Source organism: Hemiscyllium ocellatum, chromosome 13, assembly GCF_020745735.1.
Source record: "Hemiscyllium ocellatum isolate sHemOce1 chromosome 13, sHemOce1.pat.X.cur, whole genome shotgun sequence".
NCBI classification, from domain to species: domain Eukaryota; kingdom Metazoa; phylum Chordata; class Chondrichthyes; order Orectolobiformes; family Hemiscylliidae; genus Hemiscyllium; species Hemiscyllium ocellatum.
In genome coordinates this window covers 12,086,755-12,230,933 of record NC_083413.1, presented here as the reverse complement: position 1 = coordinate 12,230,933, position 144,179 = coordinate 12,086,755, and the positions used below count along the sequence as shown (strand labels likewise).

General features: G+C 43.9%; 2 protein-coding genes across 3 annotated transcripts; one reads left to right on the top strand and one right to left on the bottom strand.

The window, feature by feature from the left end:
* Window positions 1-183: 183 nt before the first annotated feature.
* On the top strand, window positions 184-60,982 carry cp (ceruloplasmin). Its single transcript, XM_060834377.1, has 19 exons — window positions 184-341; window positions 5,669-5,913; window positions 7,891-8,103; window positions 12,326-12,505; window positions 17,558-17,812; window positions 20,159-20,327; window positions 20,943-21,082; window positions 26,040-26,180; window positions 29,531-29,751; window positions 31,936-32,086; window positions 32,476-32,688; window positions 34,509-34,713; window positions 42,641-42,780; window positions 43,155-43,283; window positions 46,079-46,185; window positions 49,248-49,470; window positions 52,931-53,070; window positions 56,552-56,714; window positions 60,907-60,982. The coding sequence occupies exons 1-19, from the start codon at window positions 184-186 to the stop codon at window positions 60,951-60,953; spliced, it is 3,240 nt and encodes a 1,079-aa protein (XP_060690360.1). The 3' UTR covers window positions 60,954-60,982.
* Window positions 60,983-74,317: 13,335 nt separating this feature from the next.
* Window positions 74,318-142,096, bottom strand: hps3 (HPS3 biogenesis of lysosomal organelles complex 2 subunit 1). 2 transcript variants are annotated; one of them, XM_060834537.1, is made up of 18 exons: window positions 142,015-142,096; window positions 140,708-140,947; window positions 139,480-139,998; window positions 134,009-134,177; window positions 131,618-131,703; window positions 127,603-127,795; window positions 111,290-111,371; window positions 108,177-108,328; window positions 106,067-106,175; window positions 105,807-105,988; window positions 101,459-101,636; window positions 99,617-99,847; window positions 96,485-96,661; window positions 86,159-86,362; window positions 85,398-85,502; window positions 80,521-80,727; window positions 77,172-77,262; window positions 74,318-76,149 (listed from the first exon to the last, which is right to left on the bottom strand). In XM_060834537.1, exons 2-18 carry the CDS (start codon window positions 140,919-140,921, stop codon window positions 76,022-76,024), a joined length of 3,027 nt encoding a protein of 1,008 aa, XP_060690520.1. In that variant the 5' UTR covers window positions 140,922-140,947; window positions 142,015-142,096; the 3' UTR covers window positions 74,318-76,021. The 2 variants fall into 2 exon arrangements, with proteins under 2 accessions (XP_060690520.1, XP_060690521.1); XM_060834538.1 differs by lacking the exons at window positions 131,618-131,703; window positions 134,009-134,177; window positions 142,015-142,096 and having other exon boundaries at window positions 140,708-141,251.
* Window positions 142,097-144,179: the final 2,083 nt, after the last annotated feature.

Genomic DNA, 144,179 nt, shown 5'->3' with positions numbered 1-144,179 from the left:
GCTTATCTAAATTACAAAACCAATGTTATTTTGCAATTCTCTCCTATCTCATTGGCCAGGTAAATCAAGTGCTGCAGAGGATTCCTCAAGCCAGCTTATAAATGTGGGAACTCCGGAGAATTCAAACCATGCTCCTTGTTTGTCTCTCCCTCAAGTGAAGAATCCTGTGGCAGTTCAAGCAAGATGAAGACAGTGGCAACCGTTTGCTTCTTATTGTTACATTTCAGTGCTCTTTCCAGGGCTTTAACCCGGGAGTATTATTTTGGAATTAGGGAAATCAATTGGAATTATGCTCCAAGTGGCAAAAATGTAATTGCTGGTCTAACCATCAACAATGATGAGTGAGTATATATGAACGTCAAGTTAATTAGAAGTAGCGTGGATCTGATTTATAAAGGTCAAAGGTGGTGGAGGCTGGTCAGCATTTAAATGCGGAAGGTGGGCTAACAACTTTACATTTGATAAAGCTGGGCAAATATGTTTTATATACGCACGTGTGTATAAAGACTTCAGATTCCCTTATTTAAAGTCAGTAGTCAGGGTGAACTTATTGAAACATGAAAACTTTAGAGGCTTTGACGGGTTATGTTGAGAGACTGTTTCCTGGGTTTGGACAGCCACAGTCACAGGTCAAAGAAATTGTTCACTTCAAACTGAGATAAAGATCTCTTCACTCGAGGGAACTGGAATCATTTGGAATTTTCCATCCTGGGGCAATTGGATGTGACATCTTTCAGTATATTCAAGACAGATTTTTAGTTATCAAGGGAATCACGAGATAAGTCAGGAAAGTGGAAGACCAGCCATTATCGTACTGAATGGCCAAGCAAGCACGAAGGGTTAAATCCTACCTGAACTCCTATCACTTATGTTCTTAGAGATGGGACCTCAGGGCCCTTTATGTGTTTAAAGTAGCACAGCCCTGCCTCTGCATGTTCCACTCACCACTTCCCTCATCAGCAATAATTGAGGAGCTCTGTTCCTGGGATTGTGGTATCTGCTTTCCACTGTTTGCTTGTTTGAAGTGTTTCATTTGGTTTACAGGTTAGACATTTGGTTCGGCGGTCAGTAATAGTCAGCAGTGATAGTGGTTGTTTGTGACTGGATGCTTTTGATACAAAAGGGCCTTAGTTACACCTGGGCTGCTCTTTGAGGGACTACTGAATTTAGCCATGTGTCTAATCCTCTTAGTGCTGAGAATTAATGCCAGTGCAAGGATAACTTTAAAAATCATATACTATTTTTCTAATCAACCTGTTCAGAGACCTTATTACACAACAGTGGAGCAGGTGGGATTTCCACATGGGCCTCTTGGTCCATGTGGACGGACATTACCACTGTACCACGATCAATTTGTTTTTAATTCCAAAAATGTACTTTACTCATAAATATATGAGCAAGGTGAGGGCCCATGGTGTTCAAGGTGAGCTGCTGGGATGGATTGAGGATTGGCTGTCTAACAGAAGGCAGAGAGTTGGGATAAAAGGTTCTTTTTCAGAATGGCAGCCAGTGACGAGCGGTGTCCCGCAGGGTTCAGTGTTGGGGCCACAGCTATTCGAATTATATATTAATGATTTGGATGAGGGGACTGGGGGCATTCTAGCGAAGTTTGCAGATGATACGAAGTTAGGTGGACAGGCAGGTAGTACTGAGGAAGTGGGGAGGTACAGAAGGATCTAGACAGGTTGGGAGAGTGGTCCAGGAAATGGCTGATGGAATTTAACGTGAGCAAATGCGAGGTCTTGCACTTTGGCAAAAAGAATAAAAGCATAGACTACTTTCTAAATGGTGAGAAAATTAGTAAAGCCAAAATACAAAGGGATCTGAGAGTGCTAGTCGAGGATTCTCTAAAGGTAAACATGCAGGTTGAGTCCGTGATCAAGAAAGCGAATGCAATGTTGTCTCTTATCTCAAGAGGGTTGGAATATAAAAGTAGAAATGTGCTACTGAGACTTTATAAAGCTCTGGTTAGGCCCCATTTGGAGTACTGTGTCCAGTTTTGGTCCCCACACCTCAGGAAGGACATACTGGCACTGGAACGTGTCCAGCGGAGATTCGCACGGATGATCCCTGGAATGGCAGGTCTAACATATGAGGAACGGCTGAGGATCCTGGGATTATATTCATTGGAGCTTAGGAGATTAAGGGGAGACTTAATAGAGACGTACAAGATAATACATGGCTTGGAAAGGGTGGACGCTAAGAAATTGTTTCCATTAGGCGAGGAGACTAGGACCCGTGGACACAGCCTTAGAAATAGAGGGGGTCAATTCAGAACAGAAATGTGGAGACATTTCTTCAGCCAGAGAGTGGTGGGCCTGTGGAATTCATTGCCACGGAGTGCAGTGGAGGCCGGGACGCTAAATGTCTTCAAGGCAGAGATTGATAGATTCTTGTTGTCTCAAAGAATTAAGGGTTACGGGGAGAATGCGGGTAAGTGGAGTTGAAATGCCCATCAGCCATAATTGAATGGCGGAGTGGACTCGATGGGCCGAATGGCCTTACTTCCACTCCTATGTCTTATGGTCTTATGGTTTTATATCGTTATATACAAATAAATAGTAACTAAAGCAATGTGGTTCTGCACAATAACGTTTGAAGAAACAAACAATAGAGTTTGGTTCTATCCAGCAAACAAACCCAAGGCATTTGTTACTTGTACAAAACTATATTTACATATATTTGAGGCATCAGGAGGGTCCAATACCTGACAGACAAGAACAACATGATATATTGTTAAAATGTACTGAGTGATACTAATAGGGTGGCTTAGATGATAGGTTTTCTGGACTCTCAATGGCTAAGTGTCACTGAACAATAAATCCCAGGAGCTTATATTTTATGCCTATGTTTCAAAGAGATTTCAGTTGGGATATTTATTTATTTAAATTTAGTTAAACAGCCATTGCTCCTCTAATGTCCGTCAATGCTAGCAGGATCCACATTTTTACAAATGAGCTTTGTCTGGGTTAACAGGAGTTGTGTATGACTAACCCTCTAACTGCTGAACAGGCCTCCCAACAGAAAACAGCCTAATTCTCCTGTGCAAATTTAGTTCAATTATTTTACCCTGAGAGAATAGGAAAAGAAGAAGTGATTGCGGGCTCGAAATGATAACTCGATTTCTCTCGACATAGATGCAGCCAGACCTGCTGTGCTTCTCCAGCATTCTTCGTGTGCTTTCACTTTTCCAGCATCTACAGTATTTTGCTTTTATTATGTGCCAAGGATTGTTAACTTATCACCGTGGGCAGTATGGTGGCTCAACAGTTAGCACTTCTGCCTCACAGCGCCAGTCTCTGGTTCGATTTCAGCCTTGAGCACATTCTCCCCGTGTCTGTGTGGGTTTCCTCCGTGTGCTCTGGTTTCCTCCCACAACCCAAAAGGTGTGCAGACTAGGTGAATTGGCCAGGCTAGATTGCCCAGAGTGTTCAGGGTTGTGTAGGTTTAGATTAGATTAGATTAGACTTACAGTGTGGAAACAGGCCCTTCGGCCCAACAAGTCCACACCGACCCGCCGAAGCGCAACCCACCCATACCCCTACATTTACCCCTTACCTAACACTACGGGCAATTTAGCTTGGCCAATTCACCTGACCCGCACATCTTTGGACTGTGGGAGGAAACCGGAGCACCCGGAGGAAACCCACGCAGACACGGGGAGAACGTGCAAACTCCACACAGTCGGTCGCCTGAGTCGGGAATTGAACCCGGGTCTACAGGCGCTGTGCGGCAGCAGTGCTAACCACTGTGCCACCGTGCCGCCCACTCTTAGATGCATTAGTCAGGGGAAATGTAGAGTAATAGGGTAGGGGAATAGGTCTGGGTGAGATACTGTTTGTGGGATCAGCATGGACTTGTTGGGGCGAATTGCCTGTTTCCACACTGTAGGGATTCTATGATTATCAGCAATCTGTTGTAATCAATTCCTGCTCATGTTATTAACGGGCTGGTTGGAATCCAGAGCGAAACCTGACTAGCTAGTTTCTAAACAAAATGCAAAGAACTGTGGATGCTGGAAATCTGAAACTAAAACAGAAATTGCTGGTGATCCTCAGCCGGTCTGGCAGCATCTGTGGAGAGAGAAAGAGTTAACGTTTTGGGTCCATTTCTGAAGAAGGGTCAATGGACACAAACAATTGAACATAAGAAATAAGAACAGGAGTAGACCACCTGACCCCTCGAGCCTGTTCCGCCATTCAATAAGATCATGGCTGATCATTTCATGAACTCAGCTCCACCTACCCGCCCACTCACCATCACCCTTAAATCCTGTTCAAACATCTATCCATCTTTGCCTGGAAAACATTCAATGAGGTAGCCTCAACTACTTTACCAGGCAGGGGGTTCCACAGATTCACAGTCCCTTGGGTGAAGAAGTTCCTCTTCGACTCAGTCTTAAATCTACTCCCCCTTATTTTAAGGCTTCGCCCTCACAAACAACAGCCAGCCTCAGCGCAGAGTGAACACTAACTCTACATGACAGCTCCTCACTGAGGGTGAGGCTGCCAATGGTTTCCTTTCATCAAATTTCTGTGCAATCTCTAGATGCTTTTTTCCCCTTCATTGAGGGCCCTGATATCTTTATCTCACTGTTTTACAATCTGTCCATGTGATATGAGGTGAGAAATTCCACAGTGGTGATCTGTTTAGCTCTGCCTTTCTGCAAACCACTGTGCAAACTGTTCGCCAAATTGCAAATCATGTGAATGATAGCAGCAACTTGACAAGTCTGGCAAAATCCATTTTAAATTCAAGTGCAATTTATAACATCCATTAAGTCTGAAAGGCCTGACAGTGTGCGTCTGCATGACCACATGCTAGAGGAATGGCATTCCAGTGCTGTATGCAAAAGGGAGAGTCTCAGGTAGGCGTGAGTAGCACAGATTTAAATGGCACTATGCAAAAGAATTTTGATTTTCTTTTAGTTGAGATGATAATTACACAATTAATCAGACATAAAAAATTTGAAACAATCCATGGCTACTTTAGAAAAATAGCAAATGCTCTGCTCTTGGTTGCTTTACAAGCAGTTCTTTCTTGAACAATGCATCAAAAAACACATACCCATGCTTTTTTAAGAGTCATTGTCTTAGAGTCATAGAGTTGTACAGCAGGGACACAGATCCTTCGTTCCGTGCCGACCAGATATCCTAAATTAATCTTGTCTCATTTGCCAGCATTTGGCTGTTATTTCTCGTATCCTTTCCCATTCATATACCTAGCCAGATGTCTTTTAAATGTTGCAATTGTACCAGCCTCCACCACTTCCTCTGGCAGCTCATTCCATAAACATACCACCCTCTACATGAAAAAGTAATCCTTTTGGCCCTTTTATGCCTTTCCCCTCTCACCTTAAAGCTATCCTTCTGACTCCCCTACCCTGAAAAGAAAGACCTTGATTGTTCACCCTGTCCGTGCTCCTCATGTTTTTATAAACCTCTGCAAGGTCATCCCTCAGTCTCCATCATCTCAGGGAAAATAGCTCTGGCCTATTCAGCGTCTCCCTCAATTGGACTTCTTTAACTTGTACAGTGTCGATATTTCAAATGAACTGTATTAGTTGTGAACTGCTTTGGAAAACGTTGAGTCAATGAGAGGCACTGTATCATTACAAAGTCTTTTTCCCCTTTGTGTTCTGATACTAGTTGTATTTTACAATATACAGGCATGCATCTGTCTACCTGAAACGAAGTCCTACCAGGATAGGGAGTATCTATAAGAAAGCTGTGTACATAGAGTATACAGATGGCAATTATACCAAGGAGGTTCCTAAACCGGAATGGTTGGGATTCCTAGGACCAATGATAAAGGCTGAACAAGGCGATGTCGTCATTATTCATCTGAAGAATTTTGCTTCTCGACCTTACACACTTCATGCACACGGTTTCACCTACACTAAAGAAAACGAAGGTAACCACTTTCCTGGCTGATGTTTGATATTTTTGCTCTTTGTTCACTGAGTGATGCGATACAAGACTATCAGTCGCTACTGGGAGCGGCAAATGATTTAGTCGCTCCACCAGGAATTGCCTTGCCTTCCCTAAGTATCTCTATGAGAGAATGACTAGGAATAACTGAAGGTTCAAATTGCTTTCTTTAAAGCAGAGAAGGTTGAGGGGAGACTTCAGATTGAGGTGTAATAAGATTATGAGGGACATGGACAGGTTGAGTAGAAAGCAGCATCATTTAAAAGGGGAAAGGCAAGGGGGTTTAGAGGAGGTGTGAAGAAAGTCTTTGTTACCCAGAGGGTGGTGGGGGTCTAAAATACACTGCCTGGGAGGGTGGTTGGTGTGGGAACCTTAACAACCTTTAAAAAATACTTGGACAATCACTTGAAATGTTATAACGTTCAAGGCTATGGGCCAAGTGAGGGAAGTTGGGATCAGCGTCAATAAGTCAGTACAGACTTGATGGGCCAAAGGGCCTCTTCTATGTTGTGTGACTCCAATCAGGATGACTTTTTGTGAAAACTAGTACAGGTTAACCCATAAGCTGTCACAATCCTGTGTACAATGTACCACAACATCATGTGCACTTTTATAACATCATTTCTAATTTCCACAAAGCTGTACATTTTGTCAGTTTTAACACAGAAAAAGACAATCTTGTAGAGGAGAATACTGAGATACAGGCTACTCGACTAGATGGGTTTGAGGTTCACAAGGAGGAGGTGTTAGCAATTCTGGAAAGTATGAAAATAAATAAGCCCTTGGGCTGGATGGGATTTATCCGAGGATTCTCTGGGAAGCCAGTGAAGAGATTGCCAAGCCTTTGGATTTGATCTTTATGTTATCACTGTCTACAGGAATAGTGCCAGAAGACTGCAGGATAGCAAATGTTCTTCCTTTGTTCAAGAAGGGGAGTAGAGACAACACTGGCAATTATAGACCAGTGAGCCTTACTTCAGATTTAGGTAAAGTGCTGGAAAAGATTATAAAAGTTAGGATTTACAATCATCCAGAAAGGATTAAGTTGATTTGGGATAGTCAACACGGTTTTGTGAAGGATAGGTCGTGGAGAAAGTGAGGTCTGCAGATGCTGGAGATCAGAGCTGAAAATGTGTTGCTGGAAAAGTGCAGCAGGGCAGGCAGCATCCAAGGAACAAGAGATTCGACATTTCGGGCATAAGCCCTTCTTCAGGAATCCTCACTAACCTTATTGAGTTCTTTGAGAAGGTGACCAAACAGGTGGATAAAGGTAAAGTGGTTGATATGGTGTATATGGACTTCAGTAAGGATTTTCATAAGGTTTCTCATGGTAGGCTATTACATAAAATATGGCGACATGGTATTGAGAGTGCTTTAGCGATTTGGATCAGAAATTGGCTAGCTGAATGAAGGCAAAGGGTGCTGATTGATGGGAAATCCTGGAGTTTAGTTACTAGTGGGGTACCACAAGGATGACTGACTTGTGAAGTAGAATAAAACTACCAATGAGAATTAATTTCCCAACCTGACTGAAGTCAATATGAAGGACCCACCTTCTCAACATCACCCCTTGCCTGACACATGAGTAAAAGCATCACCAATTGTCTCCCTCCAATGAGAGGGGACGATGACATCTTTATTTCGTAATCTCAAACACCACAGCTCTCTCAGAGCTTCTTCATGATATATCACCTCTTCTAATTCTCAATCCCTTGTTAGTTCACTCAAGCTCAAACATTCAACATGAAGCTATATGCACTCCTAATAGTAATTAAAAAAGCAACGGTTACTGGTTTCAAACTTTGCAGTGTTCTGTATTATTGTCTTTGGCTTTCAAATTAAGTTTCTTGAAACTTAAAAAGACAAATAAAGAAACTTTCGATGTGGTACCAATTTGCAACTATGAGCAGGATATTAGTGTGATGTAGCATACAATTGATCCTGACCTTTGCTTTCCCAGGTGCATTTTATCCTGACAACTCCACTGCCAGAGAGAAACTAGATGACCATGTAAACCCAGGAACAAACTACACTTACAAGTGGGATTTAACAGAAGATCAAAGCCCAGCTGAGAGTGACATAGACTGTTTGACAAGGATTTATCACTCACATATTGATGCACCCAAGGATGTTGCAGCTGGACTTATTGGACCTTTGATTATTTGCAAAAAAGGTAATGATTGACTCAGTTATGACGAGGTAGACACGCACAACGTATACTGGTGGTAACACATTGTACTGGAGAACCTCATAGTTTGACATGAAGGAAGAGTAGAGGTGACGTTTAACATATAAAAGCTGGATGTTTGTCACTGTCCCCTTTTGTACAGGAGGGATCTTTACTGGAATTGCTTCCTCTAGCAATTCCAGAACATTGTGTTAGACATTGCATGATGGACAAGTAAAAAGGCAGGAAATGCTGGAAGCACTAGCAAATCAGGCTGTTTCTGTGGAGTGAAGCAGAGTTAATTGGCGGAACCTCATAGGGGCCTGAACGATGAGGGATATTGGGAAATCTGGGAGAATTGTTTGAGAGGTCCAGCAAGGCCTTTCACGATATCAGGAGCAATTGCCTGTATTTTCAAATGCAGCCTCACTAACTTTACACCTCATCCTGATATTACATAGGTTCTTATCCTACCTAATTCTGCGAGGAAACGGGACACTGCAAATTCCTGACACGGAAGTCAGAGCAGGTACCTGGAGACCCCAGCTCACCGCTTCCTCCATCAAGACGCCATCTTGGATGTCAGCCAACAACAATCTCAGGGCAGCAACTGCACACACCCCAAATAGAGGGTGGTGGCCCATGCCTTGGAAAAGTGGAGAAGGTCATTGACCTTCTTCCTTCACTGATGGGCATTCTGCCAGATGGCTGAGGCTGCAATGACCCTGGGGCCAGGCTGGCAGGATCTGACGGTGTGGATGGTCCTGGAGGGAAGATGACATCTCTCTCTGTACCAGCACATCCACCAGGAACCTGTCCACAAAGCCAGATGCCAACTTCCTTCTATCTGCCACCTCTTGGGAAAACATCACCAAGTGCACAGGACAGCTGCAGACAGATAATGCCTAATGGGTGCACAAGAGCCTGTTAAAGATAGTGAGAGTACCAGAGTTGTTGGTCCATATCCTGTCAGTGCTGGATTCTATGGTGAGTGGTAGAATTGAGCTGGCATGGGACAAGAGGGGCACCACAGGATCCAGGTAAGTGGTTAATGAGGCAAATCCGGGATGACCAAATGGGAAAACATGCAGCTTCATGGAAGGAAACCCTCTCGGAAACTCAATAAAATCCAAACTTTGCCAAAAAGCGTAAGGTGGAGACCAATATTTCAGTCTGAGAGAAAACTTCATCCGAATTGACAGAGATGATATCTTCCACGCAGGGGTAAATATTTAGATGCTCATGAGGTAGCAATGAAAGGTTATTGCACCGTTATGAGCTCACAATATTAGGAGTAATGTATTAGCATGGATTGAGGATTGGTTAGCACACAGAAGACAAACTCAGGGATAATAAAGAAAAAAGAAGAGCACAAAACAGGAATGGGCCCTTTGGCCCACCATGTGCTGACACATGCCTTTCAAAAATAAAAACCTTTTGCCCCTACGTGGTCTGTATCCCTCTGTTCCCTACCCATTCATATGTCTGTCAAGATGCCTCTTAAATGTTTCTATTTACAACAGAGAAATCTTGTTCGAAACAATTGGATGTTGAAGAGGTTGCACCTAGAATAGTGTGTACAGTTTTGGTGCCCGTATTTAGGAAAGACTATACCGGAGACAGTTTGAAAGAGATTCACTAGGTTGACTCCTAGAATGAAGAGGTTGACGCAATATAACTCAACAGGTCAGACTTTTATTCAATCGCATTCAGAAGAATGAGACGTGATCTTATTGTAACACGTGAGAATCCTACAGGGTAGATATTGAGAATATGTTGGCACAAGTAGGGGAGTCTCAAATTAGGGGACATCATTACAGAATAACAGGATGTTGAAATGCCAAGGAATTTCTTCTCTCAACAGATAGTGACTGCTTGGAATTCTCTACCTAAGAGAACGGGAGAGCCAGATCAATGCAAATATTTAAAGAGGAGGGATCAGATTTTTGAAATATTGAGGAGTTCGGGGCTGTGAGGAGCTGATAAGAAAGAGATGTTGAGACCTGAGGCAGATCAGAAATGCATTGCAGGCTTGAGGGGCTGATTTGTTTACTCCCGCTCTGATTGCTTATGTTCTTATGAGTAAAAAATGAGGTCTGCAGATGCTGGAGATCACAGCTGAAAATGTGTTGCTGGTTAAAGCACAGCAGGTCAGGCAGCATCCAAGGAATAGGAAATTCGACGTTTCGGGCATAAGCCCTTCATCAGGAATGAGGAGAGGGTGCCAGGCAGGCTAAGATAAAAGGTAGGGAGGAGGGACTTGGGGAGGGGCGATGGAGATGTGATAGGTGGAAGGAGGTCAAGATGAGGGTGATAGGCCGGAGTGGGGTGGGGGCGGAGAGGTCAGGAAGAAGATTGCAGGTTAGGAGGGTGGTGCTGAGTTGAGGGAACCGACTGAGACAAGGTGGGGGGAGGGGAAATGAGGAAACTGGAGAAATCTGAGTTCATTCCTTGTGGTTGGAGGGTTCCCAGGCGCAAGATGAGGCGCTAAGTTCTTATGAGACTACACAAAGCAAAGTATGGTATTAATCTGATGCTCTGTTTATTCCTTCTCCATCTGATCACTCATACATTTGCTGCTTATGTGACATTCTTGGGTATTAAAAAAATGCTGATTGTGTTTATTTGCATAACAGTCACTAATTGTGACCAAAAGAAATCTATTTGCAGATGCTGCAAATCAGAAATTGCCGGAAAAGCTTAGCAGATCTGGCAGCATCTATGGAAAGAGATCAGAGTTAACATTTCAGGTGAGGTGATGCTTCCTCAATAATTGCGCATCAAAATCAAGACATCACTCTGGACCCGAAAAATTAACTCAGTTTCTGTCTCAACAGTTGCTGTCAGGCCTGCTGTGTTGCTCCAACATTCTCCCTGTTTTTAATTTCAAAATTAATCTGTTGGTTGTGAAAAGGAATGGCCTGAGACTGTCATTAATAGATGTAATTTTTGTTTCCTTAAACTATGAATAATTTACAATTCAAATTGACCTTTCCCATTTTACTCACTGTATAGTTCACACAAAGGATGGGGGGGTCAGGGGTGAGGTGGTGGCCATAAATGGCCAAGTGATATTATCATTGGATTATATTCCTCCCTCTACAAGGATTTCAGTGAGTCCCTCTTTCACTGCACACCCCGGGTACACACTTTCCTCATTCCTGTAGAAGGGCTCATGCCCAAAACGTCAATTCTCCTGCTCCTTGGATGCTGCCTGACCTGCTGCGCTTTTCCAGCAACACATTTTCAGCTCTGATATCTCCCGCATCTGCAGTCCTCATTTTCTCCTCGAAGATTTTAACCTACTGCGAATCCTCTTGCAAGGATGCCTTCCTTGAAGAAGCTCTCTTCCTCCCTCTGTAAGGATTTCAGTTAGTCCCTCTCTCACTGCACACCCCAGGTACACACTTTCCTCATTCCTGAAGAAGGGCTCATGCCCGAAACGTTGATTCTCCTGCTCTTTGGATGCTGCCTGATCTGCTGCGCTTTTCCAGCAACACATTTTCAGCTCTATTAATCCATAGACCCAGGTAACATTCTGGGGTCAAATCCTGCCCCAGCAGATGGTAGAATTGAATTCAATAAAAGTTCATAACCTGAAATTAAAAGTCTAATGATGACTACAAAACCACTGACAATTGTTGGAAAAACCCATCTTCTTCGCTAATGTCCATTAGGGAAGTAAACTGCCATCCTTACTTGGTCTGGCCTACATGTGACTTCAGACCCACAACAATTTGGGGTGGCATGGTGGCTCAGTGGTTAGCATTGCTGCCTCACAGCACCAGGGACCTGCGCTGGATTCCCACCTTGGGTGACTGTCTGTGTAAAGTTCGCACATTCTCCCCGTGTCTGCGTGGGTTTCCTCCGGGTGCTCCAGCTCCTTCCCACAATCCAAAGATGTGCAGGCCAGGTGAATTGGCTATGCTAAATTGCCCACTGTGTTAGGTGCACTAGTCAGAGGTAAATATAGGGTAGGGGAATGGGGAATGGGGAATGGGTGTGGGTGAGCTACTCTTCAGAGGGTCGATGTGGATTTGTTGGGCTGAATGTCCTGTTTCCATGTTGTAGGGAATCTAATGGGGTTGACTCTTAACTGCCCTCTGGGCAATTAGGACGAGGCAATAAATGCTGGCCCAGCCAGTGATATCCTAGTCATGTGAATGAATAAAAATAAATTGTGAAATTAAGTGCGATTAATCAATTCCACTTTCTTGTTGATTTCTAGGTGTTCTAACTGGCAAGAAGCATCAGAATAAGGCAGCGAATGAAGAGTTTGCCTTAATGTTCTCAGTGGTCGATGAAAACCTCAGCTGGTATCTGAAAGACAATATCAGAACTTATTGCACGACTCCAAATAATGTGAATATAGAGGATGAAGACTTCATGGAAAGTAACCAAATGCACTGTAAGAAACCATTATTGTGCATTTGATTGTAATGGTTTTAACTTCACAGAACCCCATGGTCCTTTTTTGCACAAATTGTTGCATCATCTTGTCCTTGCTAACTGTTCTCTTTTACAGGAAAAAATGTGCTTAGATTCCCTACAGTGTGGAAACAGGCCATTTGGCCCAACAAGTCCACACCAACCCTCCAAAGAGTAATCCACCAAGACCCACTTCCCTCTGTCTAATGCACCGAATACTATGGCCAATCCACCTGACTTGCACATTTCTTGGATCGTGGGAGGAAACCGGAGAACCCGGAGGAAGCTCATGCAGACACGGGGAGAATGTGCAAGCTCCACACAGACGGTCACCCCGAGGCTAGAATCAAACCCGGGTCCCTGGCGCTGTGAGCCAGCAGTGCTCTGAGCCACTATGCCAGTCACGTTGCCTTATGTGCTGGATCATTGGAGCTATATTAACTTGTGAAGATAAATGGGAAGACAGAGGTTTGGAAGCCTTTAAAAACCATAGGGGTTAACTAGAAAAGCAATAAGGGTGTTGGGGGTGGAGAAGATAAAAATGAGGGTAAGGTCATTAGTAATATAAAGGAAGATTGCATGATATTTTATTCGGTATACAAAAGATAAGAGAGAAGCAAGAGTGCACATTGACCCAATAGAAAATGAGGCTGGAGATGTAGTAAAGGGAACAAAGAAATGGCAGAGGAACTGAATAGGTACTTTGCACAGTTTTCACAGTGGAAGGTACCAGCAGCAAACCAGAGCTTCCGGGGGCAGAGGTGAGTACAGTGGCCATCACTAAGGAGAAGGTGCTGGGGAAGCTGAAAGGCCTGAAGGAGGATAAATCACCAGAAGCACATGGACTACATTCCAGGGTTCTGAAGGAGATAGCTGTGGAGATTATAGAGGCATTGGTGATGATCATTCAGGATTTACTGGAGTCAAGAAGGGTTCCAGAGGACTGGCAAATGACTAATGTATTATCTCTGTTTAAGAAGGGAGGGAGGCAGAAGACAGGAAACTATAGGCTGGTTAGCCTGACATCGGTTATTGATAAGATTTTAAAGTCCATAATTAAGGATGAGATTGCAGAGTATTGGAAATGCATTTTAAAATAAGGCTGGGTAGGTCATGTCTCACAAATTTGTTAGAATTCTTTGAGGAGGTAATAAGCAAGTTAGGCTAAGGAGAGGCAGTGAATGTGATCTATTTGGATTTTCAGATGGCTTTTGACAAGGACCCGCACAGGAGGCTGCTTAATACGAGCCCATGGTGTTAGGGGCAGGGAATTGACATGGATAGAGGGTTGGCTGACTGGCAGAATGCAGAGAGTGGGAATAAAGGGCTCTTTTTTCAGGTTGGGAGCCAGTGACAAGTGGATTTCCACAGGATTCCGTGTTGGGGCCACAACTTTTCATCATAAACATTAATGATCTGGACAAAGGAACTGAGGATATTGTTGCTAAGTTTGCAGAAGACACATAGGTGGAGGAAGTTGAGGAATCAGGGAGACTGCAGAAAGCTAGGAGAGTGGGCAAAGGAATAGAGATGGAATACAACGTGGAAAAGTGTGTAATTATACACTTTAGAAGACAGAATATAGAGGCCTAGATTATGTTGTTAATGGGGAAAGACTTCGGAAATCTGTATTACAAAATGACTTGGGAGTTCTAGCTCAGGATTCTCTTAAAGTTAACATGTGGATTCAGTTGGCGGTTAGGAAGGCAATTGCAATGTTAGCATTCATTGTAAGAGGGCTAGAATACAAGAAGAGAGCTGTACTGCTGAGGCTGTGTAAGGCTCTGGTCAGACTGCATTTGGAATATTGTGTCCCTCTATCTAAGGAAGGGAGCGCCGACCTTGGAGGTGGCTGAGAGGATATTTACAAGAATGCTCGTGGGGATGAAGGGTTGTCAATTAGAGGAGTGGTTGAGAACTCTGGGCCAGTACTTAGATGGAGCTCAGAAGGATTGGGGTTTGGAGGGGATGGGTCTAATTAAAACTGACAGAATACTGAGAAGCCTGGATAGTATGGATGAGGTGAAGTTGTTTCCACAAGTAGGAGAGACTAGATCGCGAGGGCACATCCTCAGAGCAAATGGATGACCCTTTAGAACTGAGATGAGGAGGAATTTCTTCAATCAAAGAGTAGTTAACCTGTGGAACTCATTGCTGCAGATAGATGTGGAGTCCAAGTCATTGAATATATTTAAGACAGAGATGGATAGGTTCTTGATTAGTAAGGGGATCAAGTGTTACATGGAGAAGGCAAGAGAATGGGGTTGAGAAACATATCAATGATGATCGAATGGCTGAGCAATTTCAGTGGGTCAAATGGCCTAATTCTGCTCCTATATCCTATGGTCCCTTTCAATCTTATAGAGTTTAGAAGAATGTGGCGGGGTGAGGTTTGGGTTCTCATAGAAACCGATAAACTTCTAGCAGCACTGCACAGGGTAAATGCAGGAAGGATGTTCCTGATGACCAGGATCAGGGTTCACTGTTGAAAGATATGAGGTATGCCATTTTAGACTGAGATGAGGAAAAATTTCTTCATCCAGAGAGAGGTGAGCCTGTGGAATTCTTTGCCACTGAATGTTTTCATGAAGGTGTTAGATATCGTTTTTAGGGTTAAAGGGATCAAAGAGCATACGGCAAAATCAGGAACAGGGTAATGAATTGAATGCTGAGCCATGATCATATTGAATAGCCAAGCAGGCTCGAAGGGCTGAATGGCCTACTCCTGCTCCTATTTTCTATATTTCTTCACCTTCCAACCATATGTCCTGCCCCTTTTCTACTCCTGTCACTGTGAATGAGTGCCTTCACCTCCATTGAACTTGGCTATCTGCTCTTTCAGTCAGCACATCTCTGCTTCTCCAAAACATCTCAGCCTTTCTACCTCTCTGACATAGAAAGTATTTATTCACAATATTGGAGTTTCCACCCTACATTACATTGAGCACTCATCAGTGCAGATTGACCAGGTTTGCAACTTGTAAGGTCACTGTAGTATTCCTGTGGATAATGAGGCCATTTTACATCAATACCAAGCAATGTCTGTCTAATGCATTCCCAAACAATGAACTGTAGAATCCAGCAACTTGCACTAAAAGGTGAGGAACCAATGCAACTCTGTATCTAGTGTAGACTTTGTTCTTGCCTCTGTCACAATCCTCCATTCTACCAGTGTAAAGGCCCCCTTGTGGTTCAGAGGTAGCATTCCTATTTCTGAGCCAGCGGACCTAGGTTCAAGTCCCACCTGCTCCAAAGGTATATAATAACGTTGCTGCAACAATGTTTGAGGGAAAAAAGGGGGTCTTGTGGCACAGTGTAGTGTCTCTGCCTTTGAATCAGGTTCAAGTCCCACCTGAACCAGAGGTTCAGGAGAATGGTTCCAAGAATGAAAAGCTTAACATGTGAACAATGTTTGAGAACTCTGGGTCAATTCTCGATGGAGTTTACAAGGATGGGGTGGGGGGTGGAGGGGATCTAATTGAAACATACAGAATACTGAATGGCCTGGGCAGAGTAGATGTTGGAAAAATGTTTCCATTGGTAGGAGAGACTAGGGCACAGCCTTGGAGAAAAGGGAAGACCTTTTAGAATGGAGATGAGGAAAACCTTCTTCAGCTAGAGAGTGGTAAATTTATGGAATTCTCTGCCACAGAAGGCTGTGGAGGCCAGGTCATTGATTATATTTAAGATTGAAATAGATAGGTTCTTGTGTTCAAGGGTATCAAGGGTTATGTGGAGAAAGCGGGAGAATGGGGTTAAGAAACCTATCAACTTAAATTCTGCTCCTTATCTTATAGCCTTATAACATTTCTGGATAGTTTTGTTTATAGAAAAAAATCCACCCAACTAAACTCCCCTCTTCCTGAGCCCTGAACTATTTCTCTCATTTCTCTCTTATCTTTCCTCATGCTATCTCTGAGCTCATCTCATCTCTCAGACCTAGTTCCTGCTCCTTGACTATATTTAAGGCTAATGCAGACATATTTTTGGTCTCTCACAAAATCAAGGGATTCGGGGAGTGAGCGGGCAAGCAAATGGGAGGCAATGGCCTAGTGGTGTTATCACAAGCCTATTAATCCAGTAACCCAGGTCACAACCTGGCAATATGTGTTTTTGAATCCTTTCATGGCAGATGGCGGAATTTGAATTCACCGAAAAATCTGGAAACAAGAGTCTAATGATGACCATGAAATCTTTGTTGATTACTGAAAAACCACATCTAGTTCATTAATGCCCTTTAGTGAAGGAACTGCCATCCTTACCTCGTCTGAGACAAAAAAGCTACAGACGCTAGAATCAAAAGTCAACAAACAGGGGGCTGGATGAGCACAGCAAGTTAGGCAGCATCAGGAGGTGAATAAGTCAATGTTTTGGGTATTCGTATACCTGAAACTTTCACTTCTCCATCTCCTGATGCTGCCTGGCTAGCTGTGTTCTTCCAGCCTCCTGTTTGTCTATCTTTACCTGATCTGGCCTACATGTGCTTCCAGACCCATGGCAATGTAAATTGAATCTTAATAGCCATCTGGACAGTTAGGGATGGGCAATAAATTGCTGGCCTGACTCGAGATGCCTACATCCCATGAATGAATTAAAAGAAAAACTATTGTGACAGTAAATATCTTCATTTTTATTTATTAAAGAAGATATGCCATAAATGGTCATAGTTTACAACAGATTAGTCCTCAGTTGTTCCAGTAAAGGCGCGGATGGAGAACTACACAGGGTCCCCACAACGTCAGAGAAATCCTTGTGGTTCAGACCTCCAGAACCTCCCTTGAGTAGTAGTTGGTAAATACTAAGAGAAGCTGTTAATATTTTGGGCTGAGGTTGGGTTAGATGTAGGCAGGAGATATTGTACAGATTGGGATAATCAAAGAGAGCAGAAAAGATGGAGTAAAGGGGAGATGGTGCTGTGTTGGCAGAGCAGTGATGGCAGGTTGGAGTTGTGGGAGATAGTGTAAGTTTGATAAATGATGGATCAATATCAAAAATATTTTTTAAATTTTACATTCTATGTATTTCTTTTTAGCCATTAATGGATATGTCTATGGAAACCTCCCTGGCCTCTCTATGTTCACTGGGGACAAAGTGGTCTGGTATCTGTTTGGAATGGGAAATGAGGTGGACATACACTCTGCCTATTTCCTTGGGCAGTCCCTGATCGATAGGCATCAGCATGTTGATACCATCAGCCTATTTCCTGCCACGTTTGTCACAGCTGTAATGGTGCCCAAGAATCCAGGAAAGTGGCTGCTCAGTTGTCAAGTCAATGACCATGTAGAAGGTAGGACACTTCTTATTTTTCATGCTTAATTGTGGTGCTTTTTTTTGTGCTTGAAAAGTCTTGGAAGAGGACTGGGAATGTGTAAAATTCCGACTTTCTCCATATTTGATTCATACTCCTTGATATCCTTATTCAACTCGATGGGGACAATGGAAATGTAAATTTCCAGCATCTCTTTTTTTCAAATGATTTATCTTTCATTTTAAAGTTCTACCCTTTTGTTCTGGTCTCCCTAATCTGAGAAAATGGTTTGCAGAAAGCTACAAAAGGCAATTCAAGGTGTGAATCACAATTTGAATTGGTAGTGATCTTTCAGTCACCTGCATCTCTGCACAAGTTCCTAATTATCAAGCCAGACAACCCTACATGATGTTCAGGCTAACCCTTAACCCCAACCCACTATAGAATAACTCTCTACAGGGCTGGTTGATTAACTATTCTACTTATATTTTGGGTTGAACTTCCATTAGACACTGAAGCAGCCTGCCTACACTGACTCCCACAGCTACCTAGATTACACCTCCTCCCACCCTTCCCCCTGTAAAAACGCCATCCCATATTCCCAATTCCTTCGCCTTCGCCGCATCTGCTCTCAGGAGGACCAGTTCCAATACCAAACAACCCAGATGGCCTCCTTCTTCAAAATCCGCAATTTCCCCTCAGACGTAGTTGACGGTGCTCTCCAACACATCTCCTCCACTTCCCGCTCCTCCGCCCTTGAACCCCGCCCCTCCAATCGCCACCAGGACAGACCCACACTGGTCCTCACCTACCATCCCACCAACCTCCAGATACATTGTATCATCCTTTGTCATTTCCTCCACCTCCAAACAGACCCCACCACCAAGGATATATTTCCCTCCCCATCTCTATCAATGTTCCGGAAAGACCACTCCCTCCGCGACTCCCTCGTCAGGTCCACACCCCCCACCAACCCAACCTCCACTCCCGGCACCTTCCCCTGCAACCACAAGAAATGCAAAACTTGCGCCCACACCTCCCCCCTCACTTCCCTCCAAGGCCCCAAGGGATCCTTCCATTTCCATCACAAATTCACCTGCCCCTCCACACATATCATTTACTGCATCCGCTGCACCCGATGTGGCCTCCTCTACATTGGAGAGACAGGCCGCCTACTTGCGGAACATTTCAGAGAACACCTCTGGGACACTCGCACCAACCAACCAAACCGCCCCATGGCTGAACACTTTAACTCCCCCTCCCACTCCGCCAAAGACATGTAGGTCCTTGGCCTCCTCCATCGCCAGACCATGGCAACACGACGCCTGGAGGAAGAGCGCCTCATCTTCCGCTTAGGAACCCTCCAACCACAAGGGATGAATGCAGATTTCTCCAGTTTCCTCATTTCCCCTCCCCCCACCGTATCTCAGTCCTAACCCTCAGACTCAGCACCGCCTTCTTGACCTGCAATCTTCTTCCCAACCTCTCCGCCCCCACACCCTCTCTGGCCTATCACCCTCACCCTAACCTCCTTCCACCTATCTTATTCCCAACGCCCCTCCCCCAAGTCCCTCCTCCCTACCTTTTATCTTAGCTTGCTCGACACACCCTCTTCATTCCTGAAGAAGGGCTTATGCCCAAAATATCGATTCTCCCATTCCTTGGATGCTGCCCAACCTGCTGCACTTTTCCAGCAACACATTTTCAAGCTCTGATCTCCAGCATCTACAGTCATCACTTTCTCTTCCTTGCATACACCTTTAGTCCGATAGGGTCACAACTACCATTAAGTGCAGTTTTTTTTTAGATTAGATTACATACAGTGTGGAAACAGGCCCTTCGGCCTAACAAGTCTACACCGACCCTCCAAAGAACAACCCACCCAGACCCATTCCCCTACATTTACCCCTTCACCTAACACTATGGGCAATTTAACATGGCCAGTTCACCAACTTGCACATTTTTGGACTGTGGGAGGAAACCGGAGCACCTGGAGGAAACCCACGCAGACACGGGGAGAATGTGCGATCTCCATTTCTGGGCACCCAATATCTTTACAATGGGTTCAGGACGCCATACCTATTGGACACTAGTAATCTGTTGGTTGTTAGTCCAGTATTCTGAATCAGAACTTCGGTCTCCCCAAACTTAAACCCAATTCCAGAAATTACTGAGTCCAACACCACAGTCTCCAAGGCAGAAAGTGCCAAAGAGTCAGTGGATACTCCGTTCAAATGAGAGCACTCCATGTGCTGATATTTTGAGGCGGTAATTTAGCCACCCCTTACCAAGACTGTTCAGCACAAAGCTCAAACCTTTGGCCTTCTAACTTAGGCATCCAGTCACCATTCCCGATAATAACCATGATTATTTTTATGGTTACAGCTGGAATGCAAGCCTTATTTGAAGTTGTAGACTATGTAAAGAAAACCAAAAAGCCTACGAGTGTAGGAAATGAAAGACGCTATTACATTGCTGCAGAGGAAATCATCTGGGACTATGCACCATCTGGTCTGGACCAATTCACAGCAAAGCCTTTAACCAGTCCACACAGGTATGTTGCAGGAAGCCATTGTGTATGTATATGCAAGAGAAATAGCCAAGCCAGGAGAAAATGTCAGACTGTGGACAAATTTCTAGACTTGGGGTATGATATTGGTTCAAATGCATTGGGATGTGTTTCTTAGAATCATAGAAACCCAGTACAGAGCCCCCTTGCTAGCAAGTTCCTTCACTGGGAAATGAATGTGGAAACCACGGCTCTCTTTGTGTGGTTGCATGGGTTTCTGTCCACTTGAGTGAGTGCATGGTTTGCTATCTGCCACTGGTTGGTTGGACAATTGACTTCCAATGCAGAGTGACACCATCAGTGACATGTACCAAATGGACTGCATCAGCTCACGAAGGCAGCTCACCACCACCTTAGGCAATTAGGGAACGAGCAATAAATGTTGCTCTAGCCAGAGACACCCATGTCCAACACATAATTAAAACAAACAGGCATATGTACGAAGAGGAATCTGAATCCCCATATTCTTGATTGAACTGAACCAGTGACCGTCTCGAGAAAGGGGCTTGACTGAGCAGAAAGGAGAATGGGGTGAGCAACAATAATTGTGGAGGCCGTAAAGTAATCTTCATTAATTGCATTATGCTCTTGTACCTGCAGTGATTCTGTGACATTTTTTGAAAAAGGAGAGAAAAGAATTGGAGGAAAATACAAAAAAGCTGTTTACAGAGAATACACAAGTGACACTTTTAAAATGCAGAAGCAGCGGACGCCACAGGAACAGCATCTTGGAATACTTGGTAAAGACTTTATTGGGAAATTTCTTCAATTGCTCTAGCTTGATATTCCATTCTGATAAGTGATGTATTTTACCATACAACAAAGTCTCAGCACTTTTAACGTTCATCCATGCATAATTCAGATAAATGTGAGGTGCGGCATTTTGGAAAACCAAATCAGAGCAGGGTTTTTACACTAAATAGTTAGGTCTGAGGGAGTGTTGCTGAATAAAGAGACCTTGGAGTGCAGGTTCATTGTACCTTGAAAATGAAGTCACAGGTCGATAGGATAGTGAAGAAGGCGTTTGCTCTGCTTACTTTTATTGGTCAGAGTATTGAGTACAGGAGTTGGGAGGTCATATTGCAGCTGTACAGGACACTGGTTAGGCCACTGTTGGAATATTGTGTGCAATTCTGGTCTCCTTCCTATTGGAAAGATGTTGTGAAACTTGAAAGGGTTCAGAAAAAGATTTACAAGGATGTTGCCAGAGTTGGATGATTTGAGCTACAGGGAGAGGCTGAACAGGCTGGGGCTGTTTTCCCTGGAGCATCGAAGGCTGAGGGGTGACCTTATAGAGGTTTACAAAATTATGAGGGGCATGGATAGGGTAAATAGGCAAAGTATTTTCCCTGGGATGGGGAAGTCCAGAACTAGAGGACATAAATTTAGGGTGAGATAGGAAAGATATTAAAGAGACCTAAGGAGCAACTATTTTCACACAGAGGGTGGTACATGTATGGAATGAGCCGTCAGAGGAAGTGGTGGAGGCAGGTAAAATTACAACATTTAAAAGGCATCCAGATGTGTTTATGAATAGGAAGGGTTTAGAGGGATATGGGTCAAGTGCTGGCAAATGGGACGAGATTAGGTTAGGGTATCTGGTTGGCATGGACGGGTTGGATTTGTTTCTGTGCTGTACATCCCTATGACTCCATGACTCCATCCATACTTCCCACTGCTTTGAGAAAGCAATCAACATAATCAATGACTCCTCCCACCCGGTATACTCTCCCACCTTTTATGTCAAGCAGAAGATATAAAAATTAGTACAAATGTATGAAAAGACTCAAGACCCCCTTCTTTCATGCTGTTATCAGACCTTTGAACAGACCTCTCAAATGTGATTTCTGATCTCTCTCTATGTCTGTAACATTATATTCTGCACTCTGCTCTCCAATCCCAATGCATTTGATATGGTAAGATCTGCCTATATAGCACACAAAATAACACTTTTTCCTTTATCTTGGTACATGTGGCAACAACCAATCAATATAAGGGAGAGGCTTCATGCAATAGGAATTTTGTTTTATCTCTAGCCCTAGTTTTAGCTCTACTGAAGCCATCATTGATAAAAACAGGGAAGAGATGTTGAAAATGTTGTCAAAAACATATCACCCATTTTACAGCAAGGTACAAAGTCCAACATCCAAGATTCTCCTTCGCTCACCCCTTTAACTCCAGACAGATTTTTGATAAGAAATACCTAACAGATAAAAAATGTCTCACATGCATTTACTATCTACTGGGCCATTTGATAAGAACATTGGCACTTGAACTATTGCAGTTTATGAAGCCAATTGCCAAGTGTGGGGCCCTAAGATCTTTAGACCCAACAGACAGGCTGACAACAAAGGAGCAAGAACATCTTACAATACTGTAACCTCTTAATCGAAACACTGGAGCTGTTGACAGAAATCCCTGTTCCACACGTGCCAAGGAACACTTCAAGAATTAAAATATATAGGTAGACTAGTTTGTGATGATTGGAGCAACTTTCTTCAGCATTTAAAACAAATCTGTAATTCATTTAAGCCCTTTAATGGCTTCTGATACCGAATAGCCCATGTACAAGCAGCTCTTCCACTGTCTCATACGCTGTTTTGAAATGCAGGATGCTGGAAAAGCTCAGCTACAGAGACAGAAACAATATTCATTAGGTTGAAACAAAAACAGAAATTACTGGAAAAGATAAGCAGATCTGTCAGCATCTGTGGAGAGAAACTAGGGTTAACGTTCCAGGTCAAGTTCCTCAGAACTCAGTTCTGAGGATGGGTCACTCAATCTGAAATGTTAACTTTGATTGCATTCCACGGATTCTGCTAGACCTGCCGAACTTTTCCAGCAATTCCTGTTTTGCAGAATCTGCAGCTTTTTTGGTTTTCATCAGGTTGATGACTTTGGAATCACTTCATATAATGGAGAAATGTACAGTTAGCATTCACATGGGCAACATTAAATGTTCATAAGATAAAGGAGCAGAATTTGGCTATTTGGCCCATCGAGTCTGCTCTGCCATTCGATCATGGCTGATTTGCTCCTCACCCCCATTTTCCTGTCTTCTCCCCATGATCCTTCAAACCATTACCAATTAAAAATCTGTCTAACTCCTCCTTAAATTTACTCACTGTCGCAGCATCCACCACACTTTGGGGTAGTGAATTCCACAGATGCACAACCCTTTGGAAGAAGTAGTTTCTCTTCAACTCTGTCTTAAATTTGTTCCCCCTTATCCTAGGACTGTGCCCTCTCATCCCAGAATGCCCCATAAGAGGAAGCATCCATTCCACGTCTATTTTACCCACACTTTTTATCATCTCGAATACCTCAATTTGATCTCTCCATTCTTCTAAATTCCAGAGAGTATAGGCCTAAACTGTTCAATCTCTCTTGATACAACAAACCCCTCATCTCTGGCATCAATCTAGTGAACCTCCTCTGAACTGCCTCCATTGCCATTACATCTTTCCTCAAATAAGGGGACCAAAACTGTGCACAATATTCCAGGTGCGGCCTTACCAATGCCTTGTATAGTTGCAACAATAATTCCTTACATTTATATGCTATTCCTTCAGCCATAAAGCCAATATTCCATTTGCTTTCTTTATTATCTGCTGTACTAAATACTAGTTTTCTATGATTCATGAACAAGGACACCCAGGTTCCTCTGAATTGGAGCACCTCGAAGTCTCTCCCCATTTATATAATAGGTTGCCTTCCCATTTTTCTGACCCAAATGCATGATCCCGCACTTATCCGCATTAAAGTCCATCTGCCACATTTTGGCCCACTCTCCTAACCAGTCTATATCCATTTGTAAGGTTCTTGTTTCCTCATTGCAATTTACCATCCTGCCTATTTTCGTCTCGTCCGCAAAGTTGGCTTTAGAGGCTTCTCTCCCTGTATCCAAGTCGTGAATGTAGATTGTAAATAGCTGGGGCCCAAGGACTGATCCTTGTAACACCCCACTGGTTACATCTGGCCATCCCCAAAAAAAACATTTATCCCAAAACTGTGTTCTGTCCATCAGCTGATCATCTATCCAAGGTAATAAATTACCCCCAATCCCATATGATCCAATCTTGTGAATTAACCTATAGTGTGGCACCTTATTAAATACCTTCCAGCGGTCCAGATACATTACACCTACTGGATCCCCATTATCCACTTTGCTTGTTACATCTTCAATTAGTCAAAAATGATTTGCCCTGCATTAACTTCCTGCATTAGCCTATACTTTAACTGGAGCCTCGACTCTGATTGGGAAGCTTATGACCATCACTGGGTTGGGAATGAGCTGCTTCCCAAATGATATGATGATTGACCATAATCCACTTGAAGTAATTCACCTTCTGACTCACCAAAGTCTGACCATCATCCAGAAGAAATGTGATGGAATATTCCCTGTTTGAATGGATGCCTAGAATTCCAACAACACTCAAGAAGCTTGACACCATCCAGGACAAAGCAGCCCACTTGACTGGCACCACATCCACAAGCCTCCACTCCCTCCACCACTAATGCTGAGTAACAGCAAAGTGTATTATTTTAAAAGATGCATTGCAGAAATGCACCAAGGCTCCACACCCATGACCACCTCCATGTATAAGGACGAGGGCAGCAAACACATGGGAGCACTATCACCTCCAAGTTCCCCACCAAACTACTCACCATAATCACCAAATATGTTACCATTCTTTCAAAGTACTGGCTTCCCTCCCTAAAGACATTGTATAAGGCTATTAGACTATAAACACTAGGAACAGAAGTAGGCCGTTTAGCCCATCGAGCCTACTCTGCTCGTCTATAGGATCACAGCTGATTTGACATTCCTCACGTCCACTTTCTTGTCCTTACCCTGTATCCTTTGAATCCCCTACTCATCAAAAATCGATCTATTTCAGCCTGAAATATACACAATGACTTTGCCCTCACAGCTCTCTGTGACAAGGAGTTCCAAAGGCTCTGAGAGAAGAATTATCTCCTCATGTCAGTCTTAAAATTGCTCCCTTTGATTCTGCTTTTGGACACTCCCATGAGGGGTAACATCGTCTCAGTATTGACCCTGTCAAGCCCTTTAAGAATTCAATATGTTTCAAGGAGATCATTCTTCGCAACTCCAGTGAGCAGAGTCCCAACCTGTTTAACCTTTGCTCCTATGGCAATCCCTTCATAGCAGGGATCTCCGAGTGAAATTCTCTGAATTTTTTGCCATGCAGTAACATCTTTTCATAAATAAAGGGACCAAAACTGCTCACAGTTCTTCAGGCGTGGTTTCTTCTGCACCTTGCACAATTTTAGTAAGACTCTCCTATTCCAACACCCTTCAAATAAGGCCAGACATTCCATTGGCCTTACCTACTGTAACTGTGTGCTAACTTTTTGTGTTTTGTGCGCAAGTTCCCCCAAGATCCTTTGTGTTGTAGCTTTCTGCAGTTTGTATTCATCCTTCTAACTTCACAGTTTCCCACATTACATTACGTCTTGTAGGTCTATCGCCACCAAGTGAATGAGGTGAGTTTGTCAAAAGCATTTGCCCATTGACATTGACTGGGATTTCACCCTTCGTGTGAAGATGTAGAATTATACAGTAAGCATGCTTTATGGTCTCAGTCACCTTCAGTGCAAGATACTGGAGACTCTTTTATCGTCAACTCTGCATGAAGAAACTGCTAACTGTGATCATGTTTCTCCCTGCAGGACCTGTCATTAAAGCCGAAGTTGGGGATAGGATCAAGGTGACCTTCTGGAACAATGCCAGCCACACGTACAGTATTCAAGCTCACGGAGTCCTCTATGACAAAGATTCTGAAGGAGCCAAATACCAAACGTCCACATCGGGTAATGCAGCCTAAAAATATTCACCTGTCAAAAATGTTGGATGCATTCTGACCTTAAGGACAGATCTTTAAAGATTATTTATAACTTCGGGGGTGGCATAGTGGCTCAGTGGTCAGCAATGCTACCTCACAGTGCCAGGGACCTGGGTTCAATTCCTGGCTCGGGTGACAGTCTATGTGGAGTTTGAACATTCTCCCTGTATCTGCTTGGACTTCCTCCTGGTGCTCTGATTTCCGCCCATAGTCCAAAGATGTGCAGGTTATGTGAATTGGCCATGGGAAATTGCCCATAATGCGCAGGGATGTGTAGGTTAGGTGCATTAGTCAGGGGAAATGTACAGTAATAGGGTAGGGGAGTGGGTCTGGGTAGGATTCTCTGCAGCGGGTCAGTGTGGACTTATTGGGCCAAATGACCTGTTTCTACACTGTAGGGATTCTAAGATAGAGCCACAGGAAATGGGCAAGTGTCATATTTAAATGTAGGCATAGGGCTAGCAGGAGTAGGCCATTCACTCCTTAAGTTTGTGCTACCTTCTAGATTGATCATTTGCCTCAGCACCATTTTCCTCTGCTATCCCCAAATTCCCTGATTGCATTCGTACCTCAATATCACTGTCCTGAGCTTACACAGGATATTCCGGATGTTCTCTCTCTGACTTTACTGCTTTACTGTTTTACTGCAAGTGTTTTGTGGTAAAAGCCAGCATTCGTCCTGGATTTTTTGCTTGAAATCTGCCCCAGGCCACAGCCTCCGCTATGGTGAGGGTAAAGAGGCATGTTCCAATTCCACCTCAACCTGAACAGGGGAATCGAACTCTGTGTTCTTGGTACCAATCAGTCAATTCAGCCATGAGTCCACTTTGCCATGGTGACATACATTTTCCCATGGGGGTTGCAGCTTGGAGAGTGAAGGCAGAAATGCCAATTACTTTCCAACACGTGACTGACCAGGTAGCTCTCTCACTCTTAGCAGCTGCCATTGGCGTGTATTGGAAGGACTTGTAGTTGGTGGACCATTGACATCGCGGCATCCCCAGAGGAATAACCCAGCGAGGGGCAGGATTTGCGCCTCGTAGCTGGTAAGGAGCCTAACATTGAGCAATCCTTCCTCTCTCTTGGCTCTTTCTGCCCCATTATAAACTGTTTTTTCCTGTAATGGGAAAGAAAGGGAATAACTGAGTGAGATGAGAGTGGGTGGCATAGTTTTAGTGTTGGTGCAGGCAGTTGAAAAGTGGTAAGATGATCCAGGCAAGTGAGTAGGCAGCACAGAGGCTGTGTTAGTGGGAGGTTGAGGGGTAACAAGAGTGTGTGAGGGAAGATATCGCATGCAAACCATGAAAGTGGTGGAGCATGAACCTTGGTGGGGGGTGGACACAGCGGCAGAGATAGAGTGAGTGTGAGGTGACAGAAAGAAGAGTGTGACACTGAGCCTGGAGGAGAGGAGGACTGTGTGGCTGGTCCTTCACATTTAGGAGATGGCGCTGACTGGATGGCAATCTCAGAGCAAGCTGCCAGAATTTGGTGGTATGGCCTCCTCCACCGGTCCTCAGGGAAGAGGACAACCCTCCACTAGTCCACACAGTCCACCATTTCCCTGCCGGAGGATTGCGGCGGTATTTTCCCCCTCTCGGTCATCTTCAAGAAGACTGCCCTTCGATCAGCAGGGCAGGTTCAGAATGGCATTGCTCGCCTGAACCTATTGAAGATGGCACAGGCTCTGAGAATGCCAATCTACCAGTGGATATCTGGGGAGTGGCAAGTTCTTCTGGGACAGGCAGATGGTAGAGCAGGACTAGAATTGATTGGGAGGTCATCGATAGATAATGAGGTGAGGTTGGGAAGAAGAGATTTTGTCGAGAGAGGACCATCTGCAAAACTCAACTAAACTGACACTGAGCTAAAAATGCAACAGTCAGCCCAGAGCTTGAAAACTCCAGGCTTTTCTGCTTCTAGAATCTCAAACAGTACAGTTGTTGTAAATCACTTTGTTGGGATATTGTGGATGGCACAGTGGCTCACTGGTTAGCATTACTGCTTCACAGAGTCAGGGACCTGGGTTCAATTCCAGACTCAAGCAATCGTCTGTCTGGCGTTTGCACATTCTCTCTGTGTCTGCCTGGGTTTCCTCCAGGTGCTCCCATTGCATCCCACATCCAAAGATGTGCAGGTTAGGTGGATTGACCATACTAAATTGCCCATAATGTCCAGGGATGTGCAGGCTAGATGGATTAGCCATGGGGAATACAGTGTTATAGAGTGGGTGGGGGGTTTTGGATCTATGTGGGATACTCTTTGGCGGGTCAGTGTGGACTCAATGGGCTGATTGGCCTGCTTCCACACTGTAGGAATTACATGAGCTGGTTTTCTTGAGCTCAGTTTGAAGGTCAGGTCAATCCAGTGAGGGTGCTGAACTGGAAATGGAGAGGGAATCACTTAACCTCATCTCAAAAGTACACTATTCAATGAGGATTATGTATTTCTAAACTTGTGATGAAATATTATTCCTCTTTTCTTCCCCTTCCTCAGTGTTTGAAGTGAATGACCTCACCTTCCACCCTCAACATCTTCCATACACTCTTCTGTTCAGTGAAAGTCCGACAGGTTGAACCACTCCTATCAGATGATAACAAGACCAACTCCCCAGCAACAGGTTCCCTTCATTTCCACATTCTCAATGTTCCTTCAAAGGATTTATCCATTCTCCCTTCTCTCAACATTGTATGCTTTGCCAACAAGGACATGAAATTTGAATTTCGCAAAATGGAATTAAAGTTTTCCTCATGACAACAGTCAATTGTCATAAAAGTCCAACTGGTTCACTAATGTTCTTTAGGGAAGGAAATCTGTCATCCTTACCTGTTCTGGCCAACATGTGACTTTCAATTAATCTCTGGGCAATTGGGGCTGGGCAATAACTGCTAACCTAGCCAGTGATGCCCATATCATTTGAGTGAATTTAAAAAAACTTATTGAGCTTAATTCTATGGATGACCTCACCATGACCTGTCAAGCCTCAATAATCCCTTAATTCTCTGCCCCAGTTGGTCTAGATATCTGAACATCTCCCTTCCAATCACTCCACATTGGTTTCAACAATCTAGGCTCCAAGGTCCTGAAATTATCTCCCAAAGTTCCTCATTCTGTCCCCTTCTGATATCTTCACAGGGGTGTTCACCCACACCATCTGGTTGGCGTGGTACCCAATTTTGTTTGACTGGGACATGTTTCAGCATTGAAGTTGCGCACTCGGTGCAGGATTCCTTTTTATCCTTGTGTCTGAAAATGTATTGGAATTGTCTGCTGGTAAAGGAATCAACGTCAAAGGTTTTGAAATTAAAATGTATCTGACAGGAATCGTGGCTCCGCCTCCTCGCTCGCCTTTTGTCCAGCCCGGTCAAACGTTTATTTATGAATGGAGCGTTCCAAAGGAGTATGGTCCGAGTGAGAATGATCCAAACTGCCTGACTTGGCTCTACTCTTCAGCTGTGGATTCCATAAAGGACAGTAGCTCTGGTCTGGTTGGTCCTCTCATTGTGTGCAAGAAGAACACCCTAAACTCTCAAGGGAAGCAGGTACATTAAGTTAATTAGTGATCCTCCCTAGCTTGGATATGCCAGTGACAGCAATACCAGTTGATGTGAGGTCAGAGAGACAATAGGATTAAAACCATATATGACAAATGTTTCGTTTTTATTCCTGTGGCAACGATTCTCCAATTAATTATTCGTCTGTTATGAGTATAATTATTCAGTTCTGTTATCTGTCCTGAAGACCTCATTTTATAAGACCACAAGGCCAAGAGAAATAGGTTCATGACTGATCTGGCATTCTTCAAGTCCACTTTCCAGCATTTTTCTCCTCAACCCTTTGTTCCCCTTGGCGTTATCCAGGACAAAGCAACCCACCTGGCTGGCATTACATTCAAAAGCATCCACTCACTCCACCACCGACACTCAGTAGCAGCAGAGAGTACTATCTACAAACCGCACTGTAGAAATTCACCAAGGTTCCACAGCCGTGACCACTGCCATCTAGAAGGACAAAGGTAGCAGAAACATGGGAACATCGCCACTTACAAGTTCCTATCCAGACCACTCATCATAATCACCAAATGTATTGCCATTCTTTCAGTGTCACTGGGTCAGAAACCTGGACATCCCTCTGTAAATCATTGTGTAAGACCATCAGAAATAGGAGCAGGAGTAGGCTTTTTGGCTCCTTGAGCCTGCTTTGCCATTCAGTAGGATCATAGCTGAACCATCATTCCTCATGTCCATTTTCCTGCATTTTCCTTGGTTCCCCAACTGAACAAGAATCTATCTATCTCAGCCTCGCATGTACACGTGGTCTCTGCCCCCACAGCTCTCTGTGGCAAGGGGTTCCAAAGACTCACAACCCTCTGAGAGAAGAAATTCCTCTTCATGTCAGTCTTAAAATTGCTCCCTTTAATTCGGCTTTTGAACACTCCCATGAGGGGAAGCATCCTCTCAGCATCAAACCTGTCAAGGCTCTTAATATGTTTCAAGGAGATCACCTCATATTCTTCTCAACTCCAGGGAGTATAGTCCCAACCTGTTTAAATTAGCTCTTAAAACAATCCCCCCATATCATGCTTCATCCTGGTAAATATTCACTAAAATGTGTCCAATGAAATAACATCTTTTCGTAGGTAAGGGTCCCATTCCGTGCGCAGTGCTCCAGTTGTGCTCTCACCAGCAAGCTTTTATGGCTTGGCTTTAGAAGATGTAAGCTCAGTTGGCTATATGGCTAGTACATGTTTTGAAATGTGCCAGTAGCCCAGGCCCATTCCATTTCCTAACTGCAGTAGACCCAGACCACGCCTGCTCATCCTACCACATAATAAAATCAGCACCAGCCAACTCAAGGAGTCTACCTAGAGAACAGAGAATGATAGAGTCATACAGCACAGAAACAGACCCTTTGATCAAACACCATACTGACCAAGTTTCCCAAACTAATCAAGTCCCACTTGCCTGCATTTGGCCCATATTCCTTTAAACCTTTCCAATCCATGTACCTGTCCAAATGTATCTTGAACGTTGCAACTGTACCTGCACCTACCACTTCCTCTGGCAGTTAATTCCACACATAAACCACTCTCTGTGAAATGTTTACATGTTTCTCCTCTCACCCTAGAAATCCTCTACATTCATGAACTGACCCTTGCTGTTAACCCTATCTATGTCTCTCATGATTTTATAAACCTCGTTAAGGTCACTTCTCAATCTTCTACACTCCAAAGAAAGAAGTCCCAACTTATTCATCCTCTCTGTATAAGTCAAACCCTCTAGTCCAGGCAACATCCTGGTAAACCTTTTCTGCACCCTTTCCAATTTAACAATATCCTCCCTTTATTAAAGTTAAAATTCACACAACACCAGGTTATAGTCCAACAGGTTTAATTGAAAGCACTAGCTTTCGGAGTAACGCTCCTTCATCAGGTAGTAGTCAACCACCTGATGAAGAAGTGTCGCTCCGAAAGCTAGTGCTTTCAATTAAACCTGTTGGACTATAACCTGGTGTTGTGTGATTTTTAACTTTGTACACCCCAGTCCAACACTGGCATCTCCAAATCATGACTCCCTTTAGCATAGTACTCCAGAAGAAACTGGTGTCAAGTGCTAACTGGGAAGTGTGACCTTCAGTACAAAGGATATGTAATTCTTTAGTGAATTACTTTGTTGTTTCATTGATCCTGCTTTAAATGTTGTACATTTTCAATGACATTGACACAGAAAAATGTGGACAAGGAATTCTATTTGCTAGCGACGGTGTTTGATGAGAATCTCAGCTGGTATTTAGATGACAACATCAAGATGTTTACAACTAACCCCAAAGCTGTCAATAAGGACGATGAGGACTTTCAAGAATCAAACAAAATGCACTGTAAGTTTTTGAAATGCATGCTGATATCTCTACCAATAAATTTAATACTTTAACATTCTAATTTGAAAATCAAAAATTCAGACATGATAAATAATGCTTGCAAGTTTAACATTCATGAATTAGTTGCTTATTTATAAAATTAATTCATTACATTATGTGATTGCTCATTTTGACTTGGTACAACATAGTCAAATATATAACGATTTGGAATGACAATAGTCACATCCGGGTGAGGAGGGGTGAATTAGCTCTCCATTTGCCAGCTTCCTCATTTGATCACAATAATGTCATAGTAATATCTCTTTCCAGTGAAAATGTTCACACACACACACACACACACACCACCCTTTGTAAGCTTTCTCATTTTTTGCTTTGCATTATGATTTTAGCCATCAACGGATACATGTATGGCAATCAGCCAGGTTTGGAGATGTGCAAAGGAAACATAGTGTCCTGGCATATGTTTGGTCTTGGATCAGAAGTTGATATCCATGGGATTTATTTCCAAGGCAACACTTTCACCAAGCAAGGAATCAGAAGAGACGTGATCAATCTATTCCCACACATCTCAGCCACAATTATCATGCAACCCGACAGTGCAGGTATAGTAGCATGTATTCACAATGAACATGTATATTTATATTGTGGTTGACAATTTTGATAACAATATACTATGACCGTCTTTAAGAAACTAAGAAGCATTGATGCATGATACAATTAGAGAGGCTTAATTCACTTTCTAAGACGTAAGTATATCAATGATCCTGAATGGTTACCCTACTAATAGATCCTTTCTTTTCTCTGTTCACCTTATTGGAATGGTCAACGCTTCTCCAGTTCTCTTACCTCTATTTTTGGATTATGGTTAATTGGGTTAGAAGTAGATTTATTGTCACGTGTACTCAACTCACAAAAGAACAGGAGCACAGTGAAAAGTGGACAATATTGCCAACGCAGGTGCCATCTCAGATACAAGGTAGCTAGGTACAAAGCTTAGAAACATAAAATACTGAAAAACAAGAAAAACATTACACTACATTACAGATATACATAGGATAAGTTAAGAAAATGAGAAATAAAGCTAGATAAGACAGACATTACAATCTTTCTAAAAGGATGTTCTGACTTCTCGGTATGGCTTCAATGTGTCAATCAGGGCACATTACATTGTCATCCAATCAAATTTGTTCTTTTTCAGGATTTCAAAGCTACCAAACTCTTTACTTATCTCACTCTTCCTTATTCTCCACACTGCTCCCCCCTCCCCCCACCCCACCCGGATAATATACTGCCTTTGTAGAATTATTTTCCAGCCTTCTACCCTTTTGCTTATCCTCTCCAGAAGTGGAATGTAATTCCATGAGAACTGGAAACTGTCTGGTAATGATCGGTTCCTACCCATCAAAGAAAAAAGAACGAGACAGCACAGATTTAAAATAATGTGCAAATGAAGCAAGGGTGATGTGAGAACAACAAGCTTCACACAGGCATCCACTGCCTGGAAACGTGGTGAAAGCAGGTTCACTTGGGGCATTGGCTGATTACTTGCCTTGTAATGATGTGTGGGGATACAGGGAAAAGACAGGAGATTGGCACTAGGGAAGAGAACTGGTAGAATCAAATATCAGTTTCCAGGCCACTGATCTATGCAACTCTGGGGAAAAGTCATAGGCATGTTAAAGCGATTGATTCGTCCAATCATTTTCTTTGCGCATTTCTCTTTGCTAGACTTTAAGACTGTATTGCAAATGGTGGAGGTAGGGAGAAATGCTGTTTGGTTGACGGTGAAGGGTCACCCAATCAGATAATGAGTCTTCTTGCTCTCCGATTGGCTCAGAGACAAGGATGGATGGGTTGGCTAACTCATTGTCTGGAATCTGGGGGTGGGGGGAGGGGCTGGTGATGTCATGTGATGAAACCTCCAGGGAAATACCAAATCCCAATAGCAACCCTAAAACTAAGACTTCACTTCAACAGGGGTAATTGTAGTGACTGGAACCCCAAAATGTGTGGGAAAGGTGGAAATCCTAGAATAACTGAAGAAGCAATTGGATGGTGCAGTTGGAGTATTTTATGTCATTGGAAGTCAGAGTGTACTGATTAGAATGAAATTGGCCAGATGGATGTCATTGAATATGAGATCCCTGATTGGGGCTGTTAACCTGGTCCAATCAGGGAGCCCTGGCTGACAGATATAAGCAGGAGTCTCAGTGATTCTTGTGAATCTGGGGACTGGCTCTTAGCTGGCTGGTCAGAGTTCATGTGTATATAAAGGGTGACTTGGTGATGGGATACTGACCTACCTTTCACAGAGCGAGTTCTGATCCAACATTATAGCTTGCTAGTTAGATCACACACCGCTTTAAAGTGTCATGCGAATAAATTGATCCATCTTATATTGTGCCTTTATTTGCGTGTGCAGGAGTATTTGAAGTGTCCTGCAAGACGACAGACCACTTCGCTGGAGGCATGAAGCAGTTTTACACGGTGAATAAATGCTCCATGTTTGATTTGCCGGATCTGTTTTACTCCGAGAAGAAATACTACATTGCAGCTGTTGAAATTGAATGGAACTATTCACCTTCCAGGCAGTGGGAACTTGAAATGCATCACTTCCACCACCAAAGGTAATTTCTCAATTGATAGGAAAATGCAGGACAAGTTGCCTAAACTGGAGGTGGCTAAGAGTGTGACTGATGTTGGCAGGATGGAAAATCGGCAGCAGCATGAGATTAGATTCCCTACGGTATGGAAACAGGCCCTTTGGCCCACACCAACCCTCCAAAGACTAACCCACCCAGACCCATTCTGTATATTTACTAGTGCACATAACACATCTTTGGAGTGTGGGAGGAAACCAGAGCAAATGCATGCAGAATGTGTAAACACCACATGGGCAGTCACCAAAGACAGCAATTGAACCTGAGTCCCTGGCACTGTGAGACTGCAGTGCTAACCACTGAGCTACCATGATGTGGTGATTTTTTATTCGGAATACACAGCCCAATACAGTGACAGGAACAGATTCAATAGGGACTTTCAAAAGGAAATTAGGTATATATTTGAAAATGGTAACATTTGCAAGGCTCTGGAGTAACAGCAGAAGAGTTATACTAATTAGATGGCACTTTCAAAAAAGGCTCACTGGACTGATAGGGAGTTGGGTTAGTTCGGTTGGCTGGCTTGCAACTTAGAGTGATGCCAGTAATATGGGTTCAATTCCCACACAGGCTGAGGTCATCCTGAAGGACGCTCCTTTTCAACCTCTCACTTTGGCCGACGCATGGTGACCCTCAGGTTAAAGCATCACCAGTCGTCTCTCTCTCTCTCTCTCTAATCAAAGAGCAGCCCCAATGTTTTAGCAAGACTATGGCAATTTTACCTTTTATGAGACTAGTATCTGAAACGGGAGGAATGACTTACAAAAAGATCCTGGACAGACCAGGTGTAAATCTGCTGGAGTTTTGTAACTACAAGGTGGAAGCGTCTAAGGTCCAGATGGAGCTTGTCAGGGTGCTCATGGAAGTGATGTTCCCTCATGTGGAAGATTCAAGAACCAGAGAGCTCTGTTTAAAAATGAAGGGTTGCCCAATTTAGACAGAGATTTAAAAATCTCACAACACCCAGATTATTGTCCCAGTCCAACACTGACACCTCCACATTGTTTTAGACAGAGTTAAGGAGACATCTATTTCTCAGAGGATCAGAAATTGTTGGAACTCTCATCCTCAAAAGATTATGCCATTTTTAAAGTTTACGACAAAGCTAAATAGATTAGCAAGAGGTTAAAGCTTATTAGGATAGGTGGGAATGTGCAATCATCCTATTGGAAACAGTACAGAGAATGCTGGAGAAATTGTGACTGGCAGTGATTGTGGAGAGAGAAATAAAGTCAATGTTTCAATTCTAGTATGACTTTCCTTCAGAACAGGCATTCGACATATATCATTCATCACTGTAATAAAAGATAACCTCCAGCTCTCTGAAGAGGGGATTTTGCAATAATATATTTTATTTATAAAATACCAAAAGCATATTCCAAAACTTTTCAGATTGGAATTAAATTATTCTTCTCCAGTGCCAATCTTCACTGTTAGGTCCCTCAAATTCATGCAATGTGCATTGAGCGACAAGCTGTTAGCCCGAGGGCTTCCGCAAGTTGCCAGCTTCTTGCTACCCTTTTAAGAGACAAAAAAAAAGCTGCAGGTTCTGAAATCCAAAATGGACGACCAGGAGGCTGGCAGAACTTGTGTTATTGTTACACTGTGGCTGAAAGGTGTTAGACAGAGATCTTTCCCCACCTTGCCTGTGCAGTGGCTTCCCCAAGCCTTACAGCTTCTACTTGTGGCCCTGGACTTTAGAACATGACCAGTCTTCACCACATGGAGGGTAGTTCTTTACCAGCAAGTTTTTGACAGACCAAAGAACATCTTTTGCCGAGTTGATGGTCCTCCAGCAAATAGAGGCATAGACTCATAGAGATGTACAGGACGGAAACAGACCCTTTGGTCCAACATGTCCATGCCAACCAGATATCCCAACCCAATCCAGTCCCACCTGCCAGCACCCAGTCCATGTATGGTGTGTATCCCTGGAAAGAGCTCCTGCTCAGGTTGAACTTCATCAAAAATCATTACATTTCTCTCCAGACCTTCATTGTAAGGTGCATTCCAGGAGGAGCCATTCCTTTACTACTGCAGCCATCTTGATGGCAACGTGCAGTGCATGAAAGATCTGATGGGCAGTGCCCAGGTTCTGATGCTCATTGGAAAATCCTGATGGTGGGACATTCTGTCAAATGACTTTGGTATAGTCTGCTCAGGGAATAATTGATTGGATCAACCTTCTTCTTTTTGCATAGGACCTCTAGGATGTTACATGCTGTCCATTGCCTGATGGTGCTCAAAGGCTTTTGCTGGTACAATCTTTTCCACAACAGACAAGTCACATGGCATGTGACAAGTACTTGGAGCGTTCTGCAGCTGCTTATAGTACCAGGGAAAGCTATAAGCTCAGCACATAACAAGTGTGATTTGTACAAGCTGCGTGAGTGGGCAGATGCATGGCAGATGCAGTATAATGTAGATAAATATAAAGCTATCCATTTTGGCAGCAAAAACAGGAAGGCAGTTATTAGTTGAATGGCAAAAGACTGGGAAAGGGAGAAGGTGCAACATGATATGGGTGTCCTTACACACCAGTAACTGAAAGTAAGCTTTCAAGCACACCATGTGGTGAAGAAGGTATGTCGGCCTTTGTAGCGAGATGATTTGAATACAAGAGCAGGGCTGTCTTGCTGCAATTGGGGAATGGGGAAATAATAGGGAATGGGTGTGGGTGGGTTGATCTACAGTGGGTTGGTGTGGACTTGTAAGGCTGAAGGGCCTATTTCCATGCTGTAGGGGTTCTATGACTCTACGAATTGGACAGGGCCTTGGTGAGACCACATCTGGAGTAACTATGGGTAGTTTTTATCTGAGGCAAGTTGTTCTAGCTATCGAAGGAGTGAAGCAAAGCTCACCAGACTGATTCTTAGAATGGCAGGACTGATGTATATCGAGACATTAGATTGGTTAGGACTATATTCACTATAGTTTAGAAGAATGAGGGGGAACCTTACAGAAACCTATAAAATTCTAACACGACTAGACCTGGTAAACACAAAAAGGATGTTCCTGATGACCAGAGAGTCCAGATCCAGGGGGCGCAGTCTACCGATACAGAGTAGGTCAGGTAGGACAGAAATGAGAAGTAATGTGGTGGAGGCAGGTTCAATTGAGGCATTCAAGAGGCCATTGGATGATTATTTGAATAGAAATTGTGTACAGGGATTGGGTAAAAAGCAGGAGATTGGCGCTGGTAACAGAACAGGCATGATGGGCTGAATGACCTCCTTTTATGCCATGGCAATTCTGAGAGTCTGTGCTCCTAGACTCTCCCTCTTTTCAGTATTTATCCTGTCAACAATCTTGGGTGTCTCCATCTGGCTGAACTCAGAAAAAGGTTCCATATAACACACAAATAAGGCCGAGGAGAGGGGTCAATCCCTTCCAAATCCAGATTTGCCAGGAAGCACTTGAATTCCCACTCATTGACTGAAACTGTACCTCTGGTGTTTGGGTAGTATGTTAGATCCAATTGCGGAGTCCACTCCTAAACCCCATTTTGGAGAGCACATCCATCACGTAGGAGCGTGTCTGTCTGAGGCCTTCTCCTGGTCCAGCCTGATCAGGCAGATCCCCCCGGTGGTCCCCCAAATGGGTAATCACATCCCTGAGGAGCACTAGATCTCTCTGAGATCTTCGTGTCCGGTACAGTGCAGGTCTAGACAGGGTGAATCACCAGCACCAGGCCAGACTTCAGACCTGATTGGCGATGACATTTGTTAGTTCACATTCAGCTGTGAGATGATCCCAAGTTTCTAATTCCCTTCCTCTCCAGTTTGGGAATGAGGGGAATGATGGCTGTTCCTCAGGGATACAGGCATGCTGCCAGCCAGGAACATTCTCTCATACACCTCCAGCAGATCCTGGCCAATCAAATCCCAGAATAGATGAATGCTAGTTGCCTGATAAACCATTACTTCCAGGTGGTTTCCTCTTCCTGGAGATCTGTTAGGCTTTGGCCATATGCCCAGAGATAGCAGTGTGTCCAGACTCAACTTTCCACTGGAGAGTGAAATGAACTTCATTTGAATGAACTTCACTTCACTCTCCGGCCCATTTGATATTCTAACAAGAAACTTTTTCTCTTTGTTTTGTTCCGTGCATTAAGGAATACAAGTCGGAATACCTGATGAATACCCACACCTCTTGGGAAACATCCTCCCCTCTGACACCATCCCTTCTCCTGACCCCATCACTTGTTGTGTATTTATAGTCGGTTCCGATAGGAAGCGATAGATCTGTTCTCATGCGATCAAGCATAATAAGAAAACTGCTCAATAGCCGTGCCATTTAAACCAATGAGAATTGTGCTATAGCCAATACAGGTAAGGAAAGTTAGTGCTGAACAAATAATGGACTGAATTCTTCAATCGCGTTAAATTCCAATTCGTGTTGAAGAAACATGCATTATAGCAGAACCAACTGCATTATCCTACTGACATTCTGACACTGAGTGTTCCATATTCAGCAAAGGTCTCAGTTCGATCCCTCTGCCTCCTGCCTCAATGAATTTCCGGCACAGCATGACTCTTCTTCATCTCCGTGCCCATTACTTTGGACGGGAGTCCTCTCCCTGACCCAGAGATTCCTTCCGCTGTCTCCAACACCCTCCCTCTGGCCTTTCACTTGTCCTCGACCTGTTCATCGACAACAGCTGATGTGCCTTCATTTCTCTGCCCCTCACCCCCCCTCCCCACCCCTACCCCTCACCCATTCTAACTTATCTCCCTTAGAACTAACAGCACTCAGATCCAACCCTTAGTTTGTAATTAAGCCTCCCGATGAGGGTGGTGTTGATGTCGGGCAGACTGACCTCCATATGGCGAAGGCTGAGAGCCAGCTCTCAAAACACCTTCTCCAACCTCCCTCTTGGACTATGACCCCACCATGGAACACCAGGCCATTGTGTCCACGACTGTCACCAGTCTCATCTCATTTGGCTATCTCCTCACGACAGCCTCCCAGCTTGTAGTCCTCAGCTCAGCACAACTTGCTTCTACCTTTCTCCTTGGTGGGCGGCACGGTGGCACAGTGGTTAGCACTGCTGCCTCACAGCGCTTGAGACCCGGGTTCAATTCCTGACTCAGGCGACTGACTATGTGGAGTTTGCACGTTCTCCCCATGTGTGCGTGGGTTTCCTCCGGGTGCTCCGGTTTCCTCCCACAATCCAAAGATGTGCGGGTCAGGTGAATTGGCCATGCTAAATTGCCCGTAGTGTTAGGTAAGGGGTAAATGTAGGGGTATGGGTGGGTTGCGCTTCGGCGGGTCGGTGTGGACTTGTTGGGCCGAAGGGCCTGTTTCCACACTGTAAGTAATCTAAAAAAAAAATCCACACATAGTGGCTCAGTGGTTAGCACTGCTGCCTCCCAGTACGAGGGACCCAGGTTCAAATCTAGCCTCAGGCGAATGTCTATGTGGAGTTTGTACATTCTCCCTGTATCTGCATGGGTTTCTTTCGGGTGCTCTGGTTTCTTCCCCCAACCCAAAGATGTGCAGGTTAGGTGGATTGGCCATGGGAAATTGCCGCAGAGATGTGTAGGTTAGGTGTATTAGTCAGAGGTAAATACAGGGGAATGGGTCTGGATAGGTTACTCTTTGGAGGGTCGGTGTGGACTTGTTGGGCCAAAGGGCATACATTTCTACACTGTAAGGAATCTAAAAGGACTGCCTGGGAAAACCAATAGTTTGTGTCCATGGAATGTATTTCTTCTGGCCTTCATTACTTCTTCTCCCCTTGTTCAGTCCATCCCCACTTACATTGGCAATTCTTCTGAAATTAATTTCAACATGTCCAGCCATCCTCTCTTTACAGCATAAATACCACAGTCTTTCCATGCAGCTAACACTTCTGATGAGGAGTCACTGGACTCAAACCTACTCTCTCCCTGCAGATGCTGCCAGGCCTGCTGAGGTTCACCAGTGATTTGTGTTCTTGTCTCCAAGATAGAGAACAGGAATAACTGGGAGGTCATGGTGTCTGTGGGCTTCGCGTCATAAAGTGCAGCTTAAGTGGATTCACTGATTTGTAAAATGGCAGTCTGCGATGACATTACTGAAATGACTTCTTCCTTCAGGCTGCTGAGCTTAGAGTTCTCTCAGCGTATGCTCTCGAAGAATAATACAAGCAGGTCTCAAACAAAAACAGAAATTGTTGGAGAAATCTAGCAGGTCTGGCAGCATCTGTAGTGAGAGAAACAGAGCTAAAAGTCCAGTGATCCTTCTTCAGAACTCAACAAGCAACTCACTTCCTGATCCATGGAGCGTTTTGGGGACCTGATTGGACACTCTGTACTGAGCTGAAAATGTGTTGCTGGAAAAGCGCAGCAGGTCAGGCAGCATCAAAGGAACAGGAGATTTGACGTTTCGGGCATAAGCCCTTCTTCAGGAATGCCCGAAATGTCGAATCTCCTGTTCCTTGGATGCTGCCTGACCTGCTGTGCTTTTCCAGCAACACATTTTCAGCTCTGATCTCCAGCATCTGCAGATCTTACTTTCTCCTTGGACACTCTGTAGCAAAGCATGATGATGTTCACCGAATGAAGATGTTCTTCAACATCCACCTTCAACGGTTATAGCAGGAGAAGATTCTAGATCTTTTCTGGAGTTGGGACATCTCCAGCCTTCTCTCCATCACCTTCTCAACATCTTTGAGAAAGAAAAATCTCTTGATGCTCACAGTGACTGCATTGGAGACTCAAAGAGGGGTTTCATGGTAGTCCAAACATTGTAATTGCTTTGGAATTCCTCAATGTTTATTAGGGCCAACAGTTTTGTCCTCAGCTTCCTTGTTCTCTTGCCAACATTCTGGTTTTCCTACAGGTCACAGTTGGCCAGGAGGAGGCAGTGATGAGACAAGAAACACAGGCTTAATATCAGTGTGGATCTGACTGTGACCTCAAAGGACATCAATCTTGGATTGGGCAGGACTAACTGGCCATGCCCAGGTGTAACTCTGCTGGGCTGCTGCTACAGGGTTGCTGCAGATATTGAGCAGCTTGGCACTTTTTTAACTTTTCCTAAAGGAGTCTGGACTCAGCAGCCAGGTTGATGTCAACCCATGTGTCTTGTCCAGCTGTATCGATGCTGGAATTGAAGTCAGCACCCAGACTAACTGGCCTGGATGTAGTCAGCAGTTGTGGGAGCCATTGAAGAACAAAGAGCCACTCACTCTTTAGAAACTATCAATTAAACTCAAAAGAGCATTTTTATACATTATAAACATGGCAAACAACTTGGTCCACAAAGTGACATTGAGCAAGATCCTTAAAGAAGGAGCTGGAGGATCTCAGAGATTTCGGGAGACGATTCATAAACTCTGGCTGGTTGAAATCTTGATGGCCATTGAAGAGTTGGAGGGACTGGAGAAGGAAAAAAAGGTTACATTTGAGAAGAACTCTGGGTTCCTGAATAAGAGACTGAGAGCAGTGCGACCATGAAAGGGCATAACACATGAGAATGAAAATGAGATATTGGAGGTGTTGAAGGGGTCAATGTAGGTCAACTGTCACTGGGGAGATGGATGAGTCAGTCTTGGTTCAGGAGAGGGTCTGTGCTTCAGATTAGCTTAATTGTTCCCTTTTCATTCTCACACTCTATTTCACTGATTGGTTGTGACCATTCTGTCATACTCTTGACAGATCTCTCATACAATGATAGATGAATCCTACTTACCCCAGAATCACACCTAATTCTGGACATTTTCTAATCAATCTGTTCCAAGATTATATACGTCTTGAGCAGGTGGGATTTCAACCTGGTCATCCCGGCTCAGAGATACAGATACTACCACTGCACCACAGGAGACCTTACTATGACCCAATTCTACCCAAGTTTGTTCACTTAAAAACCCACCGTTATAATGGGGGAATTTCTGTGCTTTGTATTGCAGTCCTGGAACCCCTTATGTAGTGCGAGGAAATGTGACCATTGGTCCCAAGTATAAGAAAGTTGTCTATCGGGAATATACTGATAAGACATTTACTAAACAGAAGAAGAGAACCACAGAAGAAGAACATCTGGAAATTCAAGGTATGCTTACTTTATAAATATGTTTGCAGGATCATTGCCAGTTTTTAATCTACAATGTTCAATATGATTATGATAACAGTATTAACTATATTTATATGGCTTCTTATCTCATTTAAATGTTTTGAGTGATATCTGTGGGCAGAAGATAACAAAGATTCTGCATCAGCAATTATCAGCACATTAATATTCAATCTCAGGTGAACATACCATTTACTTAGTCCAAATTTGTTTAATTTATTTTCAGAACTTTAGTTCCAGTGCTTCAGAATGACGTGAAGTGTCATAACTTACGCCTTGTTTGCTCTTCGATCAGAGTGTGTGAATCAATTTGTTCCACCCTGTCAAAGATGCGTTTTATTTCTTTCCATTTCCAGGCCCACTACTTCACGCAAAAGACGGGGACAAGCTCAAAATTGTGTTCAAGAATTTGGCCTCGCGGCCCTATTCCATTCATGCACAGGGAGTGAAAACAGACAATCCTTCCATCAAATACACACTTCCAGGTAAAACCAATCGTTCCACTGTCTGCCCACTCCGTCCACCCAATCCCTTTCGGAATTCAGTGACATGAACCTTATTTTCACCAATTGTCATGTTTTCTTCAAATCTGATAAAAGCTTGGATACTGTTACATTTGGAATGAAGCAATAAGGTCCTCAAAGTTGGAGGTGGATCAGGGATTTCGGGTTGAATTACAGATTCCAAACCAGAGGCAATCTTTGTCTGTTCAGATGCCTAACTCTCACGACGTGACGCAAGAAGCAGCCAAGATGCAGGATGACACAACACGTACAAAATGGGAAATAAAGTCCAAAAGAACTGTGGATACTGTAAATCAGAAACAAGAACAGAAACTTCTGGAAAAGCTCAGCAGGTCTGGCAGTATCTGTAAAGAGAAATCAGAGTTAAAATTTTGGGTCTGGTGACCTTTCCTCAGAGAGACCTGAAACATTAACTCTGATTGCTCTTCACAAATACTGCCAGACCTGCTAAGCTTTTCCGGCAGTTTCTGTGTTTGTTTCTTCTTGCTTTTAGGCCTGATGTTCAAATTCATCTGGAAAAAGCAGGATTCTGCCCAGATCAAAGAGCCAATAGAAACCAATTCTCCAAACAATCAATGAACTCAAGCGAATTGCTGTTCTTCCATGTACACAGTGATATAACTCCATTATAATCAAATGTCCACAGTGACATAACTCCATTGAAATCTTCCTAATATTTCGAATGTTCCGATAGAGTCCAAGTTCTCTCTACTACTTTAGCTTACTCTGATAATGCACGAAACTGACTTGTTTGATTTATACTGAAAATGTGTTGCTGGTTAAAGCACAGCAGGTTAGGCAGCATCCAAGGAACAGGAAATTCGACGTTTCGGGCCAGAGCCCTTCATCAGGAATAAGGAGAATGTGCCAGGCAGGCTAAGATAAAAGGTAGGGAGGAGGGACTTGGGGGAGGGGAGAAGGAGATGTGATAGGTGGAAGGAGGTCAAGGTGAGGGCAATAGGCCGGAGTGGGGTGGGGCGGAGAGGTCAGGAAGAAGATTGCATGTTAGGAGGGCGGTGCTGAGTTGAGGGAACCGACTGAGACAAGGTGGGGGGAGGGGAAATGAGGAAACTGGAGAAATCTGAGTTCATTCCTAGTGGTTGGAGGGTTCCCAGGCGGAAGATGAGGCGCTCCTCCTCCAGCCGTCGTGTTGTTATGTTCTGCCGATGGAGGAGTCCAAGGACCTGCATGTCCTCGGTGGAGTGGGAGGGAGAGTTAAAGTGTTGAGCCACGGGGTGGTTGGGTTGGTTGGTCCAGGCGTCCCAGAGGTGTTCTCTGAAGCGTTCCGCAAGTAGGCGGCCCGTCTCCCCAATGTAGTGGAGGCCACATCGGGTGCAGCGGATGCAATAGATGATGTGTGTGGAGGTGCAGGTGAACTTGTGGCGGATATGGAAGGATCCCTTGGGGCCTTGGAGGGAAGTGAGGGAGGAGGTGTGGGCGCAAGTTTTACATTTCCTGCGGTTGCAGGGGAAGGTGCCGGGAGTGGAGGTTGGATTGGTGGGGGGTGTGGACCTAACGAGGGAGTCACGAAGGGAGTGGTCTTTGCAGAACGCTGATAGGGGAGGGGAGGGAAATATATCCCTGGTAGTGGGGTCCGTTTGGAGGTGGCGGAAATGACGACGGATGATACGCTGTATGCGGAGGTTGGTGGGGTGGTAGGTGAGAACCAGTGGGGTTCTGTCTTGGTGGCAGTTGGAGGAGCGGGGCTCAAGGGCGGAGGAGCGGGAAGTGGAGGAGATGCGGTGGAGGGCATCGTCGATCATGTCTGGGGGGAATCTGCGGTCCTTGAAGAAGGAGGCTATCTGGGCTGTACGGTATTGGAACTGGTCCTCCTGGGAGCAGATGCAGCGGAGACGAAGGAATTGGGAATATGGGATGGAATTTTTACAGGGGGCAGAGTGGGAGGAGGTGTAGTTCAGGTAGCTGTGGGAGTCAGTCGGTTTATAGTAGATGTCTGTGTTGAGTCGGTCGCCTGAGATAGAAATGGAAAGGTCTAGGAAGGGGAGGGAGGAGTCTGAGACAGTCCAGGTGAATTTGAGGTCTGGATGGAAGGTGTTGGTAAAGTTGATGAACTGTTCAACCTCCTCGTGGGAGCACGAGGCAGCGCCGATACAGTCATCGATGTAGCGAAGGAAAAGGTGGGGGGTGGTGCCAGTGTAGTTGCGGAAGATGGACTGTTCCACATATCTACGAAGAGACAGGCATAGCTGGGGCCCATGCGGGGTGCCCATGGCAACTCCTTTAGTTTGGAAGAAGTGGGAGAATTGAAAAGAGAAGTTATTCAGGGTGAGGACCAGTTCAGTCAGTCGAAGGAGGGTGTCAGTGGAAGGGTACTGGTTGGTGTGGCGGGAAAGGAAGAAGCGGAGGGCTTTGAGTCCTTCGTGATGGGGGATGGAGGTGTATAGGGACTGGATGATTCCCAGGGTGTTCCTTTGAACTCAACTCTTTATCCAGATATTTCTCAGACAGTGCACATTACACAAAGGGTTCAGTACTCTAACCTCATCATTGTGATTCGAGCTGCACAATGTGACCCCTGTTGACTGTAAGTCAATATGATTAACCTTACCTTATCCAAAAGACATAGAAGGAGAAGTTACAGCATCCCTCTGTTTGGGGAGAAAAGCTGGACTGGGCAGAGGATTGGAATGACAAAAAAACGGTTGGAACATTGCATTATTAAAATAAGAGCTAGAGGTGAAATTACTCTATGAAACTTGCCAGTGCTTAATTAAACAGTATCAATATATTTGTAGGTGAGACAGAAACATACATTTGGAAGATCCCTCAAAGATCTGCTCCTGAGGATGGAGAGTCTCGTTGTATTCCGTGGGCATATTACTCAACTGTAGATCCAATTAAGGTATACTGACTTACACTTAGGATGGGTTTGCCTTCACTGTAGATTTTCAACTGACAAGAGCGCAGCGCTTTGAAAGCTTGTGATTTCAAATAAACCTGTCGGACTAAAACCTGGTGTCATGTGACTTCTGACCTTGTGGCACCTCCACATCTTCATTTGGGGTTAACAAGGCAAATAAACAATGAGTTGGCCCTGGAGAGCTACTCATCCCCAAACACCCCGTCATGAGTTAAGTGCCGGTGAGTAGACCCAATGGGGGCTTCCTTGTCCCACCAGCAACCAAAACACTTAAGTTGTCAATTAATGGTCATTTAAGGCCCTCGACTCACTCGGCCTTTTTGGAAAGTGAGGGAATTGGGGAATCAGGTTGAACTGCTTGCTGCATTGGGGGAGGTGAGGAGGGTTCCATTTGTCCTAAGCTGGGGCTAATCGAGAGTGGGGATGGGAGGAAGGGTTTGGCCACTCCTGTTTCTGCCAACCTATTAGAAGCAAAATAAAGAAAAAACTCAGCACCTCGATTGGCACTCTGGAATCTTTTGGAGTGGGGCAGGGCTCCACAATCAAAGACAGTGATTGGCCAAGAGGCCTGCCAGTCAGGTTAGAGTGTAGATTCATTTCAGGTAACTAGTAAGCTCTATGTTTCTCAGTGGTTTGACCTGGAGTCATTTAAAGAAGGCTCCTAGATTTTTCAACTGGCAGATACCCACCAACGAAAAGGTAAAATCACCATTCTCCCAGAGGACCAGAGGACTGCTCTCTCATGAGAGAGAAACAATTGGTGGTGGTTTTCCCTGAGGGTCACCATGCCACAAACTGAAACCTCTGAACGTTAAATACACCAAATGTCTCGACCTATATTTGAAATAATATAGAAAAGATTTGCTCTCTGAAGCCTATTCTGCCAAATAATAAGATCCTGGCTAATTGGTCGCTTAAAACCCTACACGTGCCTTTACCCCATGTCCCTTAACACCATTGGCTGGCAAAAACATCTATCAGTCTTAAGTTTTAAAGAGACATTTGTTCCAGTATTAATGTTAACTTTCGTGCTCCTTTGATGCTGCCTGAGCTGCTTAGCTCTTCCACGTCCACATTTATTGACTCTGGCTTCCAGCATCTGCAGTCCTCACTGTCTCCAAGTCAATGAACAATGTGTTCACTATATTTTGCCTTCAATTTTAACCTCACTCTCTTTAATTATAGTTGTACCAATCCTTTGCTACATCTACGTCAATCACTGATAATTACGCAGCATAGAAGTAATTATGCTACTTTTAACATAAATAGAATGAAGAGTTTGTATCTTGCAAACCTCTCTCCCAGTCTACACAAGATTTTGAGCCATTTGATTGTATTTTTTATTCACTGCCATCTGTATAATAACTCTCACTCTGCACACAGTGTTCCCACAGACTCTGACATTTACAGCCCAGAAGGAGGCCATTTGGCCCATTGTGTGTGCATCGGTCAACAAAGTTTTAGTTGCAAACGTTTCGTCCCCTTCGCAGGAGGCTCCACAGCACTGATGATGTCCCCTAGCCAGGGGACGAAACGTTTGCAACTAAAACTTCCAGCTCGGCGAACAGAACCACTACAACAAGCACCCGAGCTACAAATCTTCGCACAAACTTTGATCGGTCAACAAAGCTCTGACTACACTAATTCAATTTTCCAGCTTTCGGATCTCATAGCCCTGGAGGCTATGGCCATCCAGTGTATATCTGAATATGGATTAAATGTCATAGACTGCCACCACTCTCTGAGTGAAAACAATTCTTAACTCTATTCTATCTTTTACCTATCTATCCCCTCTAGTTATTAACCGCTCCACTAATGGAAAAAGTGCCTTCCTCTCCTTCCCATCTATGCCCCATGTGTTCTTCATTGCCTTATTTATTATAAATTAATTAACTCATTGAAAAGCAATGATTTTAAATGAAATGTTTAGTGTTCGCTTTAAAAGAACCAGAGGTGAAACGATTTCTTATGCAGCGAGTTGTTCTAGTCAGAAATTCACTGCCTGAAAGGGTGTGGGAGCAGAGTCAGCAATAATATTCAAAAGAGATTAGGAAAATAGTTGAAGGGATTTATTTACAGGGTTACAGGAGAACAGGAGAAAACAATTGAATATCACTGTCAAAGAACTGGTACAGACACAATGGGCCAAATTGCCTTCTTTACTGGTGCATCGTTCTACAACCATGTAGAATCTGGGTTTGTTATGTAACTGTGTCTGAAGAGTGAACAGAACATGGCCTGGGTCATATTCTGTTTCTGTCAATCCCAAAGTGGGTGAGGGAGCTGGAAGGTCTAAAAAATATATGGTTAGGAATATGCCAAGTGGGTGAAAGGTTACAATAAAAATGCTCAAAAGAGAAGTTGCTGGGAAAGATCAAATTTCAAAGGTGGCAAGTCTAAAGGTAGGAATGTGGGAGAAAGGTTGCAATAAATACGCTCAAAAGTCCTCTCAACACTATCATCACCAGGAGAAAGTGAGGACTACAGATGCTGGAGATCAGAGTCAAAACATGTGGCACTGGAAAAGCACAGCAGGTCAGGCGGTATTCAAGGAGCAGGGAAGTCGATGTTTTGGGCATAAGCCCTTATTTAGGAATGGGCTATCATCACCAGCCCTACAACTGGTGTTATTTCAGTTTAGCAGAATGTCATGTAAAATACTTGTTATGAGTGTGAGGCCAAGTTAACAAGAAACATATTTCACTTGTCAGTCCTATGGGCGGCACGGTGGCACAGTGGTTAGCACTGCTGTCTCACAGCGTTTGAGACCCGGGTTCAATTCCCGACTCAGGCAACTGACTGTGTGGAGTTTGCACGTTCTCCCCGTGTCTGCGTGGGTTTCCTCCGGGTGCTCCGGTTTCCTCCCATAGTCCAAAGATGTGCGGGTCAGGTGAATTGGCCATGCTAAATTGCCCGTAGTGTTAGGTAAGGGGTAAATGTAGGGGTATGGGTGGGTTGCGCTTCGGTGGGTTGGTGTGGACTTGTTGGGCCGAAGGGCCTGTTTCCACACTGTAAGTAATCTAATCCTTCTCCCTCTGTTACAGGATCTGCATAGTGGTCTGATAGGGACACTGGTAACCTGCCGCAAAAAGTTTTTGGAGTCTTTTGGCTTAACAAAATCTGAGCCACAAGAGTTCGCTCTTCTCTTCCTGGTTTTCGATGAGAATGAATCATGGTATCTGGATGAAAATATTAAAAGATATTGCCTCAAACCGAATCAAGTTAACAAGGCGGACGAAGATTTTCTTGAGAGCAATAAAAAACATGGTAATTGACTGTTGATGCGTTTGGATTATGGATACATGTGACAAATAGCAATCTCAAGCCTCATTTTGCACTTTCCAAAATAAAGCAGGGTTCAGTGAAGGTGGATTATTTGCGGATTTCTCTAGTGGGAAGGCAGTAGATTATAAAACAAAGAACTGAGGATGCTGGAAATCAGAGACAAAAACAGAAATTGTGGTTGAAGCTCAGCAGGTCTGGCAATGTTTGTGGACAGAAAGGAGACTTAACATTTCCAGTAACATGATCCATCACTCTGAATTATGCTGTGCTTGTTTGTATGTGCGTGCTGTTCTGAATGGGGAATATTAGTGACTTCTGAGAAGCAGTTATGTTAGCCTGAAATATTAACTCTGTCTCTCTCTCCAGCAGCCAGACCTGCTGAGTTTCTCCAGCACTTTCTGTTTTTATTTAATAATAGTGACTTGTTGAGCCTATTTGAGCATTTGTCCCGTGGTAACCAAATTTAAAAAGCAGACTGAAAGTTGATTGGAAACTTTGTTTGAAGTGCTCCTCTGTAGAATCCAACAGCCATGATATTTTTCCATTTTATTCAGGGCAGGTGTTTTCTCAGCTAAGAAAATTGATAATTCCTGAAGTTTGGACATTGTTATTAACAGACTTGTTGGGCTAAACGGCCCCATCTCAACCAATTATTTTTTAAAGTCTGCCCTTTTAAATCCTACCTATTCATTTCCTAAGTGTGTCAAATGCACGCTGAGCAACATTCAGGGGAAGGTGATGGCCTAGTGTTATTATTGCCAAACTGTTAACCCAGAGCGGTGAAAGTGAGGACTGCAGTTGCTGGAGATTAGAGTCGAGAATGTGGTGCTGAAAAAGCACAGCAGGTCAGGCAGCATCCGAGGAGCAGGAAAATTGGTGTTTCGGGCAAAAGCCCTTCTTCAGGAACGTGGGTTCAAATTTCTTCCATGGTAGATAATGAAATTTGAATGCAATTTTTAGAAAAAAAATCTGGAATTAAGAATCCAATGATGACCATGAAATTGTTGGGGAAAAAAACTGATCTGGTTCACTAATGCCCTTTAGGGAAGGAAACTGCTCACCTTATCTGGCCTGGCCTCCATGTGATTCCTGACCCACAGCAATGTAGTTGACCCTTAATTACCCTCTGGGCAATTAGGGATGGGTAATAAATGCTGGCCCAGTCCGTGACACCTTCACCCCACAAATGAGTTTAAAAAAATACTTTAAATAGTCCTCTTTTCAAGTGGTCCCCAGTACTCCCTTCACTAAATCCCCAAATGCCAGATGCTAACCTTACCAGGAAGTCTAGCTTACCAATATCAAACAGACAGAGGGGAAAGAAACATGGTTGAGTTTCCCCCAACTGGATTAACCACAAGTAACTTATGCTGAATTAAACATTGTCATGGAAAAAATGTAGAGAATCACCAGGAGACGCAGAGAGTTCTTCAAGAAGTAAGTCTTTTATTTGCAAACAAGAAACCATGACCCTGAGAAAGCAGATTCTCGAATGCCCCGAACCTCAGGGTCTGTGGTTTTTAATTTTTTTTTATCATGTTTCTGTTAGCTTATCAGCATGTCCAACTATATTAATCAAAGTACCTTTCTCTAGCTACACAATAAACCAATGATGTTAGTTCCCATTATCTCTTTAGTTGTGCCCCAATAGATTTTCCTACATTCTACTTAATGTTATTCTAATGTCACGATGAGATATTTAATGTCAGCTTTTGCAACAATGGTCTTTCGGTTCAGACCCTACTTAATATTTTCCGAATGTCATGATTAGAAAGTTATTGTCAATAGTTTCAAGCAGGCTGACTCTACTAACTATTAATTAGATATTTAATGTTATGTCCCAAATATTTATGGTCCCAATCTTGTCATAATGATGCTTAACAGGGAGGCTAACTTTACTAACTTTGTTATCTCATCTCGCAACAGTGACCTTTCAGCCTCAACCTTACTCTGCTCATTGGTGTAAGAGCGTTCCACTATTCTTATCCCATCGTGCCTTCCACAGACCCTTTGCAACAGATCGGCAGTGGACTCTGTGCTTTACCCTTTCCCATGCTTTCATGCTCTTTATTTTCCATAATATCAGCACAGACTAACTGGGCCAAATAACCCCTTTCTGTTACATGTATATGCTATTTAACCCTAACGTAAGGAACTAGCACAATGCAAGGCCAGAGTTGTATTCTGCTTCTATCTATTCCAGAGGGAGGAGGCAAGTCTGAGTAATATGTTGATAGGAACATGTTAGGGTGAGAGGGAAAAGTTATAACAAGTATGCTCAAACGTCATGCAACTGACCCATCGTTGCCTCACCCAATGTGCTAGAGTTGGCAAGATTCAACTGTAGCATTATGTAAAATAGTTTTTATGAATACAATGTCAAGTCAATATGCAATCATTTCCAGAATAAAGTTTCATACACAAAACCTAAATCAGGGATTAGGAAAGCTGGTGGATATAGCAGTTTCTACTGTGCTTTCTGAGCTCATACTAACCAGAACCAATTTCCCAATCCACCTTCTTAGCATGCAAACCATTGTTTTTTTATGATATCATTGTGTGTGGGGGGTTTTGGGTTTACTTTTTGAACTTCTATTTGCTAAGAAGGTTCACAACAAAACATTAGATTCTATGTGGCATGGTGACTCATTGGTTAGCACTGCTGCCTCACAGCGCCAGCAGACCTGGGCTCAATCCTAGCCTCAGGCGACTGTTTCTGTAAAGTTTGCACATTCTCCCTGTGTCTGTGTGGGTTTGCTACGGTTTCCTCCCACAGTTCAAAAATGTGCAGGTTAGCATGGGTTGACCACGCTAAATTGCCCATAGTGTCCAGGGATGTGCAGGCTAGGTGGAATAGTCATAGGAATTCCAGAGTTAAAAGTAGTAGTGATGGTCTTTAGAGGGTTGGTGTGGAATCGATGGGCCGAATGGCCTGCTTCCACAGTGTGGGGAATTTGTAATCTATTTTTATCAGTAATTTATAATATTATATGTAAGGTAATGGAGAATAAGTTTTATGTTTCATTTCACAATTGCAGTCTATTTAATTACAATACTCTACTTTGGGGCAGCACGGTGGCTCAGTGGTTAGCACTGCTGCCTCACAACACCAGGGCCCCAGGCTCAATTCCGGCTTCGGATGACTGTCTGTGTGGGGAGTTTGCACATTCTCCTCGTGTCTGCATGGGCTTCCTCTGGGTGCTCCGGTTTCCTCCCACAGTCCAAAGATGTGACATCAGGTGAATTGGCCATGCTAAATTGCCCATAGTGACAGGTGCATTAGTAAGAGGGAAGTGGGTCTGGGTGGGTTACTCTTCGGAAGGTCGGTATGGATTGGCTGGGCCAAAGGGCCTGTTTACACACTGTAAGCAAACCAATCTATCACACAACCCATTAGAAAACAGTACCTGTGGTCTGACTTTTCATCTATTTTATGTTCCAGCTATAAATGGCATGCTCTATGGAAACTTGCAGGGACTGGATATGCAAGTTGGTGACAAGGTGTACTGGTATCTCACTGGAATGGGTAATGAGGTAGACTTGCACTCAGTGCATTTCCATGGACACAGCTTTTACTATAAGGTAAAGTGGCATTTTATTGTTTCATTGGGGTTTAACACAGAAAATTGGGCTTCACCTTGCCATTAAACATTTGAAGAAAAGAGAGCCAAACACACATGGAAATCAAAATCAAGCATTCACAGTCTGGCTGTATGGGAGGTGGTGGCCTACTGGTATTGCCACTGGGCTAGTCATCCAGAACGCCAGACTCATGTTCTGGTGACACGAGTTCAAATCTCACTAGAGCAGATGATGGAATTAGAATTCAATAATTAAAAATATGTGGAATTTCAAAAAAAAAACTTGATTAATGAAAAGCATATGTCGGGAGTGTGGTGCTGGAAAAGCACAGCTGGTAAGGCAGCATCTGAGGAGCAGGAGAATCGATGTTTCGAGCATAAGCCCTTCATCAGGGAATGAGGCTTATGGGCCAAGGGGCTGAGAGTTAAATGGGAGGTGCTTTTTTTCTCTAATGAATAGCATATAATCACTGTTATGAAAATCCCCTCTGGTTCCCTACTGCCCTTGAGGGAGGGAAATCTGCTGGCCGACATGTGACTCCAGACCCACAGCAATGTGGTTGACTCTTAACTGCCCTCTGGGCAATTAAGGATGGGCAATAAATGCTGGCCTGGCCAGTGACACCAATATCCCATGATTGACTATAAAAAAAATTGTGGGATAAAAAGATGTAGTGAATTTCAATTGTCTAGTCAAAGAGTAAGGAGGTTCTTTTCTGTCCCTTCTTATTCCTATTTTGGACTGTATTTCATCTGCCTATCAAGCACCTGCACCTGATGAGGGCTGGTCCCTGATTCTGAGCACTTGTTGATAAAGCCACTTTCTTTCGGCCTGTTGTCTACACTATGTCAGTCATCCATTCAAATGTATCTAGCCAATGAACACAAGATACTTGCAACATCAAGAATCCATTGTCCATCATCACAGTAAGGCTAGTTTTCATTATATTCTAAGGAAAAAAAAAAATTTGTGAAACATTTCATTGATAATAAGTTACATATAGTGCCAGATAGTTCCTTGATATCAACCTATGGTGACTTTGACCCAGTACCTTTCTTTTAGCCTCGTGTGTTAGAGATCGTTGGCACTGGGGGAAAGAGTATACAATATTGTCATGTGTATTTTCATGAAAAAACACAATGAGAAGGGTTTAAATTGCCAAACCATGGCACCTTTATCAATAACTGAAGACATAGATAAGAAAAAAATGTTTAAGAAGAATTAAAACAACGTCCACCTTGGGTAAGTTCATGGCTCCAGGAAAGACATTACCGCTGCAAGGTCATCATGCCCAGCCTTAGGAATACCAGGCCGAAAACCTTTCCCAAAGACTTTACAGCTGCAAGGTTACCATGCCCAGCCTTGGGGAATACCAGGCCGACACCTTTCCCAAGCAAGCCAATCCACACAATCCCGCTAGAATCCTGGGCCACAAGACTCCATGGAAACCAACCCAAGGAACAATCTCACTGCTGGTCACCAATCCTGAGAAGGACAACGTTGCAAAAGCCACCCAGAGGAATCCTGGACCAATCTGTGCAATAGCTTCATGGATTGTGTCATCAAAGATGCCGAAACACACTACCACCAGAAGCAGCCACAGAGTAGAATTAAGTGCTGTAACATCAGTAACATGTCATACTACACTGAAACTATTGGAAACTTTCAGTTTAAAAGGATACCATTCCCTAAGTGTGTCTACTTTGTTCCTCTAACTCATTCCAATCATTATGCCACATGAAAAAACATCTTACATGCAATTATTTTGGTTTTTAAGAGTGTCCATTCCAATCCTGGAGAAAACCTCTGAGCCAAATTCAAATCAGAAGCTGAAGGTTTTGGAGAAACTCAGCAGGTCTGGCAGCATCTATAGAGAGGAAAAACTTGTCAATGTTTTGAGTCCACTGGTCCTTTGCCAGAACTGAACATAGCTGTGAAAGGGTGATCTTTGTGCTGATGGTGGGGTGGGGTGGTGGTAATGAATATGGTACATGAAGATGGTGCCCAGAGATGTAAAGAAAAAGAGGATAGGCAAACAAAGAGATTACTGATGATAAGCCGAGAGAGGGAGAGAGAGAGAGATAAATATTGGGCAGTGTGATAACGAGAAGTGTAAATGGTTGAAAATTGGTTGGTTTTGATGAGATCCACATAATCAATCCACACAAAACAGGACCTTGAGCACAGAGGACTGTTGTTGTCGCCAAGGTCTTGCCAGACCATAGCGGCTGCTCTCAGAGAGAGAAGCGACTGGTGGTGATTTAACCTGAGGGGGCAGAAGGAAACAAACAAGGAGATGATGGTTCACAATCTGAAACAGGGAGATTCAAAACTGGATGAAATGTATTTTTAATATATGTGATAAGGGGATGTGGACATTGCTGGCAAAGCCTGCATTTATTATCCATTACAAATTGGCCTTGGAATGGGTAGTTGCAACCCACAATGTGTAGGTACCTCCACACTGCTGTTAGGAAGGTAGATCCAAGATTTTGATCCAATGACAGTGAGGGAATGGTGACAGAGTACCAAGTCAGGATGATTTGTGACTTGAAGAGGAACTTGAAGGAATGGTGTTCCCATCATTACAATCCCCTTAAACTTTACCAAACTTAACCATACTAGTTGAAGTAACAGCATTGATGTAGTTAAGGTTGAGTTATATAAGTACACGAGGAAAAAAAAGCATTCAAAAGATATGTTGAGCAGGTACAAAATAAAAAAGGAAGAAGTTTGTGCAGTGCATACTCAACAGCTAAGATGTATTGAGCTGAGTAACCTATGGCTGTGTTATAAATACTGTGCAATACCTACATTGGGCACCAGGAGTTCATTATTTTCATAATGAAGTCAAACTTACTCTGCCTCCCATTTGAAGCAGTTTTTGTGGTTGACACTTCCCATTGACCAGCCTGACTGAGGTCACTCCCCAGTTGGAAAATCTCAGCTTTAAAGCTGCATCTTAACCGTATATTTACGTAGCATCTGAGGTAGGATTGCAAAAGAAGGAGAATTGCCTGATTACACCCCACCCTGAGGAAGGGTCACCAGACCCGAAATACTAACGATGATTTCTCTTCACAGATGCTGCCAGATTTGCTGAGCTTTTCCAGTGACTTCTATTTTTGTGACTGAAGAAATCTCCTGGTTATAGTCTGATGAGCTGAACTATACAGATCTTGGAATTGGGGTCTAGATTAGAGTGGTGCTGGAAAAGCACAGCAGTTCCGGCAGCATCCGAGCAGCAGTAAAATCAACATTTCGGGCACACGTCGATTTTATTGCTCCTCAGATGCTGCCTGACATGCTGTCCTTTTCCAGCACCACTCTAATCTACACTCTGGTTTCCACCATCTGCAGTCATTGTTTTTACTTAGATCTTGGAATTGGATTGAGTTGTGCATTTCGTCACAGGTAGACGTCTCTTTATTACCTCCCTTGAATTTGACAGGCATGGCTGAATAGGCTTGTTTCCTTGCAGGTCAAGGGACAATACCGTGGAGATGTGTACGATCTTTTTCCAGGAACATTTCAGACTGTGGAAATGGTACCGCAGCATCCTGGAACCTGGCTTCTTCACTGCCATGTCGCTGATCACATCCACGCTGGTATGGAGACAACCTACACAGTCCATGAGAAACCAGGTAATGAGCAAACTGCAAGGACATAGCTTGAACCATCCAAATTGGTTTGGTAACATCGCATATAAAACAAATGCAGTGTGAGGGCTATTGTGTATATCTGCAATGTCCAATCAAGGGACATGATGGGATAATGCAGCAAAGTATTTACCGAGGTGCTGATTGGCAAGTTGTTGTTTCTTAATTACGATGTAAAGATGTGGTTGTTCACAGTGATTCTCTGGAGATCTGTATTAATGATGGTTCACATCTTATAGAAGGAATGGTACAAGTGTCATATTGAGCAGCATGTACTGAGCTATCAAGTCCCTTCAAAAACAATTTATATTTCAGGTTGTTTGAGTTATGTTCCGTACTAAAAATGAAATTCTCTTCCTCCATTCTTTAGAGAGCAGTCAGGGATTACATCAATAAGACAATATTTTATGTCCCTGTTTATTTTGTCCACAGTATCTGCATTGCACTAATGAACCACGGGAAGCACAGCGCCAGGGTTGCAGGTTCGATTCCAGCCTCCGGCGACTGTCTGTGTGGAGTTGACACATTCTCTCTGTGTCTGTGTGGGTTTCCTCCAGATGCTCTGATTTCCTCCCAGAAGTCCACAGTCCAAAGATGTGCAGGTTAGGTGAATTGGCCATGCTAAATTGCCCACAGTGTCCAGGGATGTGTAGGCTAGGTGGATTAGCCATGGGAAATCGTGTAATTTGAACTCAGCAAAATATGGAAGTAAGAGCTTAATGATGACTGTGAACCAGTTGCCAATTGTTGAAAAAACCCATCTGGTTCACTAATGTCCTTTAAGGAAGGAATCTGCCATTCTTACCTGGTCTGGCCTACATGTGACTCCAGATCCACAGCAATGTGGTTGACTCTTTACTGCCCCCGGGGCAGTTAGAGATGGGCAATAAATGCTGGCCTGGCCAGCGACGTTCTCATCCCATGAGTGATTTTTTTTAAAAAATGCAGGGTTTTAGGGTGGGAATGGTGGTGCATCTGTTTGGGATACCCTTTGGTGGGTTGGTGTGGACTCATTGGGCCGAATGGCCTGCTTTTATACTGTAGGGATTTGATGATTCTAACTGTATGACTGGTAACAGGAATCCAAAGGCCTGAACTATTAAACCCAGAGAATGCTCATTGAAATCTAACCATTGTAGCTTCAAAAATGCTTTACATGCAGGGAAACACCTGTACCAGTTAAAATGATCAGAAGTTGCTAAATTGTTTTACTAATGTGGGAAATCAGCCGCCCTTATCTGGTCTGGCCTCCATGTGACTCCAGAATGCTTGACTCTGAACTGTCTAATGAAATAGCTTTCCATCGTATCAAAGTGCTGTTGTCTCTATGAAACATTTTCTCAGCGTAACTGTGATAGGGACTAAATACCAACCTAGCTTTACACAGAAAATTATTTGGAGACAAAATAATTGTTTGCACTGAGTGTTAATATTTGCTGACATAAAACCAAACTGGCAAGCGTAAGGAAAACTTGGCAGCCTTCAAAAGAAATGAACACAAATGTGGTAAAATAAATACACAAGGTGGGTTGTAATCTAATTCAAGTAACATACGTTACAAAGTTAATTATGAAATGTGAACACAAAGGCTTGACCATTAGTTAAATAAAACACAAAAAGCAATTGGGCATGACCACTGACCAATTGATGAAGAGTCTAAACCAATTTTAAAAGGTGTTATCAGTGAGGTTAGGTAAATACAAGAAAACTTTCTCAATGATATTGGACTCAAGCTCCATTCAGTGCTTCCAACAGTGTACAGATAATTCATGAGACCACATCTACAGCATTGGTCCACACTTTAGGCATATCATCTCCAAACAGACAGTAATGCAGTGTAGGAGCCTCAGGGTTCTTGGCAGTTTTTCTGAGATGTAAGGTATGAAATTATGTGGAGGTTCTCTATATTAGCAGAATCTTATAATTAAACAACGAGGAGACATATGCAAGATCTGAAAACTTTATGAGATTTGGTCAATGCAAAGACAGATTGCAGAACTTCAGAAATTGAATTAATAGATTTAAAGCATTCTTCCCTAACCGAGTGACAGATTGGTAGATAAATCACCTAACCTCCAGTTGATTATTGGCTTTTAAATGAAAATTGAATGAAGTCTTGTTTGAAAATGGAATTAAAAGCTGAGAGAACAAGTATTGATTGCAAAGGTTAAAGTAACAAAAGCACATGTTGTTTAAGTTTTCCATCTTGCTGCCATCAGGATAATTTACAAGACTACCAATACAAGAGAAATATGAACACACTCTTAACAAAATAGATGGCATTCATTTGCTAGTTCATGTTTCAAGGGAATGCCCATACCAATTAGAGTTGACCAGCCTGGTTTAAAGTACGTACAAAACCTGGCAGTTAATTGTCAATCAGCATCGGAGAGTACATTTACCATTGTAACATGTCTACCAATCAGACTCAACTTGCCGATCAATTAACACTCTCCTGTCATGCAGTATAAATGGTGGCTTGCCTCTTAAAGTGGTATTCTTGCAAGTTGTCCTGATGAGTGCAAAATGCTAGGCTTGGACAAAATTGCCATTTTCAGCTATACTGAGTTCTGTGCTACGAACTGATAACTAAAATAAATTGATGGTTACTGAGCTGCTGGCATCATGAAACTATTAAGACTCAATCAGAAAATGAGCAAAAATTAATGGCTCAACTAAAGAGTTACGTCAGAACTTTGTTTTGAATACTGAGAAATGGGAAAGTCAGACAACTTTTGAGGGCTAACTTTTCAGAAAATAAGATGGTCTGGTTCGCCGCCTCTATCCCCTGCTTCATTAGATACACATAACAATGCAACAGGCAAAAAAAAGTATGGACAATGATGCATAGCTCTACAACTCAATATAAAAATGAATATTTACAGTTTGTGCACTTCTGTCAGATGTCATAGAGTCACAGAGATGTATAGCATGGAAACAGACCCTCCGGTCCAATCCGTCCATGCCGACCAGATATCCCAACCCAATCTAGTCCCATTTGCCAGCACTTGGCCCATATCCCTCCAAACCCTTCCTATTCATATACCCATCCAGATGCCTTTTAAATGTTGCAATTGTACCAGCCTCCACCACTTCCTCTGGCAGCTCATTTCACACACTCTGTGCATGAAAAGGTTGCCCCTTAGGTTTCTTTTATATCTTTCCCCTCTCACCCTAAACCTATGCCCTCTAGTTCTGGACTCCCCCAGCCAAGGGAAAAGACCTTGTCTGTTTACCCTATCCATGCCCCTCATGATTTTATAAACCTCTGTAAGGTCACCCCTCAGCCTCCGAGTACAATATCTACTCAGGGATAAGAGTATCTGTCTCTGGGTCTTCATGTAACTAAATACTCTGATTTATAGCAAACAAGTCTTTGGAAACACAGGGTGGGATGCCCTGGACCGAGAGTATAGGATTAGCTTCCATTTCTTAATGTTTTCTAATCAACCTCCTCAGGGATGTGAGAACACATCCTTGAATAATGGGACTTCTGGTTGTAAGGTAGGGACACTACCACTGGAGCCCTCCACATAAGATGTGAAAAGAGATGTAGATGTTTTTAATCAATCAACTGGTTATGATGAACCTCTGGAATAGGTAGGATTTGAACCCCTGGCCTTCTGTCTAGGGGTAATGGTGCTAGTATTGCTGTGCAAGAGTCATGAGCTTCCTTTCCTTTCTCTGTCATGTACCATTCTACCCAGGAGGACTTTGTGACACGAAGTGCGATATAGCTGGAAGGGCATGTTGTCACCATGATTGGCAGCAAGGGTCTCCCCTCCCCCACCCATTAAGGTGAATATTGCTGAGCCCCAACAAGAAATTCCTGCATCTTTGTAACGTTTTCTTTCTCCTTTCTTGTCCAATAAACACTGATCATTTGAGATCCAAAAAAACAGGACAGAGTGTCTCATGCATACCAAACAATATTTAAAAAGCCAAATACTTCATGGTAGAGTCCCTTGCTGAATATGTTTGATTTTTCTGCAGATATTTACAAGCTACGATTACTGAGATTTACCAAGTGTTGGAATAGCAGCCTGAAAGTGATAACACCTGTACACCAAACACATTAGCGTATCAGTGAGCAAACCTACAGGACATATACTAATATTAGCATATTCTCTTTTAACCAAGTTATTTTCTAATAATCGTTCTCCTACTTTTCATCCAGAGAAAACCAGCTTTTTTGGAAAGATGTTTGGTGGAAGCTCTGGCTAATTATAGAACTTGAATCCTTCCTGATCAAGCCGCCTTCAACTAAAGCAAAGAACATTTCGAAGTTTACTTAATTGTAATGATACAGGATTGTCATAACGCGGTATTGTAATGACACAGGAATATAATGACATGGATGGTATGTGGTCTGATGCTGCATGTTTCTCTACAGTGACGAATAAAATAAAACCCGAAACAATGTTCTTTGCAGTGACATTAATTACTGTGAGACCAGCATCTCATTCATTGCCTAAATTCAAGTGAAGGCCCAGCCGGAGTGAGGATTGGGACAATCAGGGAGAGTGGAGAGAGTTGGTGCCAGGCGACAGAGGAGATAGGGGAGGTCCTTAATGAATACATTGCTTCAGTGTTCACTCATGAGAGGGACCTTGTTACTTGTGAGGACAGCTGATACGCTCAAACAGGTTGATGTCAAGGAGGAGGATGTGCTGGAAATTTTGGAAAACATTAGGATAGTTAAGTCTGCTGGACAAGATGGAATATACTCAAGGTTATTTCAGGAAGGGAGGGAAAAGATTGTTGCACCTTTGGCAACGATCTTTGCTTCCTCACTGTCCACTGGAGAAGTACTAGATGATTAGAGGGTGGCAAATGTTATTCCGTTGTTCACGAAAGGGAATAGGGATAATCTTTGGGAATTATAGACCAGTCAGTATTACATTGGTGGTGGGAAAATTATTAGAGAGGATTCTGAGAGACTGGATTTATGATTATTTGGAAAAGCATAGTTTGGTGAGGGATAGCCAGCATGACTTTGTGAGGGGCAAGTCATGCCTCACAAACTTTACTGAATTCTTTGAGGATGTCACAAAACACAATGATGAAGGTAGAACAATGGATATGGTGTATATGGATTTTAGCAAAGCGTTTGATAAGGCTTCCCATGGTAGGCTCATTCAGAGAGTAAGGAGGCATGGGATACGGGCTGTCTGGATACAGAATTGACTGGCCCATAGAAGATAGAGGGTGGTAGTAGATGGAAAGTATTCAGTCTGGAGCTCAGTGACCAGTGGTGCTACGCTGAGAACTGTTCTGGGACCTCGACTTTTTGTGATTTTTATAAATGACTTGGATGAGGAAATGGAAGGGTGGGTTAGTAAGTTGGTCAAAGGTGAGTGGAGTTGTGAGTAGCATGGAGTGCTGTTATAGGTTGCAACAGTACATTAACAGAATGCAGAGCTGGGCTGAGAAGTGACAGATGGAGTTTAAACTGGAAAAGTGTGAAGTGATTCATTTTGGAAGATCAAATTTGATTGGAGATTACAAGGTTAACAGCAGGATTCTTGACAGTATAGAGGAGCAGATAGATCTTGGGGTCCATGTCCATAGATCCCATGAAGTTGCCACCTAAGTTGATAGGGTTGTTAAGAAGGTGTATGGTATGATGGCTTTCATTAGCAGGGAGATTGAGTTTAAGACTCGCAAGGTTATTCTGCAGCTCCATTAAGCCCTGGTTAGACCACACTTGGAATATTGTGTTCAGTTCTGGTTTTCTCATTATCGGAAGCATGTGGAAGCTTTAGAGAGGGTGCGGAGGAGATTTACCAGGATGCTGCCTGGACTAGAGGGCATGTCTTATGAAGAAAGGTTGAGGGAGCTAGGGCTTTTCTCATTGGAGTGAAGAAGGATGAGAGGTGACTTGATAGAGGTGTACAAGATGAAGAGAGGCACAGATAGCATGGATAGCCAGAGACTTTTCCCCAGAGTAGAAATGACTATCAAGAGGGTGCATAATTATAAAGTGATTGGAGGAAGGTTTAGGGGAGATGTCAGAGGTAGGTTCTTTACACAGAGAGTGGTGGGTACATGGAATGCACTGCCAACAGTGGTAGAAGAGTGAGTTACATTAGGGACATTTAAGCGACTTTTGAATAGGCACATTGATGATAATAAAATAAAGGATATGTAGGTTAGCTTGATCTTAGTGGATAAAAGGTTGGCACAACATCGAGGGCCGAAGGGCCTGTACTGTGCTGTACTGATCTATGTTCTATGTTTAAGTGAACAGAATGTGCAGCTATTGCCAACCCACAGCACTCGGCTTCCTAAGGTTGGTCACTGTGTTCCGAGACCACAGTCATTCGCTCGTCCCCCTTTCTCTTCCAAGTCTTCTTCTCACCCACTCTCACTGTTTTCCTGGGGATCTTTTACTAAGATCATTTATTAAACCTGCTTCAATATGCATCACTAGATTCTAATAGCCTGACCCCTGGCTAAATCCACAATGGATTGTTCTTGGAAATTGTCACAAATCCTCACTATCAACATCCTGGGGATTACCAATGACCAGAAAATCAAGTGGACCTGCCACATAAACACAGTGCCTACAAGAGCAGGTCAGAGGGTAGGAATGTTGCAGTGAGTAACTCATCTCCTAGCTTCCCAAAGCCTGTCCATCATCTCAAAGGCACAAGTCAGGAGCAGGGTGAAATACTTCCCAGTGGCCTGGATGGGTGCACTCAAGAGGCTTTTCACCATCCAGGACAAAGCAACCTGCTTGATTGATACTGTCATGGACCAGGCAAGACCCCTCAAAACATTTCAAAAAGGTAGCCCAGACCCTAACTTTTCTAGCTGTTTTAAGCAGGTATAAGTGGATATTCCAGGAGCGATACAGCTGGCTCAACCACTCAGTTTTACACAGAATAGAATTTATTTACAGATTACTGAAGGAAACACGAACAAAAGAGAACAGTATTTAGAATAACCTAACCTATTTGAAAACCCCATTGATTCTACTACGGGTGACACAGTGGCTCAGTGGTGAGCACTGCTGCCTCACAGTGCCAGGGTCCCAGGTTCGATTCCAGCCTTGTGCGACTGTCTATATGGAGTTTGCACATTATCCCCATATCTGTGTGGGTTTCCTTCGTGTGCTCCGGTTTCCTCCCACATTCCAAAGATGTGCAGGTCAGGTGAACTGGCCATGCTAAATTGTCCGTAGTTGCTAGGTACATTAGCCAGAGGGGCGTGGGTTACTCTTCGGAGGGTCGGTGTGGACTTGTTGGGCCAAAGGGCCTGTTTCCACACTGTAGCAATTCTAATCTATCGCAGTTTAATGATACTGTTCTAAATACTTGCAACATCCCCACAAACAGCTCTTGGTAAACTCAAACACCGATTCTTACAGGAGAGATATCAGACAGGGACAGAGGATCGGCGTGGAGCTGCTGCTTTTGATCCCCAGCAGTTTCTCTGGGTTCCAGGCTAAAACTGGACCAGCTGCTGCATTAAAAAAAAACTTGCTGAAACCAAACTAAACCCTGAGCCCCGAGAACTGGCCACTCTCCTTTCATTTAAAAAAACACTTAAAAAACTTTTTCACGTTAAAATTTCCAGACATATCAGACCCCTCTGAAAAAGAGCTGAAAATGTGTTCCTGGAAAAGCGCAGCAGGTCAGGCAGTATCCAAAGAGCAGGAGAATCGACGTTTCGGGCATGAGCCCTTCTTCAGGAATGAGGCATTCCTGAAGAAGGGCTCATGCCCGAAACATCGATTCTCCTGCTCTTTGGATACTGCCTGACCTGCTGCGCTTTTCCAGCAACACATTTTCAGCTCTGATCTCCAGCATCTGCAGTCCTCACTTTTGCCCTCTGAAAAAGTACCATGGGCAACATAACTTTGTTAAAGGAGCAGCACTGTTACTGACACTACATTCACAAACATCCATTTCCCCCATCACCGATGCTCAGTAACAGCAAGTGTGTACTATCTACAAGACGCACTGCAGAAATTCACCAACGAATCACAGACAGCACCTTCCAAACCCATGACCACTTCCACCCAGAAGGACAAGGGCAGCAGATGCATGGGAACACCCCCAAGACCTGCAAGTTCCCCTCCAAGCCACTCACCATCCTGACTCAAAAATATATCGCCGTTCCTTCACCGTCACTGGGTCAAAATCCTGGAATTCCCTCCTTAACAGTATTGTGGGTCTACCTACATAGACTGCACTTAGACTGCAGCAGTTCAAGAAGGCAGCTCGCCCTCACCTTCTCAAGGGGCAATTAGGGATGGGCAATAAATGCTGGCCCAGCCAGTGACACCCAAATCCCATGAATGAATACATAAACACTCTATGAATTCTTTTACTATAAATTCTGTGACCTGTGATCCTGCCCCACTGGCTACCCAAAGAAGGAGCTGCACTCCAAAGTTAGTGCTTCCAAATAAACCTGTTGGACTCTAATCTGGTGTTGTGTGATTTTTTCACTTTGCCCACTCCAGTCCAATACTTCCACAGTATGAATTCTCCCTCATGGCTACATCTGCCAATCTGACTTTCCCAAACCACAAGATTAAACTCACACATAGAATATTACAGCGAAGTACAGGTCCTTCGGCCCTCGATGTTGCGCCACCCTGTCATACTAATCTGAAGCCCATCCCACCTAAACTATTCCATGTACGTCCATATGCCTGTCCAATGACGACTTAAATGCTCTTAAACTTGGTGAATCTACTACCGTTGCAGGCAAAGCATTCCATACCCTTACTACTCTCTGAGTAAAGAAACTACCTCTGACATCTGTCTTATACCTATCTCCCCTCACTTTAAAGCTGTGTCCCCTTCTGTTTTCCGTCTCCATGCTTGGATAAAGGCTCTCCCTGTCCACCTTATCTAACCCTCTGATTATCTTGTATGTCTCTATTAAGTCACCTCTCAACCTTCTTCTCTCTAACGAGAACAGCCTCAAGTCCCTCAGCCTTTTCTCGTAAGACATTCCTTCCATACCAGGCAACATCCGAGTAAATCTCCTCTGCACCCTTTCCAAAGCTTCCACATCCTTCTTATAATGCAGTGACCAGAACTGTACTCCAAGTGTGGCTGTACCAGAGCTTTGTACAGCTGCAGCATAACCTCCTGGTTCCGGAACTCAATCCCTCTATTAATAAAGGACAAAACACTGTAAGCCTTCTTAACAACCCTGTCAATCTGGGTGGCAACTTTCAGGGATCTGTGTACATGGACACTGAGATCCCTCTGCTCATCTGAACTCCCAAGGATTTTACCATTAGCCCAGTATTTTGCATTATGATTACTCCATCACATTTGTCCATATTAAACTCCATTTGCCACCTCTCAGCCCAGCTCTGCATCCTATCTAAGTCTCTCTGCAACCTATTACATCCTTTGTCACTATCAACAACTCCACCAATCTTTGTGTCATCCGCAAATTTACTAATCCACCCTTCTATGCCCTCATCCAGGTCATTTATAAAAATGACAAACAGCAGTGGGCCCAACATCGACCCTTGCGGTACGCCGCTAGTAACTGGACACCAAGATGAACATGTTCCATCAACTACAACCCCCTGTTTTCTTTCAGCAAGCCAATTACTGATCCAAACTGCTATGTCTCCCACAATCCCATTCCTCTGCATTTTGTACAATAGCCTACTGTGGGGAATCTTGTTGAACGCCTTGTTGAAATCCATATACACCACATCAACCGGTTTACTCTCATCTACCTGTCACTTTGTCAAGAAACTCAATAAGATTCATTAGGCATGACCTACCCTTCACAAAACCGTGCTGACTGTCCCTGATCAGATTATTCTTTTCTCGATGGTTATAAATCTTATCTCTTATAACCTTTTCCAACACTTTACCAACAACTGAAGTGAGCCTCACTGGTCTGTAATTACCAGGGTTGTCTCTACTACCCTTTTTGAACAAGGGAACCACATTTGCTATCCCCCAGTCCTCAGGCACTATTCCTGTAGACAATGATGATTTGAAGATCAATGCCAAAGGCTCGGCAATCTCTTCTCTTGCTTCCCAGAGGATCCTAGGATAGATCTCATCTGGCCCAGGGGACTTGTCTATTTTCACACTCTGCAGTATTTCCAATACCTCTTCCTTGTGAACCTCAATCTCCTCTAGTCTAGATGCAAGTATCTCTGTATCTTCCTGGCCAACATTTTCATTTTCTATAGTGAACACTGTCGAAAAATATTTATTTAGTGCTTCCTCTGTCGCCTCTGACTCTACCCACAACTTCCCACTAATATCCTTGATTGGCCCTGATTTACCTCTTGTCACTCTTTTATTCCTGACATACCTATGGAAAGCCTTAGGGTTAACCCTGATCCTATCCGCCAACAACTTCTCATGTCTCCTCCTGGCTCTTCTGAGCTTTTTTTTTTAGGTCTTTCCTGACTTCCTTGTAATCCTCAAGTGCCCTCACTGAGTTTTCATATTTTGTCCTAACAGAAGCCTCCTTCTTCTTCTTGACCAGGGATTCCACTTCCTTAATAAACCATGGCTAACGCGTTCTATATCTTCCTCCCTGCCTGACAGGTACATACTTATCTAGGACACACAGGAGCTTTTCCTTGAATAAGCTCCACATTTTTAATGTGCTCATCCCCTGCAGTTTCCTCCCCATTCTATGCTTCCTAAATCTTTCCTAATCATTAAAAATGGCTTTATTATACATGCACTGCGATACTGATCAGTTATCGCATGTGTATGAAGCTTTTTGGGTGATTTAGGTGTTGGAATGTCAATGACAGCAGTCAGCTAATTGTTGGAGGTCATACTCCCTACAGAAGAAGATCAAAGGTAGGCTGCTGGGGGATTCAAGATGGCGGCGACCCAGTAGGTCTCCTTCTGCCCCAGAACCCAGAGAAGTAGGGCACTCACTCTCCCTTCACTGCTTAGTTTGTTATAAAAAATATTTTTTCCTGACTCTTAGACCTACATTGCACCAGTTCTTAACAGTTTGGTGTGGTTTAGAAATGATAAAGGGGCAAGGACCATGGAGCTCGCATCAGGCAGGGACACCCCCTGCAGCGACAGATGCATCTACGGCTGCGACATCAGCTTCTATGGCTGCCCTGGAGACTCAGGCCAGGTGGGAATTGATGTCGGTCATGCTGCAGAGGCATGACCTGGAGATTCAGAGTGTCGAGTAGTGTGTCGGGGTGGAGCAATGGGCCGTGGCTTCCGACACCGTGGCCGAATCGTCAGTCAGCCGGGTTCAGGCCTTGGAATGCCGAGTGCAGGTCTTGGAGGAGCAGGTTGACGACCTTGAAAATCGAGTTCGTCGGAAGAATATCCGGTTGCTGGGGCTTCCCAAACAGAAGGAAGAAGGCCAGCTCATCAGCTTTCTGGAGCAATGGCTCCCACAGTTTCTAAGGCTGGAGGTTGAGGCAGGTTGGGTGCAGATTGAGAGGGCCCACTGTGTCGCAGTGCTCAGGCCCAGGTCGGACCAGCACTCCTGCCTGGTCCTAGTGCGACTCCACCACTATAATATGTGTCGGGATTACAATTTTATATAATTTTTTTTGTGTTGTTGTTCTGCCTGGAGTGCCTAGGGTTGGGTACCCACTTTTTACTTTCTTGTCATATGATATTAGTATTTGTCTTTCTTACTTTGTGGTGTCTGGGGTGGGAATATGGCTCCAGCTAGGAGTCATGGTGGGATTATCGGGTGGTATGAGCGGCCCCTGTGGACAAGTGGGAAAGTCTCCGTTCAGTTATGTTTTATGTTGTTATGTTGTAGTAGTTGTTAGCAGTTTTGATTTAGTAGTTTTAGAAGATGCATTTTTAAACCTGCGTGAACTGTTTATGGTTCTCATTCAGCATGCTATGATTGGGATCTTCCTCCCGGGGTGTCTCAGACTGTTGCGAATGATCATGGCTAGCCATTCACATAAATGGTGAACCTGGACTGTTAAGGGGAGTCACTCACCAATCAAGAGAAAAAAAGATACTGTCAAGCCTTAGAAAAGAGAGGGTCGACATAGCCTTATTACAAGAGACACTCTTGACCGATAAGGAGCATTTGAAGTTGCAACAGGGAAGATTCGGCTCAGTATTTTTCTCATCTTTTAACTCAAAAAGTAAAGGAGTGGCTATTCTCATCCAGAAGAACGTCCCATTTCAAATGCCAGGCCAGGCAGTTCATAATACTTAAAGCTTTAATACATGGAGAGCAGTATGGAATTCTGAATGAATATTGTCCCCCAGACACATCCCTTTAAATTCATAATGGACGCACTCTCTAGATTGATGGCCCTTGGGCATGTCATTCATATATAGGGGAGACTTTAACCGCATTATTGACCCTGAGGTGCGTAGGATACCTTGGGGTCTTGTGGGTATGTCACCGTAATCTGGGCAGTTGGTAGACTTGAACAGGGGGGAGTTGGGGTTGGTGGATGTATGGAGATGTCTTCACCCCGAAGGTAGGGATTTTGCCTTCTACTCTAATCCATGTAAGTGCCAGACCAGAATTGACATGTTTTTGGTCCCATCAGCTTTTTTGAACGCGGTACTGTCCTGCAGAATAGGGAATTTCGCCATTTCTGATCATACATCAGTGTACATGGAGGTGGTGGGGCGGAGTCCCTGCACTGGCGTATGGGCTCTGTCCTTCTGAAAGAAGTTTATAGAATATTTTTTGCAGGAGTTTAAAATTTTTTGGGATATCAATTCAGGTACAACCAGGAACCCATCGGTGATGTGGGAGACTGTCGAGGCCCGAGCGTGTGGTCTAATTATTTCTTACTCTGTGACCCGGAAACGACAGATGGGAGAGCAGCAACGTCTGCTCAAGACTCGTCTGAAGGCAGCTGAGTTAGCATATTTTGATAGGCCGTCTATAACTAAATTACAGTGATTACAGCCCTCAGGGCTACTCTGAACAAACAGCAGAGGGAAATCTCTTTTGCGAAACAGAGATTGTTTGAGTGTCCTTTGAATAGCTGAGTCGGAAGTTCGAGCTACCTAGGAGGAATCTCTTTCGTTACTTCCAAGTTAGAGACTTTGTACAAAAAAAGACCACAGTGATGGTCAATCCTTACAAATCGGACATGGAGAAGAGAGGGCTCTGGTCAGCGGGCGCCCCCTCGGTTAGCACTCTCTATCACGTGCAAGATCGGAATGTGTCGGAGGACATGGAGTGGCTACATAAAACCTTCACTCAAGAATTAGGGCTGCAAATCTCCTTAGAGACGTGGGTGGACATCTGGGAAAATGTTAGGAAGATCTCAATTTGTAACAGGACTCAGGCTATTCAACTGAAGGTACTTCATCGGGCCCACTTGGCACCAGAACAGCTTGCTAAGTTCAACACAGGAGTGTCCCCAATGCAAAATGGAGGTAGGTACTCTTTCTCATTGTTTGTGGGCATGCCACAATATTGGGATGACATAGTGAGTGCTTTGGCAAATGTTTTGGGAACTGAGGTTGGGTTGGATCCAGTATCCCTCCTTCTGGGTCTTCCAAATCTTCCCTCCCTAGATGCACATGGGAAGAAATTGTTTAATATTCCTTTTATCTGCATGAGGAAGAACATTCTAATGAGCTGGGTGTTGGAAAATCCCCCAGGACTCTTGAGTTGGCATAGGATATTCTGATTTTCAGCAGCAGCATCAACTTGAAGGGCAGGAGCTTGAACCAGGGACCAGGGGTCAGGAGCGGTGAGTCACTGATTTGACCTTTTAGATTAGATTAGATTCTCTACAGTATGGAAACAGGCCCTATGGCCCAACAAGTCCATACCGACCCTCCGAAGAGTAACCCACCCAGACCCACTCCATGACCAATTCACCTAAGCGGCACATCTTTGACTTGTGGGAGGAAACCAGAGTACCCAGAGGAAACTCACATTGACACGGGAAGAATGCGCAAACTCCACACAGAAGTCACCCAAGGCAGGAATCGAACCTGGGTCCCTGGCTTTGTGAGGCAGCAGTGCTAGTCACTGAGCCACCATGCTTGGATCATTGGGGCTCATTCTAGGGAAGGTGGGACTTGTACAAACAGGACATCTTCACTTGAACCAGAGGGGTACTAATATCCTGGATGGGAAATTTGTTGGTGCTATTTGTTGGGTTTAAACTAGCTCAGCAGGAGGAAGGGAACCTGAGGTGTAGTCCCTGTGCATAGGAGGATGAGAGTAGTGAGAGCATGGACAGGATTTCAGGGTCACAGGAATGTGCTGGTAGACAGCAAACTGGTTTGAAGTGTGTCTACTTCAATACCAGGAGTATCTGAAATAAGGTAGGTGAACTTGCAGCATGGATAGGTACCTGGGACTTCGATGTTGTGGCCATTTTGGAGACATGGATAGAGCAGGGTGAGGAATGGATGTTGCAGATTCCAGGGTTTAGATCCTTCATTAAGAATAGGCAAGGAGGTACAAGGGGGGAGGTGTGGCCTTGTTGGTCAAGGATAGTATAACGGTGGCTGAAAGAACTTTTGATGAGGACTCGTCTAGTGAGGTAATGTGGGCTGAGGTTAGAAACAGGAGAGGAGAGGTCACACTGCTGGGAATTTTTTCTAGGCCTCTGCAAAGTTCCAGGGATGTGCAGGAGAGGATTGGCAAATTTTTTCTGGGTAGGAGTGAAAGGAACAGGGTAGTCATCATGGGGTCTTTAACTTCCCCAACATTGACTAGAAATGCTGTAACTCTAGTACATTGGATGGATCAGTTTTTGTCCAATGTGTGCAGGAGGGTTTCCTAATACAGTAGGTCGAAGGGCCAACAAGAGGAGAGGCCACACTGGATCTGGTGCTTGGTAATGAACCAGGCCAGGTGTTTGATTTAATGGTAGGTGAGCACTTTGGAGAGACTGACCATAATTCAGTTACGTTTAGTTTAGTGATGGAAAGGAATAGGTACATACCACAGGTCAAGAGTTATAGATGGGGGAAGGGCAATTATAATGTGATTAGGCAAGAGTTAGGAGGCATAGAATGGGGTAGCAAAATGCAGGGATGGTGACAATTGAAATGTGGAGCTCGTTTAAGGAACAGATATTACGTGTCTTTGATAGGTATATCACTGTCAGGCAGGGAGGAGGTGATATGGTAAGGGAACCGTTGTTAACTACAGAAATTGCATTTCTTCTTAAGCGGAAGAGGGAGGCTTATATGACTATGAGATGAGATGGTTCAGATGAGGTAATGAAGAGTTACACATTAGCTAGGAAGGATTTAAAGAGAGAGTTAGGAAGACCAAGGAGAGGACATGAGCAGTCTTTAGCAAATAGAATAAAGGAGAACCCTAAAGCTTTCTATAGGTATGTGAGGAATAAAAGAATGATTAGGGTAGGAATAGGGCCAGTCAAAGACAGAAGTGGGAAAATGTGTGTGGACCCTGTGGAGATCGGAGAGGTGCTAAGCGAGTATTTCTCATCGGTTTTCACTCCGGAAAAGGAGAATATTGTTGAGGAGAAGAATGAGATTCAAGATATTAGACTAGAAAGGATCAAGGTTAATAAGGAAGAGGTGCTATCAATTCTAGGAGTTAAAGTCGACAAGTCCCCTGAGCTGAATGGGATTTATCCGAAGATTCTCTGGGAAGCTAGGGAGGAGATGGTGAAGCCTTTGACTTTGATTTTCGAGTCGTCATTGTCTACAGGCTTAGTACCAGAGGACTGGAGGATTGCAAAAGTTGTGCCCTTGTTCAAGAAGGGCAGTCGAGATGACCCAGGTAATTATAGACCAGTGAGTCTGTTGTAGGAAAAGTTTTGGAAAGGATTATAAGAGATAGGATTTATAATCGTCTAGCAAGCAACAATTTGATTATAGATAGTCAACATGGTTTCGTTAAGGACAGATCATGTCTCACAAACCTCATTGAGTTTTTTAAGAAGGTGACTAAACATGTGGATGAGGGTAGGGCAGTTGATGTGGTGTACATGGACTTCAGTAAAACCTTTGATAAGGCTTCACATGGTAGGCTGTTGGAGAAAATGCAGAGGCATGGGATTGAGCGTGATTTAGCAGTTTGGATTAGAAACTGGCTTTCTGAAAGGCAGCGAGTGGTGATTGATGGAAAATATTCAGCCTGGAGTCCAGTTACTCGTGGTGTTTTGGGACCACTGCTGTTTGTCATTTTTATAAATGACTTGGACGTAGGCATAGGTGGATGGTAGGTCTGCAGACAACACTAAAGTCGGTGGAGTAGCAGACAATGTGGAAGAATGTTACAGGTTGCAGGGGGACTTGGATAAACTGCAGAATTGGGCTGAGAGGTGGCAAATGGAGTTCAATGCAGCTAAATGTGAGGTGATGCACTTTGGGAAGAATAACAGGAGGGCAGAGTACTGGGTCAATGGAAAGATTCTTGGTAGCGTGAATGTGCAGAGGGATCTTGGAGTCCACGTACATAGATCCCTGAAAGTTGCCACCCAGGTTGATAGTGCTGTTAAGAAGGCATATAGGGCATTAGGTTTTACTGGTAGAGCAATTGAGTTCTGGAGCCATAATGTCATGCTGCAACTGCACAAAATGCTAGTGCAGCCACACTTGGAGTATTGTGTACAGTTCTGGTCGCCCCATTACAGGAAGGATGTGGAAGCATTGGAAAAAGTGCAGAGGAGATTTACCAGCATGTTGCTTGGTCTGGAGGGAAGGCTGAGAGACTTGGATCTGTTCTCATTGAAAAGAAGGCTAAGAGGGGTATTGATAGAGACATACAAGATGATCAGAGGATTAGACAGGGTAGACAAAGTCTTTTTCCTAGGATGATAACATCAGCGTGCACGAGGGGGCATAACTACAAATTGAGGGATGATAGATTTAAGACAGACGCCAGAGGCAGGTAAGGGCATGGAATGCCCTGCCTGCCAATGTAATTAACTCAACCACATTAGGAGCATTTAAATAGTCTTTGGATAAGCACATGGATGATGATGGGATAGTGTAGAGGGATGGGCTTAGATTAATTCACAGGTCAGCGCAACAGCGAGGGCCGAAGGGCCTGTTCTGCGTTGTATTGTTCTATGCTCTGTAGTCATGGAACACATCCCCTGCACTTCCTTACGAATATGGTACAACAGAAAATGGAATTGTTTCACAAAGCATGGCAGCCCGTTTTGAATTAGATTGATGTAGACATATCGGCTATGTTATCCAGGGCCTTTGTCTAACCGTGAGGACTCTGCCTGTCGGTTTGGGAGCCCCTGGGAGGAAGGATCCCACACAAATACGGGTCCACTCATTACCAGTGTTGGGGAGCTGTGATGAGATTGTGCTGAGTGTAGTAATTTAATTGAATGTAACTTAAGCTACCCTGTTATAACTTGGTATAATTTTATTTTGCCTGTTTATTTTTCTAATTTCTCCTTGGTTATTTATTGAACTGTATTTTTAAAAATTTTTTTTCTGTTCTTCTGTATTTTGGTAATCTGTGGAGTAGAATAGTAGTTTGGTATTTTTAATTGTTGCTATTGTATTATAAAGTTGTCATAATAGTTTGTACTAGCTTTGTAATTTTGTAAAAAAACCTAAAATCCTTTGTTCCAATAAAAATATTTATTAAAAAAACGAAAGACTGCTGTTCACAATCATCATTCGCTCAAGAAGAGAATATCCAGAAGAGAACAGGGGGTCTGCTAGGGAACATGTAGTAATTATACTGTGGGCAGCTTGCAGTTCATTGCAATCATGACACTGCCCCTCAAAATTCCATTACTCTGAATTTTAGCAGAAGTTGATGTTGCAAACAATGTAAAATTGACAAAGTGATTGCAACACGGAATTGTTTTGTGTTGATAATCATTGGCAAAAAGCCTTGCTGTCGTCGTATGCAGTGGAAAACTGGGTTACACAAACAAAGGCTAGATAGACGGTGGGTGAGATAGATCCTTCATGATCATCCAAAACTAATGAGCATCAATAAATGGAAGCCCACTTCATACCTTGGCAGATTTTCTGTTCTGCGGACTTCTGAGGAAAACAAGAAGTCTGGATTTTTTAATGGGGTTGGGGGATTAGACATTATATACAGTGTGTGTTCAATTGCCCTTCATTATGCATTCTTATCAATCACTTCAAATAGGCAGATACAATGCATCACGGGAACCTCATCCATGCAGTGAACACAGCACCTTCTCCCAGTTGTAACTTTAATAATTAATAATAGCGAGATGCTTGCATTGCAATCTGGTTATTTCAGCCTCCCATTTGGAATATTATGGGGTTTAATTCTAGAGAAATGAGTAACGTGAATGACCATGGTTTGGCTAGTACATTTTATTGCACATTTCCTTTCATCAACACCGCTCCAAACAATAAAGGACCAACTCTACCCGGCAACAGCAAGTTTGGATACTAAATACGCCACCTTGATTGGATGCTGCCTGGTCAGAGTATTAAAACAAATCTGATCATTAGGCATTTGTATTTTCGGTACCCAAAGTAAAAAGTTTGTGGCGATTTGATTAAGAGGTTACTGGGTAGGCCAGTTCTCTCTCTTCTGGAGCTGTATAAACATTAAGTGAAATATTAACAATTTAAATAAATAATTGGTTAAATGTACAGACATGCAGTAATTTAAGAAGGTTTCAGTGGAACTTAATGGTATGGTTAATCAAGATATCACTAGATTACAAATGAAGCTTTGCTTTACAAGGAGGTACAGGAGATTGGTGGTTGGACAGTAATTGGAATATAACATAGAGCTTTGCAGCACTTTAGACAGCAGAGTTGCACTCTTGCAGCTCCTACAGACCCTGATATATTCATGCAGCAGAGAAGATTACCTTCACGATTTGGGTGTGGGATTTAGCAATAGGATCATTTCGAAGAGGGGACAGTGGAAAAAGTGGCTGATTAGCCGAAACTTTGAAAAACAAACAAAAACAAAACTTTCAACTTGAACTCGACATGCCAAACATTAAGACAGTTGAAGTATCAATGGATCACTGGTTGATAATTCCAGTAAATTTCACATCTGAAACAAAGTGCCCAGGCTGAATGCTGGCTTGTAGTTTGTTAGTGACAGCAGATACCTGGCACCCAGAAATGCCACAGGAGCCAACAGTAAAATGTCCAATTTGTCATCAGTCTGTCCTTGTTCTGTAAGTGTTTTGCAACACACAGAGTGACTTCGTCTCCAAAGGTGGCTTGGGGGCTTTGTTCTGTCAGTGTAGGTTCAAAGTACAGTTCTGTTCTCCACCGGAACGGAGTCGGATGCACAGCAAGTAGTTTCACAGTCTGAACTAGAATCAAAGCTTTAAAAAACCATGTCATTCTGGGCTCCTCGGAGTGTGTCACATTCCCCTTGCAACCCCCCCCCCCAGATCAGGTGATTAAATTCTTCCTGCTGCAATCCAGGAGATGGGGAAGGAAAAACGAAGCAACACCCTCATCTGGCAAGATACTGAGGAAGTCCAGCGGCTGTAGGATACTGGCCACCACTGTCAAGGTTTCTAGGGGGAAGAAATACAAATGTTTTGGATTCAGAATCTACAGACGAGGCATTTGAATTGCGTTAAAAGAATAGAATTAAAATTTATGGAGATACTAATTACAGCAGGAAGAAGTGACAACCTGATGACCATTAGTGATGTGATCGTGCATTTTTCTGCGGTTGCTTCTCTGTGTAGAGCAACAGGCCATTCTTCCCCTCTCCCAGTGACTATACAATCAATCAAATGAAATCATACAGAGCAGGAAGAATGATGTGTTGGTCCCTGGTCAACTGATGGCTACCCGCTGATCTTCCATCTGGTGATTAGCAAAGAAATTATATTTTGCTGTATCTCTCCCAGAACCATAACCATAGAAAGACAACATTTCCTCCTTTTGACCAGGTTATTAAATTAGGGAGGGTGCAAAAGTGATTTACAAAGATGTTGCTGGGTCTAAAAGGTTTGAGTTATAAGGAGCAGCTGGTTAGACTGGGACATTTTTCTCCTGGAGTATCGGAGGCTGTGGGGTGGCCTTACAGACCTGTATAAAATCATGACGTGCACAAGTAAGGTAATTAGCCAAGGTCGTTTCCCCAGGGTAGGGGAGTCCAAGACTAGAGGGTATAGGTTTAGGTGATTTGAGTAAGATTTAAAAGGGACCTGAGGGGCAATTCTTTCCACACAGAGGGAGGTTCCTATGTGGAATAAACTGCCAAATGAAGTGGTGGATTCAAGTACAATTACATAATTTTAAGTGAGATGGGGACAGGTACATGAACAGGAAAAGTTCAGAGGGATATAGGTCAAACGCAGGCAAACGGGACTGGTTCAGTTTGGGATACCTGGTCAGCATGAACCTGTTGGGCTGAAGGGTCTGTTTTCATGCTGTATGACTCTATGATGCTACCCATTTACGTTGTGTCTTTTATAGAACAATCGCAAACACTTTCCAGTCATGGATGTGGTTCTGAATTGAAGTTGTGGTCACAGTGTGACAGGTACCAAAACTACTGCAAAAGGATGAAACGCACACAAAATACCTTTCAGTGAAGAGACCAAGATTCTGTTTTCTCTTCCAGCTCCTTTTGTCCGCCTACAAAGTTCAGGCAAAAGTTTTTTCCACCACAGAGGCTGCAAAGAGCAAGGTGTCAGCGTTATATCAGAGGAATGATAACACACTCACAACAGCAGAAACATCACTCAAACCAAATTCAAAGCCAAGATGTAGGATGAATATCAACACCTTGGACCTGGAGTAAATTCACTCGATAGAAGGGGGTAGCATTGCCACCTCAGACTGGGGCTCAATCCAGTTCCATCGATGATACCCATCAGAATGAAACTAAAGTCAGACTCTGGGAAGTTCTCCACCTCAGCCCTCTGGGTAATTCTCTAGAATTATATCTGCATTTATAGACCAAAAGCATTCCGAAGGAATTCCCCAGCACAGTCTCCTGGAATGGTGAGAGAAATGAATGCATTACAATCTGCATTCCTTTAACAAAGGCAACAGAGGTTTATAAAATCCTGAGGGGTATAGATCAGGTGAATAGCAATGGTCATTTTCCCCAGGGTAGAGGAGTTCAAAACTAGAGGGCATAGGTTTAAGGTGAGGGGAGAAGGTTTTAAAAGGGACTTGATGGGCAACTTCTTCACACAGAGTGGTTTGTATGTGGAATGAACTGCCAGGGCAGAAGAATGATGTGTTGGTCACTGGTCAACCGATGGCTACCCGCTGATCTTCCATCTGGTGATTAGCAAGTAAATTATATTTCACTGTATCTCTCCGTGAATCAGGACCATAGAAAGACAACGTCTCCTCCTTTTGCCTAGATTATTAAATTAGGGAGGGTAGATGCAGATACAATTACAACATTTAAAAAACATTTGAAGAGGTCCATGAATAGGTAAAGGTTTAGAGATATATGGGCCAAATGCAGGTAAATGGGACTAGATTAGTGTGGCAAACCTGGTCAGCATGGACGTGTTGGACCTGTTTCCAAGCTGAGTGATGCTATGACAAAGTGGCCATTGGTTTAAGTCCAACTGTTATGGCATTGTTAGAATAAAACTTTTTTTTCTGCAAGAAAGCAGGACGGTGTGAACGATGTCCTGTGGACAGTGCATATTGAAACAGACATTTTTATGTATGTGTTTTAACGACATTCACTGCAGATTTGGGTTCTAATTTAAGCTTGTGTGCGTTTGGAAGTAATGATTAGCTTTTTAAACAAAATAGTACCCATAATTCTCGGGAATTACCCAGAGGACTTTTCACTTTGAGCCTGTGCTGGGAATTTGTTTGAGAGAGAAGCGAGTATCAAGCTCCATGCTGGGAAATCTTTCAATGGAGTAACAGTACTAAGTATTCTTAAGAAAAGGTGTTCAAAGCAATTAAATGATCTCATAATAAGTAGTTATTGTTTCCACACAGGGGTATTGGGATACAGTCTGTGGAAAAGATGTAAAGATAAGATTTTGAGATTTTTTTGAACTAAGAGCAAGAAATCGCAGCTGCATCAAGGGATAGCATAACACTGGAAGGAAGTGAAGTCACAAGCAAGACAGTAATAAATAAGTTATTTACAGTTCTGGTGGGTAAGTTGAAATTTTAATTATATCAAGCTCAAAGGATTTCAAATGTGAAGCATCTCTCTCTTTCTTGCAAATGAGCTGGACTGGGTCTTGGTAAAAGTACAATATGAGACATTCTTGGAATTGTTACAATATTTGCTAGTTGTACTGATTCAATACAAAAGTTGTTGTTTCTCTTCAATTTGTAAAAAGTGTTTGATTATTGCATGTTTAAAAATCTTTGAATCTCATGGGGGTTTGACTTGCCTGGCATTAAAACCAACTGGGTGTTACCTCAAAACAATTGGGGGCCATTACATAGTTTGAATATATCAATGGTGCGGCCAACATTCTCTTGAATTTTATTTCTAGATCACCACAATCAGAGTGCTGGAGATATTTCGAAGGAGAGGTCAATGCTGGAATCGGTGTGTTAGCACTGATCTCTGTGCATCGAACCCTAGAGCAGTTGTGCACGCACACAGCTGAGGGGGAATGTTGGGGGCTGCCATTGGTGGTAAACAGTCAGAAAGTGTGGCGCTAGAAAAGCACTGCCGGTCAGGCAGCATCCAGGGAGCAGGAGAGTTGACGTTTCAAGCATAAGCTCTTCATCAGGAATGTGGGGGACCCAAGGGGGTGCAGAGATGAATAGGAGGGGTGTGGCGCGGGGAAAAGGTAGCTGGGAATGTGATAGGTAGGTGAAAGTGGGGGGTGATGGTGATAGATCTGAGCGGAAGGTGAAGCGGAGTGATAGGAAGGAAGATGGACAGGTAGGACAGGTCAAGAGGGCAGTGCCAAGTTGAAGGGTTGGATCTGGGATAAGATGGGGGAGGAAGGGAGATGAGGGAGCTGGTGAAATCAAAATTGTTCCCTTGTGGTTGGAGGGCTCCAAGGTGGAAGATGAGGCGTTCTTCCTCCAGGTGTCGGGTGGCTAGAGTCTGGCAGTGGAGGAGCCCAGGACTTGCATGTCCTTGGCAGAGTGGGAGGGGGAGTTGAAGTATTCAGCCCCAGGGTGGTGGGGTTGTTTAGTGCATGTGTCCCAGAGATACACTCTGAAACGTTCTGCAAGTTGGCGACCTGTCTCCCCAGTGTAGAGGAGACCACATTGAGAGCAACGGATACAGTGGATGACGTGTGTGGGAAAAGCAGGAAAATCTCTGTCGGATGTGGAAGGATCCTTTGGAGCCTTGTCATAGGCATAACTACAAGGTTATGGGGTCGGGCTGGAAAGTGGGACTTGTAGATTTTGTATTTCTATAAATTTCTATTTATATAAATAGAAAGCAGGAATTATCAGCAGTGATTTGCCTGGAGCCCACTGAAGATTTACTTAGTAGGGTGACAAAACATCTGGAAATGAACCTTCCAGTTCAGTGAGCAAACCTACATCCACCACCACACGCTCAACTCTGATCTCCAGCATCTGCAATCCTCACTTTCCCCTCTGAACTGTGTAACCGGTTCATCCAAATCTGGAGGATCTCATTGGAGGGATAAATGCTGGGCCAAACTTTCTGGAGAATACTTTCTCTTCACATTGTTAATGCTCAGGTCAGTGGGAAGTTGGGATCTGGTTCAATATGAAGGACAGTACAGCAGAGTCCATCTGCTAGATATTCACAGTAACATGCTGAAAAGCTCTGATAGATATCAACCAACAATTGTGCAACTCAAACAGAGAGAGAGATTTCCACCACCTGAAGCACAATTGGCATTTCATTTCCAATCCAATATTCGCTCCCTCCCTCTCCGCCCACACCCTCCGAGATACGATAAAACAAGACTTGTTTGAAGGAGAAGTTCTCTGGGACAAACCTGTTTCTCCTGCCGCATCACAGAATTGGCAAATGGTAAGACAGCCTCCGGACATCGGTCGAGGAGTCGGTCAGTCACGTGCTCACATTCGCCCAGCCTTGTGGCACAAAGCATGTGGACACTCAGACCAGGGGCGTCATCGGCAGGGAGCTGACACAGCAGCGGGAGAACAGATTTCACATCGATGGAGGAACCGCACAGGATGGACTAAGGAAGAACCACAGGAAGAAATGCTAGCAAAATCCCAGACTGCATGAAGGGTTAGAGACGTCTCTGTACCCTCGAGTGGTCTTAGTGCTGAAAGTAGACAGGAGGGGTCACTGGGGAAAGCTTTAAGGGACCCTGGATTAGGGAACAGTGGAGAGCATGGCCCAATACTACTCATTGTGATCCAGCTAGATTTGTTGATGATAACCGAACCCGTTGAACAATCAGACCTGGTCAAGATATTTTATAAATGCATTAAAGGAAAGAGATTAACCAGGGGAAGATTAGGGACCAAAATACAATGTGTGTGTGGAGCTGCAGGATATTGTAAGGGTGTTAAATGAATACTGTCTTCTGTCTTCACTCTGGAAAAGGAGAATGTAGTTACAGAATTCAGGAAAAGTGATTGTGAGGAATTTGCACAGTTTGACAAAGAATTGAAGGGGTATTGGAGGCTCTGTCAGGCTTAAGAACTGACAAATCCCCGGATGAATTGCATCCCAGGCTGCTGTGGGAAGCGAGGCAGGAAATTCCAGGCGCTCTGACACAATGTTAATTCCTCTCTGGCCACAGGACTGGAAGATGGCTAATCTGGTTCTAAAGGGTGGTAGAGATGAACCAGGAAATTACAGACTGACGAATAGGAGGGAAACTATTGCCGAAAATTCTGAAGGTGAGAATTAATATCCACTTGGAAAGGCATAGGTTAGTCAGAGGGAGGTCAGGCCTAACAAATCCATAATTTTTGTTTTGAAAATGCAATCAAGTGTGTGGATGAGGGAAGTTCAGTTGATGTAGTTTATGTGGATTTTAGCAAAGCTTTTGACAAGGTCCAACATTGGAGACTGGTTGAGAAAGTTAAAGCACATGGAATTCAGGGAAGTTTGGCGAGATAGATCAGCAACTGGCTTAGTAATAGGACATAAAAGGTAGTGGGAGAAGGCTGTTGGAGTGACTGGAGGTCGGTGCCCAGCACTGTACTACAGGGATCAATACTGTACCACAGGGATCAATACTGGGACCCTTATTGTTGGTTATGTACATGCATGATATGGATGAAAATGGAGGGGAATGTTAAGCAAGTTTGCAGATGACACCAATATTGGTAGAGTGGTTAATCGTGAAGAAGATGGTGATAGGTTACAGGAAGATATAAATGGGCTGGTCAGATGGGCAGACTAATGGCAGATGGCATTTAATCCTGATAAGTGCGAGGTGATTTATTTTGGAAGGAACATTGTGAAGGAGTATTGAACAAATGGCAGGACATGGGACAGCTCAGAGGAGCAGAGGGGTCCGGGGGTAATTATTCACAGGCCGAGCACGTGAATAGAGAATTAAGAAGCATATGGGACACTTGCTCTCATCAGTCATGGCATAAGAGTATAAGAGCAAGGAGGTAATGTTGGAGTTGTACAGAGTGTTGGTCAGGCCCCAGGTGGAGTACTGTGTGCAGTTCTAGTCACCTCAAGATATTAAGGAAGTGATCAGAGAATGCAGCTTCACAGTAACACTCTCATGCTCCTTGAAGATTTACTATTTATTATTCCCTGGACTGAGCAGATTGCTTTGTGAGGAAAGGCTGGACAGGTTTGGCCTGTATCCTGTGGAGTTTGGAGGAGTCCAAGGTGACTTAATCGAACCATATCAGATCCCGAGGGACTTGACCGGGTGGATGTGGAAAGGATGCATTGTCTTGTGGGAAAATCTAGAACTAGGAGGTCTTGATTAAAAATAAAAGTTTGCCCATTTAAGACAGAGATGAGGAAACATCGTTTTCTCTCAGAGTTGAGAATCCTTGGACGTTTTTTGCACAAAAGGAAGTGGATGTGGAATCTCTAAACATATCGATACTTGCAGCTGGCTCGGGAAAGCAACCGTCACGGTCAGAGACCCCTTCCAGCCCAGTCAGACTCTCTCTCACGCTCTTCTGTCAGGCTGAAAATATAACCATTTGAGTCCATTTGAATAGGTTCAAGGACAGCTTCTTCCCCCGCTGTATTCAGACGTTTGAACAGACCTCTCAACTGTTAATTTTGATCTCTCTCCCTCTCTCTTTCTTTCTCTCTCTCTGCACCTTCTCTGTGGCTGTAATTCTACACTCTGTTCTGCTACCCTGATGCACTCTACGTGGTACAATCTGGCTGTATAGCACACAAAACAACACTTTTCACTGTATTGTGGCACATGAGACAACAACAAACCAATCAACAATCAATCTTTTTGTTAAGGCAGAGGGAGGTGGATTCATGATGACTGAGCATTAATGGGTGATGTGCTGGAATGTGGAGCTGTGGTTGTATCCAGGTCAGCCATGATCTTACTGAATGGGGTAGCAGCCTTGAAGGGCCAAGTGGCCTACAATTGTTCAAGTGGAATTAGAAGAGAAGGGACGTGACTTGATTAAAACATAAAAGATCCTGGGGGACGGGGGTGGGCTGGATCAGCTGGAGGTGGTGCAGGTGTTTGAGACACTGTTGTATAAATCAGGGGGACCCATTTAAGGCAGGGACCAGGTAAAACGTTCCCCTCAGTGTCTGTGGAAGGCTCTTCCTGAAAACGTCAGTGGGAACAGAGCCATTGAACATTGTGAAGGCACCAGTGGATAGGCGAGGGGTGGGGTGGAAAGGTTCACAGGGCCAGGCAGGAATGTGGAGCCAGAGCTTACAGAACAGAGGGGCAGACACAAGGGGCATTCCTGATCAAGGGGCTTATGCCCAAAACGTCGACTCTCCTGCTCCTCGGATGCTGCTGCTGCGCTTCTCCAGCGCCATGCTTTTCAACTCTGACTCTCCAGCATCTACAGTCCTCACTATCTCACAAGGGGCTGAATGGCCACCTGCTAATCTGAACGGGCACTTGAGATGCAGTTAGAAACGAGTGAGAAGACTCCTTCCCAGCTTCGTACACAGAACAGAAGAAACAGACATGGCTTTCTTTCTGACTGTGATCACGAGACTGCCTGGACATGATTGGGTTGGGGGGTGGTGAGGTGGGTCATGACAAACAGTGAATATTTTATACTTTCTGCTTTGAAAATGGCAACGGAAGTTGAACAGGGTAGAATGAGGTTGGATGCTGCAGGGAAAAATATACCAAGGACGTACGGGGCCAGAATGCATACTCACAATGAATCCTAACACCAGTGAGGGGAGAATGGGGAGGAGGTTACAATTGGGCATGTGGGGAGGGACCATGTCATCAGGGAAGGAAACAGGAAGGACGCCCATCCTGACTCTACACCATCCCGGAGCCATGGATAGCAGGAAGGTTATAAATTCAATGGGCTAAAGGATCTCTTTTGTACTATACAATTCAACAGGCAGTGGGGGACCAGGGAAAGAAATTAAATCAAAACCATTGCAGAATGAAGCCATTCAGCCCATTGTACCTGGCCTGGCTCTCCAAAGGAAGCCATTTCCCCAGTGTCATTCCTCAGCCTTTCCTCCCACTGTGACCCTGCCCATTCCTTTCCAGATTACAATCCCTCTTGAACATCTCCAGTAAGCTGCTGCCTCCACTCTTGGGCAGTGCTCCCTAGATCCCATGACATGAGAAAGTTTTCCCGTACAGTGTTAGATGAAGGGGTAAATGTAGGGGAGTGGGTCTGGGTGGGTTGCGCTTCGGCGGGTCGGTGTGGATTTGTTGGGCCGAAGGGCCTGTTTCCACGCTGTAAGTATTGGTTCCTTTGCCGATTACTTCAACCCTGTATCCTCACATTCCTAACGCTTCCACCAACCAGAACAGTCTCTCTCCCTCACTCTCCATGACCCAACAACTCCAGGATTTCCAGATCCCCATTGTACTGCGCAGTGTGATGACACAAAGCTTCGTGCATGGTTTTCATAAGACCGTACAAAATAGGAACAGCAGGAGGCCATTCAGCCCATCGTGGCTGAATCGACATTCCTCACGTCCACTTCCCTGCCCTTTCCCAATAATCCTCGATTCCCAGACTGATCAGGAATCTACCTCAGCCCTAAACATACTCAAGGACTCTGCCCCCACTGCTCTCCGTGGCAAGGAGTTCCAAAGATTCTCAACCCTCAGAGAAGATATTACTCCCCATTTCAGAATCCAATTGTGCTCCTTTATTCTGAGACTGTGCCCTCTGGTCAGAGAGTCTCCCATGAGGGGAAACATCCTCTCAGCATTGACCCTGTCAAGCTCCTTAAGAATCCGATATGTTTCGAGGAGATCACCTCTCATTCTTAAACTCAAGTGAGTAGAGTCCCAATCTGTTTCGCCTTTGCTATTAAGACAATCCCTCCATAGCAGGGATCATGTTAGGGAACCTTCTCTCAACTGCCTGCAATGAAATGGTACCTCTCCTTAAACACGGAAACCAAAACTGTTCCAGATGTGGTCTCACTAGCACCTTGTACAGTTGCAGTGGGACCTCCATGCTCTTATACTGCAACTCCCTGACAATGACACCACTGCAGATCTCTTCCATTGGAGATCAAAACAAGGAACGCTTCATCTCCCCCTGGTGAATCCAAACGTCTGCAATTTTCCAGCCTTGAAACAGGCGATGAATGTCAGAAGTATTTTAGCCGTGGCTCAGCCCATCTTGTCTCTCAGGTATATCACTCTTGCTTGTGTCCCTCAGCACATTAACCACACCTTCACCCCCCCCCACCCCCACCTCAGAAAATGCCAACACAAACCTGTAACTTTAGGAGATCCTCAGGCGAACCCATTGAATGGGAGCTGGATGCATTGATGGTGTGGATCCAAGAGTAAATGGCCCCAAATTGACTGCAACAATTTTTCTGTTTAAAAGGAGAAAATAAAATGAACTCCAAAATAATTTCCTGTCCAGTTCTGAATAGTACAGCCTGCTTACTCTCCTGCACTGACATATTTTGAGAGAGAGAGACAGAGAGAGAGACAGAGAGAGAGACAGAGAGAGAGACAGAGAGAGAGACAGAGAGAGAGACAGAGAGAGAGAGAGACAGACAGACAGACAGTTGAGAGAGAGTCTGAGATGGAGAGAGAGAGAGAGAGAGAGAGAGAGAAAGAGTCTGAGATGGAGAGAGAGAGAAAGAGTCTGAGACGGAGAGAGAGAGAAAGAGTCTGAGACGGAGAGAGTCTGAGAGAAAGTGAGTGCACGTACGTGTTTGTGAGAGAGAGTGTCTGAGAGTGTATCAGAGAGAGAGAGTGTGTGGCAGAGAGAGAGCATGTGTGTGAGAGAGAGAGATAGAGCGAGTCTGTGAGAGTGAGTGAGAATGTGTATGTGTGGGTGTGAGAGAGAGAGAGAGAGAGCGAGCGAGAGAGAAAGAGAGCAGAAGGTGAGTGAGCTTGCAGACAGACTTGCACTTATATAGTGTCTTTCTCCCTCTCAGGACTGCTGATGAAGTCTGTGTACAGGGCAGTCGGTGTTGTAATGTAGGAGATAGTACTGTAAAGAGTGGAAGCAGGCACCTACCAGGTCCTCGATGGTTTTCAGGGGGCTCTTGTCAGGCTGTTGTTTGTGTGATATTCTCTGGATATACACTGACACCAACTTCATCAGCAGGAGCTGGACCAGTGGCTCCTGACTGCATCCTATCAACATGGCTTCCCAGAAATCCACCAGGAGCTGTGGAGTCTCTGCCTCGGTTTCATCATCACCATCTTTCACGCAGAGCACCTGCAAACATCAGCGCTGGCTGTTAGAATAGCCCCACCTACAACAGTCCTCCAGCCCCCACTTTCATTTCCAACATCAAGTATATCAAAGGGCAGCATAAAACTGGTGGGGAGATTAAGGGAGCAAGATTAATGCATAAAGACAAGACTGATTGCAGCTTAGAATTAGAGAGGTCTACAGCACTGAATAAAAGTCCTTCGGCCCATCACATTTGTACAAAACCACTTAACTATCCTGATCCTATTTCCCAGCACTTGGCCCACAGCCTTGTATGATTTGGCAAGTGCACACCTAAATACTCCTTCAATGTTATAAGGGGTTTGTACCTCTCCCACCCTTACAGACAGTGAGTTCCAGATCCTACCATCCTCTGGGTGAAAAAGATTATCTGCACGTCCCTTCTGCCCCTTACCTTAAATCCACGCCCCTATTCATGATCCCTCCATCAAAGGGAAGTGTTTCTTCCTGTTGACACTGTCTATGTTGCTCATAGAATCCTGACAGTGCAGATATTGGCCCCATCCGGTCTGCACTGACCCTCCAAAGAGCATCCCAGCCTTTTCCCAGAACTCCCATGGCCAATTCACCCTGACCCGCACGTCTTTGTGACTGTGGGAGGAAACCCACTCAGACACGGGGAGAATGTTCAAACTGTACATCGCCCGAGGGTGGGATCGAACCCAGGTCCCTAGCACTGTGAGGCTGCAGCGCTAACCATTGGGCTACCAGGCCACTTGTCGTAACTTGACACATCTCATCATCTTCCCCTTAAGTTTGCTTTGATCTACGGAAAACAACCCTCGTCTGTCCAATCTTACTTTGTAAAGAACAAAGAACAGTATAACACTGGTGCAGGCCCTTCGGCCCATCAAGACTGTGTCAATACGTGATACCCTTCTAAACTAAAAACATTTTGTCTCTACGTGATCTGTATCCCTCTATTTCCTGCCCATTCTGTTAAGATACCTCTTAAATGTTGCTTCAGGGTCTGTCTCCACCACGTCCTCTGGCAGCACACTCCAGCCTCTGTGTAAAATAAACTTCCCTCTCACATCTCTTATAAACTTTCCCCCTTTTACCTTGAACCTAAGTCCCCTCATTATTGAACAAATAACTTTGGCTTGATTTCAAATTAAAGAGTAATAATAAAGGGTTAAAAGTCAGGTTTAGGACTGATGGTGGGTTGTTTTTCACACTAAAGGGTTAATTTGAACTTTGTGCCTGTGTAGGATGACTGAAGCCATCCCTCCGTTTGCCTCCATTGAGCTAAATTCACATGCAAAGGAAAAAAACCTGCAGGAGCCAAGGGAAAATAAAACATGTTAATTGATTGACATTTAATGGGATAGTCCTTTCAATGGGACTGCATAATGAGTTACTATTTTAAATGTGGACCATTAGCTCCCTCTGCTGGTCCCCAATATAGTTGCACAAAATGATCTCCACAGCACACTCCCAGCCGTTGTTCAAGTGAGCAATTACTCTCACTGTGAAAACTGGGCTTATGGAATAAGAAACAACGAATACTATGTCACATTTTAAAAAATGCAAAATCAACACATCATGGCATTCTAACCAGAACTCCATTAATAAACACATCAATTTAGATCCCATCTACCTTCCCTTGAAAATAGAAACTGGAAATGACAACATCCACTTAGTTAAAACCAAGAGCCATAAATAGATTTGCGGGACATACCACCAGCACTTCACTGGAGACTCCCGCTGATGTTACCTAGTCATGGTGACGAAACGTCTGACAACAAATCTTCCAGCTCAGCGAGCTAACTTACATACTTAAAATCAACAATGTTTCTAGTGGAAATTTCTAAGCCAATGATGAAAGATGCAAGATTTCTTTCCCAAAGGTGAGAGAATCAGTCAGCTGTGAAATGGGGTGTGCAGGTACAACGTGGTCCCAATCATATTCAGAATGTTGGATCAAGTCAATCTCAGAATTACTTGATGGAATCAGTTGGAGTGGTAACGAGATTTATGTTTTAAGTTTAAGTCAGAGACATGGAAGAGTATACAGCCAGGCCAATACACAATTATTTAAGTCAGTCACCAGGGTCTAGTCATCCAGGACTTTCTGAATAACCTTTGAACACTTAATGAGACCAAAGTTAAATAACAGGTGCATTGTAATAGTGACTAGTATGGAAGTTATTATGGCAGTAATATAGATAACTTAGTGTTACAATGTATGCCTGGAACCATGTTACAGGGCTCCAGTAACAGATAAGGGTAGTGCATTGTGATAGGTCAGTTAAATCACTGGGAGATGAGCTAATGCTGAAAATGATTTGGAGATGCCGGCGTTGGATTGGGGTGTACAAAGTTAAAAGTCACACAACACCAGGTTTAATTGGAAGCACTTGCTTTCGGAGCAACGCTCCTTCATCAGGTGATTGTGGAGGGCTCGATCGTAACACAGAATTTATAGCAATAATTTACAGTGTGATGTAACTGAAATTATACATTGAAAAATTGATTGTCTGTTAAGCCTTTCATCTGTTAGAATACAGTGATAGTTTCACTTCTTTCATGTGTAAATCACAAAACCTTTTTTTAAAGTTGCATTCTCGGGTTAGCTTGTTGCTGTGTCGTTTTATCGGTGACATCAACGAGTTTCATCCCACCATCAAACTCACTATGGAGTACTCTCGACTATCTGTCTCATTCTTGGACATGCGTCTCCATCAGGGATGGACACCTCAGCATCACACTCTACCGCAAACCCACAGGCAACCTCACAATGCTACACTTCTCCAGCTTCCACCCAAAACATTAAAACAGCCATTCCCTATGGACAAGCCCTACACATACACTAGGTCTGCTCAGATGAGGAGGAACGTGACGAACACCTGGAAGTACTCAGGGATGCCCTCACAAGAATGGGGTACGATGCTCAACTCATCGACTGCCAGTTCCAACATGCCACAACAAGGAACTGTAATGACCTCCTCAGGAGACAGACACGTGCTGCAACTGACAGGGTACCCTTTGTCATTCAGTACTGCCCAGGAGCTGAAAAATTACGCCATGTTCTTTGTGACCTGCAACACATTATCAATGAGGATGAGCACCTCACCAAGACCTCCCCCACACCTCCACTATTTGCCTTTAAACAACCGCCAAAAATCAAACAGATCATTGTTCGTAGCAAACTGCCCAGCTCTCAGGACAACTCCATACAACCCTGTCACGGTGGGCGCTGCAAGATGTGTCAGATTGTGGACATAGATACCACTATTACCCGTGGGAACACCTCCCACCTTGTACATGGCAGGTACTCATGTGACTCGCCAACGAGGTCTATCTTATACGTTGAAGGCAAGGATGCCCGGAGGCATGGTACATTGGGGAAACCGAGCAAAGACAACGGATGAATGGGCACCGCACAAACAGACAGGAGGGTTCCCTCCCAGTTGGGGAACACTTCAGTGGTCCAGGATATTCAGCCTCGGACCTTTGGGTGACCATCCTCCAAGGTGGGCTTCAGGACAGGCAGCAGAGGAAAGTGGCCGAGCAGAAGCTGATAGCTAAGTTCAGTACCCATAGGGAGGGCCTCAACTGGGACCTTGGGTTCATGTCACATTACAGGTGATGACCATTGCACTACACACACATACACTCTCACATACACACTGACACAGGTACACACAGACGCGCACACAGACACCCATGCACACCTTTATAGACACACACACTCTCACACTCACACATGCACCCCTCACAGACTTAAGACACTCTGCACTCACTACACACACACTTTCTCACACTCACAACCTCCACCCCAGACAGACACACACACACACACAAAGACACACATGCACACATATATTTTGTGGGGTGAATTTGTACTTGCAGAGTTACATTGTACTTTGTTCAAAAACTGCATACATTCATGTAGAACTCTGAGTTCAAAAACTGCATGAATTTATGTAAAACTCTGTTGTCTCACTTTTTAGATTAGAATCAATCTAAACATCAGGTTATAGACAGAGAACACAGGGGGCTAACACCTTCAACATATTGTCTAGCTATCACCATTGTTAACTGCTAACCCGAGAATGCAACTTTAAAAAAAAGGTTTTGTGATTTACACATGAAAGAAGTGAAACTATCACTGTATTCTAACAGATAAAAGGCTTAACAGACAATCAACTTTTCAATGTATAATTTCAGTTACATCTCACTGTAAATTTTTGCTATAAATTCTGTGTGTTAGGATCGAGCCCTCCACAATCACCTGATGAAGGAACGTCGCTCCGAAAGCTAGTGTGCTTCCAATTAAACCTGTTGGACTATAACCTGGTGTTGTGTGATTTTTAACTGAAGATGATGGTATTGTAATGTGAGAGGTTAAGTGTGATGGGAGGAACCAGTGCAGCTGATGATGATTCGTTTAGAAAGACAAAGCAAGCCAACATGATTGGCTATGCTCATGTTATCTGATAAACGCGGGACCAACAAATCGTACAAACTAGGGAAAAACAATGACTGCAGATGCTGGAAACCAGATTCTGGATTAGAGTGGTGCCGGAAAAGCACAGCAGTTCAGGCAGCATCCGAGGAGCAGGAAAATAAACGTTTCAGCCCCTCCAAATTGTAGAAACTGGAGAACAAAGAAATTGTGTGAAGCCAGGGAAGCCAATTTTGCTGTCTCTCTCAGCTTTGATTTTGCAACATTAAAGTTTAATTCCGTGAAGGATTTTCTGCATTCTCCTGGTAAATTTTTTTTATAGAACATGGAGTGATTCTTCCACAACACAAGCTGCAGACCAAACCTTGAATATAGATTTAGTTTTATGGTTTGTGCAGGCTAACAGGAAGTCAGCAGTTAAGATCTGAAGTAAATGCTTGGCAAAACCAATAAAGTTATATTGAACAAATGGATATTATTGGATAGGCTTCAGTTTACCCAAAAAAGTAATAAAATGGGAGGAAATAAACTATGAGGAGAAACAAGCAAGTGATACAAAAATGGACAGTAAGAGCCTCTTTAAATATGTACAAAAGGAAGCGAAAGGCCAAAGTAAATACAAGTTGCTTGGAGAATAAAGCAGGGAATATAGTAATGGGGAACGAGGAAATGGCAGAGAATTGAATATATCTGTTTGCTTCAGCAGGCAATACTGACAGCATTCCAAAAATACTCAATAGTTAAGAAGCTAAAGGGTGAAAGAAAATGAAAGCGATAATGATCACTTGAGGAAAAAGTATTCGGGAAACTCATGGAGAGCAAAGATCCAACAGGTCCGAGACCTGAGGGCTATCATTCTAGGAATTTAAAGGAAGTACATACAGAGATAGTGGATGCTCTGAAAGTAATCGTTAGGGTCTGGAAAAATCCGAGAGGACTGGAAAACCGACAATGTAACACACGTTAAGAAAGAGAGGGAGACAATAAACATGTAACTGCAGGTAAAAACAATGACTGCAGATGCTGGAAACCAGATTCTGGATCAGTGGTGCTGGAAGAGCACAGCAGTTCAGGCAGATTTCGCTGCACTTTGGATGCTGCCTGAACTGCTGTGCTCTTCCAGCACCACTAATCCAGAATGTAACTGCAGGTAATTAGTTATTGAAAAAATGTTAAGCATCTATTATGAAGGATGGAACAGCACAACATTTAGAAATATGATTAAGCAGACTCAACATGGTTTGGGAAAGAACAATTGCACCTAACAAATTTATTGCAATTCTCTAAGGGGGTAAGTAGCTGGAAAGATAAATGAGGAACCAGTAAACATAACATATTTGGACTTTTAATAGACGTTTGGCAAGATATTGCACATAAATCTACTTAATAAAGTAAGAGCCCATGGTGTTGAGGGTAGCCTTAGCCGGGATAAAGGACTGGTTAACGAATAAAAGATAGTTAGGATAAAGTGGGCAGCATGGCAGCTCAGTGGTTAGCACTGCTGCCTCACAGCACCAGGGTTCGATTCCATCCTCTGGTGACTGTGTGGAGTTTGCACATTCTCCCCGTGTCTGCGTGGGTTTCCTCCAAGTACTCCAGTTTCCTACCACAGTCCAAAGATGTACAGGTTAGTTGGATTGGCAATGCTAAATGTTCAAAGATGTGGGCTAGTTGTGAGAAATGCAGGGTTACAGGGAAGAGAGTGTGAGGATGGGATGTTCTAAAGAGGATTGGTGTGGATTTTGCTTCCATGCTGAAAGGATTGTGTAATTCTAAATGGGGATATTTTCAGGATGAGAATCTGTAACTGGCAGGGATCAGTGCTGGTATTACAAATATCTACAATATATATAATGATTTCGATGACAGAGATGAACATACTGGACTGAAGCGTGTGGACATCATAAAGGTAGGTGCGATAGTGAGTGATAAGAAAGAGACAGAGGAATATGGGCAGATTAGCAAATGATTGTAATAAGGGAAGTTGTGAGGTCATGCACTTTGGCAGGAATGGAGCAGCTGAATATTACATAATTGAGGGAAATACTTCAGAAAGCTTCTCTATATCTCAAAAAGCTAGCTGTCAGGTATAGTGGGCATGTGGAATGTTGGGCTTTATTTCAAAGGAAGTGGAGTATAACCATAGGGAGAAAACTATACAAGAGACTAGTCAAACCACAGCTGTTGCACTGTGAATCATTTGGGACCTTTATCAAAGCAAAGATATACAGAGGAACCTCGATTACCCGAATATCAATTATCCAAATATCGGATTATCTGAAGGTGATCTCAAAGTCCCGATAGAAACATTATGTCAAAGAGCTGTTTCAACCCTGATCCCATCTTTTGTTTACAGGTACAATGATTAAAAACGAACCTGGCTCACTGAAATGCTGCCGAGAACAGTCCTGGACAGTCCAGGCACTGTCTCTAAATGACTGACCTCCCACCCACTCTCTCTCTCCCCACACTTTCCCTGGAGTTCTACACATGGGTGAACCATGAACCCCCCCCACCCCCCCCACCTTCCCCAGATAATCTCTCCAACATTGTCCTGTACAGAGCAGAGGTGGAACCTGGCAAAATGAGGTGTGCTTACGTGTGTGTGTGACTGTGAGTGAGTGAGTGTGTGTGCGCGCGCTTGTGGCTCTGTGTGTGTGTGTGTGTGTGCGTGGCTGAGTGAGTGTGTGTGTGTGTGCGTGTGCGTGTGCGTGTGCGTCTGAGTGAGTGTGAGTGAGAGTGAGTGAGAGTGAGGCTTTGCGTGAGGCTGTGTGTGGGGGGCTATGTAGGAGGCTGTGTGGGGGGCTGTGTGTGTATGTCTTTGTGTGTGTGTGGCTGTGTGTGAGTGTGTGGCTGTGTGTGAGACTGAGTGTGGCTGCATGTGTGTGAGTCTGAGTGTGTCTGTGTGAGGCTGTGTGTGTGTGCGCTATTTGAAGACTTACTCTACAAAGGCAGCTGTTGGTGTACAGTACGGCTGCTCGGGGGCTGGGAGGGGTGGGCAGCGGACGGGGGTCAGATGGTGGGTGGGAGCGGACAGGAGAGTGGAGTTTGGGCTGCAGGGTTGGGGGACAGGCGGGAGGCGGTGTTGGACAGGTTGGGAACGAGTGGGGGCGGGGCGGGGGCGTGGATGGGGGAACGAGGTCTCGCGCACACTGTGTGCTTTTGCCTAGTCTCCTCAACGGGGAGCAGACCCAGAGGGGATCAATTAACCTAATAATCAATTATCTAAATGAAATAGTGCCCGCCCATCCCATTCGGATAATCGAGGTTCCTCTGTACTGGTATTGGAGGCAATCCAGAGAAAGTTCACTAGACTGACAGCAGGCAGAGAGGGACCGACTGTCCCAATGGAGTTTAGAAGGATGAGAGGTGACCTCATTGAAACATATTCAATTTTTTTTAATTAGATTCCCTACAGTGTGGAAACAGGCCCTTCGGCCCAACACGTCCATACCGACATTCCAAGGAGCAACCCACCCAGACCCACTCCCCCAGTCTACATTTACCCCTGACTAATGTACCTTTCACTGTGAGCAATTTGGCATGACCAATTCACCTAACCTGCACATCTTCCGACTGTGGGAGGCAACCGGAGCATTAGGTTAATCCGGAGGAAACTCACGCAGGCACGGGGAGAATGTGCAAACTCCACACAGATGGTCACCCAACATGGGAATCGAACCCAGCTCCCTGGTGCTGTGAGGCAGCAGTGCTAACCACTGAGCCACCGTGCTGCTGACAGGATTAGATGCAGAAATCTTGTTTCTCTTTGCAGGACAGTCTAAGGCCAGAGGAGATGATCTCAGAATAAGGGGCCACCCAGGCGAGACAAATGAGGAGGAATTTCTTCTTCCAGACAGGAGTGAATCTATGGAACTCTTAATCACAGAGGGCTGTCGAGGCTGGGTCATTGAGTATATTCAAGGCTGAGATAGAGATTTTTAATCAAGAAGTGTTATGGGGAAAAAGTAGGAAAGTGGAGTTGAGGATTATCACATCAGCTGTGATCATATTGAACAGCACAGCAGACTCGATGGGCTGAATGGGCTACATCTGCTTCTAGATGTTACATCATGTTAAGTTTCAGCTACCACATTTTAGGAAGGATGGCACGATCATGGAGAGGGTGCTGAGGATGACACCGGGGAACCTGGGATTTTTCAAATAGTTTTTTCATAGGATGCATTGGCTGTCCATCCCCAATTACCCCTGAACGGAGGTATTTGCTCAATTAAGATCCTGGCGTCACACGTAGGCCAGACTGGGTAAGGATGACCAATTTACTTCCTCTGAAGACGACGAATGGACCAGACGGGGCTTATTACAACAGACAATAGCGAGGCAAGCTCTAAGTTCCCAATTTAGTCATTAATATTAAATTCCATGAGCTACCTTGAATCGATTTTAACCAAAGGAATTCCTTACAGCAGAGGGCTGGGTCATTCAGCACATTCAAGCCTGAGAGATCCAGATTTCGAGTCCATGAGGGAATCAGAAGGCGATGCAGCAAAGGTAAGAAGTAGAGTTAAAATGTTAAAAATCACACCAGGTTACAGTGTTGGACTATAACCTGGTGTTGTATGATTTTTAACTTTGTCCAACCCAGTCGGCACTGGCTACTCCACATCACAGATCATTAAATGGTGAAGCAGACTCACTGGGCTGAATGGCCTACTTCTGCTGCTTTGTGTTATGATCTTATTTGCCTGGGCCTCTGAAACAACTATCTATTGAGTCCTCATCCACATACAGTGTGTGTAGTAAAAGTGTGCCAAGCAATGTAACATTTTGATAGCATTAATTATTGGTGGCTCGGTGGTTAGCACTGCAGCCTCCCAGCGCTAGGGACGCAGGTTCGATTCCAGTCTCGGGTGACCGTCTATGCGGAGTTTGCACATTCTCGCCGTGTCTGCGTGGGTTTCCCCCAGGTGCTCCGGTTTCCTCGCATGGTCCAAAGACCCTTCGGCCCACCAAGTCCAAAGAGTAACCTTCCCAGATGTGTTCCCTTACATTTACCCCTGACTAATGCGCCTAACCTAGAAAACCCTGAACAATATGGACAATTTAGCATGACCAATCCACCTAACCTGCACAGCTTTGGACTGTGGGAGGAAACTGGAGCACCCATTTGTTGGTTAGGGTGGATTGGGCCATGGAAATTTTCCCAGCATCCAGGGACGTGCAGGCTAGGTGGGTTAGCCATGGGAAATGCAGGGTTACAGGGATGGGGTGTGGGCCTGGCTGGGATGCTCTTTGGAGGTTTGGTGTGGACTCAATGGACCGAATAGGTCTGCTTCCATGCTGCAGGAATTCTGTACTTCTATAAGAGGACTCTCTGTTGGGAGGTTGCAACTAGGGAACATGGACCTTAGCAGGAGGGAGTGGAAGGTGAGGATTGTTTTGAAAGCAATTACTTACAATCTCGATGACCAAGAATGCAGATTCTACAGTAACTTGCAAAAGGGAACTAGATTCATACGAGAAAGAGAAACATTTGTACAGATTTCAGGAAAGACCAGAGGATAGCAGTAACAAAAAGCAGCAGAGACTAGATGGGTCAAGTGTGTTTCCTCATCAGTTTAAGATTCCATGACTCGATATACAGCACTCGCCTCACAGGCAGCCTCAGTATTGGTGCTCAGGTGGAAACCAAGAATAAGTTGCACGAAAATACAGAAATAAATACCACTTACCTTAAAGAATAATTCAGCTTCTTCGAGGTTGATCTTGTGACTTTCCAGTAAAGCAACAAAGCTGGCTACCAGAAGGCCCGGCTGAGTCCTCTCCAGCTGGCGAGATAACTCCGTTACCACGACGCCATGATGTCGTAGGAGATTCGGTTCGGCCACAAATCCAGAAACTAATCTCGTCTGGCAATAGAAAAACAAAGCAGAGTGGGCAATGTAACACATTGTATTAATCCGCAGCCCAGAGATTTCAGAGCTTGGGCCAGTTTCAGAAGGACAACACATTCCCTATTTAGCCAAAGGTCCATTCACTGAATTGCATCAAAAAAACTTACTTTGCTGATAATGCTTTATTAATTCAAATCCCAGATATGTTTCCCTGCTTATTCAGAAGAATGAGGGAAGATCTAATTGAAATTTACAGAATACTGAATGGCCTGGACAGAGTAGATGTCGGCAAGGTGTTTCCATTGGTAGGCGAGACTAGGACCCAAGGGCACAGCCTTAGGAGATAAAGAGAAACTTCTCCAACCAGAAAGTGGTGAATCCATGGAATTCACTGCCACAGAAGGCTGTAGAGGCCAGGTCATTGAGTATATTTAAGACTGCGATAGATAGGTTCTTGAGTATCAAGGGTTACTGGAAGAAGGCAGGGGAATGGGGTTGAGAAACTTGGCCATGATTGAATGGCGGAGCAGATTCAATGGGCTGAATGGCCTAACTTCTGCTCCTATGTCTTATGGTCATATTGTTAGATTTGGGATATCCAGTGACATTCATAGAATAGAGACTCGTTGGGATGGGGGCGGGGGCGGGGTAAGGGTTTGGGGGGTTGAGAATACATTAGCAGACAACCAAAAACTACTGATTAGCAGATGCCAATCTTCATAGAATCCCTTACAGTGCAGGTAGGAGCCATACAGTCTGCATCAGCCCTTCGAAGAACATCTCACCCAGACCCTTCATCTCATTAACCATGGCTATTTCACCTTACCTGCACATTTCCTTTCCTTTCCCTAGTATCTGCTGAATTCAGATGCTAGCTTTTTGGATGAGGAATCCCAAATCCCTGTTTTGCTTGGTTCCACGGCTCGGTCCAACATCAAGGGCCAAAGAGCCTGTACTGCACTGTAATGTTCTATGTTCTATGCTGTCTTTCTCCATTTCAATGATATTCAGCTCCTCTATTCTTTCTGCCAAAGCGTGTAACCTCGCAATTCCCCATGCTATATTTCATCAGTACAGCTTCAAATGTTTTAGATTAGATTACTTAGTGTGGAAACAGGCCCTTCGGCCCAACAAGTCCACAACAACCCGCAGAACCGCAACCCACCCATACCCCTACATTTACCCCTTACCTAACACTACAGGCAATTTAGCATGGCCAATTCACCTGACCCGCACATCTTTGGACTGTGGGAGGAAACCGGAGCACCTGGAGGAAACCCACGCAGACACGGGGAGAACGTGCAAACTCCACACAGTCAGTCGCCTGAGTCGGGAATTGAACCCGGGTCTCAGGCGCTGTGAGACAGCAGTGCTAACCACTGTGCCACCGTGCCGCCCTTTTAGAAATTGCAGTTTTAATGCTTCCTATCCTTAACCTCATGTGGAATAAGGTTGGCATGGAACATCACCAGTATGGGTCAGATGGGCCGAATGACCTGCTTCTGTTAAGTTCTATGCAATTAACAAGGGGACAATGGCAATGCCAAGAAAAGTGACAGTGGTCCAGTTTTTAAGGAATGCAGACAAACATAATCTTGGCACAACACAGGCCAATATGGAGGGTAAATATTTTCCGTTCAGAGGAAGGGTCACTCCACCCAAAATGTTAACTCTGATTTCTCTTCACAGATGCTGCCAGACCTCCTGAGCTTTTCCAGTCATTTCTTCTAGAACACGATAGTTCCAATCCTATGCAACCCCACGCAACACAAAAATCACACAATGCAAATAACGCTTAGATGTTGGCAATCTAATCGCGGTCTAGCCAATACATGTTTTACGAGTTTCCAATTCACCAAGCATGTTACAGCCAATCACAGTTAATGAAAGATGCGCATAGAACAATACAGTGCAGAACAGGCCCTTCGGCCCTCGATGTTGCACTGACCTGTGAACTCTTCTCAGCTCATCCCCCTACACTATCCCAAAGTCATCCATGTGTTATCTAAGGATTGTCTAAATCTCCCTAACGTGGCTGAGTTGACTACATTAGCAGGTAGGGCATTCCACACCCTTACCACTCTCTGAGTAAAGAACCTGCCTCTGACATCTGTCTTAAATCTATCACTCCTCAATTTGTAGTTATTTCCCTTCATACACGTTGACATCAATAGCAGGAGTGACTGTATTTTTGCCTGATTTATATGATCTACAGTTCTTTTGGTTTTAGTGAAGAATAAATTTCTTCTATTTTACTCTAATAACACACAAATCTCACGGAAACACCCTAGGACACAATTGGCAGGACAATTTAACTTCATATTCCAGTTAGCCTTACAGCTGAGTGTGGAGTTGGAAACGTGATAGAGTGGATAGGAAGGATGAACAGGATAAAAGGAATGAGGAGGCGTAGATTTTAAATGATGCGCAAATGAAGTGAGGGTGATGGGAGACCAAACCATTTTCACCCAGTGAGTAGTTAGGGTCTGGGACGCTCTGAGCAGAAATGTGGTGGAGGTTGATTTAATTGAGGCATTGGATGATGTTTTGGGTAGAAACAGTGCGTAGGGATACGAGGGAAAGGTAGGAGATTGACTCTGGGTAATAGAATGGGTGCAGGCACGATGGGTTGAATGGTTTTCTTCTTCGCTGTAACAATCTGTGATACACAGAATGCAACTTACAATTGCCTGTTACTGAACTCAACAGGCCACCAATGTCTGCACGACACTGTCGGAGCAACACATTCCCAACCCTGTACTCTGCCACACTGTTTGAGCACTGACGAGGGATTCCCACTAAAGCTCGCATTTAGCGTCTGCTGTGAAGTTAACTCCCTTTGATCCATCATACAAACCAAGAGGCAGTTGACCCACAGTCAGACCATGCCAAGGTTGGCTCTTGAAAGTCTTGAGGGTAGTGGGAGCTGTAAACAGAGATGAACGTACAAACCAAAAAAAAAAACTGCACCTCGGGGTACTGCTCCATGGCCAACTGGTACTTTGCCAGGTCTTCCAGCCTCAGTGCCACCAATGCCTTGGTCAACGTCACCAGGGCTGATGGACTAATGGTCCCTAATCGCTCCAGATGGTCCCACGCAGTTCTAAGGCACACGTTCCTCATACATGGGCTACACAAGGCGTGTGGGATGTGGGTGGGCTCGGCCAACTTGAATACATGTAACACCTGATTGGCGGTTTCCTACAGGATAGAAAAAATATTACTGCAGCTGCAATAGGCAAAGAAAAAGCGCTTTGTTATGGGAATCTCCCAGAGTTCCAAACTTCATTGCATCATCACAAGTCAACTCTTTAATTTTTAAAATTCTGCTTTATAATCCTCGAGGAATTAAACAGAACAATGATTTGAGTTGATATTGTGTCTTTAATAACTTGTGGAAGATCCCAAGGGGCTTTGCAGAATAGGACAGTAAGCCACATCACAATATTTGGAGGTGACCAAGTGTAGCTGGGAGGTGGGGGAGAGGAAAGATGGTGGAGGGAAGGGTTGATGGAGGGAGAAGAGATGGTGGGGGGGGCGGGGGGGGGGGGGGGGGGGAGAAATGGTGCTGAATTTTCTCTCTGGAATTCTGGGGTTCAGGCATCTGAAGGCATAACTGTGAAGGATATCTGGATGCAAGAGGTTGGCGTTGTAAAAACGTGCATCTCAGAGCGGTGTTGAAGGAGGTTACAGAGATAGGAAAGCGGTGAAAACTTTCAAGTTGAAGAGTAGCCAGTACTACCTTGAACCAGCGAGTGCAGGACAGGCAAGATGAAGTACATTGGTGACAAACAAACTGCAGAACCCCCTGGCCAGAGACAAATACGTTGTCCAGTGTTTCTCCCCAAAATGTAAGAAACATTCCCAAAAGAATCAAACCTATATTAAAAATAAAGGAGCGGTCGCAAACAGAGGATGGAGCAGTGTAAAGGAAACCGAATAAATAACAGCTTTTCATCTGAAAGGTGGGGCAGGTTAAGAAAGGAGATCAGAATTCTTAATTGCCAAAGAACAGGCAAACCCAAAACACGACATCAACGTAAACTGTGATAGCAAAACACAAGTTCAAATGCAGCAGAGCCAATGATTTTTGGAAGGTTTGCTGTCCAAAGAGCAACTGATGAACGCGCAATGGATTCTGAACAGAGCAAGATGCTGAAATCATTGGTTACAAATCTGAGGTGGAGAGATGGGGGAGTTTACATTGTTGGAGAAGTGGGCACCATGGGACCTTTCTCTGGGTCAGCTGGAGTCCTCCTGTACATCTACTTTCTCTGTTGAATGCTGAACATAAAAGCAATTTTACTCATTAGCTACATCCTCTGAATTATTTGATTTATGAAGCTAACAGACCACCATTTGAATATTAGACTATTTTGCACAGTCACGGCCAGAGGACGTTAGGCAGGATAGCCTGGAATACTTTGGCAAAAACAATAACTGCAGATGCTGGAAACCAGATTCTGGAGTAGAGTGGTGCTGGAAAAGCACAGCAGTTCAGGCAGCATCCGAGGAGCAGAAAAATCAACGTTTCGGGCAAAAGCCCTTCATCAGGGATACAGGCAGAATGCCTGAAGGGTGGAAAATACTTTGGTACAAACGTACATAAGCTGGAAATCGGAACTAAAAACAGAAGATTCTGGGAATCACTCTGCAGGCATGAGAGAAACAGAGAGAGTTAAGTTTTCAAATAAAGGACCTTCCTTCAAAGTTGTGAAGACCGGCTGAGCGCTCCCAGCAATTTCCAATTTTAACAGAATACTCATGATCATGATTAGTTTGCATTCAGGGTTATATTTAAAAGCCACTTACTGCGCTCAGTGGCTCTTCAATCTCCTCATAGATAGAATGTTTTAAGTAGTACATAAATCCTTTTCCAAATTTCTGTGGGTCACCTTCCCATAAAAGCCTTCTGCTGATTAGGTTGCTCAGCGGCAGCCCTGACATCTTATAATAGGGAAGAGCAAGATGGAAATCATCCATTTCAAACCTATTGTCAAAATAAGTCAAAACAGCAGTGAAGTGTGATATCAAAGAAAATATAAGTAAATACGTTTAGTTCTACAAAGATGAATGTTGCTCAATAAGAGATCAGAAAGTAAATTTAGAACAGTAAACTAATGTTGCATAATTTCTTGCAAATTATGCCTTTAGTTAAGTGCTTTCAGGATATCCGTGATGTTTATCAATGAAATTTTTACAATGCAGTGTCTTAAAACGCACACAGAAAATAGATCAAGTGAGGCTAATAGGCTCACGCTAGTGGGTGGAACGGTGGTTAGCACTGCTGCCTCACAGCGCCAGAGACCCTGGTTCAATTCCCGCCTCAGCCAACTGTCTGTGTGAAGTTTGCACATTCTCCCCATGTCTGCGTGGGTTTCCTCCGGGTGCTCTGGTTTCCTCCCACAGTCCAAAAATGTGCAGATTAGGTGAACTGGCCATGCTAAATTGCCTGTAGTGTTAGGTGTAGGGGAATGGGTCTGGGTGGGTTGCTCTTCAGAGGGTCGGTGTGGGTTTGTTGGGCCCACGGTAAGTAATCTAATCGAATATCTTAAAGTTCAAAAGAATCAAGTTTCAATTCAGGAGAAGGGCTCTGAAGGAGCTGCCAGAGTTTACATAGCAGTCTTTAGACTCTCAGAACAAAAGCGGTTTTGGCCATCAGAACTGGAAAGAAGGCTCCCCAATATCAAAATTGAAAAGTATCACTTAAGCAAGACACTAAACAGCTAAGAGAGGAGCAACACTTCACTGGGATTGAGTATCTGTAAAGGATGTTGCTGGAAATTGGTTGAAATGTTGTTTTACTGTTTATGTTTTGATCTTTCTGAACTGACTTACACTGTATTTACAGATTTGTTTTATTCCTGTTGTGTAATAGATGTATGGGCTCATGTTAAAAAAAATTGGCAGCCTCACATTAATATGTTCAGTAATTAATCATCACGGCGACCACCAACAAAAAATAAACTCTCAATCTTTCAAGCCAGGCTTCACTCTGGAATTGGACTAATTAAGTGTTATCACCAGCAAAGACCGTAACATAGCTTTTAGCAGAGATTACAAAGCCACAATTCCTCAATTTGGTTCTTGCTCAGGTATATAATTGGCTAATAGAAAACTAGGCAGCACAGTTCAATATTCATTCTAAAGGCAGAGGGACCTTGTGACACTATCATAGAATCTCTACATGTGGCAACAGGCCATTTGAGCCAACAAGTCCACACTAACCCTCTGAAGACTACCCCACCCAAACCTGTTCCCCTATCCTATTACTCTACATTTCCCCTTACTAATGCACCTCGCCAACACCCTGACCACTGCGCAATTTAGCATGGCCAATCCACCCTGACCTGCACTTCACTGGACTGTGGGAGGAAACCTACGCAGTCACAGGGAGAATGTGCAAACTCCACACAGACAGTCACCCGAGGCTGGAAGCAAACCTGGTGCTGTTCGGCAGCAGTGCTAACCACTGAGCCACCGTGCCACTTCAGAGAAACAGTACACAATTGCGCCACTTGAGAGAAATGTCATAGCAATCCTCAGGAAACACCAAAGCAGCACTCACAGAATCATCTAACACAGAAAGGCTATTTGGCCTATTCATTGCTGTGCTGGTTCTCAATAAACTGTTTGATTAGTTTTTTTTCTTCACTTGCAAATGACATCAGTGTCTCAGTGTGGAGAAACTGACTCACCTACCTTGCTGCAAAATGAATAACTAATTATTAACCAGAAGACATATTAGGGTGAAAAATTAATGGATGGATTATACCTGGGGAATTGGAAATATTTCATTTTGTGGGAAGAATTGAAAAGTTGTTTTTTTTTTAAATATGTGAGACGTGAGTAAATGCTGGTATTTAAAAGGCTTCGGGTCTCCTTGTACACAGACTGCAGGTCCACCAATTGGAAAAGTCAATGGACATTCAGTCGTGAGTTTGCAGCAGAGGTGGAAGGTGTTTTGGACACAGAGGGGATTGAGGGATTGGCAAATGAACGAACGTCCCAGCAGGCTTGAGGAGTTGAGGAGTCTTAACTCTGGCGTCGTGTTTCTTCTGTCCACCTTGAGGTCCTACAGCTCACCACCACTTTCTCAAGGGCAACTGGGGACAGGCAATAAACGCTGACCCAGCCAGCGATGTTCACACCTTACAAATGATCTTAAAAAAATGTAAGACAAATAAGGGACGGGGGAGGAAAATGGGTGAGGGGGACACCCAGATACAGTGGAGGTGAGGGGGACACCCAGATACAGTGGAGCTGGGGGGGGGGGGGCGGGGGGGGAAGAGAATACGCCCACATACAATGTGGGGGACCACTTACATGTCACAATCTCAATCCTGTACAACACAGAATCCCTACAGGGTAGAAGCAGGCCATTTGGAGCAGCAAATTCACACCGACCCTCCAAACAGCTTGCACATCTTTGGACCGTGGGAGGAAACAGGAGCAACTAGAGAAAACACAATGATGCAGGGAGAATGTGCAAACTCCACACAGACAGTCGCCTGAGGCTGGAATTGAACTTGTGTCCCCAGTGCTGTGAGGCAGCAGTGTTAACCACTGAGCCACTGTGCTACTCAACAATACCAATAAACATCAACACTTCCATTTCTCTTCTCTCTCGCCCTTTCCTTCTCCTTTTGATTAGGAAAAAGCAAGAGCAGACTTCTGTAGGGAGGATCTAACCACCAGACAGGTCAAATTGCTCTTAAAAACCTACAAAGGGATGGACAGGGTAGATGCAGATCAGCTGGTTGAAGGGTCTAGAATCAGGAGGTATAAATTAAAAGGTGATGCTCCTTTGCTCTGAGATGAGAAGAAATGATTTTACTCAGAGGCTTGTGAACCTTTGGGGCTCTCTACCACAGCCGGCTGGGGGCAGTCCCTCTTTGAGTCTGTTCAAGTTCGAGATTGATAGATTTCTGATTACCAGGGGTGTGCAGGGTTACAGGAATGCGTGAGCAAAAGGTATTGAAGAGTTTGATCAGCCATGATTGTGTTGAATTGTGGGGCAGGCTCAATGAGTTGAACTGCTCCCCTAGTGTTGAAATTCCCCACCCTAGGTAAAAAGGCACCTGCCATTCATCTTACCTGTGCCCCTCATGATTTTATAAAACCACAATCCCAAACTAAACTAATTCCACCTGCCTCTGCTTGGCCTACATCCCTCCAATTCCTGATGAAGGGCTTATGCCCGAAATGTCGAATTTCCTGTTCCTTGGATGCTGCCTGACCTGCTGCGCTTTTCCAGCAACACATTTTCAGCTCTGATCTCCAGCATCTGCAGACCTCACTTTCTCCTCCTACATCCCTCCAAACCTTTCTTATTCATGATTTTGAGACACTGGTATTGGATTGGGGTGTACAAAGTTAAAGATCACAGGGTTGCACGGTGGTTCAGTGATTAGCACTGCTGCCTCACAGCACCAGGGTCCCAGGTTCGATTCTAGCTTCGGGCGACTGTCTGTGTGGAGTCTGCACATTCTCCCTGTGTCTGCATGGGTTTCCTCCGGTTTCCTCCCACAGTCCAAAGACGTGAAGGTTAGGTGAATTGGCCATGTTAAATTGCCCGTAATGTTAGGTGCGTTAGTCGGAGGGAAATGGGTCTGCGTGGGTTACACTTCGGAGAGTTGGTGTGGACTTGTTGGGCCGAAGGTCCTTTTTTGACACTGTAGGGAATCTAAATCTAAAAACACCACCAGGTTATAGTCTAACAGGTTTAACTGGAAGCACTATAACTTGGTGTTGTGTGATTTTTAACTTTCCTATTCATGTACTCATCCAAATGTTATTTTTAAAGTCACCCTCAACCTCCCTCTCTCCAGTGAAAAAAGTCTCCGCTTGTCCTTATAACTCAAGTGCTCCACTCCTGGATTTTTGAATCGGACTTCTTCCAATGTGCGTACAGTCATTTCATCTATAATTTGATAGTTGTGTTCCTGTGCAACCCCACGCTATACAAAAATCGTGCAATACAAATAACACTTGAAGTGTTGGCAATCTAGAGCCAACACACACTTTACAAGTTTGTGTTTTAGCAACAGCATTCAAACCCTGTATGACCAAGCCTTGAGGCTAAATTAGCAAGCCTGGGTGCCAGCCATGTTCATCACAACGGAAATAAAATGGCTCAGCAAAGTTAGGAAGCACATACTCGCTGTAACAGTCACCCAGCTGGGTGCAGTTCTCCTTGAAAGCAGACACTAATTCTTCCCGGTCAGTCTGGCTGCAGACATCAGGGTCCAGGAGAGCTGCTTTTAACATCAGGTGGGCTTCACTCAGCAGGTGGACATAACTCTGTGGACTGCAGGCCTTGTATCTCTTGCTGTAGTCAACCTGCAACAGTGTTCAGTCAAAGGTCAAATTCGGTACAGCCCCCAGTGATCACATGAATGGCAAATACAAACTGCTCACCATCTCCCTGCATAACTGAATCGTTGATATCATCTGAAGGCAATATAAGTTCCACCCGACTTCACTTGTGACTGATGGCACGTTATTAGTAGCCTTGAACTTCTGAGGCCTACAAAAATGTAGAAGATCATTTGCCAGTAATTCTATTACGTCAGCCTGGAGTTAAACGGTCACACAAAGAAAATCACTAAATCAACTTAAGAGCAACTTTGTACAGTAGAATCAAGGATCTACCTGCCTAGTAAACTAAGCATTCACCATAGCCCAGTGGACTATATTAAATTCACATGTCCATTGCAGTCCTACAGAGTCACCCACTGGGGCAGTTCAAGTAGAGTTATCGAGTCATGCAGTTTGGAAACAGACCCTTTGGTCCAATCAGTCCATGCCGACTGCAATTCCAAACTAATCTAATTCCACCTGCCTCTGCTTGGCCTACATCCCTCCAAACCTTTCCTATGCATGTACTCATCCAAATGATTTTTAAAAGCTGTAACTGTACCTGCATCCAACACTTCTTCTGGAAGTTCATTCCACACGTGAACCACACTGTGTGGAAAAAGTTGCCCCTGTCTTTTTTAAACCTTTCTCGACTCACCTTAAAAATATGAAGGAAGACTGGATCACCTGGGCATGGACTCTCTGGGTTTTAGAAGAATGAAGGAAGATCTCACAGAAACATACAAAATCCTGATGGGACTGGACAGGCTAGATGAGGAAAGAATGTAGTCGATGTTGGAGAAGTCCAGAACAAGGGGTCATAATCTAAGAATAAGGGGTAGGCCATTCAGGACTGAGATGAGGAAGACTTCCTTCACTCAGAGAGTTGTGAACCTGTGGAATTCTCTCCCACAGGAAGCTGTTGGGGCCAGTTCATTAGATATAGTCAAGAGGGAGCTGGATGTGGTCTTGCAGCTAAAGGGATCAAGGGGTATGGAGAGAAAGTGGGAGTGGGATACTGAAACTGCATGATCAGCCATGACCATATTGAATGGTAGTGCAGGCTTGAAGGACTGAATGGCCTACTCTTACACCTATTTTCTATGTTTCTCTATGCTCCTATACTGAATGGAACTATGGCCAGTTAGACCTCCGACTATGAGATGGTTGATTTGGGTTGTTAACCTGGGACAAGACATGAGCAGGAGATTTTGAAGGTCTTCCCAGTTTAGGCACTGGCTTTTAGCTGGCTGGTCACAGCCTATGTCCTGTTCACATGTCAATAAAGGGCAATTTGGTGATGAGGTACCAGCCGCTGTGCTGATATTTCAGTCCCCTAGTCTCGAAATCCTTCACCATAGGGAAAACACACCTGCCATTCACCTTATCTACACTGCTCATGATTTTAGAAACCTTCAAAGCTCAGCCCTCAACCTCCTACAGAACAGTGAAATAAGTTTATCCAACCTCTCTTTAAAGCTCAAACCCTCAATTCCTGGCAACATCCTGATAATATTTTTTTGTGCTGAGCAGGATTCTATTCAGAGTGGTAGGCTGGCACCAAATGGTAGGATTTTTAAAGAAACATGGAAAGTAAATTCTATTGAATCTAATATGAAAATACAAGTACAGAGGAACCTCGATTATCTGGAACTCGATTATGTGAATTTCGGATTTTGCGGACAATTTTGCAAGGTCCTGATGCTTGACTAAATGGTGTTATCCGGCATTTGATTAGTCCAACATTCAATTATCCGAACAAAATATTCCCCATCTGAGGCGTTTGGATAATTGAGGTTCCTCTGTAGACATCCAGCAGTATAAAGCAGTCTTGCAACACAGTTGGGGAATCCAACACAAATGGACCGACCCATAGAGAAATTCAACATTTTACATAAATTGATGTTAATGAGTAGAGATTTAAAACATATATTTGAATGATCAAAAGTGATTTAGCTATAGTGGGATCCTCAAACAGGTTGACCCTAAATATTATGACGATGGTAATAGAGATGGTCTAGGAAAACAATACTATGACTCTGCTCATCAATAAATGTTCAGGTTGTTTTGTATCTTCAATTCACGTGTTGCCATTCAGAATGAGTGCCACAGAAGATATTCTTACATCAAAGTGATGTGGAATGTTAGGATGGAGGAATTTTGTACTCACGATTGCTTCTTTGACTTGTTTTGTCTATCTGGGGCTTGGGTCTCTGTCTTAGCCAGCAGGATCAAGTAGTTTCGGGACAGGCACACAGCTGTTAGTCCAATAAACAGCTGCATGCGCAAAGCGCTCACTGGCATGAAAAATGGTGGACAGGCCTGTTCAAGGGGAAATATCAACATGAGAAACAAATGGGGAAACAACAGGTAAGTATGAAGTCCAATACTAAAGTGTGCTGAAACCAACCTCTTTAACCCCTCCACCACCACCATCCATCTCAATTGATACTTGGTGGAGATATTCTAGATTAGGTTCAGCTGGTAATACTAGGCAAAAGTGGGTACTGCAGATGCTGGAGATTAGAGTCGAGATTAGAGTGGTGCTGGAAAAGCACAGCAGGTCAGGCAGCATCTAAGGAGCAAGAAAATCGACGTTTCGGGCCAAAGCCCTTCATCAGGAATGATGAGACTCTTCCTGATAAAGGACTTTGGCCCGAAACATCGATTTTCCTGTTCCTCGGATGCTGCCTGACCTGCTGTACTTTTCCAGCATCACTCTAATCACAGTTGTTAGTACTCCCACTCATGACTCATGACCATCTGGTTTAAGTCTCATCACCACCACAGCATACCCCCACTCCCCAATCACTCCTTCTCCTGCTCTCACCCTGAGGGTGTTGGTGTTGGGTAAGTATCTCCAATGGAGAGCTACCACATTTGTGGTGGACCAAATGGCCTCATTTTATGCTGTAACAATTCTGCGATTCTGTCACTATTCATTCACGGAAATGTGGGCATTGTTGTCTACACTAGTGTTTGGTGCTCAATCCAAATTGCTCTGAAACTCAGTGGCATGCTTGGCTATTTCAGAGGACAATTAAGAGTCACCCACATTGTTGTGGGTGTGGAGACATATGCAAGCCAAACCAGGTAAAGACAATAGACTTTCTTCCATTACTGGGAATACATATTTATATTCAATGACAACTCACCAGAACGAAGGATCCGATACTCAGCATGAGCAAAACCAATGTAGTGTACAGAATCCCATGCAAGGACTGCACAAAATACTACATAGGACAAACAGAAAGACAGCTAACAATCCGCATCCATGAACACCAACTAGCCACGAAACGACACGACCAGCTATCCTTAGTAGCCATACATGCAGATGACAAGCAACATGAATTCGACTGGGACAACACTATTATTATAGAACAAGCCAAACAGAGAACAGCCAGGGAATTCCTAGAGGCATGGCACTCATCCACAGATTCAATCAATAAGCACATCGACCTGGACCCAATATATCGGCTACTGCAGCGGACAACAAGAACTGACAACCGGAAGCGGCAGAGACAAGCCATTATAAATGCCAGAGCAAAATCACAGAAGCGCTTCACAGGAGGCTCCCAAGCACTGAGGATGTCACCTAGACAGGGGACGAAACGTTTGCAACACAAACTCCCAGCTTGGCGAACAGAACCACAACAACGAGCACCCACGCTACAAATCTTCCCACAAACTTTGAATATTCAATGACAATCTGGGAAACACTGGAAGTTTTGGATGATTCAGACATTCTCCAGACTAGGAAGCGTTTTACCATGTAATTTCATGGAATTTAAAGTCAACAGTTTAATGACTTTGTAAGCCACCTACTTATTATTGGAAATTAAGTTATGTTGGAGAAGCTGAGCAAAGGAGATAAAATGTAGGGTTCATTGCCTTCACTATTTCAATAAGTTTGGTTGTGAGGGGACTAGGGACTCCTTATATTTAACAAACCTCTTTGTTCACAGAATTGGATTCTACAGACCCAGCAATCAGTGCATAGGCAGTAACGTGAAGATGAATGTATCTCCCTGCAAGTTTCTGGGAACCGTAGTGTAATTAAATAACAATACTTCTGTCCACTTCGTAAAACCTGAAGTAATGGACTGTGACTGAATCTCACAGACTCAAATCAAAGCTGTTTGGAATCAGAGATCAGCAATTTAGTTTCAATGGCAGGAAATTCAATGGACCTGAGAATCATTACATTTCACCTCATATTTCCAGACTCTTGGCCCATGAGGGTTAATTTTTTTTCCTATCACCTCTGCTGAAATGAGAGAGGGAGAGAGAGAGATTAATGAATGTAGTCTAATTCTAAATTGTACCTGGGTGTTAAGAGGAGTTTGCAATTGTTTTAAGAGTAGGTTTTATTCATTATAAGTGGATTAATTAAAAGGAGCCTGGTTTTGTTATTTTTGAAAGTATATTAAAGATAAACAATTAATCATTATGCTAATTGAATTAAACACATTGATACTAATGATGCGATTGTAATACTAGTGCACCTTAATTAAGAGAGTGATGGTAAATAAAAGTGCTGGAAAACTGGGAAGGAGTTCCAAAGGAGGACTCAAAACTCATTCCTGATGAAGGGCTCATCCCAAAACATCGAATCTCCTGCTTCTCAGATTCTGCCTGACCTGCTGTGCCACACTCTTCGACTCAAAAAATCAAAGTCTATTCCTGCCTCTACAGATGCTGCCAAAAGCTTCTATTTTTGTTTCAGATTTTCTTTGATTTTAAATTAGTTATCAGCACGTTCCTTCTGCCACAATGTAACATGGAGAGGGCGTTAACGATTAGATTAAATTAGATTAGATTCCGTACAGTATCGAAACAGGCCATTCGGCCCAACAAGTTCACACCGACCCTTCGAAGAGCAACCCATCCAGACCCATTCCCCTATCCTGTATTTACCGCTGACTAATGCAGCTAACACTATGGGCAATTTCACATTTCATTATCTGCCACAGTGGGATTCGAACCCTAGCGCCCGGAATGTTACAGCCTGGATTTCAGGATCTCTAATCTAGTGACATTAACCATGCAAACAGCTCCCCTGGACTGTTTGTCTGGTCTTTTACTTGTTAAAGATCCAATGGCAGTATTCAAAGAGAATTTGTAATTCTCTCATTTCTTTGCCAACTATACTTTTTCACTCATTAAGAATGTAATCATTTAACTCTTTGCTGCATGAGTAGCACAGAATGGTTGCTACTGCAAGCTGCTGTGATCTCTGTGAAATTTAGGGCAGCTCTGTACTAGAGTAAACCATATCAGTACCTTGTTGTTTGTGTCCATCTCTGGATCCTTATCTCGAGCAGCGACTGAACTGCACCTGACTGTGTAACACAGCAAGTTACTCCTGTCATGGAACAATGGATAGATAATAAATATTACAACCAGGAACTAGCAGAAGAATGTTTTAAAAGACCTGTGATTTTACCGATTGCTGAATGTGGTTCCACTAAGATGCTGGAATGCAAACATAAGATGAGATCAAAAGAAATAGCAGCACAATAGGGAAACACTGAGTAGGCCTGTGCTGTTTTCCCTGGATGTCAGAGGCTGAGAGGTGACCTTATGGAAGTTTATAAAATCATGAGGGGCATGAGTAGGGTGCATAGTCAACGACTTTTCCGCAGAGGGTGGTGTGTGTATGGAATGATCTGCCACAGGAAATGTTGGACGCTGGTACAATTACAACATACTGAAGGTATCTGGATGGGCATATGAATAGGAAGGGTTGAGAGAGATATGGACCAAATGCTGACAAATAAAACTAGACTAATTTCGGGTATCTGATCGGCATGGATGAGATGAGCTGAAGGGTCTTTTGCCATGCTGTATATTTCTATGATTCCATGACTTTTTGAGCCTGCTCTGTTTTTTAATGAGGTCGTAGCTAAAGCAATTTAACTCCTCCTTCCTTCCAGTCCACATGATTTGGAGTTGCTTGCAGACTATAATTGAACTAAGCTTTGGAAGAGAATTCCACAGACTGATTGCCCTCAGAGAAGAATTTCCTCCTCATCTCAATCTTAAATGGAAGTCTCCTTATTTTTAAACCAGGCACCGAATTCTGGATTCTGTCATGATTCCTCTCAGCATCTAACTTGTCAAGCCCTCTTTGAATCTTATTTGTTTCAAAATCACCACTCATTCTGTTGCACTCCAACGTGTACAGGCCCAAATATTCAGCCTTTCTTCAGAAGGCAACCCCCCTCATCCCTGCAACCAGTCCAGTGAGCTTTTCAATGGAAGAATATTTCCTCAAGTAAGGAGACCAGAATGGTGTAGAGAACTCGAGCTGTGGTCTCACCAGTGCCCTGTAATTACCTTAAATAGATTAGATTATTTAGATTAGATTAGATTTACAGTGTGGAAACAGGCCCTTCGGCCCAACAAGTCCACACCGACCCGCCGAAGCGTAACCCGCCCATACCCCTACATTACCCCTTACCTAACACTACGGGCAATTTAGCAATTTAAATACTTTTAAACTTCATCAGCCTCCCAGATTAATATTCCACTTACTTTTCTAACTACTCACTGCACCTGAAAGCTAACATTTTCATTTTCAGATTCATGTTCAGTTTGCAGGGAGACTGGCAAGTTGCTGTATAACTGTGCAACATTGATAATCTCTCAGTTGTACTCTCAACAGCATTGACGCTCTGCACAATCCTGTGTGCACTGCTTTTATGGAAATATTAATGAAATAAGCCATGATTATAAATTAACTCTGTTCACAAAAAAGACCCTGAGCTTCCAGTTGCCTGCCACTTCAACACCCCACCCTGTTTCCTGGCCAACATCCCTGTCTCAGGCTTGCTGCAGTGCTCCAGTGAAACCCAGTGTAAGCTGGAAGAACAGCACTGCATTTTCCACTTGGGTACCTCACAGTTTTCAGAACTCAATACTATGTACAATAATTTTAGGCTTGAGCTCTCCCATATCCCTACCCCAAACCTCACACATCAGACATTGTTATCTCACAGTCTGCTATTACACACAGCCCATTGTTAGCCACAGTTAACAGCTATTTACACTCATAACCAGATTGTTAGCTAATTTGTCTGTCCAACTGTTCTTCTCTCTCTTGGCTCTATCTCCACCTATCTTTACTCCTTACGCCCTCCCTATCTACTGCATATAAACCGACATTTCTGAGCTAACATCAATTCTGAGGAAGGCTCACTCAACCCGAAACGTTAACTCCAATTTTTCTCCACTGGTGCTGCCAGACCTGCTGAGCTTTTCCAGCAACTTCTGTTTTTGTGTGAGATTGTAAATTAATAAATCGGTTTACTTTACACAAATGCATGAACGAACAGAAAACAGTTTACATAATAAGAATTTGCCTCCCGCTGGCCCCCTAGTCCTGAAACAACACTAAATATACAATATGATCATTGTTCAATGGATTTAAGAAGCTCACTTTCAAGTGAGTCATCATTGAGCTAACTGGTGATGGGCTGCCTCATTATAAAAGGCATTTCCAAAATACTTGCCTGCCTGGAGGCCACATCAAGAGAAAGCCAATTAACACTTGTCCCACAGTGTTGGGCTTGTGGAATTCATTGCCGCAGAGTGCAGTGGAGGCCGGGACGCTAAATGTCTTCAAGGCAGAGATTGATAGATTCTTGATGTCTCGAGGAATTAAGGGCTACGGGGAGAATGCGGGTACGTGGAGTTGAAATACCCATTCCTAGACCTTTCCATTTCTATCTCAGGCGACCGACTCAACACAGACATCTATTATAAACCGACTGACTCCCACAGCTACCTGGACTACACCTCCTCCCACCCTGCCCCCTGTAAAAACACCATCCCATATTCCCAATTCCTTCGTCTCCGCCGCATCTGCTCCCAGGAGGACCAATTCCAACACCGCACAGCCCAGATGGCCTCCTTCTTCAAGGACCGCAGATTCCCCCAGACGTGATCGACGATGCCCTCCACCGCATCTCCTCCACTTCCCGCTCCTCCGCCCTTGAGCCCCGCTCCTCCAACCGCCACCAAAACAGAACCCCACTGGTTCTCACCTACCACCCCACCAACCTCCGCATACAACATATCATCCGCCGCCATTTCCGCCACCTCCAAACGGACCCCACCACCAAGGATATATTTCCCTCCCCTCCCCTATCAGCGTTCCGCAAGGACCACTCCCTTTGTGACTCCCTCGTCAGATCCACACCCCCCACCAACCCAACCTCCACCCCCGGCACCTTCCCCTGCAACCGCAGGAAATGTAAAACTTGCGCCCACACCTCCACACTCACTTCCCTCCAAGGCCCCAAGGGATCCTTCCGTATCCGCCACAAGTTCACCTGTACCTCCACACACATCATCTATTGCATCCGCTGCACCCGCTGTGGCCTCCTCTATATTGGTGAGACAGGCCGCTTACTTGCGGAACGCTTCAGAGAACACCTCCGGGCCGCCCGAACCAACCAACCCAATCACCCCGTGGCTCAACACTTTAACTCCCCCTCCCACTCCACCGAGGACATGCAGGTCCTTGGACTCCTCCACCGGCAGAACACAACTACACGACGGCTGGAGGAGGAGCGCCTCATCTTCCGCCTGGGAACCCTCCAACCACAAGGTATGAATTCAGATTTCTCCAGTTTCCTCATTTCCCCTCCCCCCACCTTGTCTCAGTCGGTTCCCTCAACTCAGCACCGCCCTCCTAACCTGCAATCCTCTTCCTGACCTCTCCGCCCCCACCCCACTCCGGCCTATCACCCTCACCTTGACCTCCTTCCACCTATCCCACCTCCATCGCCCCTCCCCCAAGTCCCTCCTCCCTACCTTTTATCTTAGCCTGCTTGGCTCTCTCTCTCTTATTCCTGATGAAGGGCTTATGCTCGAAACGTCGAATTCTCTATTCCTGAGATGCTGCCTGGCCTGCTGTGCTTTGACCAGCAACACATTTGCAGCTGTGATCTCCAGCATCTGCAGACCTCATTTTTTACTTGAAATACCCATCAGCCATGATTGAATGGCGGAGTGGACTCAATAGACCAAATGGCCTTACTTCCACTCCTATGTCTTATGGTCTTACGCAAGTGTCAGGTAATGATCAAATCCAACAAGTGAGCATCTAGCCATTGCCCTTTGACATTTAATGTCTTAGCATCACTATCAACATACAGGGGATTACAACTGACTAAAGTTCTGCAGCGAGTAATCATCACTGCGCTAGGGACTTAGGTTCGATTCCAGCTTCAGGCAACTGTCTGTGTGGAGTCTGCACCTGCTCCTCGGATGCTGCCTGACCTGCTGTGCTTTTCCAGCAACACTCTAATCTAGTCTCGGTTTCCAGCATCTGCAGTACTCACTTTTGCCTACAATCTCCCTGTGCCTGCATGGGTTTCTTCCAGGTGCTCCAGTTTCCTCCCACAGTCCGAAGATGTGCAGGTCAGGTGGATTGGCCATGCTAAAATTGCCCCTTAGTATATAGGGATGTGCAGGCTGGATGGATTAGCCATGGGTTGGGTGTGTGGTGCTGGAAAAGCACAGCAGGTCAGGCAGCATCACAGGAGCAGCAGTATCGATATTTCAGGCATAAGCCCTTCATCAGGAAACGTTGATTCTCTTGCCCCTCGGATTTTCCAGCACCACACTCTCGACTCTGATCTCCAGCATTTGCAGTCCCCACTTTCTCCTGGATTAGTCAGGGGAAATGCAGGGTTCCAGGGATAGGGTAGGGAGGTGGGTCTGTGTGGGATGCTCTTCAGAGGGTAGGTGTGCACCCTATGGGCTGAATGACCTACTTCCACACTGTAGGGATTCCATGATTCAACCACCATCTACAAAGGAACAAGTCAGGGGTGTGATGGGTTAGGATTAGTGAATAAGGACAAATGCCAGGCATCATAGAACCTGTATCCCTTCACTCAGAGACTGAACAGTCACTCTTCTTCATGACAATCCTCTAATTTCAAACAAAATACGAACAAATCTGAAACAAACACACAAAATGCTGGAAGTACTCAGCAAATTTAACAGCCTCTGTTTTAGAGAAACAGAGATAGCTTTTCAAATCTGTGACCTTGCTCAGAACTAGAAGAAGTTAGAAATGCTTTTAATTTTAAAACAAAAGAAAAGGGGGAAGAAGGAGGAGGTAGGGCAGGTCTGTGATCAGAGTTGACAGTGTTGTGCTGGAAAAGCACAGCAGGTCAGGCAGCACCCGAGGAGCAGGAGAATTGATGTTTCGGGCATAAACCCTTCATCAGCATCTGAAATGTCGATTCTCCTGCTCCTCGGATGCTGCCTGACCTGCTGTTCTTTTCCAGCACCACCCTCTGAACTCTGATCTCCAGCATCTGCGGTCCTCACTTGCTCCAGGTCTGTGATCAGGTGGAGGCAGGTGAAATTAAATAATCAACTTCATGGTGTATGGTGAAAGTTGAACAAACTAAGAAATCAATGATTTGACTAGAGGAGTGAATGGCAGGATCAAAGACAAAATAAACAATGCCCAATCCTCTACACCTCCATCTCCCAGGCGACCTGAGTGCTCTCCACTTCTAACACTTAACCACTCCCTGTCCTCCAGCTCGCTCAGCCTGATCCTGCATAGAACAACTTCTAATTCAAATAGAAGGTGCTACAATGGGCACCCGCATGGATCCTAGTTATACCCGCTTTTTTGGTGGCATATGTGGAAGATTTTTGGGAGGGACTGGACATCGTTCCCTCCATTTTCTTACTGGCTGCTTCACGGGCGTCAGAGTGCTGTGCATGGGAACAATTTCTGAATCTGAACATTAATGCCATGATTGATGTGCTGATGCAATTTGCCACGTGTGGAACATCGGAGCGACCACGCAGCTAGAGGGAATGCTGGGACAGGAAAGGGTAGATACCCGGAGAATGTTTCCATAAGAAATAGGAAGAGTTTGGTCCCTTGAGTCTGCTCTGCTATTCAAAAGGATCATAACTGATCTAAGACATTCGTCATGTCCACTTTCCTGTCCTTTCCCATAAGCCTGGATTCCCTACGGTTCCATTTGTGGAGAAGACTAAAACTAGGGAAACCATTTTCGAACGAGAGGCCTCCCTTTAAGATGCAGAGGAGGGGGGTTGTTAGGAAAATGGAATTTTCCTCCCCGGAAGGTAGTGGAAACTGGATCTTTACATTTATCTAAGGCCATGTTAAATTGGTTTGCATAGAAAGGGAAGTCAGTGGTTACAGGGTAGTGACAGCAAAATGAAGCTGAGAGGATAACCAGACCAGGAATGACCTGACTGATTGGTGCAGCATGTGAAAGGCCAATGCTTAGTCGTTATGTCCCATGCTCCTATTTATCGGAATTACTCAGATCCCAACCTCTGTCTCTCTTTCTGTGGATTAATTCCTGTATTGGAGGGGTTTTTGGTTCTCACGCAAAACTGGAAAACTTTTATCCACTTGCCTTCCAAATCACCGCCCTTCACTGCTAGTCACATAATCTAATCTTCCCTCCTCTTCCTCAACTTCCCAACTTCCGTTTCGAAGGAGGTGTTCTCGCCAACATTCACTACATGTCCGTAGCTACCTTGACTGCACTTCTTACACCCTACTCCCTGCAGGGTACTTGATTCAAGTCTCTCACTCTCCAACACATCTCTTTGGGCAATGCACCCTTCCACACCAATGCGTCCAACACATCTCCCTTTCTAAATGCACTATGTAATTGACAAGGCTGTGTTTAACTGACTTAGTACCCTTCTAAACTCCTCCTTTTGCTCTCTCCCTGAACTATGATAGGGTTCCCCTCTTCATTTGTCAGTGTCCCACTGTCCGTAAGCAACAGCTCATTCTCTGCCAGTTCTGCTGTGCCATTGTGATATCACCAAACATCTCCCCTTGTCTTCCCCTTTCTGAAGGGCCTGTTTCCTCTGTGAAATCCTAGCCCACTCCTCTGTCACTCCCAACCCTGCAGCATCACTCCCTGCAAGTGCAAGAAATGCAACGCCTACCTGTTGACTCTCTCCCTGCTCACCATTCAAAGTCCCAATCACTCCTTCCAAGTGAAGCAGCCACATACACTCACATTGTACACACCATCTGCAGCTCACAATACAGCTTCCTCTGGAACGCAGAGACCAAATGCAGACAGGGTCGCTGCACTGCTCAACTTGTCCAGTCCGCATCAGGAACCCAAGTATCCTTTCATTTGTTGTTCAAATTCCTCACTGGGATCCCACTCCTTGACTTCTCTGACCATGCCCTGCCACTATGTTCCAAAGAAGCTAAACACAAATGCAAGAGACAGCCTCCCTACCTTTTGATTGGACATTCCACAGCCTTCTAGACCAACATAAATTTAGATCATAAGACTTGCCCCCATTTTATTGTGTTTTATTCCTCTCGTCCTTGACTTTGCTTTAGTATGGCTGCTATCCTACCAGTCTCTAGACACAAATTCTGTTTCTTTGTTTGCCCCTTGACCCTGCAAAATGGAACTTTTCATGTTTAATTGCTCAATCTGGAAGCCAATGCACTCTTTCCATCTCTCTTTGTTTCTTTCGTTCTTTAATAGTTACATTCACTCACAAAACGTGGGCATAGCTGTCTAGGAAAGCATTTATTGCTCAACTCAAATGGTCTTGGAGCTGGTGGTGAGCTCTACTTTCTTGAACTGTTTTAGTTATTTGATGTAGGTACACCCGCTGTGCCGTCAGGCAGCTAGCTCCAGGGTGTGGGGAGACTACAGCTCGAGTATTGTATATAGGTTTGGCCTCCTTATCGGAGGAAGGATATTCTGGCCATGGAGGGTGTGCAAAGGTTTAACAGACTGATAGCAGGACTGCCATATCAAGAGAGACCAAATTTAGTTAGGACTGTATTCACTGGAGTTTAGAAAAATGAGGGGGAAATTGCATCCGAAATTAATTTCTTTTAACAGGACTAGACAGGGTGAATGTAGGAAGGATGGCCCGGTTGACTGGGGAGTCTAGAACCAGGAGTCACAGTCTAATGATATGGGGTTGGTCAGTTAAGACAGGGATGAGGAGAAATATCTTCACCCAGAGAGTGGCGAGTCTGTGGAATTCTCTACCACAGAAAGCAGTAGAGCCCAAAACATTGAACATTTTCAATGAGGAGTTCAATATAGTTGTTAGGGATACGAGAATCAAAGGAGATACAGAGAAAGCAGGAACAGGGTACTGACTGGATAAAGACAAAGAACTCTGGATGCTGAAAATCTGAAACAAAAAACAGAGAGTGCTGGAGAAACTCAGCAGGTCTAGCAACATTTGTAGAGGGAGAGAAGCAGAATTAACATTTCGAATCCAGTGACCCTTCGTCAGAACTGTACTGATAAATGGTCACCGGACATAAAATGTTAGCTCTGTTTGCTCTCTACAGATGTTACCAAACCTACTGAGTTTCTTTCAGCATTTAGTTTTTGTTACTGAGTTGGATGATCAGCCATGATCATATTGAATGGCAGAGCAGGCTCAAATGGCTGAATGGCCTACTCCTGTTCCTACTTTCTACGTATCTATCTTTTGACCCAGTCATAGAGAGGGAATGGTGACATTGTTCCAAGTCAGGATGGTCTAGGACACACAGGGCAACTTGCAGGTGGTGATGTCCCAAAGTAACAATTTGCCCTTTATGATAGAGGTTGTGGATTTGAAAGGTGCTATCTAAGGAGTCTTGGTGAGCGTTGCAGTGCATCTTGTAGAAGGTACACAATGCGTGCATTCATGGTAGACGGAGTCAATGTTTATAAATGTGGTGCTGATCAAGCGGGCTGCTTTGTCCTGGATGATTAGATTAGATTACTTACAGTGTGGAAACAGGCCCTTCGGCCCAACAAGTTCACACCGACCCGCTGAAGCGCAACCCACCCATACCCCTACATATACCCCTTACCTAACACTATGGGCAATTTAGCATGGCCAATTCACCTGACCCACACATCTTTGGACTGTGGGAGGGAACCGGAGCACCCGGAGGAAACCCACGCAGACACGGGGAGAACGTGCAAACTCCACACAGTCAGTCGCCTGAGGCAGGAATTGTACACAGGTCCCTGGCGCTGTGAGGCAGCAGTGCTAACCACTGTGCCACCGTGCCGCCCCTATGTTGAGCTTCTTGAGTGTTGTTGGAGCGGCACCCATCCAGGCAAGTGGGGAGTATTCCATCATACTCCTGACTTGTGCCTTGCAGATGGTGGACAGGAGAATTTGACATCAAATTCTCTGTCGCTGACCTGCTCTTGCAGCCATAGTATTTAAATGGCTGGCTGAGATCAGTTTCTGCTGTACATCTCAATGACTCTATGATAATCTGTTGAGAGTGGAAGATTCATCAAGTTTAATACTATGGAGTACTGTGTGCAGCTCTGGTCCACGTGCTATTAAGAGAATGTGATTGCACTAGTGAAGATGCAGAGGTGATTTGTCAAGATGTAGCCTGGGCTGGTGTATTCCAGCTATGAAGAGAGACTAGATAGATTGGGCTTGTTCTCCTTCGAACAGAGATGGCTGAGTGAGACCTGACTGAATTTTACAAAATTACGAGGGGCATAGATAGGAAAGAGTCAAGATTAGAGTGGTGCTGGAAAAGCACAGTAGATCAGGTCGCATCAGAGGAGCAGGAAAATCGATGTTTTGGGCAAAAGCTCTTCATCAGGAATCAGTCATTCCTGATGAAGGGCTTTTGCCCAAGACATCGATTTTCCTACTCCTCGGATGCTGCCTAACATGCTGTGCGTTTCCAGCACCACTCTAATCTAGACTCTGGTTTCCAGCACTTGCAGTACCCACTGTCTTCATAGATAGGACAGATACAAAGTAACTTTCGCCTTATGAAAGCGATCAATAACTAGAGGAATAGATTGAAGGCAAGGACAGGTTTAGAACGGATTCAAGGAAGAATTTTTTTCACCCAGAGAGTGGTGGGTATCTGGAACTTATTGCCTGAACAGATGGTAAAGGTGGGATGCATCACAACATTTAAGAACTGTTTAGACGATCCCTTGAGATTCCATACCAAGGCTACGAGCATTGGCAAATGGGATGAGAGGTGCTCCATGACCTGCATGGGCAGGATGGGCCAAAGGGCCTCCTCCTGTGCGGCAAAATTCTATCAGACTGTGAATAACAAAGAGCAACTGCTAGATTTTCTCTTGTTGGAGATTGTTATTGGCTGGCGCTTCTATGGCATTAAAGTTATTTGTTCAAAATCTAATACATTTCTAATTTTTCCTGAGTTCTTAAGAAGGGTCAAAGACTTGAACGATTAATTCTATTGCTCTCAGACACATGCTACCAGGTCTTTAGAGTACTTCCAGCATTTTCTACTTGTACTGCACCAGAACATGTTCTGATAAGGTGTTGAATTTGAAATATTCTATCACAATGATGAGAAATGCCTCAAATTCTATCTAAGCAATCTGCATCACCTAGAAGCTAGCATGACGTATTAATGTCAAATATCAGACAGCTTGTGGGTCTCTCTCGCTACAACTTGTTTATATTTCATTAAATTAAACAATGATGTCTAGCTGGGAAAAAGCTGGAGTAGTATTGATGCTCATCTGCAGAGTTAGTGCAGACACAATGGACCCCCTTGGGACTGTTACAAGTCTGGGCAGTAATCCAGAGGGCAACTTGCAGGTGGTGATGTCCCAGTGTAGCAATTTGCCCTTTATGGTGTAGGCTGTGCGTTTGGAAGATGCTGTCCAAGGAGGCTTGGTGAGTTGTTGCAGTGCATCTTGTAGAAGGTACTTAATGCATGCATTGGTGGTAGAGGGAGTGAATGTTTATTAATGTGGTGCTGATTTAAGGTGGGGACAAAAACCGAAACTCAGCAGGTCTGGCAGTATTTCTCAAGAAGAAACACTAACTCTGCTTGGAGTTTAGTGACCCTTCTTCAGAACTCAAGTTTCTAAGCAACTGGAGGTGGTGGTGTAAAGATAATGCCTTGGGATTACTGGAGAATTTTATGCTAATATTCTGGGGGCATGGGTTCAAATCCCAATGTGGCAGATGGTGAAATTTGAATTCAACACAAACTTGGAATAAAATTTTGGCCTGTGGCTTGTTGGTCTATGGGTATGATTCTTGCTTTGGGTCTTCTACTGGGCAGACTTGCGAGAGATCCCAGGTTCAAATCCCAGACGAGCCTGCCTTCCTCAAGTTTACAAGGATGTTGCCAGGGTTGGAGGGTTTGAGCTAAAAGGAGAGTTGAATAGGCTGGGGCTGTTTCCCTGGAGCACCAGAGGCTGAGGGGGTGACGTTATAGAGGTTTAGAAAATTATAGGGGCATGGATAGAATAAATAAACAAAGTCTTTTCCCTGAGGTGGGGAAAATCCAGAACTAGGGGGCATAGGTTTAGGGTGAGAGGGGAAGATATAAGAGAGACCTAAGGGACAACTTATTCCACTCAGAGGTGGTACGTGTGTGGAATGGGCTGCCAGAGGAAGTGGTGGAGGCTGGTACAATTACAACATTTAAAAGGCATCTGGATGGGTATATGAATAGGAAGAGTTTGGAGGGATGTGGCAGGTGGGACTAGATTGGGTTGGTATATCTGGTCAGCATGGACTGAAGGGTCTGTTTCCATGCTGTACATCTCTATGACTCTAATTTCTGGTTTTACTTCAGATTTCCTGCATTCACATTTTTTTTCAAATTGTAATTTATAATATTGAATCCCACCACTGAAATGGATACTGTGTCGAGTGTTGTAAATAAAACCTGGTTCACGTTTGGTGAAGGAAATCTGCCGATCTGATATGGGCTGGCCTACATGGGAATCCAGATCCGTTGCAAAATGATTGACAAATGGGATGAGAAATATTCCAAATTACCCTGTGTGCTGGCAAGTGTTAAATCAGGTTTGTGTGAGTCTAGTGCCTTGTAAACTGAATCAAACCTCAGAACAGAATTTAGAATTCTCTGCTGTCAGGGAAAAAGGAGAAGGATACGACCCCATTGACCTCCATGGAGCGATGTGAAGAGGGTCAACAGTATTAAGTTACTAGGAGTAACGATAACCAACTATTTGTCCTGGACCTCTCAAGCAGATGCAATGGTCAAGGTGGCACAACAACATCTCTTCTTCCTTAGAAGGCTTAGGAAATTCAGCATGTCCATAAGGACTGTCACCAACATTTACAGATACATTATAGAAAGCATCCTATCTGGGTGCATAATGTCTTGTCAGGGCAAGTGCTCTGCCCAGGACGATAAGAGACTACAGAAAATTGTGTGCACAGCCCAGACCATCATGAAAGCCAGCCAACATCAAAGACCCCTCCTACCACGTTAATACTCTCTTCCATCAGGCAGAAGATCCAGAGGTTTGAACCCGCGAACAACAGGTTCAAGACCAGCTTCTTCCCTGCTGTTATTAGACTGACAAATGGACCTCCCTAACTTCAACCCTAATGTTGTGATCTTGCTTTTCGGCCTCTCTCCAGGTGCCCTATGATATGTATGTCCTTGCTTGCTACGATCTGCCTGTACTACTCGCCAAATAAAACTTTTCACTGTACTTAGGTACATATGACTACAACAAAACAAATCAATGGAAATGGATCTGAAACATTTTTGTAGCAGGCTTGCAACAAAGAGTCACAACATTGGTTGGTGGCGAAGCAGAGAGTAATTTGAACGAGTCAATCCGCCAGGGTTTAGCAGAATGAGGTGACTATGAACATATAATTCTTTGTATCAACCTTTCAAAGAATTCTGACTCTGAACCAGAGTCATAAACCAGAGACAGGTTTCAGGCTATATCCTGAGATGAGGAGAAATTCTTTCACAAAATTGTAAACCTTTAGAATTCTCTACTCCAGCTGTTGAGTGTATTCAAGACTGGGATGGAGAGATTTTCTAAATCTAAAGAAGTCAAGAATTGACGTTAAGGTGAGGACCAAGTGTTGAGGTCAAAGATCAGCTGACTTTTGGGCTACTCTTGCTTCTCTTTCTGATGTTCCAGATACGTGTTTTATGTCTGTGTTAAGCATTGCCCAGTCGAGCATTTTTACTGTTTGCATATACCACTGAATGCTCAAATAGTAGTCAAATTTTGATCTTTGAACAGTCATCTCTCTAAATCAGCTGACTGACACTGAGGTGATCTAGTGAACTGCATACACATTTCTGAATCTTGTCCCCTGACTGGGTTGTAGTCATTTAGTGGGAAAGTGCCTACGAATCGGGCGATGTTGCACCTAAATTGAACCGCTACTTGCCAATCCAAAAGGTAAGGATGACTACTCATTAACAGAATATATTGTAAATGTGTCGTGTTGTATTGTATACCAAGCCTTTGTTCAAACTTAAGGACAAAAGCAAAGACCTGCACAGGGGCAGGTCAGACTTCAAAGAATGGCGAAAGGGTTCATCAGGACAAATTTAAATTCAAACACAAGACAAAGCTGGCTAGAAATGTAAAAACAGATGGCAAGAGTTTCTACAGGTATCTCAAAGGGAAGTGGATGTAAAATGAGTGTTGGTCCTTCTGCAGGCGCGGGGACGGGGTGTGTGGACGTAACGGAGAGTTAATGGTAAATAAAGAAATAGCAAATATAATCATAAATATTTTGCTTCAGTCTTCTCTACAGTAAGAAACATTGCTAATTTTTCATGACTTTTAAAAAAAAATTCTTTTATCAAGTTCAGATTGGAGTTGAAGATGACTTGTAGAGTTTGAAACAACTTGTAGTTCAAGGAAAACAACAGACTAAACAAACTCATGTCTGGAGCCTAATTGCAGGCTGATCCTTGATTAAAAGGGCTTCTACAGACACAGCGATCATGGGAATAGCATTGTGTTTAAATACAGTGCAGAAGTTGGCTATTAATGTGTCACTACCTGGTAATTTTCTATTAAAAGGCATATGATGTGTTAGGTTTCATTCGTAGAGGGATCAATTCCAGAGCCGCAATATGATGCTGCAACTATACAAAACGCTGGTGCAGCCACATTTGGAATATTGTGCATAGTTCTGGTTGTCATATTTCGGCAAGGATGTGGAAGCGTTAGAAAATATGCAGAGGAGATTTACCAGGATGTTGCCTGGTCTGTGGGGAAGGTCTAATAAGGACAGGCTGAGAGACTTGGGTCTGTTCTCACTGGAAAGAAGGAGGCTAAGAGGGGATTTGATAAATCATACAAGACGTTCACAGGATTAGATAGGGTAGACTGTGAAAGTCTTTTTCCGGGGATGATGATGTCAGCTTGTACAAGGGAGCATAACTACAAATTGAGGGGTGATAGATTTAAGACAGATGTCAGAGGCGGTTCATTAGGCAGAGAGTGGTAAGGGTGTGGAATGCCCTGCCTGCTAATGTAGTTGACTCAGCCACATTAGGGAGATTTAAACAATCCTTGGGTAAGCACATGGATGATGGTGGGTTAGTGTAGGGGGACGAACTGAAAATAGTTCACAGGTCGGCGCAACATCGAGGACCGAAGGGCCTGTTCTGCGCTGTATTGTTCTATGTTCTAATTGGTTCTGTCAAGTCTGGAAGAGACCCTATGTTCAAACAGATGCTAAATGGTAATTGAGGCCTCAGGACAAACAGTTGGCCTCTCAGGGAGGAATCATGGTTGAAGTTGGTTTTCTGAATTCTGATCGCTTAGAAAATGAGTTTGAGTGCTGAAAACACAGCACAAGATTTGAAAGTTCCTTGCCTAATCTCACAGACCAAATTTTGGAATCTTATAAAGTAGAACACCTTTATCTGGATGAATTGACCCTGATCAAGATTTTTAAAAAAAATCTATGCTGTGAAACAACGCATTGTGAAATCCATTTAAGTATTCTGACTAGTTTTTCTTGCTTTCTTCTATCCCTCCCTTACCCTTGTCTGTTTGCCAGTCTGTCTTTGCGTAAGTGGGATGGAAAACAAGTCTTCAAGTTTAAAGCATAAACATAAATTAGATTACCATCTTTAATTTCCTCTCTGCTAAGGTTACTATGTATTTAATAAATAGGTAAGTCTTTTGTTTGAGATACAAAACTTATGACTGGAAATTAATTAGTCACAAAGTCTAGGATTAGTTATTCAAAAGTCCAGTTGGGAACCATTGAAGTAGCTATTGGAGGTTTTTGACTGTCTGGTTTTACTGAGATGCGAATACAAGGTATAATTCTGATTTAATTCACTAAAGAGAAAGTGAGGACTGCAGATGCTGGAGATCAGAATCGAAGAGTGTGGTGCTGGAAAAGTACAGATGGTCAGGCCACATCCGACGATCAGGCGTGTCGACATTTCAGGCATAAGCCCTTCAACAGGAAAACAGCTGTGCATCAGACCATCAAAATAAAAGTGGAACTTGGCAAAGTTATCACTAGAATTATAAAATCCCTACAGTGTTGAAGTAGGCCATTCAGCCCATCGAGTCCACACTGACCTTCCAAAGAGCATTCCACCTCGTCCCACTCCCCCATTCTATCCCTGTTACCCTACATCTCCCATGGGCAATCCACCTAACCTGCACATCTTTGGATTGTGGGAGAAACCGCAGCATCCAGAGGAAACTCACGCAGACAGGGAGAAATTGCAAACTCCACAGAGACAGTCACCTGAGAGTGGAATTGAACCCAAATCCCTGGTGCTACGAGGTAGCAGTGCTAACCACTGAGCCAACGTGCCACCCCTAATGGAAATAGAATTGAACAAATTGATGGAGCTGTAGTTTGATGTTTGTCTACGTCTTACTGGACTTCACGCTGGAATTTTAAAAAGGGTGGCCAATGAAGTAGCATATGTATTGGTATTAAATATGCAAAATTTGTGAGATTCTGAAAAGGTTCCACTGGAATAAAGTGAGAAAATGTGAAGTTGTTTATTTTGGCACGAATCATTTAAAAAAAAGTATTATTTAAATGGAAATGACTGCAGAATTCCAAAGTGTGCTGGGATCCAGGGGTTCCCATGGACCGGTCAGGAAATATTATTATGCAGGCACAGCAAGTGAGGAAGAATGTTAATGGGATGTTAGTCTTTAATACAAATGGAACTGAACACAAATTTAAGGATGTCATGCTTCACTTGTTCACAGCAATGATAAGACCACATATCAAATACTGTGTGCAATTGTGGTTTCTTTATTTAAGGAAGAATGTAAATGTCTAGGAGGAAGTTCAGAGCGGCTTTACTGATAACTGGAATGAGTCGGTTATTACAATGCGGAAAGATTGGGCTTGTTTTCACTAGTTTAGAAGAGGTGGGGGTGATTTGATTGCTTTAATAAGGTGGCCTCTACTAGGTGGACATTAAATGAAACTGAGGCCTCCGACTGTGGATGTATCCAGAACCAAATTTAATTGCTTTTAAACATAACTGGACACCTTTTTGTGACACGGATGAAGGAAATTTTTTTTCTGAGGGTTGGAAAATTTTGAAACTCTCTAGCTCAGATTGTGACGGAGGGGAGTTATCATTGACTATCTTGAGGGTGGAGGTTGATAGATTCTTGCGAGGAAAGGAAATCCCAGGTTATCAGTGGTATATGGAATCTGGAACACATACCGATCAGTCATGTTCAAATTGAATGGTGCTCCTAACGTGCACGCTTAAAGGTCTGATGGCAAGAATATTCCTTGACCGAATTTCTTTGTACCTGGTAATGACGTGCAGGAACTGAGGACTAATCACTGCTTGCTTGGCCTTTTCTGGATAGTTATAGGTGGAGAGCTGCTGTACCATATTGCCAACTGCATACAGGCACCCTACATGTGGCAACGAAAAGAAGCAGAAAAGGCTGAGCACCTGCTTGTCCTTACTCCCAGGGCCAGCAGCCGATTCCAAATCTCCTAGACCAAAAGACAAAATAAAGAGAAAAGATGTGTATTATTCTAATGCTTTTGTAAAATACTTAAAGCATAATGACCGTTAGAGCCATCGAAGACATTGGTCACCTTGATTCGAGAGGTTAATGATATGATCTGCAGATAGACCGAGTACCTGCCCAGTTCTTACATTGCAGTCTGAACACCAGATGGTGCAACCGAAACCAGGCACTACAGGGTTCAGCTGAGCTGATATGCTAAGCATCCACACCACAGTGAGACAGTCACAACTGCAGGAGAGAGAGAGAGAGAAAAAGAGAGAGAGAAAAAGAAAAAGAGAGAGAGAGAGAGAAAAAGAGAGAAAGAGAGAGAGAGAGAAAGAGAGAAAAAGAGAGAGAGAGAGAAAGAGAGAAAAAGAGAGAGAGAAAAAAGAGAGAGAGAAAAAAAGAGAGAAAGAATAAAAGAGAGAGAGAGAAAAAAAGAGAGAAAGAAAGAGAAAGAGAGAAAAAAGAGAAAGAGAGAGAGAAAAAGAGAGAGAAAGAGAGAAAAAAAGAAAGAGAGAAAAAGAGAGAGAAAGAGAGAAAAAAAGAAAGAGAGAAAGAAAGAGAAAGAGAGAGAGTGAGAAAAAGAGAGAGAAAGAGAGAGAGAGAAAAAAGAGAAAGAGAGAGAGAGAAAAAGAGAGAGAAAGAGAAAAAAAGAAAGAGAGAAAGAAAGAAAGAAAGAAAGAAAGAAAGAAAGAGAGAGAGAGAAAAAGAGAGAAAGAGAGAGAGAAAGAAAGAAAGAAAGAAAGAGAGAAAAAAGAGAGAAAGAGAGAGAAAAAAGAGAAAGAGAGAGAAAAAAGAGAAAAAGAGAGAGAGAAAAAAAGAGAGAAGAGAGAGAGAGAAAGAGAGAGAAAGAGAGAGAAGAGAGAGAGAGAGAAAAAAGGGAGAGAGAAAAAGAGAGAGAAAGAGAGAGAGAGAGAAAGAAAGAGAGAAAAGAAAGAGAGAGAAAAAAGAGGAAAAGAGAGAAAGAGAGAGAGAAAGAAAGAGAGAAAAGAAGAGAGAAAAAAGAGAGAAGAGAGAGAGAGAGAGAGAGAGAGAGAGAGAGAAAGAGAAAGTGAGAGAAAAAAGAGAGAAGAGGAGAGAGAGAAAGAAAGAGAGAGAAAAAGAGAGAAAAGAGAGAGCGAGAGAGAAAAAAGAGAGAAAAAGAGAGAGAGAGAGAAAGAGAGAGAAAAAGAAAGAGAGAGAAAAAGGAGAGAGAGAGAGAAAAAGAAAAAAAAGAAAACGAGAGAGAGAAAGAGAGAGAGAGAGAGAACGTGGGGAGAGAAATCAGCAACGCATCAGAAATGTAATCGTCTCCAGCATCCTGTCCTATTGCTGCAAATTAGCCTCAACATCACCTAAGTTCCACCAGGAATGTTTCAATCACCACCAGATGAAGAACATAATCATCTTCGCCTCATACAGTGTACATTTCTTAGGATGCAGCTGTGCATAGAGAAAGTGCAGGCAATGCTTCAAACATCCCTGGTATGTATCCCTTCACTGTGCCCATGATGAACTGGATGGCAAGTGGATTTGCAAGAGCTTGACTATTCTGCCATGAAGGAACATCTACGTTTACATAGGCTGTACCTTCAAGATCACACATCAATAAACTATAGGGAGCGGAGATATTCCGGTGTATTCAAAGCAGTCTTAGGTTTATTTAATGCATAAGATTTAGAAAACACTACTTGTGTATTAGCATGTGCACATCTGTGTGGTTATGATTTGTTACTTTTGTTTTTCTTTGATCAGATGAAAGTATGGCACAGACAATATATTAATGTAAAATTTTACATATATCTAAGATGTGCAACCAAACTAGCCGGGGCCCTGCGTCAGTACTTTTGTTATGGAACACAGAATAGAAGGAGGCCATTCATGCCCCTCAGCCTTTCCCACCATTTAATGAGATCGTGGCTGATTTGTGGCCTTAATGCATGTACCTGCCTTTGGACAATATCCATTAACAACTTTGTTCAACTAAAATGTATCTATTTCAGATTTAAAATTAACAACTAATCCTGCATACGCAGCCATTTGTGGAAGACAGATGCAAATATCTACCATCCTTTGTGTGGGGAAATGCTTCCTAACATCTGTCCTCTACAGAATGGCCCTAATTCTCAGACTATGCCCCCTCATTCTAGAATCTCCAACCAATGTAAATAGTTTATCTACCCTGTCATTTCTTTTTAATATCTTGCAAGAAAAACAAGCCTAATTTGTATAACCTCTCCAAAAATTGCTCTTCTTATAACACATTCCTCTACCAAGTTTTTGTAATGAAAGCAGAAAATGCCAGCAATTTATTTTACAAGTCTTTAAAAAAGCAAGTTCCTTAACAGAGAGAAAGGGAATGTTGGGAAGGCGATGGCCTAGTGGTATGATCACTAGATTAATAATCCAGAGACCCTGGTGATTTCTGGAGATCCAGGTTCAAATTATGCTATGAATTCAAATTCCAGCATCTGCCAATGAAAAAAGAACTGGCATTAAGAGCCAGTTTAATGACTATGAACACATTGTCGATTGTTGAAAACACCTATCTGGTTCACTAATGTCCTTTAGGGAAGAAAACTGCCATCTTTAACTGGTCTGGCCTACACTTTACTCCTGAGCCACAGCAAAGTGGTTGACTCTTAACTGCCCTCTGGGCAATAAATGCTGACCTAGTCAGCGATTCCCTCATCCCACGAATGAATAAGAGGAAATATAACATGTGTGTTGCCCTTTGCTGTAACCAAGCTTCACCTTGACTGCTTTTCCTATTTGCAGATTGGTTGCAAAAAATTCATTAGCATTTCCTGTCGTTTTGTTTAATCGCCATGAGAGTTTGTAATCTGTGTGTTTAGGCTTATCGTTACCTTTTCTGGGGAACTGTATATACCAATAAATGCTGGCTCTGCCAGTAACACTTGCATCACAGGAACAACTTTTAAAAACAATTCCTCTCCTGTCTCATTGTCATTTTCTTGTCAGTCAGTCTAAATCTCTCTCACCGGGTCTTCCTCTTTCTGTAAAGCTTTCATTTCCTGTTTTCTTTATCTTTAGTTTCTTTCCGTCCACTCGTGCAGTAATTTCACATCAGTTTTTGTATATTTTCCTGTTTCTGTCTGAGCTGCATATAAAATACTTTGGTCTTTTTAATTAAAAAATGTAACGTTTGTTTTTTCTTTTCAATTTACCTTTCCTTTCTCTTCAAAATTCAGCATTCTCTAATTTCACTCAGTTGATTTGATCTAGTTCTACGGCTAAAGGGAAACATGCAGTTCGGGGGAATTGCTAGGATGCAAATGTCAGGACTCAAGGTTTAAAAGGAAAGAGAGATTGACTCAAGAGAGCCAGGGAAGGCCAGAACCTGGGAATGGAAATTAATTCTGGGTCGGACAGTGTGAAGAGTTTCAGTGTAAAAGAACCTGGGAGGAAGAACAATTGTAATAAGGAGAAAAGATAACGGTAAGAAAAGTTCAGCTGAATAAAACAAAATGAAACAGGAATAAAACTGAGAGAAAATAATTGGGAGTATTGGCAGAATTAAAAATGCAGACCATGGCTGATTACATGCTCTGTTCAAGGGATTGGGAAGAGCTGATTGGCTATACAGCATGAGCCATTGGCGTGGACTAACCAACTAACATGACATGCAAAACAATAATTGTACACACAACAAAAGGTGCAAAACACACACAGGAACACATCTGGATTTTCATCACATAATTGAGGTTGAATTGCCTGAGGGGAAGTTTTACACTGAATCCCTCTGATATTCGATCTTAATCAAATGAAGTTAATCCAGAATTTGTGCTATCGGTTACAGTACCTGTAGAGAACATTGGGAGTAACTGTAGGGAATGCAGAGCCGTCTCTTCAACAGAATAAATGTGAGCCAGGTCGGGAGAAAAACGCCTTTGATTGGAAAAAAGTACAAGGCAAGATTACAATTTATCTTTCAAGGCACTCTCTATTTTAAAACAAAATCCCAAATTGGAGAAGAGTTGAAATGGACATTATTGTTGGAATCTGTGCTGCTTGCCAAATGGTTGATGGTTGATGATGATGATGATGCATGAATAGCGACCCCGGGGACAGGTGATATACTCAGGCTCTGAAAGCAAGAAAATAAGGCTAAAACATAGAAGAATGTTTTGGGAGGGAAGGCTTGGTGGGGAAGACAATTAAAAGTAGGAAAGAACACAAAATGAGGTAGTGTAATTAGAGACCATTTAGCCCCTCATATGCAATTAATCCAACTCTCCCACTTTCTCCACAGTCCAGCAATTAGTTTTAAAATTGACATCCAATTCCCAATGTAAAAGAGTAACTATTAAACCTGCTTCCATTACTTTCAGGGAAGACACTCCAAGGCATTTTAATGTGCTGCATACATTTTGCTCTGGTGTCTTACCAGTTATATTTAATGTGTTTTCTAGTTAATATCTCCCCTCACCTTCCCTGGTCAGCAGAAATAGTTTCTCTGTGTTTAATTGAACAAAGACAGGAGATTTTCTTTCTATGCAAAAATACAGCATATTTTGGAAATCAGATTCCATTCACAGTTAAAAATTCACGTGACCTTTGTTATCGCAACTGTTTTTTTCCTATTAATTTTTCTATTCTTTCACAGCAATGCGGTTGACTCTTATGGTGGCACAGTGGCTCAGTGGTTAGCACTGCTGCCTCACAGCACCAGGGACCCAGGTTCGATTCCAGCCTCGGGTGACTGTGTGGAGTTTGTGCATTCTCCCCATGTCTGTGTGGGTTTCCTCCCACAATCCAAGGATGTGCAGGCCAGATAAATTGCCCATAATGTTAGGTGCATTAGCCAGAAGGAAATGGGTCTGGGTGGGTTACTCTTTGGAGGGTCGGTGTGGACTTGTTGGGCCAAAGGGCCTATTTCCACACTCGTTCTTCCAGATTTATATTGGATTCAAATGTCACCATCTACCATGGCAGAATTCAAACCCAGATCTCCGGGACATAACCTGGGTCTCTGGATTCATAGTCTGGTGTTAATACCACTAGGCTATTGTCTCCCCTGCAGGACCGTCTGGTCTGATCGGCACCAGTGCAAAGAAATGAAAAGCTACAACTAATATGTTACCTCCAAGTGTGTCCCTATCCATTGATGAATAAAGTTAAAAGTGTCGACTGCTCGACCTACATTGCATCATATAGTTGGCACAAGGACCCAGACAGCCTCTGTACTGAGCTTTTCTACAAGACAATGTGGTCAAGATCAGGATTCTAATTGGCAAACCATGAGTCTGAGCCCATGTTCGACCACTGAAAGTCATTTTACACTCCTTTGTAACATATTTCAGCTTTCCTAAAGGAATGTGAGAGGGGACAGTCATCAAAACAAAATCTGAGATTGTCCCATGCTGTTGGAGAGTTGGTTAGGTTAGCAGAGGCAGAATCACAGAGGTCATGGCTTGGCGTTAATGTCACTGAACTAGTAATCCAGAAGTTGTTCTAGGGACATGAGGTCAAATCCCACAATGGTAGGATGGTGAAATGTGAATCCCAATAAAAATCTGGAATTAAGAAAGGTTTGACTAATGACAATCACATCAATTGTTATAAATGTCACTTAAGGAAGGAAATCTGGCCTGGATGTAAAATCAGACTACAACAACGTGGTTGTCTAGTTTGAAGGAATATGGATGAGCCTTACTAAGGACACCTGCATCACATAAGAATGTAAAAGAGTCTTAGATTAGATTACTTACAGTGTGGAAACAGGCCCTTCGGCCCAACAAGTCCACACCGACCCGCTGAAGCGCAACCCACCCATACCCCTACATATACCCCTTACCTAACACTACGGGCAATTTAGCATGGCCAATTCACCTGACCCGCACATCTTTGGACTGTGGGAGGAAACCGGAGCACCCGGAGGAAACCCATGCAGACACGGGGAGAACATGCAAACTCCACACAGTCAGTCGCCTGAGGTGGGAATTGAACCCAGGTCCCTGGCACTGTGAGGCAGCAGTGCTAACCACTGTGCCACCATAAGAGTCAACCACATTGCTTTGATCTGATCAGTAGTCACATGGGAAGAGTGACTGGTTATATGAAAATGATTTATTCTCAAGTGATACACCCATTTAACACTATTTAAAATGTTAGGCAAACAAGTGCAGCATTTACAAAATTAATTTTATACACAGTGACCATTTACAGATCCCAAAGATCAAGCCTGCCTCACCTGTATAAAATCCGTCGTAAGTACAAACTATTCTGCAGCTCAGTTGTCAAACCTTCCACACCTGTCCACTCCAAATTGACCAAAACTCCTGACCCCCAAGTGTCGTCACCGAGCAACTCCAAAGGCCTTTGAAAGAAAACAAATTCATCCTGTCCTTGGCCAAGAGATGCTGCAATGAAAATAAATTGGATAAATGCATCAGGATTGAGATTGGCTTACATCTTTATAGCATGGGTTGCTAGCAATAGGATCCTACTGTGAAACTTTGCAGAGGGGCATAGGTCTGGCAGATGGAGTACAATGTTAATAAATATGAAGTCGTCCATTTTAGTTGAATAAAGGTAAAAAGGACTGTTGTTTAAATGGTAAAAAGTTGCAGCATGCTGCTGTGCAGAGGGACCTGGGTGTCCTTGTGCATGAATCACAAAGAGTTGGTCTGCAGGTGCAACGGATAATTAAGAAGGCAAATGGAATTTTGTCCTTCATTGCTGAAAGGATTGAGTTTAAAAGCAGAGAGGTTATGCTGCAGCTGTATATAGAGTGCTGGTGAGGCCATGTCTGGAGTACTGCGTGCAGTTTTGGTCTCCTTACTTGAGAAAGGATGCACTATTGATTCCGGAGTTGAGGGGTTTGCTTATGAGGAGAGACGGAGTAGTCTGGGATTATATTCATTGGAATTCAGAAGGAGGAGGGGGAATCTTATAGAAAGACATAGAATTATGAAGGAAATGGATAACATAAAAGTAGAGAGGATGTTTCCACTGGCAGGTGAAATTAGGACAAGAGGACATAGCCTCAAAATTAGGGGGAGCAGATTTAGGACTGAATTGTGTAAGAACCTCTTCACCAGAGGGTTGTGAATCTGTGGAATTTCCTGCCTAGTGAAGCAGTTGAGGCTTCCTCATTGAAAGCTTTTCAAGCTAAAATAGATAATTGTTTGAACAGGAAAGGAATTAAAGGTTACTGTGAGAGGACGGGTAAGTGGAGCCATGATTTTATTGAATGACGGAGCAGGCTCAAAGGGCCAGATGGCCTATTCTTGCTCCTAATCTCTTATGTTCTTATCAACTGATGAGTTATTTCAACCTTCAAGTGGGGCTGGATACAACCAGTTACTGATCAGAGATGCCTGATACACTCCCCACTCAATTTTTCCTTCAAATGAAAAAAGACAGTTTATTTGGCAGATTTCATGCCCTCGGGATATCCAGATGCACATGACTGCCAAATGAAACTGGAATCATTTGCTATGGAATTTTCTACCTTCCACCAATTTGCACAAAACCACAAGCTGTAATGTGGTAATAACCAGGTAATCTGCTTACACATTGGCGAGTTATACATAAAAGCAGTCAGGATATCAGATGCCCTCAATCACCTTTAGATCTGAACACCTGTGTCACAATTCATCACAGAAACAACAATAAGACTTAGTTACAGAAATAGACCATTCAGCTCATTGAGGCTGTTCCACTGTTCAATCAGATTATGGCTACTCTGTTAATTCTCACCTCCACTTCCCTACTCACCCTGGATTCCTTTACAGATTAAAAATTCTGACCATCTCAGCCTTTAGTATACATAATGACGCAGCATTGACAATCTTTTGTGGCAAAGAATTCCATAGCTTCATTACCCTCAGAAGAAATTCATCCTCATCTCTTATCCTCATTGCATGACGCCTTTACTCAGATTATGCGCTCTGGTCCTAGAATCTCCCATGAGAGAGAAATAACCTCTCCACATCCACCCTGTCCAGCCCCCTGGCATCTTGAATGTTTCAAAAGATGTTGCCTTTCATTCTTCTAAGCTCAAGGAATGCACAACCAATCTACAAATCTCTCCTGAAGAAGGGCTCATGCCCGAAACATCGATTCTCCTGCTCCTTGGATGCTGCCTGACCTGCTGCGCTTTTCCAGCAACACATTTTCAGCTCTGATCTCCAGCATCTGCAGTCCTCACTTTCTCCTACAAATCTCTCCTCACAAGACAATCCCTCCATACTTAGTATCAGCCTGGTAAACATTCTCTGGATTGCTTCCAATACCATTACATCATTCCTTAGATAAAACAGCCCACAACTGTTCAGTCTTTCAACTGTGGTCTGACTAATGCCTTGTACAATTTCAGCAAAACCTTCCTATTTTTAGACTCTGTCCCCATTGAAATAAAAGCCAACATCCTCATTGCTTTCCTTATAACCTAGGTAAAAACCAAGGACTACAGATTCTAGATTAGAGTGGTGCTAGAAAAGCACAGTAGTTCAGGCAGAATCCAAGGAGCAGGAAAATCGACGTTTCGGGCAAAATAGGGCTCTATTCCTGATGAAGGGCTTTTGCCCAAAACATCGATTTTCCTGCTCCTCAGATGCTGCCTGAACTGCTGTGCTTTTCCAGCACCACTCTAATCTAGAACCTTCCTTATAACCTGCTGAACTTGGAGGCTAGCTTTTTGTGATTCTTGAAGAGGATTCCAAAATTCCTCTGTTCTGTAGCTTTCTGCTTTCTCAATTTCAATAATATTCAACTCTTCTATTCCTCCTGCCAAAGTGTATGATTCATATTTCCACACATTATGTTCCATCTGCCAAGTTTTGTCTATTTGGTTAACCTGTCCGCATCCCTCTGCAATAGTTACGTCATCCTCACCGCTCATCTTCCTGAGTATTTTTGTGTTACCTGCCAAGCTTCTACTGAACTGAAATGTACCCACGGCAGGCCCACATCATTCAAGTGATAACAATGCTCAAGACAAATGATGTGTAAATGGTAATGAACTGTCATGTTACTGTTTCAGATATTGTTAATCATAAAACTGCGAACATTTAGGCAGCAAGACTCTCTCAGTGCAGAGATTTACAGGACTCTGCACTGGAATTTTACACTGCATCAGACGGATCTTAAACAGAACGTTGTAAGCGTCCTGGTTGAAACTTTCTATTTCACCTCTCCATCCCATCAGATGTTGCTCCCCCACCTCATCTGAAGTACTGCCTCTCCTGTTGAATGTTGCCTGCAATCTAAAACAATATTCACAGGCTTTCTTTTGACTATTCAGAAAGGTTTGGGGTCCCAGTCAGATTGATTTGTATCCCCTACCAAGGACGGCAGATAGTGGATGTTTGAAAGAAAAACAGAAATTGCTGGAAAAACTCTGAGTCTGGTAGCATCAATGGAGAGAAAACAGAGTTAACATTTCGAGTCCAGTAACTGTTCTTCAGTACCTCAGACTTGGCAGATGACACAATGGGATTAGTGGTGCTGGAAGATGACACAACTGATGAAGAGTCACTGGACTCAAAATGTTAACAATGCTTTTTGACCACAGATGCAGGCAGACCTGAGTTCCTCCAGTTTTTATATTGCAAACAGACATTCACTTAGACACCTTTCTAGCAAGTGTTGGCAATCATGAACATGACCAACTTTCACATCTCTGCCTCCCTCTGAAATGCTAATTTTAATGAGCTTTTACCAGTGCATATCTAGAGGGATCCTCTATACTGCAAATGTAATGACTCTGATTTAAAGAACACCCCTTGAATCTACAGCACATCTCAAAAGCACTTTACAATCCATTTGAAATCTTTTGAAATTTAAAGTTGCTATAGTCATAGAATCATAGATGTACAGCATGGAAACAGACCCTTGGATCGAACTCATCCATGCCAACCAGATATCCTACTCTAATCCATTTGCCAGCACTTGGCCCCTGTCCCTCTAAACCCTTCCAATTCATATACCTTTCCAGATGCCTTTTAAAATGTTGTAACTGTACCAACCTCCATCACTTTGTCTGGCAGCTCAAACCATACACGTACCACCTCTGCATGAACCTATGCCATCCAGTACTGGACCCCCTCACCTCAGGGAGAAGACCTTGTTGAGAGAGTGAGAGTGAGAGTGAGAGAGACAGAGAGAGAGAGACAGAGAGAGAGACAGAGAGAGAGACAGAGAGAGAGAGAGAGAGAGAGAGAGAGAGAGAGAGACAGAGAGACTGTTCAGCCTCTCTCTGTAGCTCAAATCCTCCAACCCTGGCAACATCCTTGCAAATCTTTTCTGAACCCCTTCAAGTTTGACAACATCTTTCTGATAGGAAGGAGACCAGAACTGCATGCAATATTCCAACTGTGGCCTAACCAATGTCCTGTACAGCCACAACATGACCTCCCAACTCCTGTACTCAATACTCTGACCAACAAAAGAAAGCATACCAAACGCCTTCTTCACTATCCTAAATACCTGCGACTTCACTTTCAAGGAGCTCTGAACCTGCACTCCAAGGTCACTTTGTTCAGCAACACTCCCTAGGACCTTAGCAGGACTTAGACACTTAATGGTAAGATTTACTTTCCCAAAATGCAGCACCTTGCATTTATCTGAATTAACCTCCATCTGCCACTTCTCAGCCCATTGGCCCATCTGGTCAAGATCCTGTTGTAATCTGAGGTAACCCTCTTCACTGTCCACTACATCTCCAATTTTGGTGTCATCTGAAAAGTTACTAACTGTACCTCTTATGTTCACATCCAAATCATTTATGTAAATGACAAAAAGTAGAGGACCCAGCACCAATCCTTGTGGCACTCCACTGGTCACAGGCCTCCAGTCTGAAAAACAACCCCCCACAACCACCCTCTGTCTTAAACCTTTCAGCCAATTCTGTATGTAAATGGCTAGTTCTCCCTGTATTCCATGAAATTTAGCCTTGCTAATCAGTCTCCCATGAGGAACCTTGTTGAATGCTTTACTGAAGTCCATATAGATCACATCTACCACTCTGCCCTCATCAATCCTCTTTGTTACTTCTTCAAAAAAAAACACAATCAAGTAGTGTAGACAGAGCCCATTTGGCTCATCAGGTCTGCACCAACCCTCCGAAGAGCATTGCACCCAGAAATGCAACCAACTAAACCCCATAACACTGCATTTACCATGGCTAACCCTCCTAGCCTGCACAACGCTGAACACAATGGATAATTTCCCATGACCAATCCACCTAACCTGCTCATCTTTGAACTATGGGAGGAAACCAGAGCAGACAAGGGGAGAATGAACAAACTCCATACATAAAGTCACCCAAAGTTAGAATCGAACCCACATCCTTAGCACTATGAGGTAGTAAGGCTAACCACTGAGACACCCAATATCTGCACCATCAGCTCCCACAAAAGCAGCCATGTGGTAATGACATTTTATTCTCTCTTCCTGATGTTGACTGGGGAAGAACATTGGGCAGGAGACCAAAAGAATGCCCCAAATAGTGTCAGGGGACCTTTTCACTTGAAAGGAGGGTGCATCAACTTAACGCCTGATATAACCTCAGAGCACTCACCCATCACTGAACTGAGAGTACAAATGGACTCAGAGGCAAGAGGAGATCTGACTGCCAGTATTATTTGCAGAGAACTGTAAAACACTGTAGAAGCACAGGTCAACATGGTACACGGTGTTGATCAGTTTCCTACTGACCTTCTCCGGGGTCATTGCTTTGTCTGTCAATGTCCTTGTTGACTGGCACTTCCTTCTGGACAACCTGTTGCTGCACTGCGTTCGCCACTTGCCTGGTCCTCTCCAGCTTCAGCACCATCACTTCCAGGTCCCCTATCATGGCCAAGCAGCCATTGCAAAACGCCACTTCCAGCAGCTTGAAACCGACATGCACCACCAGGAATCGTTCAAAATCGAACACGGTGCTCTGTCCAGCCAGCGTCACCTCCTGCAGCCGGAAGAAAACTACCTTGTTGTGGCAGCCGACCACCAAGTCCCCCTTGATGGGGCAACAAGAAACGGAGACAGGGGGCTCCGAGAGTGGCACCTCGACGATTTCCATCTGATCTTTGGGAACCCCTTCAAATGGAGCCTGCAGCATATGCCCCACCATCCGGATGCCAACTCGGGACTTCCCTTGGGATTGGCATTCCTTCCAATTGAAATAGACACGCAGGGAAAGAACACTACTCTTCTCTTCGATTGCAACAAGATAGCGCCCTGGAAGGAGGGTGGAAAATAGGAGGCACAAAATAAGTGAATGACAAGTGAATCATTTCGAGTCATGGAGATGTACAGCACAGAAACAGACCCTTTGTTCCAACCTGTTCATGCCGACCAGATATCCCAACCCAATCTAGTCCCACCTGCTAGCACCCAGCCCATATCCCTCTAACCCCTTCCTATTCATATACCCATCCAAATGCCTTTTAAATGTTGCAATTGTACCAGCCTCCACCACTTTCTCTGGCAGCTCATTCCATACACATACCACCCTGTGTGTGAAAAGGTTGCCCTGCATGTCTCTGTTATATCTTTCCCCTCTCACCCTAACCAATGCCCTCTAGTTCTGGACTCCCCCACCCCAACGAAACAACTTTGTATTTATCCTAACCATGCCCCTCATGATTTTGTAAACCTCTATAAAAGGTCACCCCTCAGCCTCCGACGCTCCAGGGAAAACAGCCCCAGCTTGTTCAGCCTCTCCCTGTAGCTCAAATCCTGGCAACATCCTTGTAAATCTTTTCTGAACCCTTTCAAGTTTCACACCATCTTTCCGATAGGAAGGAGACCAGAATTGCATGCAATATTCCAACAGTGTTCTAACCAAGGTCCTGTACAGCCGCAGCATAACCTCCTTCACGAACATGTTATTTGATCAGGTCTCCACATGCAATGACTTAAGGAGTACCATGCGGAAATATTTTACCTATTTCACTGAATGTTATTTTCCGGACTTTCCCGAGGGCGTTAAAGGTGCAGATGGGCTGGCATCCGCTATCAGTTACGTTGAACGCTTCGATTTTACACCCGGCGGATACCACGAAGAGAGTATCCCGTCCGCAGCACAAAGTCTCCGGTTCGTGTTGAACGGGAACGATTAGCTGGGCGGCGAACGGGTGACAGTTGTACACTCGCACCATCTCCAATGCATTGACACCCTCTCCTTCTGATAAAAAGAGGTGAAGGGATCGGTAAGCAGCCTTTAAATCATCAGGATCAGACAGAGGGAGTGAGAGTGGAGGGGGGAAAACACCATTACACAGCTTTTTTAGTTAAATCCAGGCTTGAAAAAAAAATTACCAACTAAAAATAAATATACTTGCAATTGAATGAGCGCAACTTAACGTTTAGTTATATCTCCAAAAGCTGTTATAGTCGGTAATTGATGCGGACAAGCGAGGTGTAGGAAAATTACTTTCCTACAAGTTCCCATCGTTGCATTTTCTTTGCTTCTCCCGTGAACACAAGACCCTTTCTGTTGGAATGTCCCAGACCGCTTCCGCAGCCACTGTAACATTTTCGCCCCTAAGTTGCCTCGGCCAATGGGAAGCGCCAACCCCTGGCAGTCTTGCTGTCAATCACAAGGGGTTCGGCCAATGGGAAACGCCAGCTCGATGGCCCAGCCGTCATCAGAAGCCGTCTGGCCAATGGGAATGAGACGATGGACGTCATTCAATCAGTCAAAGTCAACACTCACTCAGCAAACTTCCCCCAACAAAGTGAAAGCTGCAACGGAGTAGGAAAGGCTTCTAAAATGTTCAGTGTCTGTGGAGGGACAGGTTTGTTTTAAATTAAAAATGAAGTTGCTGGCCTTCCAGTGAGAACTGGAATGGTGACAATTCCGGTGAAGTTTGATTCGGCCCATTTTGCTCTCTCTGAAGAAGGAACACCAGGCTCGTGTTTCTCCAGCTATTTATTTTTGCTTGTCTGTCTCCGCTACGGCAAGTCAAATAAGATCCTTAGCAATTATAGTATTTCAGACTATTTGTCCCACCATTCAATAAGATGATACCGGATTTGGTTGTGGTCTGCATTCGATGTTCCTGCTTAATAATACACACTCCCACCCGCACCCTATCACCCTTGAGTCTTGTAGATCAAAAATCTGTCAAGAGCCTCGAACGTACAGTGTAGATGCAGAAATCTTCAACGCTTCAGTACTGGAGGTTAAGTCACCTGTAGACTATAGGAACAGGAATTGGAAGATGAGATGAGGCTGATTAACTCGTTTACCTGATTTAATGGTCTCCGATGTTGCAAATCTTTTACTGTCTGCGCCCTCGTGTGTTTCTGTCCATGCACTTAAGAATAGTAGTCTTTATATTTCTCTGATGAAAATGTGTTGCTGGAAAAGCGCAGCAAGTCAGGCAGCATCCAAGGAGCAGGAGAATCGACGTTCAGCAGGAATTCCTGAAGAAGGGCTCATGCCCGAAACGTCGATTCTCCTGCTCCTTGGATGCTGCCTGACCTGCTGCGCTTTTCCAGCAACACATTTTCAGCTCTGATCTCCAGCATCTGCAGTCCTCACTTTCTCCTTTATATTTCTCTCCTGAGTTTCGATTTAGTCATCAGTTAAATTTCATCTGCCATTTTTACAACACATGCCTCTTGAAATCTCTCCATCCTACTCACGAGGAAATCATCTACACTCACGAGTTATTAGTAGAGATTAAAATTACATTACAACACAGAAGTAGGCTATTCAGATCACTGTTGAAAATGTGTTGCTGGTTAAAGCACAGCAGGTCAGGCAGCATCCAAGGAATAGGAAATTCGACGTTTCGGGCATAAGCCCTTCATCAGGAATGAGGAGAGGGTGCCAGGCAGGCTAAGATAAAAGGTAGGGAGGAGGGGCGATGGAGATGTGATAGGTGGAAGGAGGTCAAGGTGAGGGTGATAGGCCGGAGAGGTTAGGAAGAAGATCACTGCTCGTGTTTATATTTTAAACGAGTCTCCTACCACCTCTCCTAATCTCACTCCATGAGTATATTCTTTGAATAATTTCTCCCTCGTTGGCTTGGCTCGTTTCCCCTTTAATATACCTATGCTATTTGACTCAACCACCTTCGGTTGCAAGTTCCACATTCTAATTGGTCTCTGTCTGAAGGACTGCCTCTGAGTTCCCGACTAGATTTGTTGGTGATCAGCTTCGATTAGTCACCTCTGATTCCATTATTCCAGACTGACAGTTTTGTAAAATATCGCTTTCACATTTTCGGTGGGGTTGAAACATTCATGCTATTAAAATAAATGAAAATTTCAATGATTAACAGTGAAATTAAACGTAAAAGCCAATATCAGAAAGTAACTTAAATGCAACACAATTTTTCCTAGTGACAGTTGTTCACAAATCACGTGCAATGCTATCTTGTGATGGAAAAGGTTTACTCTGCTGAGATTTTCCAACAGAGGTGAAATTCCATATAGCTGCTCGGAATTGATTCATTCACGTGTCTATCAATAAGGAAATGGGAGTTTATTGGATGTTCTAAAGTCAATCAAAAGGCAAGGGTCGGGCGATAAATTGTTATTGCCCCCAGGGCAAAAAGCAGGCGTCTGCACGATGCTGGAAATCTGAAGTACGAAATGCAACTTTTTAAATGAACATTGCAAACTGCCAATTTTGTTATTAAAAAAGATATGTTGCCCTGTTTCTGTCAATGTAATCAAGGGGCTGGGATCTTCACTTCGATTGGTCTGTTCTGTTTGATCCAATAGAGTAACAACCCGCCTCCCAGTGACATAACAAAAGAAGATCAGTCGTGTCCATCATTTTGATTGGTCTACCCTGCTGTCGATCACATCTTTAGCCTTCCAATGGGTTAACGAGTCGCCGGTCGGTGACGCAACTTGGAGGCGGGCAAACAGGCGTCTTCATTACGATTGATCCTTCAAGCTGCCAATCAATATGCCGGTTTCCCGATATGCTAACTGCCCGGCCTCTGAATGGGAGAGGTGGGAGACCTTTACGTTGATTGGTCTGTCTTGTTGTCAATCAATGTTCAGGTGTCCCAATGGGCGAGCCTTATTCAGGAGATGTTGATGCAATGGGTGGGCACATGCTTCCCCGCCCTGCGCGCTCCCTGTCAGATAGTGGGGGCCGCGTGCCGGGGTGCACCTGCGATGAGGGGCGTGGCTTAGGCGCCTCAGGTGTGAAGGTGGTTGTCCCTGAGTTAACGGTCAGCCATGGGTCAGGCATGGATGGTACTAACTCCTTTACTCACCATCTGTTTCTCGTTAGTCAGTGGGAAGTACAAGGCTGGGAAACTAGAGACTGAGAAGGTAACTTTATATTTTAAAAAAAACGAACAATTAATTGTTGATGGGATCTTGGGCTCTTATTGTCAAATTGGTGCTTCTGACCAATTTGTGGGCTTCAGTCTCTGATTTCTCTTTTA

Excerpts from the sequence above, each read along its gene's own strand:
- cp (XM_060834377.1), top strand. The coding sequence starts at position 184 with ATGAAGACAGTGGCAACCGTTTGCTTCTTATTGTTACATTTCAGTGCT. Across the intron at positions 43,284-46,078 it reads CATCAAATACACACTTCCAG|GTGAGACAGAAACATACATT; the intron begins GTAAAACCAATC and ends ATATATTTGTAG. Across the intron at positions 56,715-60,906 it reads CACAGTCCATGAGAAACCAG|AGAAAACCAGCTTTTTTGGA; the intron begins GTAATGAGCAAA and ends CTTTTCATCCAG.
- hps3 (XM_060834537.1), bottom strand. The coding sequence starts at position 140,921 with ATGGTGCGAGTGTACAACTGTCACCCGTTCGCCGCCCAGCTAATCGTT. Across the intron at positions 105,989-106,066 it reads TTCAGTTATGCAGGGAGATG|GTTGACTACAGCAAGAGATA; the intron begins GTGAGCAGTTTG and ends ACACTGTTGCAG. Across the intron at positions 101,637-105,806 it reads CTGGGTGACTGTTACAGCGA|GTTTGAAATGGATGATTTCC; the intron begins GTATGTGCTTCC and ends TTTTGACAATAG.